This window comes from Pteronotus mesoamericanus, unplaced genomic scaffold (genome assembly GCF_021234165.1).
Source record: "Pteronotus mesoamericanus isolate MK-2021 breed Mesoamerican mustached bat unplaced genomic scaffold, CSHL_Meso_final scaffold_232, whole genome shotgun sequence".
NCBI lineage: Eukaryota > Metazoa > Chordata > Mammalia > Chiroptera > Mormoopidae > Pteronotus > Pteronotus mesoamericanus.
Genome location: NW_026555311.1, coordinates 7043077 through 7187255, shown reverse-complemented (window position 1 = coordinate 7187255; position 144179 = coordinate 7043077). Strand labels below are relative to the sequence as shown.

General features: G+C 39.0%; 1 protein-coding gene, 1 non-coding gene and 1 pseudogene across 2 annotated transcripts; 1 reads left to right on the top strand and 2 right to left on the bottom strand.

Moving 5' to 3' along the window:
• Window positions 1-38546: 38546 nt before the first annotated feature.
• On the bottom strand, window positions 38547-38676 carry LOC129085471 (small nucleolar RNA SNORA42/SNORA80 family). Its single transcript, XR_008530722.1, has one exon. It is a non-coding gene; the product is annotated as a small nucleolar RNA SNORA42/SNORA80 family (small nucleolar RNA).
• A 6191-nt stretch (window positions 38677-44867) lies between these two features.
• On the bottom strand, window positions 44868-133204 carry PAPSS1 (3'-phosphoadenosine 5'-phosphosulfate synthase 1). The gene is made up of 12 exons (XM_054591646.1): window positions 132823-133204; window positions 118805-118919; window positions 113553-113788; window positions 109944-110082; window positions 106699-106817; window positions 95550-95663; window positions 93674-93785; window positions 91831-92036; window positions 88669-88804; window positions 75534-75802; window positions 58108-58337; window positions 44868-45566 (listed from the first exon to the last, which is right to left on the bottom strand). Exons 1-12 carry the CDS (start codon window positions 132880-132882, stop codon window positions 45428-45430), a joined length of 1875 nt encoding a protein of 624 aa, XP_054447621.1. The 5' UTR covers window positions 132883-133204; the 3' UTR covers window positions 44868-45427.
• LOC129085210 (dnaJ homolog subfamily C member 15-like) lies at window positions 96709-98374 on the top strand (annotated as a pseudogene).
• Window positions 133205-144179: the final 10975 nt, after the last annotated feature.

The following is a 144179-nucleotide window of genomic DNA, read 5'->3' as shown; positions in this document are numbered from 1 at the left end:
AGAAACTCAAAGTAGGATCTATTTGACTTTGCATTTTAAAAACAATGAATTTGAGAGAACCAAGAGAAAAGAAAAAAGGTTTTGAGTTTAGGGGGTTGAACATGTGGGTTTGTACAGCTGTGGGGAAGGAAATGGAAGAGCAGTGAATAGTGAAGAGAGTGGCCAGACTAAGAGGCTGGACCTAAAAGACAGAGATAGAAATGCAGGACCCATTATGAAAGCAGGGTCATCATCGGGGCTGCACTTGAAAGAACGCTAAATGTGTCCTCTGTTCCATATAACCACATCATCATTCCCTCCTGTATGGTAGTTAGAGCCCTTTTGTTGTTGGTGCTCTCAGTAGTACTGATTTATTCCTTCTGCTTATTTCCCATGGCCAGTCTTTCCAGAAATGTGTCTGTGTTATTAAAGTCTTCAAAAAACCAGATTTCAGTTTTGATGATCATCTCTATTGACTTTTTTCTGCTTGCTTGTCTTTTATGTCATCTTTATTATTTCCTTTCTTCTTCCATTTTTGTTTTTTCTATATTCTTTTCCTTACTTTATGGTTTAACATTTAATATCATATTAATTTTAAAGAAATATATCTTAAGCTATACATCTCCCTCTGAGTGCTACTATAGCTGCATCTCACTAATTTTCACGTACAATAGTTGTACTGTTATTTATTATAATAATTATAAAAGTCCAATTTCTGTTTCTTAGTACCTAGAATTATGTATCCTAGATTCCAAGTGTATAAGAATTGTTTTTAAAATTTGTTTGTTGATTTATAATTAAGGGTATTCTGTATAAAGGATATGGTTCCTATGGAATCAATTAATTGGGCAATTTTTATATAGGTTCCCTGTTTTTCTTGGGGGAGAAAAATGTGTTCTCTACTTTTTTAGCTTGGTTGCATTTAAATTAAGTTTGTTAATCATATCATTGATTTTTTTCCTATATAGTTATTAAATTTTGCCATGCTGATCTAATACTTATAATACCTCACATACCCTGTGTATAAACAGTTTTACTAGTTTCTGCCTTCTCTATTAGGTATATTTTTCTATATAGAAGGAGATACAGGTTTTATTTCCTCTTTCTCATATACAAAAGATAGCAATCTACATATACTTCTTGTGCTTTGGTTTTTTTTTCATTTAATAATGTATTGTAAAAAGCACTCTATATGAGGTATAGGTTTGTTCTTTATCTTTTTTTGTAGCCACATTCTCCTTCATTGTGTAAATATACCATAATTTAATCAACTAGGCCCTGATGTATGGGCATTCAGATTGGTAAAATATCTTTTATTTACAAATAATGCTTCAATGAATAATTCCGTACATGTTTGGCTTCATATTTAGGAAGGTGTATTTTTAGGTTAAATTCTTAGAAGTGGCGTTACTCGGTCAAAAAGGAAATACATATATAGTTTTGTTACACATTGTCAAATCCCCTCCATTGGATATGTACCATTTTTGCATTACCATATATAATGAATGAAAGTAGCTGTTTCCTCACAGTCTTGCCAACAGAGTATGTCGTTAAGCTTTTAAATTTTTGCCAACTTGGTAAGTGAAAATTTTATCTCAGTATAGTTCTGTTTTGCATTTCTCTTATTATGACTGAAGTTGAACATATTTTTGTATATTTAAGAGACATTTTATCTTTTTTGTGAATTGTCAGTTTATGTCTTTTGCTCATTTTTCAACTGAATAGTTGGTCTTTTTTCCTCCAATGTTAATTTTTTTAATATGTTAGGGTTGTCAGCACTTTATTTGTGATACATATTGCAGATTCTTTTTTTTACAACTTGTCCCTTTTCTTTTGGTTCTGATAATGATGCTTTTTTCCATGAGAAAGGTTTTTTTTTTCATTTTTGTAAACATTTAGCAAACTTCTATTGCATCAGCATTTTAAGTCATGTTTAGAATATCGTTCCCTAAAAGTGGGTTATATGTTTAGAAAGTAATTCGCCAATGTTTTCTTCTTGTTTAATTTTTTACATTTGTATTATTGATCCATTCAGTGCTTACTGTTGTATATGCTGTAAGGAATAGATATAACAAAACATTTTTTTCCCAAATGCCTATTACTGTCCCAATACAATTTATGTAAAATTTCAAACTTACCTCAGTAATTTCAGATACTACCTTTATCCTAACATAAACTTCTATATATTTGTGTTGATTTTGAATTTTCTATTCTATTTCATTGATGTGAATGTTTATGCACCAATATCCCATTGTATTTTTCTCTTTTATTTTTTATTGTTGTTCAATTACAGTTGTCCCCATTTTCCCCCATTGCTCTCCTCTACCTTGCCCACCCTCTCACATTCAATCCTCCCTGCCCCTTTGTCCCTGTCCCTGTGTCCTTTATATACATGTTTGTATCCCATTGTTTTAATTAATGATTACTTTAATTATTGAAAACTCTTTTTATAGAGAGCCATTATAGTGCCTTCACACCCACATCCCACTCCAACCCATAGCACTTCTTTTTCAATGTTTATTAGCTATTCCTACATGTTCCTTTTTCCATATAAATTTTAGTATTGATTACCTCCAGATTAAAAGTTTGATGAAGAAACAATGACCAAAAACTTCCCCAGTCTGGTGAAGGAAAAAGACACACACGTCCAAGAAGCTCAAAGAGTCCAAAACAAGTTGGACCGAGTAGGCCCAAAGAGGTCTAAACTGAGACGCATCAAAATTAAAGTAACAAGAGTTAAAGACAAAGAGAGAACCCTGAAAATCACAAGAGAAAAGCAGATAGTTACTTACAAGGGAACACAAATTAGGCTGTCATCTGATTTCTCAACAGAAACATTTCAGGCCAGAAGGGAGTGGTGTGAAATTTTTAAGTGATGAAAAGCAAGGACCTGCAGCCAAAGCTACTTTATACAGCAAGGCTATCATTTAATATCTAATGAGAAACAAGGAATTTCCCAAACAAGAAAAAGCTAAAAGAGTTTGTAAACACAAAACCAGTCCTGCAACAAACATTAAAAGGCTTGTATTAAGAAGAAAAGGAGGAAAAAGAGAAAGAAAAAAAAACAGAGGAAAACAGTCTAACAATAAAATAGCCCTACATATATATCTATCAATAATCATCTTACATGATGTACATGGCTTAAATGATCCAACCAAAAGATATAGGGTAGTTGAATGGATAAGGAAACAAGATCCATACATATGCTGCCTTCAAGAGACCCATCTCTGTGGAAGACAGTGAAGGCTGACGTCAAAAGCCAGGTTAAGCACTTGACAAGGCCACGCTCGACTGCTTGTTATCTGCAAGGCAGAGCAAGCTGGCAACTGGCGACAGCCCAAGCCTAGGGGGGTTAAGAAGGGAGTAGATAGCCACAAGCTTCTGCTGAAGATGACTGCAACCTTTGCAGAAAAAAGTTTTATCATGTAGATAGCCTGGGAATGGAACAATCCGTGCCCACAGCATTCCCCTAAGTCTGCAAAACTCCCTTGAGCTTTATCTAACCAACCCCTATAAAATAAACACAGAGACTGTGGTCATTGTCATTGTCTTTCCATCAGAGGACAACGTTCCACCTGGCCCCTGCTTTTCTCTAAATTGTCTTGTGTTATGGCTTTGTGTTGTATTGTTCTTTCCCATCACTCCCATTCAGGGACCTCTTCTCCGTGCAGGTCATGGCACATCTCAGATCGAAAGATCACGCAGACTAAAAGTAAAGAGTTGGAAAAACATATTTCATGCAAATGGAAAGAAAAAAATACCTGGGGTAGCAGTACTTATATCTGACAAAATAGACTTTAAAACCAAGGCTATAATAAGAGACAAAGAAGGACACTACATAATAATAAAGGGAAAAATCCAACAAGAAGATATAACACTAGTAAACATTTACACACCCAACATAGAAGCACTAAATATGTGAAGAAAATCTTGATGTACATATAAGGAGAGACCAACAGAAATAGAGTCATAGTTGGGGATTTTAACACCCCATTGACTTCAATGGAGAGATCTATCAAGCAGAAAATCAACAAGGAGACAGCAGCCTTAAACAACACACTAGATCAAATGGATTTAATTGATATCTTCAGAGTATTTCACCCCAAAGCAGCAGAATATACATATTTTCAAGTGCACATGAAACGTTTTCTAGGATAAACCAAATGCTAGGACACAAAACAAGGCTCAATAAATTTAAGTAGCTTGAAATCATATTAAGCGTCTTCTCTGACCACAATGCTATGAAATCAATCACAAGAACACTGAAAAACACACAAAGACATGGAAGCTAAATAACATATTATAAATCAATGAATGGGTCAGCAATGAAATCAAGGAAGAAATCAAAATATACCTTCAACAAATGAAAATGAGGACAAAACAATCCAAATCTGTGGGACACTGGGAAAACAATCCTAAGAGGAAAATTCATGGTGTTACAGGCCTATCTCAAAAAAACAAGAAACACTCAAGTAAATGATCTAACTTCACACTTAAAGAAACTTGAAAAAGAACAACAAATAAAGCCCAAAGTGAGTAAAAGGAAGGAAATAATAAACATCAGAGCAGTAAATGAAACAGAGTTTAAAAAATACAAAAAAATCAATGAATGCAAGACCTGGTTCTTTGTAAAGATAAACAAGATTTACAAACTTTTAACCAGACTCCAAGAGAAAAAGAGAATGAACCCAAATAAATAAACCAGAAAGGAGAGGATAAATAACAACTGACACCAAAGAAATACAAAGGATTTTAAGAAAATATTATGAACAATTATATGCCAACAAACTGGACAACTCAAAAAACTCCCAATAAACAAAAGCCCTGGACTACATGAATTTTACCGAATGTTCCAAGAAGAGGTAACACCTATACTGCTCAAACTATTCATAAAATTCAAGAGGAAGGAAGGCTCCCCATCTAATTTGATGAGGCCAGCATTATCCTAATTTTAAAACCAGATAAAGGCATTACAAAGAAAGAAAATGATAGGCCAATATCCTTACCAAACATAGAGGCTAAAATGCTCAACAAAATATTAGCAAACTGAATGGAGCAATTCATCATGCACCATGATCAAGTGTGATTTATTCCAGGAATGCAAGTTTGGTGCAACACTTGCAAATCAATAAATGTGATTTACCACATAAACAAAATGAAGGATAAAAACCACATCATCATATCAACAGATGCAGAGAAAGTATTTGATAAAATCCAATACCCATGATCAAAACTCTCAGCAAAGTGGTAGTAGAGGGAACCTACCTAAACATAATAAAGGCCATACATGACAAACCCACTACCAGCATCATCCTCAATGGGCAAAACCTACAAGCACTCCCCTTAAGATTGAGAACAAGATGGGATACCCACTTTCCCCTCTCTTATTCAACACGGTACTGGAAGTCCTAGCCACAGCAATCAGACAAAAAGGAAATAAAAGGCACCCGGATTAGAAAGGAAGAAGTAAAACTGTCATTATTTGCAGATGACTTGATACTGTACATAGAGAATCCCAAATATTCCACCAAGAAACTACCATAAGTAATAAAGGAATTCAAAGTAGCAGGATACGAAATTATATCCAGAAATCAGTTGCATTTTTATATGCCAATAATGAACTAATAGAAAGGGAAACTAAGAAAACACTCCCATTCACAATTGCTACAAAAAGAATAAAATACCTAGGACTAAACATAGCCAAGGATGTAAAGACCTGTACTCAGAAAATTATAAGACAGTGAAGAAAGAAATAGAAGATACAAGTAAGTGGAAGCACATACTGTGTTCATGTATAGGAAAAATTAACATCATTAAAATGTCCATGCTACCCAAAGCAATCTATAGACTCAATGCTATTCATTTTAAGATTCCAATGACATATTTCACAGAACTAGAACAAATATTTCAAAAATTTATATGGAACCACAGGAGGCCTTGCATAGCAATGGTGATCCTGAGAAATAAGAACAAAGTTAGAGGAAGCATGCTACCTAATATCAAACTATACTGTAAGGCCATAATAATCAAAACAGCATGACCCTGGCATAAAAGAAAGACACATAGATCAATGGAACAGAATAAAGAGCACAGAAATAAGCCTAGACCTTTATAGCCAATTAATATTCAACAAAGCAAATACATACAATAGGCTAAAGATAGTTTATTGAATAAATGGTGTTGGGAAAATTGGACAGATATATACAGAAAAATGAAACTAGACCACCTTCTTACACCACACACAAGAATAAATTCAAAATGAATGAAAGACTTAAATGTTAGACCTGAAACGCTGAACATCCTAGAAGAAAACATAGGCAGCAAAATCTCGGACGTTGTCTGTAGAAATTTTTTATCAGATATATCTTCCCAGGCAAGAGAAACAAAAGAAAAAATAAACAAATGGGACTACATCAAACTAAAATGGTTTGCACAGCAAAGGAAATCAACAAAAAAACAAAAAGAAAACACACAGAATGAAAGAACATATTCACCAATACACCCGATAAGGGGTTAATATCCAAAATTTATAAAGTACTTAAAAAACTCAACACCAAAAAAAAAAAAATTTAAAAAATGGGTAAAGGACCTGAATAGACACTTCTCCAAAAAGGATGTACAGATGGGCAATATACATATAAAAAGATGCTTAATGTTGCTAATCATCAGAGAAATGAAAATTAAAACCACAATAGATACCATCTCACACCTGTCAGAATGGTTATCATCAATAAACCAATAAACAACATGTGGACAAAAGGGAACACTTTTGTGCTGTTGGTGGGAATGCAGACTGGTGCAGCCACTGTGGAGAGCAGTATGGAGATACCTTAAAACATTAAAAATGGATCTGCCTTTAGACTCAGTGGTTCCACTTCTGGGAATATACCCAAAGGGACACATAACTCTAATTCAAAAAAACATATGCACCCCTATGTTCATTGCATCATTTACAATCGCCAAGATCTGGAAGCAGTCCAAGTGTCCATCAGTAGATGAGTGGATAAAACAACTATGGGACATTTATACAATGGGATTCTAATCAGCTGTAAAAAAGAAAATTGTATCCTTTGTAATAGTATGAATGGACCTAGAGATCAATATGCTAAGTGAAATAAGCCAGTCAGAGAAAGACAAATACCATATGATTTCACTCATATGTGGAATCTAATGAACAATCTGATCTAACAAACAAAATAGAGACAGACTCATAGGTGGAGAGCACAACAGCCAGTGGAGGTGGGGGGAGGGCGGGGGGGCAATTTAAGGGTGGAGGGATTAAGCAAAAAGGAAAAAGGACTCATGGACATGGACAACAGTAGTGATTGCTGAGGGGAGTGGGTATAAAGGGGCTAAAAAATAATGAGATAAATTATAGCAAATATTAAACCAAAAAAAATAAATAAAAAATCGTCTTATTAAATTGTCATTTAAGTCTTTTCTCAAGTGGGCACCTTGTGATTTAATTTTCAATTCTGAGATTTGCTTTTTCTTTAATGTCTTTCCCAATTTCAAATAACCTTTATTACATTTGTTATAATTTTTCTCTCTATTACTTGAATTTTTATTCTAAGTTGTTTTTTTTAATAACTCCAAATGTTTGTTTGATATTAAATTTAGTGTGGAGTATTGTATTATAGTTTTCTTCTACGTATTGATTAATGCGATGGGGAGAATTTTCATCAGTTAAAATAGTTTAATGTCATTTTCTGTTTTCTTTTTACAATATCTTCCTTTGGAGTTTGCCTGGGTTTTCCTGTGTGAAGCATTAGAATTTTTCATTCAAGATAACACTCTTTGGTCAATAAAGGGCAGTTTCTTTAATGGATGATGTTGGTTGGATGAAAGGGAGGAGTTGGCGTATTTTCTTTTCTCTTTCTTTTAATTTCTTTATGATTCTCAATTCCTCCCTCTGGATTCTTTTCTTTCTCTGACACTTCCTCATGGACCCCTTGTCTCTTTTACATCTTTTCCTCCAGAAGCAATGCTTCTACAAGGCTGCTGCTGCCAGTTTCACTCACATGCAAGCACCTTCTTTGTAGCTGATGCTGTGAATTAAGTCCCAGACCTTGGTTCAACATTTTAGCCCTCAATGTTAGTCTTCTCTTTTTTCAGTGGAAATTATGTATCTTTGCTACATCTATGCCTGCTGTTGTGTATCCCATGTTGTATATCCTAGAGCCAACAAAAATTCTCCATTATCTCTTAGAATCTTTTTGAACCCTCATCTGGCTTCCATGTCTCTTACTTTTTATTTGTATTTACATAATTTTTACATTTTTTCATTTTTATTTTGTAATTTTTTGTCTCGGCCATATAATATTCTCAAGTAAATCTTGTAATTCCTTAGTTCTCCCTTCAAGTGTGCCTACTCTAACCTTTCACTCTCCCATGGAGAATTTTTTTTCTCAAATTATCCTTCCATGACTCCTGGCTTTAAAAGACAATAATATATATACTTCATAGGTATGTACTTTAAAGTATTAAGAGTGTTAAAAGTTCATAGCACTTCGAACAGTTTCCTGGTGCACAATAGGTACTCCTTATTTATGTTGGCTGTCTTTATTAAATATTTGGGTCACTCAACTCTGGCCCTCATTCCCAGAGGGCCTCAACCTAGACTTTTCTTCCTCCACAGACATCAAAATCCCGGCCCTCGGCCATTTAGACCTCTATCTACTTTCCAAAACCCCGTCATCCATTTTGATTTTAGCTCCCACATACCCTCTAACTTTCTGGAAACTCTTTTGGGTTCTAGTTTGGTTGTTTGTCCAAAAATTCCTTTATTGTATTTTGTAATAATAGTAATAGTAAAAATTAAAACATTTATAGTGCTCTTAGTAGCCTCCATTTAAAAACTAAGACAATTGTCTTTTCTCCCCACCTGTAATAACAAGTTTCCTACAGTGGCACTCAGGACATAGCTTGAAAGATGCCTAGTGGAATTTATATCTGTCCAAACTTTGAGAATGGGTTTGGTTCCTGTCTTTTCTATTTGAATAATCTTTTTGAAATATCTTAGAATCTTCTAAATTCCAAAGTAGAAAGTGGAACTCTTGCCAGCTGTGGCGGGGTGCAGGGGGCAGAATGGGAAACACTCACCCACCCATATGGAAACAGGATCAGTGCAAGTGCTTTGAGTATAATTGCTTTATACTATAATGTTTGCCAACTATGCAAAAAGAATTATACTAAGAAGGAAAAGCTTCACACTCAGATTCCTCCAAGGGAATTCACTTTATTATTTCTGAAACCTAAAAAGAAACCATCCAAGCCAAATAGCAAATAAAAACAAATCAGCAGCAAATAAGAGATGGGAGAAAGAAAGAAATGGAGACAGAGAAGGAAGAGGAGACACTAGTGCCAAAATATCACCGTGCAAGGATTAGAGAAAGTTTATCATATCTATTTTTAGTCGGCATCCTATGTTGTAAACACTTTTTTTAAAAAGCCTATGTGTCAAAGTCAGGAAGGTTTCCTGCTAAAAAGGGGTCCCGCTGTGAATAATGCAGAGGAGAAAAGTGTCCTACGAAAGGAGCATAGCACTGGGCACAGCATGGAGGGAAGACGAACTTGGCAGCCAGGCCCTGGAGGAAGTATTTGAGCTATGTTAATCAGGTTGTTGCAAGGTGAAACGTAAAATAATACAAAAACTACCAAAAAGTATGCTTGGATTTTTTTTTGTGGGACCTGGTGAAAGGGTTGAGTTTTGCATCAAAGTTTGTATGAAGCTGGAAAGGATCCCATGCAGGGAAGGGGAAAGTCCTACATCTGGGTGATGGTAGGAATCATCTCCTAAAGATGACAGTAGGATTTGGGTCTCAATGTAATAAAAATTTTAATGTGGGAGGAAACAAATACTCGGTTTTTTTTTTAAGAAAAGATGGAAAAACTAGAGAAACAACATTACAAAGTGTTGTTTAACCAGGGACTCTTTTCAGAGCTCCCCCAGGGGCTTCGGCCAGGAGCATTGGCTCTGAATAATTTTGATAAGTATTGAAGACATTGGTCCCATCTCCTAGGACCACCATCAGTAAGAATAGAATCAATATTTGCTAATCAGCCCAGCATTGCATTGCCGTAAGCAGTACAGGTGGCCAAATCTAGATGAAATGCAGAAATCACACATCCTTCCCATTTCTGTGTGTTCTTGCCTAGTAATCTATAATTCTCCTGGCTATAAACTGTTCCTTCCCAGCAACAACATACCATGATTTCACTGGTCATTCTTATTCATTAGTACCAGCTGCTTAGCAGTGCCTGAAGGTATCAGGAGAAATATGTGTAGATATGTCTACCATATGGTTTGTTAAAAGCTGATGGAGCCCTTTCATGTAAAGCTGGTGTTGGCTAGGCGTAATGTGCACATAGCAAAGTCCAGCCAAGTGAAAGGAGGATCAAGGCTTCCTACAAAAGAAGAATTCCTTTCCCTTTGTCACTTTTGACTTATGACCTTCTTTGTACCTCGTTACAAAGATTATCTAAAAATATCTCAGGCGATATCACCATTGTGATAAGCAGGGGGTATGATAATTCTTTCAACACAAATAAAATCTCTTGTTCCAAAGTTGTTTCAGGCTGACAGTTACTCACACTACAATTTCTTAGTTGAGAGTCATGCTCGACAATGAAGGTTTTACCAGAGATGTTTCTATTATGTGGAATTTATTCATTTTTTTTCATTAAGTGCCTATTCTGAGGACAGGATGGTGAATAAGTGTTCCTAAATTGCCAACTCCAGGGGAAAACAAGTGCAGAGTCGATGTTGTGAGTGCACTGAGTCCGATGAAGAAGACGGAGGGTGTGTCCAAACACAGGCCTAATTTAGTCAACAGAGACGGAGAGGACGATATTCTGGAGGAAGTGATGTTTAAACGACGACTTACTAAGACAAAAGTATTGGAGTTAGCTAAAAGAGTGGGAGAAGAGTTTTTCTGGGAAAGGAAACATGGACAAAAGCCCTGAGTAGCAAAGATAATGTCTTTTTAAGTCACTGGCAAATATTTAGTATGGCTGGAGCTGAGTGATTGTGTGAGGGATTGTGAGGAATGAGTCTGGGCAAGCAGGCACTGTTCTGATCACAGCAAGGATATGTGACTTTATACTAGAGGCAACAGGAAGTAATGGAAGCAGGAGAGTGCCTTGATCAGATAGATATTTTCCAATGATCACTGTGGCAGTCCCTGGGGAGGGGAGGAAGAGTGGGTGAATTGCCGATGGCCTGGATTAGATGGTAATTTTGAGGATGGAGAGCAGTTGCAATCCTGAGGTATGGGAGTGACAAATTGTGCTTTAATTCCCAGGTACTGATTTCCCCATTCTGCCAAACATGTCCAGTCCTAAAACCACACACATTATCCATCCTGTTCTCTCTGTGCTAATGGCCCTACCGGGTACCAGCAGCCATGGCTTTTGATAATAATGAGGACCAGAGCCTTGGATATGGCTGCCAGAGCAAACAAACTGAGGCAGAAAAATGCAAAGCCTGATGGAAAAGGGTTATGGAACTTCCTGTGGGATCGAAATGGAAGTGACAGCAGGGGAAAAGAAAGAAATGGATAGAACGAAGAATCACCAGTCACCCCTTAACTTGGCCCCCAAACAGTGAGGAGAAGCACAGTCCTTTGATCAGTGCTGTGTGCACCAAGGAAGTCCTACATGGCCAGACTTCTTTATGCAATATAGATCTTAGAGCCTTGCTGAATTAAATTACCTAAGAAACACTGTCTTCCATGAAGATCTAAGAAACAAAGAGCAGGACACCAAGTAAACGCAGTGCCAGAGGTCCTCTGGGAGGCCATGTGACTGCGTGACAGCTGGATATGGGAGTAACCCCAAGACTAAAGTGAAGGCCTTACATTTGCTGCAATTGCCAATTCTCCACATGACTCAGAGACCTAGAGCCAACCCATCACCCAGCAACCTGTGCACATTATTGATTAATGCTCAATGGCAAGCCCAGATTATCAACAGCAGTACTGGAATGCAGTCAGCCTTCAAGAAAAAAAGCAATATTCACCTGAACATAATTTTCTTGGACAAGACAAGTGGAAGCTGGCTGGCAGCAGGATATCTGTACAGATTTTTTAAAGTTGAAGAAAGTTAATGTTAAACTGAAGAAATGTTTTGAATGTTTAATGAAACACAAATAAAATGAGCAAACTTGTCTGTAGAGCAACCTGAGAAATCCAAAGATATACCAAGCTTTTGTACTTAAAGAAGCTGATGAATTTTTGTTAATATCAAATTATTAATGTTTTTTAAAAAAGATTGAGTTGATGCTGAATGTGGCAGGAAAAAAGGTTTAGCATATAAAACAGCACCAACTACTAACTCTGCATTAACAAAACAAAAATTTTGTTTAAATCATTACATATTCACAGATTAAAAACAGCATGTACATGAACATAATGTGAAGAGGACTTTTAGCCAGAATTTGGTGCACTCAATAATTTTAGAGCCATGAAAATGACTGTAGTCAATGGTGTTTGCTCCTCCATGAAGTTGAGTCCTGAGTTAGAATGAAATCACTATGTTTCTATCCACATCCTGGATCCCCAGTTCAGGTTAACCATCATCAAAATCTCCATCAAAAACACAAAATTCTTTGCTCTAGGCAATTTTTTTTTAGCCCTAAGGCTGAAAAATTAAAATTACTTTAATTTTTTTTTTTAAATTGAAATGTCAACTAAAATTACTGGTCAGGTAAAGAAGGAAAGTAAAGGTCTTCACATTTTCTACTGGGTGAATTTGGTAAAATTTGCCATTTTACAGAATAGTATGGATAACTAAAAATGGTCACAATATTTTTTACCTCCTTCCCATCCAGAGGTAGGGTCTAGGACACTTCCTCTTTAACCTGGAAGGCTCTGTGATTGCTCTGGACCATTAGATCAGAGAAGTAATGCTGGGCCAGTTCACATGCTGGAAGAACGTGGCAGCTCCTCCTTCCTCTCTTTAAGCACCAGCTCTGGGGAAAGCCAGGCACCACCTAAGAAGCTCAAATTCCTGAGACTATCATGCTGTGAGAAAACCCAAGCTTGTTACTTGAAGAAGCTCCACAGAAAGAGAGGTGCCTGGCCAGTCCCCAACTGCTCCAAACCAACCAGTCGAGGCACCCCGGTACAGAGTGAAAAGCGATTTTAAACATTAGTCCACTTGAGCCTTCAGGTGACGCTAGCCCTCACTGATATCTGACTGAAACCACATGAGAAACCCCAGGTGAGGACTGTCTAGCTGAGTAGTCAACCCATTGAATATGAGATAATGTATGCCTCGTTGTTTTAAGGCACTACTTTTGAGGTGGTTTGTTACAAGAATAGGATTTTGCCAAACTTCCATGCCGTTTTCAAGAGTTCTTATCATGCTATAGACCTGTGTTGTAAGAGTAGCCCATAGTCATAGGTTGCTCCTTAAATCTGGGTTAATTAAATTTAAATAAAATTTAAAATTCAGTTTCTCAGTAACACTGGCCACATTTTCAATGCTCAGTAGTCACAAGTGGCTGGTGGTCATAATTGCACAGAGCAGATTGTAAAACACTTTCATTTTCACGGAAAGTTCTATCAGAGCCCTGTCCCTGCTTCTCTGTAGAAGGATGGGGCTAAAAGGGAACTTTTTGGCAATGAATTCTGTTGTCTTACAGATAAAACTAACTTAAAGCATAGTTCTAAGACCTACAGCTAACTGCACTATAGAAAGAAATGAAAAACAAGGCTCAAATAAGAACAATCTTGGTAAAACTCATCCAGATTTAATTTTTCTAAGCATAAGTCTTTAAAAAAGAAAACTTCTTCCTAATTGCATTCCTCCAGCAATAACTGGTCTCATTTTATCACTGAATATAGGAGAGATTCTTAGAGGGGAAAAATCATCTCAAGCTTAGCCTTGCAAAGCTGAGGCAAGCATGCCGCTGTAATTGCACAGGACATTATGCAGAATTCATAAAGGCTTTGCCTGACAGAGCATCATTAAGATAAATCAACTGGAAAAGAACAAGGATCCGGTACCTTGGCATGAATCCAGAAAAAATGTTGCTTTTCATTATGAGATTTCTTTTGTTCCTGGTGGAAAATTTTGAATCTACAGGGATGTATATGTATATGTCTACATGAAACAGAGAATAGACAGTTAGGCACGCAAACCAGTTATGCGTATATACGTACATGGGCATGGCTTTAGAAAGAGGATACTTAAGATGTCATCTTTTTAAGTGCCTTTGGGACAGTTTGATTTTTTTTTAGGTAATAATCAAGCTACACAATTTCAGAAATGACGACTCTCTAATAACATTTCAGATGAGAATAAAGTTTAAATCAAGTGTGAGGTGAAGATTCAAGACACATGAAACTGTAAGATATAGGGTGTTTCATTTTATTTTATTTTATGTTGGCCCAAAAAATAATTCCTGCCTGTGCTCCCCCTCATTTTCTTGTCTTCAAGAATCATACACCAACAAGCCTCAAACACCAAAGACCTCTATGGAAGGCAGTGTGCTTATTCTTTATTTCTGAATGGGGAGAAGGTATACTTGACTCAAACTAAAGAGGTACCTTTGTCAGTGTATCCCCCCAAAGACTTCATCATCCATATTTCCTGATGAGAAGCCACTTTGGGCTTCCTAAATAACATGTGTGCTACACGGAGCAAGAAATGAGGGAAAGGACATGATGAAGGCCTGACCTCCTGTCCCAAGGGCTTCTGAGACAGGGGTTGTGTGCAATTATCTCAAGAACCAGCTAAACATACCTCTTTAAATGCCATGAAAATCAAATCTCTAAGGTTCTCTTTATCCCTATTTCTGAATACAGAAATAGTTCCTGCAACCACAGAGGCAAACCAGGTACCAGTGAGTCTGCTCCAGTTACTTTAGGAAACAAGCGGAGTAAAACATCTTACACCTAGGCCACGAAGGCCTTTCCTTTGTTCCCGTTGAACACACAAATACCACACTTATACTCAAAATCTTCCCTTTTTTTCTTTCTCTTGCCTACACTGAAATTAAAAGAGACATATATGATAGCCAAAAGAATTGCCCTGCAACTTTAAAAAATAATTTTTTAAATACTTTTGAGCTTGCTTAAACCAGGCATGGAAAATTTCAACCCAAAAGATTAAATTTGGAGAAAGTTACTAGCAGATGAGGACTAAAGTTATAATGGAAACCACATTGCAGACACTATTATATATGAGTCATTACTAAAAATGTTGCTTTATACATATAGTAAGTTATATATACTGCATGCTACCAATTTATTGATCAAATCTAGGCATTATCTTGAAAATGTCCACCAATGTTAAACATTCACAATGCTTTTTAACCTTCATAAGAAAAAGATACAATCCTTTCCCCAAAAAGGTATTCAATACAAATTTTTGGCTTTGAATTAAATTTGGACTTTATTGTTTTAAATTTTGTGATTACCCTAACAATGCAAAAATTAAGAGTATCTTTCTAACTACAAAGAAAAGCTCTGATTTCCTTAAGGAGAGCTAGCAAGATGGTAGAGGTTAAGTGTGGCCATATTTAATTTGAAACCAATGTTTTTAACTTAATATTTTGTGTATAGATACATATGCTTATAACAAATACCTCTAAACTACTTAAAAACAGACCAACAGTCAGAGAGTTTAGCCCTCAATTTTGTGTGTTTTGAAACTTAAACATCCATTCCCCCTCTTCAGGAAAGAGATGGGCACAGAGAGGTGGAGTGGAGTAAAGCTGGTCATCAAAAAACTCTTCAGTCAGCGGGCGTCACCCATCCAGAATGACTTAAGAAAGAGCCCTTTGCATCTAACATAAAGACTCCATTAATGTAAACCAAACACAGAAGGAGGCGTAGTGCTCCACAGCGTGTAAGGGCCATGAACCCAGGGTTTTGTGTCCATTTATTCCCTGCTGTGTTCTCAGAACCTGTAATAGTGACTAGCACATAACTGGTGCTTAATAAATATTTATTTAACTCTTTCATGAATAATTAAACCACCACTTTATCATTTCACAAGGAACAGATTTGAAGTTTTATGATAACCAATCTGCAGTTTATTGCAGGAAAAGAAAACACTATAGCAAAAACATTTAAGTAAGAATATCCATTCCAAGTGAAGGCTGTCTCATGGCAGAGGCTAGAAACGCCAGATGTGACTCTACAGAGAAAGGGGGTGTCCTTTCTCTGTAAGTACCCCCACACAACAATTTTCTCTCTCAAGTCAGGAGCCACCATCATACAGAAAGAACATCTCGGAACCAGGGAACCCAAAATGAAGTGTACACCCTTCTGGTCACATAGGCACCTTCCCTCCATGTGATGAGCCTCAGAGTTGACCTTATTTTACCAAAAGGGATTTCTTTTCCTCTGGTGATAGCTGGGGATAATCAATCATGACCTTAGAGATGTGTTTAGACCTTGGTAACTAGTGAGGAAGCAGCAAGAGATCCAGCTAGAGTGGAAACTGAGCTGGAATAGGAATCCGCAGTGCGGCACGACTTCCCATAATATTTGCAGGACTAGAGCAAAAGTACTGGCAAAGCCCTCCAGCCGAAAACCATCGTGAAGGCATCTGTAGTGCATTGGCATTAATGACTCACTTTAATAAGGAAGAACAGTCATCACAGGGAACGTGGGGTTTCTTATTGAGAGGGTATGAGAAGGGACTTACAGCATTTGGGCCTGTGTTAGGTGATTTGGGGGACAGTTTAAGAAAGTGGGACTTTGATCAAGATTGGATGCTGTCAAGAAAGCAGGTATAATGTTATGTTTGGGATTCTTAAAATTCTTATATAGAAAATAAGAAGAATAGAGTGAAAAGTAAGTTGTATCAGTAAATAAGCGGCAGTCTCTCATAAAAACTAAGAGAGGGGGATGTTTGGTTATGTTTCAGTTTGGAAAATATTCTCGTACAGAGAACACTATTTCCAAGTGGTTCTGTTTCTGTCTTGCTCCATCGTGGTCACAGAGCGAGGAACGTGTCCGGTGCCGGTGTTCTGTGAAATTGTCTATGCTCCCCGGAGAACATCACGGCCTTCCTGTCGAGCACCGAGGCAGGCCCTCGCCACCTGAAGCCGGCTCTCAGGCATTGGGCTGCTTTTCTCTTTCTCAGACAGAAGAGGCCCACGTGTCATTTATCTGAGTATTGAAAAGTTAAAAATCGACCTGTTGAATAAAGTATGTTTAATCCTCTTACCTTGAAAAATATAATCATAAGAACAAAACTTAAAAAATTGTGTAAATCTATGGTGTTTTATATGACTGAAATCAGGCAATTTATTTTAACAGACTGAATTTAACTAATATTCTGCATGTCTGAATGTCCTATTCATGAGATAGTGATGTTTGTGAGGCTAATAAAAGGAAGACTTACATGGTTTATAAATTATGCATTTATTTCACAATATGTTCTTGCCTCATTTCAGCAAAATTGCTAATTATATTGTTATAGTGAAAGTTTTTACATAATTTATGTTCTACCAACAATAATAATCTAATACATTTAAAATAAAATGTTGGCTCTGTCTGGTAGTTCAGTTGGTTAGAGGTCACCTAAATATGCTAAGGTTGCGGGTTCAATACCCAGTCAGGGCACATGCAAGAAGGAAGCAATGAATGCATAAATAAGTGGAACAACAAAGTGATGTTTTATTCTCCTCCTCTCTCTCTTGCTCTGTCCCTTCCTCTCTCTCAAAATTAATAAATAAATAATTATAAAAGTAATTACAATCAAAATATATGAAATTTGGATATATCTTCATTGAAAATAGAAAATAATGTACAAGTTTTTAATTAAAATGGTTCGCATATTTTTTCAAAAAATAATGATTTTCTTCTAATACACTCCAAATGATTACAGAAACCAAAAGGCAAAATAAAATTTATCATTATGGGATATCAAAATATCAAATAGAAGTTATGTAAAGAAAGATACATTTTAATTTAATAGTTTAAAAATATCATAATCTTTTTATATTATAGTAAAAATATAATAAATCACATTAAGCATTTATAAAAATCAAATTATTTGCAACTCTAGCATTCAGTGTCCATTTATTTGCCAATGTACAAAATTGCTATCACTCTTCATCAATATTACATCTAGACCTACATATATAAAATGTAAGTGAAACGAATAGTAATGTTGAAAGTGATTCTAAATAACCACAAAAACTGTCGGAAATATCTTGTTCATTTCCTAAGTTATCTCTGGATCCACAAACCGAGGAGAAAATGCACTTTCAAAATCATGGGTTAATTTGTCTTTTCTTTTACCCAAGCATTTTTGCCATTCAAATCCTTTCTGCTTGCTGAAGTAGTTTATATCTCTCGTGATGATAACCACACAACCAGCGTGGCATGCAGACATGGTCCAAGACATTTTGTTTCGAGGACAATGGATAAGAGATGTAAGGAAGCATTGCACTGAGCTCCAGAACGTGAGGGACAGAGATGCCTATTCACTCTAAAAAATCCACTTTGTGTTGTTAAATTGGTGATGAACAACGTCTTCCAAAGCATAAGGCTTATTCCAGAGTCCTACCTTTTGCTCACACCTCATGGACCTTCCTCTACTTTTTCAAAGTTGACCAAGTTCGGCCAGAAGAGAGTATCCATAAGCATCTAGCCAAAGCCAAAGTCATGGAAGATGGAGAAGTTTCCCAGAAGAAAGAAAACATATGAAGATTTGAGGGCTGAAACCAGAAAGCTGCAGAAAAAGGAGCAGAGATAAAAGAGAACAGAAGCAGCCTAAATCTCTTGAGTTCCACTCCCGCCGCCACCACCTGAGAGCAGGGAGCTCCACACGAGACAGAAACAAGGGCTAGGGATGCTTCCTAACCCAGTTACTCTTGAATGTAAGAAAAACTTATTCTTCTTATAATTCTTGTCAACCAATGGTTGTTGGGCCAACTCAATGCAAACAGGAATTCCCAGTTTGGGGTGTGGTAAAGAAGGAAACTTTACTTAGTACAAAACAGCTCAACTGTGATACAGCATGGCTGCGAGGTAGCCCTGGGGCCAAAACCCTCTTTAACTAGACAGCTCTGCTCTTCTCCTTGCTGGTCAGCTCTGCTCTGCGTGCACTAGTCTGCTCCACTCTGCTCCAGCAGGACATCTTCGTTGTTTCAGCTCAGCCAGGGAATGCAGTCTTCAGTGGAAAGGGAAAGTGTGCTCCCCAACCAGAAGAGGAGCTGGTTTATATAAACAGAAGTCCTGCTCCTGGTTCCTGATTAGTCAATCATCATGCAAACGAGGACTCCAAATCCTCACAGTTTTGTTGGTCCAAAAGGTACTGTCCTGATTGTTCAGAAGTGAGCTGCTCTGATTGGTCAGCGAAGATGTTGATGGGAATATAGCCGCAAAGCTCCAAGATGATGGGGAAAGCCTCAGTCCTATTGGTTGAAATAGAATTCCAAAAACTCCTTCATTATGGCTAATTCAAATGACAGAAACGCAGTGCAGTCAAGCAGATCAGTGAAGAGGCAATTAGTTCATGCCGGCTTCTTCCTGAAATGCAATTTGCCTGAGAGACCCCTGTGTACAAATGGCTGCTAGGTTCTGTTTTTATAAATTTCAGCCCAGTTAGCCACCAGGAGCCCTTCTTAGTAGGTATCTTCTTTCTCAGGGTCCACATTCTATAGTAACAACTTTTCACAATTTAGTCCATCAAAAAACGCGAACTTTTTCTACATCAATAATACCCACTCTTAAAATCTACAGAGTTGCTCAGATCTCTGACCTTACAGAAAACATATTACCTGTTAAAATCTGAAGAAAAATTACCTTATGAAGAAGGAAAACTATTTTAAATCACCTTGGTGTTAATTGAATGGTTTATGAATTTGTGGGATTTATTCCTGCTTAATGGTATATTTTATACTTTCAACCTAATGGGTGTTTGTTGATGTTGGTTGGTGGCATTATGCCACACACTTGTAGATACTAACCTCTGATAACTCCCATGTTTGAGTCCTTAGTTTATTATGGGTTTATGTATTAGTCGGAGTTCTCCAGAGAAACAGAACCAGTAAGATATATATATATAAAGAAAGAGATTTATTGTAAGGAATTGGTTTGTGCAATTATGGAGACTGGCATTTTAAGGGCCAATGGTACCGATGAATTCGGAAGGCACTATGATGGAGAATTTCCTCTTGCTTATGTAGGCTGTTTTTGTTGTTGTTGTTATTCTTTTTGTGTCTTGGACTAATTGGATGACATCCATCCACATGATAGAGGACAATCTGCTTACTTCAAATGCAGATTCAAATGTTAATCTCATCAAATATATCCTCCATAAAAGTAAACATCACAGTCCATTAAGGAATGGGTTTGTATAGATTTTAAAATTTAACTGCATCATTTAGTCTTTATCATAATCCTCTGCAGTAGGCATACTAACTATTCTCTTTTAATAAAGAAAATAAAGCTTAGAAGTTCAGCAACTTACTAAAAGTCACACAGCTAATAAGTGGGGAAACTGGGATTTGAAACTGGGTCTGTTTGACTTCTATTTTGTGAATAAACTAGAGAATTCTGGATATTAGGGAGAATAAAAATAGAAAGGGAACTAACTTCATTATGAAATGGCACTTGTATATCTGCAATGCAAAATGGATAATTCCTCAGACCACTTAATGCCTGCAAAAACTCCAATATTAGAATTTAATTAATGACTATGTAATTAAAATAGAGTCTTGTATAGTCACACCATGCAGAACATCTCCCTGGCTAATGTTTTATAATGGAACATCTTTTGGTCTTCAGTACCCAACCTTCATGGATTATATGCATCTTTCCGCACAACTTATTTTGGTTGATGTTTTGTTTTATATCCCTAAAACACATTATACTAGTCAGGGTTCTCCAGAGAAACATACTAATAGGATATACACAAAAAGGGAATTAGACAGATGATAGATGTAGATGATTAGATATAGATATAGATACAGATATAGATATAGATATAGATATAGATGAGAGAGAGAGAGAGAGATACACACATACAAAGAGAGAGATTATGGAAATTGACTCTCGTCATTGTTTTTGGAATCTGAGGAGTTCCGTAATCTGCTGTCTACTTGCTGGAGACCCAGGAAAGCTGATAGTGTTCAGTCTGAATCTGAAGGCCAAGGACCAGGGGAGCCAATGAGGTAAGTCCAAGTCCATAGGCTTAAGAATAAGGAAGCCAATGCTACAAGCACGGGCCAGAGTTCAAAGGCCAGATAAAGGAGAGTGCTGATGTTAGAAGGCAGGAGAGGATGACATCTCAACTCAGAGCAAATTTACATTTCCTCTGCCCCTTTTTTCTATTCAGAGCCTCAGGGGATTCGATGATGCTAGCCTGCATTGGTGAGGTCAGTCTTCTTTACTCAGTCTACCAATTGAAATGCTAATCTATTCCAGAAACAAGCTAGCAGACCCATACAGAAATGTTTTACCAGCTATCTGAGGATCCTCCAGCCCAATCGAGTTGACATCTAAAATTAACATCACACTCATTATAACATATTAAACAAAATGATATATAGGAAAATTCAACAATTCCAAATACAATTGTTAAAAAGTCAGACTCTACACAGACTTTTTAAGAACTAAAGGATTCTAACAAAGGGGAAATGCAATGTGTTGCTCCATGTAATGCAACTATTTATTAACCACTATTTTTATTGTTTGGTGATCAGGAAGCAATATTGTAGGCATTTTATAATCTTTCACTTATGTACATAAGTAATATACTTAATTACTGTTTTAGTTCCATGTAAGGGAACTGGTGGAGAGGGAATGATATATTGAAAGAGGGCAGAACCTGCCACCCCAAACTATGCCACTTAGGCACACCAATTGTTTTGAATTAAGGTTTTTAAGAAACAGCTGATGCAAGGACACTCTGAGCCTCCTTTGTCCCCCTGAAAACAGGAAATCAATATCCCTTGTGAAAGGTATCCTGCCTATACCAGGAGGGTGGAAGTCAGCCTCATCACCAGAGACAGGGAACTGAAGGCAGAGCAAGGTATATCAGCAACCTTGTTACTATTTTATTAATTTACTGCCTCAAGCCCAAACCCCTTTGCCTTACCAATTCTTCACAAATTTAATGTTTCTTTGTCGAAAAGGTATAAGAGCTGCCTGCTCTGGTCACTTCTTTGAGTCTCATATTTTTATGAGTTTCTGGACATTCAAAATTAAATTTGTTTTTCTCCAGTTACTGTTTTATGTCAATTTAATTATTAGACGAGCCAAAAAAAAAACTGGAAGAGTAGAAGAAAAAAGTTCTTCCCTTACAATATCATACTTACATTTCTTATTTAAAGTAATGGGGAATGAGCTCCAAGTAGGCATTAATTGCCCAGAAATCTGAGCTTCAGAAATGAATTTGGATGTTAAAAAGGTTATGTGCAATTTTATTTCAATAATTCAAGTGGCACTGAGGATTTACTGATCGCTTTGTCTTAAGGAATACAAACAAAGTATCCATTTCATTTCTTACACCCTGGAAATTAGCAATTTTTAATTGCTTCTTCATTTGAGGGACTTGATTTCACTGGAATCATAAGCATCAATGGATAGACAAAGTCAGAAGACCGCTCATTTTTCCCTTCAGTGTCAGCAAGTGCCCTGGTGGAGAGCAGGCCTCTGTAATGCTGCCAAAACTCCCGCGGAAGGCTGTAAATGCTGTGAAAGGTATTGTTCTCACAGATGCAGGCTGCCGGGTCTCAGGAGCAAGGCAGCGATTCTCAACCTTTTTCACCTCATGACACACATAAACTAATTACAAAAATTCTGCAGCACACCAAAAAATGTGTTATAGTTTTTGCCAATCTGACAAAAAAAAGAGTAAGTATTCTTTTGACTCATTCACATTGCAGTATTGACTGTTGCAGTATTGACTTTTTTATTTGACAACCCAAGGGAAAAGACATCAGTGGCCCTGACTGAGTAGTCAGGTAGTACATGTTTTAAAAACTCGTGTGCCACTAATTGAAAATCACTAGCCTAAAAAAATAATAACAATATAACATTGTTGTCGCTCTCAAAAAAATAAAAACCCACTCGCCTAGAGTAACAGCTTCCTAATATTCACTGCAAGCTAGGCAAGCGCTCAGATTGTGTTAACTGTTTAAATACAGTTAATAAACAGAAAGTCCCGATCCCTCTTCCTGTGGGGTCAAAAATGGACACGTGGACGCACACTGGGGCAGCTCTCGCAGGTGGATGAAGGGTCTGACGCTGTCAGCAAGGCTTTCCATTCCCCCACAAGAGCCATAGACACCACTGCGTGAATAAATAAGGTCACTCTTTGAGCATGTGTTCAAAGTTGCAGAGACATTGTTTGGTGACACTTCTAATTTAGACCTCGATGCTGTCAAAGATACAAAAAAAAAATTCTTCATAGAAAAAGTGAATGATAGTAGAGAAGTGCTATTTCTTAAAATCCATCATGTCTCCATTTGGAAACATAGGAGCTGAAGGAAAGTCTATTTTTAAATGAATTGGTACAGAAAGTTGGATCTGCTTAAGACATGTAGAGGATAAGGAAGGCATCTGCTTCAAAAATCTCTGTATTTTATTTATTTTATTTTTTATTATTGCTTTCAGTTACCATTGTCCCACCTTTTTCTCCATTGCTCTTATAAATGAAAAAGTTTGTGCTTCTCTGTTTTTAAATCAAATACATATAATAAAATGGATTTTATCAATAATCTTACCTAACATTATCTCTGTCTGTGAGAAGGAAAGATTACGATGTTGATCTCAGTTTGCAACAAAACAAAGTGAATTTCTACTTGTCCAATCAGCACATTAAGGTATTTAAATATATAAATACTCATCACATTTTAAAGAGAGGCTGATAATCTACTTTTTGAAACAAACATAGATTTTTCTCTCCATGGGAGAAAAAAGGTTTTCATAGGTATGCAAACAAACACAAACAAACACACTCACTTGTGTACAACCTTGTGTTTTCAAACTAAGGAACAAATATTTAGAACGTGGATTATCTTCCATATGTTATATATTAGTTATTTGCCTGATGGAACATGCCACATACAAAAACTGAAGCATTAGCACACAACACACTCACTTTCTCCTCCCACAAACATTCAGATTTGTGGTGTCTAAGCTGGAGTAGATACTCAAACTTTTGTTTATTTCCTTTCTTTATAAAGAAATATAAAAATATACAATCCCTTCAGGTATTGTAATGTGATGAGGACAGACCACAGCTCATAACTGTTACTGATGGGGAGAATTCATGGCAATGAAAATGAACTTACCAGCTGCATGTGACAACAGGAATGAGTCCCCCAAACATAAAATCAAGCATCAGAATCCAGACAAAACTAAACTCAAGGATTTAGGGATGTTTGCTTCAGTGATAAAACTATATATAAAAGTAAAGAAGTGACTTCCCCAAAAAAAGATTGTGGTTTCCTTTGTGGAAAAAGGAATAAATGACTAAGAGGGACATGAAGGGCATTTCTGGAACATTGGCTATGTGAGTGAACTGGTGTCTGCTTTGTAATAAATAGATGAGAAATGAACTGCATTTATGGATGTGTGCACTATTCTGTGTTTCATTGCATAATGAAAAGTGGGAGAAAATCATTTGTGGCCCCAGTTACAAGAGCATTAAAAAAGACTAAGACTCTCTAGCTCTCTAATGCCACCTTTGGAAATCTACTTTACAGATATAATCTCTTTAAAATGTCTTATTCTTAATGACATTTACTATAAATATATTAATACTTTGGAAACTAATACAACCTAAAATCCAACAATAAGAAAAATGGCTGAAAGAAGCTGTGTTTTCTAATTATAAAAATAGCAAAACTATGACTATGTTTTTTAATATCCAACCCATGGAAGTAAGACCTGAAAGGCATACAATAAAATGCTATAAGTGAGTTTGGGGAGCGAGGTTACAGCTGATTTCTTTTCTTCTTCATGTTTACCTAATTTCTCTATTTTTCTCTAGTTATCACTTATTAATTTAATTTGTTTTATGCCCTCACCCAGGGACATTTTCCCTTGCTTTAGAGAGAAAGAAAGGGGGGGGAGGGAGTGAGAGAGAGAGAGAGAGAAACATCCATGTAACAGAGAAACATCAATTGGTTGCCTCTTGTACACACTCCAAATTGGGAATCAAACCCGCAACCCAGACATGTGCCCTGACCGGGAACTGAACCCACAATCCTTCGGTGTATGGGATGATGCTCCAACAAACTGAGCCACACAGACAGGGCTAATTTAATTTTTTTAAATAGAATGCTGTCCAGTTTCAGAAGAACTTTAATACAATTGGGACTTAAGTCTTATTTATACTTGTCTGTGCAAGATGTTGTAATTTCAGAAACCTTGCTTCTTCAAAGCCTCCTACAAACCTCATAAAGAAGAATTATCAATCCTTGGTCAAGTGAAGTAATAGAAGCACATGCAACTTAAATAACTTGGCCTACAGCACACAATCAGGAATAGGGGAGCCAGGATTTGATCCTATTCTTCTTAGTTCAAAATTCTGAAATTCATTAAATTACACCATATCTCTATGTAGTATTACACAAATATGATTAGCTATAAATAAGAATAACAGTAACTAAATCTCTCCAAAAAATATAGCAGCAAAATCCAATGGCAAAATCCACACTCACTGGTGGCTATCATGGTAACCAGTGACTCTCATCATTTTGTGGGAAGGATTAAGATGCCTGTAAGAATCTTCTGAAAACCAGAAAAAAACATATGTGCATGCACACATGCGCAATTTTTTCCATATAATTTCGGGGTGGGTTCATGAAATCTATGACAACCTGTCCAAAAAGTATCCAGCCACGTACTGTGAAAAATAGAGACATTTATTGAAGAAACACAGACACAGGAAACATTGTACACAGGACAATGACACCTCAGTCTCCTTCGAAGTAGGCACCTAGGGACCTCACACCATTCTCCCAGCATCATTAACAACTGCAGCACAACGTTCCTTCTGCTCTGGAGCAGATGCCATGGAACAGATTTTGTCACGACACATTTCATGCCAAGATCCCACATCCAAATCTCGGACATACTACCTTTTGGAATCCCTAGATCAGCTTCTAATTCTCGCACTGTCAGAAACGGACATGCTCATTGGACATAATAATTCATACTATTCTACTTTTTAAGACTGATAAATAAAAAGTAGAAATAAATGATGTTTGAAACTTTAGTAAATATTTATACAAACTCATGGATCATGAAGCCCAGGGAATGTTTCAGTTTATGGCCGAGCCCCTAATACAATCCTCTGTTACTCATTCCTGGTTCCACATATTTGGCTTTTTCTTTTGAGGAGCTGGCAATGTCCTTTTAATATCTTGGGGTGTTTAGATGTTTGGGTGGTATCTACCCCACCACCCACCCAAAGAAGATGTTTACAACCTGCTCCCCAGAACCTGTAAATGTGACCTTACTTGGAAAAAAGAGGTCTTTGCAGGTATAATTAAATTAAAAATCTTCAGGTGGCAGCATTGTGGATTACTCAAATGGATCCTAAATCTGATGACTAGTATCTTATAAGAGATAGAAGGGGAAATGACACAGACATAGAGGAGAAGTCCAGATGAAGAAGGCGGTATAGGTTGGAGTGATACAGCCATAAACCGAGGAGCGCCTGGAGCCTCCAGAAGCTAGAAGAGGCAAGGAAGGATTCTCCCCTAGGGGCTTCAGAGAGAGCTCAGCCCTTGATTTTGGACTTCTGGCCTCCAGGACTGTAGAAGAATACATTTTTGTTGTTTCAGGCCACTGAAATGTATGGTAATTTTTTACAGCAGCCCTAAAAAACTAATACAGGATCATCTTCCCTAAGACTGACCAAAGAGTACAATTCAGTGTCCTCAGATGTCCCTAAACTTCTAAAGACAATCTAATGGACCTTTTTGTCAGAATAGTTTTTACTGTTAATCACTGCTGGAAATAAGAGATAGCCAAAAGTGGTAACCCTAGAGAAATTACAAAGAAACCTATAAAAAAGGGTGTGTGTGTGTGTGTGTGTGTGTGTGTGTGAACTTTCAGCTTTGTACTCTCTGCTATCCCTGAAAGCCTGGATGAACCTCTGCTTTACATTTATTGATAAGTGTCAAGTTCACCAAACAGCGCCCTCCCTCAGTGATCTCCGGTTTGGGGGTGTTTTTTTTATCATATTCTCATATCTATTGGTGATCTTTTTCACACATATCCCCATGAATGTTTGTGTCCATTTATATTTTTGTTGTTAGAAAACATTCTTAAAACAAAATTTACCACTTCAACCATTTTTGAGTGTACAGTTCAGTGGCATTAGGTACATTCACAATGTTATGGAATCATCACCACTGTCCATTTCCAGAACTTTTCCATCATCCCAAAGAGATATTCTGTAAGTGTTAAGCAATAATTCTCCATCCCCCTCAGCTCCTGATAGCTTCTAAAATGCTTGCTGTCTTTATGAATTTTCCTATTCTGTGTAATTCATATAGCTGGATTTACACAGTATTTGTCTTTTTGTGCCTAGTTTATTTCACTTAGCATAATGTTTTCAAAGTTCATCTATGTTGTAACATGTCAGAATTTAATTCCCTTTTAAGGCTGAATCATATTTCATTGTGTATATATACCACATTTTGTTTATCCACTTATCTGTTGATGGATACTTGACCATCTCCACCTTTTGCCTATTGTAAACAATGCTGCTTTAATCTTGGTGCACAAATATTTGTCTGAGTCCTTGTTTTCAATTCTTTGGGGTATGAGGTCTGTCCAGAAAAAGTTGATCCATTGTTAATATAATGAGAATGGTTTGCACCTTAATAATGTAATCTGGCAACCAAGAAGAGTGGACTGGGATGCGCATGTGTGAACAATGATGACTTCTCTGTACTAGTCAGTGGGAACGTTAGACACCCTTGAGTGGGCATGTGCATTGTGTGGCTGTCACATTCAAAACAACTGAGTGAGTAGAGCAACAAATCTGCATCAAATTTTGTGATAAGCTTGAATATCCCTCTGTGGAAATTATTCGGATCATTCAGAAAGTTTTTGGGGACGATGTAATCAGTACAGTACAAATAGAAGTGCGACATAAATGCTTCAAATCTGTTGAAAGTGATCCATGTTCTGGAAGGCCTGCAACAAGCAGAACACCTGAGAATGTTGAATGTGTATGGGTTGCAATTAACAAAGGTCAGCTACTGACAGTGTGAGAACTGGAAGCTGATCTGGGGATTCCCAAAAGTACTGTGTCCAAGATTTTGATGCAGGGTCTTGGCATGAAATGTGTTGTGGCAAAATTTGTTCTGTGGCTTCTGCTACCAGAACAGAAGGAACACCGCACTGCAGTTGCTAATGATTTGATTCAAACCACTACCAATGAAACAGGTTTCCTCAAGAAGGTCATAGCCAGAGATGAGGTCCCAAGGTGCCTACTTTGACGGGGACTGAGGCATTATTGTCCTATGTACAATGTTTCTTGTTTCTTGTATCTTCTTCAGTAAATGTCTCTATTTATCATAGTACATGGCTGGATACTTTCTGGACAGACCTTGGACCTAGAAGTTGGGTGCTGGATCATATGGTAATTCTATGTTTAATTTTTTGAAACACCCATACAATTCTCTATAGCTGTTGTACCATTTTAATTCCCACCAACACTGTGCCAGGGTTCTAAATATTCTCTCCATCCTAACCAACGTTTGTTATTTTCTATTTTTCTGATAATAACCAAACCTAATTGGTGTGTTCATTTATTTTTACACATATGTCTGTATATTAATAGTCTTTGCTAATTATGAAACAATCAACAATTAGAAATGTTTAAATAATTAAAATAAAATAATTAAATTCAAAATAATTAAAGATAAAAAATTAAATTTGAAAAGATAAAGATAACAATTTATTTTAAAATAAACTTAAATTTTATTTATTAAACCTTCTGAGAACATTGTGTTTACTCTAAAAATTTAACATTAATATAAATGATTTTAGTGTACACAATGTGGTTAAATGCACCTTATTATATTTTTAAATTTTAGTTCAATATTTTGTGATGTTACTGAGTTTTAATGTTTGTCATCTAAAAAGAAAAGGTTTCTTACACAAATATCTAGATCCACATGGAAAAATTATATCATTGGTTGTAAATCCTGGAATTTGTTTTTCAGTTTTATCTACCAATTCTCACTATTTTTCATTAAAATACATTTAGTAAATTTTTGTCTTTCTGACATTAGTCTATATCCTTATAAATGAATCAGAAAGTATTGCATTTTCTTCTTATCACCAGCTTCAGAATTCATTAAAGCTCTATTTGAAAAATGTTTTTTAAACAAAAATTTTAGCTTCCAATTTCTAACAGTTTAGAATGAGAAAATTGGATATGACACATTTACATTGTTTTTGACATTAAAATTATATGACAATAGAAGCATTTCCAACTACCTAATTTCAAAATGTTTTGTACGTAGCAGGAGTTACTTCACAAAAGCAATTTCTTTCTTCTTCATTGTTATAACATCACTTTAAACTTGGGAGATGAATTAATATTTTGAACACATTAAAATGTGTTTATATTTTCAAAAAAACACCTGATGAATAGCATAATAGATTGCCATCACAGAAAAGGACTTCAAATTTGGAACACTTTTTTTAAAAATATGGAAAATACATCTTTAACATAACTCTTTAGTATTTTGCCATGAGAAATGTCATAAAATTGTGTGGTACAAAAAATTTCCATAGTCTTTTCCCATCCCCTTACATTACAAAATCTCCTATTTTATTTTGTTTCTGTAAAAATAAGCACACATCAGTATGTTCTGTATTATGGAAAAGGCAATACTTCATGATAGGATTGTCGTCAATGAATGAGGGGCACCATCAAGCCCCCTGCTTGACGGGATTCCCATATGTAATAGAGTGCAAAAATGACCACAAGATATCTCCCTTCTCCTAGGTTTTGCCATGTGACTTTGCAGCTCCTTCCATCAAAAGATAGAAATTACCCCCCTTGCTTGAATTTGGGCCACCTTGTGACTTCTTTCACAGATGGAGTGTGACAGAATCCTCATGGTTCGAGTTTCAAGTCTAGGCCTCTGGGCACTGCGTATATCTACTCATGCTCTTGGAACTTGGCCACTGGGTGATCAAGCAGCGGCTCCTTAGGCAGATTCCCAGGCTTCCCTCCCAAAGATTCTGATCCATTTGGTCCAGGGATCCACATTTTTATCCAGCATCAGAAGCAATTCCAATTCAGGAGGTCTTCAGATAACATTTCAGAAAGCCTTATGAGTGCAGACTATGGAGTAGCCTCAACTCCAAACCTATTATAAGAATCAGAAAATATATATAAACTAGTGTTCACTAATGGCCTAAAAATGTGAGCTACATTTGCAGAATTCCTGTGTTTGATTGTAGTCTTGACTTTATACTTCACTACCTTTGTGATCCTCAATAATTTCCTTAACCCCTCTGAGTTCCAGTTTTTGTATTTTTTTAATTTTATTTTTAAATCATGTCTACTCTATTACGGTTGTCTCAATTTTCCCCCCTTTGCCCTCCTCCTCCCATCCCACCCCACCTCCCACAGCCAAAGTCAGTTGCCACTCTGTTGTCCATGTCCATGGGTCATTCATACATGTTCTTTGTCTGGTCCCTTCCCCTTCCCCATTGTCCTCCTTCCCCATCCCCTCTGGTCACTTTCAGTCTGACCAATGTTGCCATGCCTGTGGTTTATTTTGTTTGTTATTTATTTTGTTGAATACATTCCACTTATAGGTGAGATCATATGGTATTTGTCTTACCGACTGGCTTCTTTCATTTAGCATAATGTTCTCCAGCTCCATTCATGATGTCACAAAAGGTAGGAGATCATTCTTTCTCTCTTTCTTTCTTTAAATGCAGATTGGTTTATTTATTTATTTATTTTAAATGTCAAAATCCATTATAAAATATTAAAAAATTAAAATTAATTATAAAGTCCTAGCAATTAAAACATGACACCAGCACAGAAATAATCAAGTAGATAAATGAAATAACATGAGCATTCTAGAAACAAACATATATATCTGTCTAAAAATGTAATATATGATTAAATTTATATTTAAAATGAATGGGGGAAAGAAGGCTTATTTAACAAATAAGGTGCATGGACTGCTATTACTTGAAATAAAACAAATAAGGAGCTCTATTTCACACATTATATAAAAAATACTCAGGTGAGTTAAAAATCAATATGTAGAATCTAAGGAGTTTTAGGAGGAAATACAAAAGAATATTTTTCTTACTCTGAAGTAAAATATTCAAACCCAGAAGCTATAAAGTTAAATATTGACTATATGGCTATAATAAACACTTAAGACTCTTCAGTAATATACTTATAAAAAAAGTTAAAGGGCAACTAATAGAATAGTAAAGTATTCATAGCACATCTAAAAAGAGGTTAATAATTTTGTTCAGGGAAAAAGTTCTACAAACATTTAATAAAAAAAAAAGGATAAAGAATACCAAAAGTCATTTAAAGCTTTTTAAAAAATAATAGAAATAGGCAGGAAAGATACAAAAACAGGTTTAGTTTCAACAAGTAATAAATTAACAATTAAAATAACGCATCATTGTCACAATCACATTAAAAAGTACTGAAAATATTGGTAATATCAAGTATTGGTGACTGTGAAAGGAACTGGGAATTCATAGACTCTTTTCCTTCATCTCTTTAAAGGAGTCCCTTTAGCATATTTTGCAGTGGTGATTTGGTGGAGGTGTATTCGTTTAGCCTTCTTTTGTCTGGGAAACCCCTTATTTCGCCTTCCATTTTAATTGAGAGCCTTGATGGGTAGAGCAGTCTTGGTTGAAGGCCTTTGTTTTTCATGACTTGGAATATTTCTTGCCATTCTCTTCTGGATTGTAGTGTTTCTGTTGAGAAGTCAGCTGCAAGCTGTACCGGGGCTCCCTTATATGTTACTACATGTTTCTCCCTTGCTTCCTTTAGGATTCTCTATTTGTCTTTGATACTTGCTGTTCTAATTAATGATGTGTCTTGGAGTGGGCCTCATTGGGTTCCTCTCCAATGGGACCTTCTGTGCTTCCTGGACTTCTGTGACTTTTTCTCTCCTCCAATTAGGGAAGTTTTCCATCACTACTTTTTCAAACAGTTTCTCTGTCCCTCCTCATCCTCTTCTTCCGCTATCCCTATTATACAGATATTATTATGTTTCAGGTTGTCCTGCATTTCCCTAAATTCCTCTTCATTCTTTTTGAGTCTTTTTTCATTTTCTTGCTCTTTCTGGGAGCTTTTTCCTACCTTGTCCTCCAGCTCGCTAATTCGGTCCTCAGCTTCATCTAGCCTGCTTTTAATTCCTTCTACTATGTTCTTCAGTTCAGAAATTGTACTCTTCATTTTTCTTGTCTCTTATTGATAGTTTCCATGTCCTTTTTTATGCTGATATAGTTTGCAGTAAGTTCCTTGTAGTTTCCCTGTAGTTTTTTGCAATTCTCTCTGAGCTCACTGAGCTCTTTGAGCTCCCTTAGAATGATTGTTTTGAACTCAATATCTGATAGTTTACTTGCCTCTATTTCATTTAGTTCTCTTGCTTGGGATTCCTCCTTTCCCTTTGACTGGGGGGTGTTTCTTTGCCTTCCCACTATTTGTGAGGCTTTTCTCTTTTGCTTCTGCTTCTTAAATTGATCTGTCTTGATTTCCTGACTTTGTGGTGTCAACTTCTACGGTAGGAGACTGCTGTTTTTTTCTTTCCGGATCTGCCTCTGATGATGTCAGATGTTGACCTTATCTGAACTTAGGCGGTCTGTTCGAGACTTCCAGGAATCCACTGTCTGTGGCTGTCTCCTTCAGCTGTTAATCTAGTCACTCTGCACTCAGCAGGTTGGCTTAGACACCACAGGGAGGGGCAGAGTCCCTCTGGGGGTGGGATTATTGGGTCCTCTCATGCTGCTGCCACTCAGGGAAGTGGTCTGCCAGAGCCAGATGGCTACTGCCATATGGAGGAGGAGTCAGCACCAGGACCCCACCAGCCACTCTCTCAGTTCTCTCCCCAAAGCCTCTGTCTCCAGTCTCTCCTCAAGTGTTTCTAGACCACTCTGTATGCCCTGTAGCCAGGGATCTACTCTCTGTGGCTGCTACTCTGTACTGAGCAGTTAGGTTTTAGCACCACTGGGCCTAGGCAAAGCCTCCTGGGGGCAAAGCTTTTGGGTCCTCTCACACTGCTGCCGCTCAGGGGAGTGGTCTGCCTGAGCAAGATGACTGCTGCCATCTGGGGGATGAGTCAGCAATGGGATCCCACCAGCTACTCTCTCAGTTGTCTTCTCAAAGCCTCCTTCCCCAGTCTCTCCTCAGGCACCTCTAGCCCACTCTGCCCTTGCCTTTGCTGGAGCCCAAGGTAAGTGGCTGCAAATGAAAATTTATTCATTGGCCCTTTAAATGGCTCTTTGCGTCTTCAGCTGCCTGTCTCTGGCAGAGAGCAACCCTGTAGCTTTTCGCAGCTGGCTGTTATCTATGTACTCATTGGGCTCTGGTACTGTAGGCTGGAGATCCCTGCTTATGGTTTAGACCCTGCTCTTCTCAGGGGGATCCAACTGGCTGTTTCAATATCCATTTGGTGCTGCTGCCTACTGGCGCCCTCCCCTCCCCTGCCTTCTCAAGTCTCTACCACAGTCCTTACAAGTTAGGTTGTGCTAAAGCTGATTCTTCTGTCTGTCCAAGGTTATAAGGCTCCTCTCTCACTATTGTTCAGTTGTTTGTTTTAGGTGATTGCTCCACAATTTAGTTGTAATTCCAGGTTGGTCCTGGGAGGAGTTCAGTGTGACTTCCACTCACTCCTTCACCATCTTCATTCTCCCTGCAGTTTTTGTATTTAAAATATGTGAATTATATCTATCTATTAAGTCTATGGCAAGAATGACATGAGATACGTTGTATAAAGCACTTAACATAGAACCTGGTAGATGTTCAACTATTTTTTACACTTATCTTAATTATATGATTATCTCTAAGTACCTACTCTTCTCAAAGAACTAATTTACATTTCTGAATACCTCTAAATCTCTCAGTGGAAACTCTGTCTCACACATAGTCAGGGTCTGGAATCAGTCAGACCTCAGGTACTTTCCATCACTTATTAGTGTATACATCTGTGAAACAGGTACAGGCCAACCCATCTGGTATTTGGAGCTGTCACAGAGGAGCAAATTTGATTTTGCTGGACTCATACTGCCCAAAGCTCACCTGTGAGTAAAGAATGAACTAAACCACATGTGGCCACCAAAGAACAGGTCAGAGGTATGAGGCCCAGGGAGTTATTTGGGAAGCTGGTAAAGGCATTCTCCCTTCTGCACTACCTCCAAGACCTAAGCCAGGCACTCCTGGCACCCTGTCTGAAAAAGGGCAGCCCTTTTAACTGGTCCCTCTGTGTTTTGCTCTCCAGTTCCTCTCTCCACTCAGGACACCATGGCCAAAGTTACTTACCCAAAATCCTGCTTGCCTCAAAGCACACTCCTGCATAAAAACTTCCAGTGGCTGCTCCTATTGAGTCCAATGTAAATGTTCCATTCTTACTGTAGTAGGCTTCACCCCTCCACAAGCGTGAAATTCCTCTCATTGAGAACACGAACAATCCTCTTGCTGCCAGAGGTGGGGAGAGGGTGATTCTCTCCTGAACATTCCAGTCGCCCAAGTTAGATTACTTGGAGTTGGAAAAATTTCCCCACACTGTCACATGTTATACATAACTAATTTCATTGCACTCTAGCCAAAATAAAACAACACTCTTTAAATTGTTTAATTTGTAATAATAATAAATCTAATATAGATTAACATTTTCCAATTTTTGTTATTTTTTTTGGTTTTATTCCATCCTTATTTTTTTGTGACAAGATTTAAATTTTAAGTCTCTTCGATTTTTAAGCCAGCTCCCAGAATCAGAAGCCCTGGTTATCGTAACTAGTCACATGCTTGTAAAGATTCTGACTTCTGACCTCCCATCATCATGCCCTATGGCTTACTGCAGGATTGGAGGGTGAGAATCTACACAAGTGAGTTGTCCATAGCAAGCGGATGCCTAGACTCCTTGAAATATGACAGAGTTGCCTTGCATTCCTCAGAGCATGAAGAAAACTGAAGAAAGACAAAAAGAATAGAACTGTAAACATTGAAAAACTTGCCTTAGAGGCCTCTGGTATGAGCGTTTTTCCTGACACCGAAGTGTTCCTTTCCATGGTTTATAATATTTCCATTGTGGTAGGATTGTCATGGATGGAGAGAGATGGGAATACTGAGGGACTGGGAGACTGGCTTGGCCCTGGGAGGAAATGCCTGTGCTGCGTCCCCAAGACCTCCACTGAGAGGGCAGACAACAGGAAGTCTTACACCATTAGGCTGTATCAGCTTATTTCCCTAGTATTGGAGGGTCCTCTAAGGCAGGATCCACCACGAGGAACTCTGGAGCTGTCTATAGACACCTCATAATGCCTATTAACTTTTCCTTTTTGAAGTTAAAATCTCATTTAATTGACTACAAGCCGTTGAGTTAAGGAGCCTGGGTTATCTAGAGAGTGTTTGTCAATTCATGGAGATGGAGTTGAACTGAAGACACCTGAAAAGCTAACCTATGCTCCACCCCCCCTCCCAACAAAAAAAGACATTAAAAAAATGTTCAAATGTTATTGTTAGTGGTGGTCTTCTTTTGTTTCTTTACAGGATTATATGGGTCCTTAGTGTTTCAGGAATCTCTGAGAATTATTTATGGATAAGCAAATTTTTTTTTAACATTTTAGCAAAGGAAAAAGACATAAAAATCAGTTCAGGAGAGGACTATCCTTATTTCTTCTCTGGCTCTGGCTGAAAACATGGCAGTTACTCTCAACTAAAGTATTTCTCGAAATGTCCAAGGAGTAGATACTGAAGTCCAAAGCTTATTAAAGTCTTTAACTGGAATGCATATCCAAATCAGAACATATTATAACTTATAAACAAACCTATTCAAAAGAACTATCCATCTCAGCTTTTTGGCCACCAAATGTCAAACTTCAAGGTGCATAAGAATAACATGAAACACATACTTAAAATATGTATCCCTGGATTCAACCCAAAGATAGCAACCCAGGTGGCTTTAATACAGATGGGTCAAGACCACAGTTGGAAAAACATTTCTTTAGATTTGTTTCAAAAAAAACCCCCAACAAACTAAAAAATGATTGCTAAATATCACTCATTATATCTTGTCACAGAGCTTGTCAAAGAAGCATTCTTATGTCTGCCTACCAGACCAAAACAGAAAGGAACTATGGCATGGCTAGCTGTGTCCCCTCTCTTTTATGAGGAAGCAAAGCCTCCACCCTGACAGAATTCCTCTTAGGTCTTCTTGGCCCAGATTGGTCTAATGGCCAATGATAGCTGCAAGGGATGCTGGGAAACCTGAGAACAGGACACTGTCTAAAAACAAAGTGGAATGAAAACAAGACAATCATAGTGCTACCTCATAAGTGAAGGAGGCAAACATATGCTGAATATCTACTGTATGAAAAGTTCTGGAACAAGTACTTTCACAGTTTTAAAAATTCCCATTTAACATAATACTCCTCACTCCAGTGGAAACAGAGCTCTTTGCTTTTATCCTGTTCCCTCTGCTCTCTTTCAGCATTATCACAGAAGTCATCACTCCAGACCCCTTTCTAAAAGATTGCCTTTTAAAAGTTTCCATTTTAAGTAATTTTAACCACTCAAAACTGACTTTTCAAGTTTGTCTCAGCTATATTTTATTTTCTTTATTGAGGTTCTTTGTACTCTTTTATTTCTGGCAGTAAAGAAAATTTTTATGTAAATGGAACATAATACTTTTTTTTTAAGATTTTATTTTTTTCTTTATTTCTAGAGAGAGGAAGGAAGGGAGAAAGAGAGGGAGAGAAACATCAATGTGTGGTTGCACTTGTGCAGTCCCTACTGGGCACCTGGCCTGCAACCCACGCATGTGCCCTGACTGGGGATCAAACTGTCAACCCTTTGGTTTTCAGGCTGGCACTCAATCCACTGAGCCATGCCAGCTGGGGCATGGAGCATAATACTTTTAATCCACTAGAGAGATGAATAAAAGGAACTAAATCCCTTGCCTATTATTCCAAAGATTAAAAAGTTAAGACCTCCCTGCCCCCGGTGCAGCTATTCTGCTGATTATGGTGATTGCCCTGAGAGATTGGGAGATTAAAATTTTCTATTTGTTCTCATTTTTTAAAAAGAAAAGGGATCACAAAGAAAATGTTTAATACAATGCACAGATTAAAACTGTAATATGAAATTCAGGAAATGCAAAGGTGAAAGGTGCAAAGGTTCTCATAGGAACCTTAACTCATGTACCCTGACTACATGCATGATGATCTGTCAGCAGCACTACACCTTTGGTGTTTTCGCTGATAAACCTGACATTCCAGGTCACCAGTCTTGGCAAAGCTGTAATTTCCTGGACACTAACTGTAAATGTAGAAGTGAAAAAATTACTATTGGAATTATTGCTTATTAAAATTTATATTTATTTTTATTCTCTGCATTGTATCTACTTTAAAGATATAATTATGTGTATTCACAAATTTTTAGTTTCCATTACCAGAAGAAATGTTGCTGGATCGACATGATGCTAAAAACTGTGATCTATTCAGTAAACAGTTCAGTCAATAACAGCCCCAAAGCCAGTCAGAATGGACGGCTGACCCAACTTAATTATTGGGACAGCCAGTCTCACTCTCCTGATAAGAGGCAGTTGAGCATGCGCCATCCTGATCTTTGACTTCATGGGATTAAATTCACTGAAGTTTCTGGAACTCTTCCCCTCTGTCATCCCCCCCTACCCACCCCCATACCTCTAAGTTGGAGAGGGAAACAGAAGGGTGAGATATGCAGACTAAATATTGTGTGTATTGCTCCATTCCCCAATCCTGTCCCCTCCTTGTAGTTGCAACTCTGATGCTGAGGAAGTCATTGTCAATCTAGAACAGCAAGTTTCAACTGATGTGCCACAAGAATTCTTAAAACATGTAATGCCTGACAAATTTTCAGGGGCACTGATGTCTTTTCCCTTAAATTTTCAAATAAAGAAATGACAACAGCCAACACAACAATAGCCATTTGGTGTGAAGAAGTCAAAATTGTACCTATATTTTTGTCAGGTCAGCAAATATTATATTTTTGGTGTGACACAGAACTTAATAATTAGGTTTACGTGTGCCATGAGATGAAACAGTTGAAAATCGCTGGTCTAGAGCAAGGGTCAGCACATTTTTCCCATAAAGGGCCAGTTAGTTAATATTTCCAGCTTTTTGGGTCTTGGGGTCTCTGTCTCAGAGACTCAGTTCTGCTGTTGGAGCACAAAAGCAGCCATAGATAGTAGAGAGACACATTGTGTGCCTATGTTCCAATACCATTTATTTACAAAAATCTGCAGCGAGCCAGGTCATAGTTTGCCAACTCCTGGTCTAGGGAATTCTGCTTATCTGCTTCTTTTCTTATTTTATCAAAGACATATTCTGTCTTATACTTCAGTAACTCACACTTTCTTTTTTTTTCACTGTGTAAGCTGCTTCAGTGCCTGCAGCCTGTGGGCAGAGGCCAGCAACGGTTCAAGGGCACAGTTTGCTCTGGCATGGGGCACTGTGAGAGACACAGGATGGGCCTGCCATAAATCCAAATCCTTGCAAACTGTATTTTTAATATATACGTTTGCCTAATTGTGTTACATACCTTGCCACTACTGTTCTAATTGATTCTAGCATTGCTCCTTTAAGCATAAAGCTTCTATCTCCTACTCCAGATTCTTTAATTTTCCTTTAACTTTACCACAACTGAATTTCCCCAGCCATCTCAGCTATTGAGAATACCCGAGTTAGAATACATGAGCTGTACTCCCTGTATTAGTTATCACTGTATATCAATACATCCCAAAGCTCAGTGCTTTAAAACGACTACTTCCCTAGCTGGTATGGCTCAGTGGACCGGATGCCGGCTTGCAAACCAAAAGGTTACTGGATTAATTCCTGATCAGAGCAACGTGCCTGGGTGGCAGGCCAGGTTCCCAGGCGTTTCTCCCTCTATTTCTCTCTCCCTTTCCCTCTCTCTAAAAGTAAATAAATAACATCTTTTCTTTTTTAAAAAGTAACTAGAAATTAAAAATAAATAAAAATGAAAAAATAAAACAACTACTTACTTTTTTATGAGTCTGGATCAGCTGGTAAGTTGTGTCCCCTTGCTTTTCTCATAATTATCTTGATTATTCTTGGTATTTATTATTCCAAATGAAGTAATAAAAATGATCCTGTCCTAATTCCCCCAAAAAACATGCATTCAGGTTTTAATTGCCTCAAACATTTATGACTTTTAGAAAGATTGACATTTGTATGATATCAAGTCTTTCCCCTTAGGACCATGGTGTACTGTTCCAGTTTTTTTTAGACCTTGATTTATGTTCTTTCATAAAATTTTATTCGTTATTAAAATAAACCCTGTTTCTTTTCTTCTTAATTTGGTTCCTTAGTATTTTACAGTTGTGTGGCCATCGTTACTGGGATGTAACTTGGACGTTTCCCAGGTTTCAGAAATTCTGTCTGATTTCAGCTAAAACCTGAAGCCAGCCCTTGCACACGGGGGAGGGGAAAGAAAGACGAAAGATAGAGACAGCCCACTCCACACTGGTAGGTGGCAGTTTAATAAGAAAGGGGACTCGCATATGAGGCCTGTCTTGGGTGCCAAAAGACAAGCAGACCCCACACCCACACACCAGAATCTTAAAAGTTTATACAGAGGCTTTTATGTGGTTCTGCCACATATCCTGTCCAGATGGGCTCATCAACACAGTGCTCTGTCAAGGCCGTGTCCTTGAAATGGCTCCTAGTGAGGAGTCGGGGGTCGGGGGATGGGAGGCAGAGCATACATTCTAAGGACAGATGGGCTAGGGGCGGGTGGCTGAGGAGACTCCAGTCGCCCAGGTCCAGCTCACAGGTCAACCAGTGGTCACAGCCTCTCGATGACTTCCTCTGACAGGCATTTTCCTTTGTAGTCAATCATTATTAATACAGAGATTTGGGGTTTTGCACATTTATCTTATATCCCACCTCTTCACCAAGGTTAAATTTGATTTTTGTCTGAGGGAAATGTAATTACAGAAGAATAGTTAGAGAAGTGCAATGTTGCTGGCTTCAGGGGTGGAAGGGGGGACCAAGAACCGAGAGATGAGGGTGGCTTTTAAAACTGGAAAAGATAGACACAACATTTCATCATCAATCATTACTGAACATTTTTTGAAATCTCTACTAGAAAGCCACTCTTTGGTAAGAGTTACATTGTGAACACTAGGCCTGCCTGGCCATGCTTCAGAGCATTTGAGAGGACAACGGGGCCATAGATACAATTCAAAGAGGAGATCCCTAATATCATCACACATCCATTACAATGGCCAAATCCAGAACACTGGCAACGACAAATGCTGACAAAAATGCAGAGCAATAGGAACTGTCATTTATTGCTGATGGCAATGCAAACTGGTACAGCCGCTTTATAACATAGTTTGACAGTTTCTTAAAAATTAGGCATAATCTTATTACGCGATACCGCAATAATGCTCTTTGGTAGTTATCCAAATAAATTGAAAACATGTACACACACACACACACACACACACACACACACACACTAAATTTAATTTTCTCTTCTAAAAAGTTATACTCAGTTATTATTTCAATTCTCATTTTAAAATTTTGTTTTTTCCTTTTCCTTTCTTAATATTCCTTACTATTCCAGTTGTTATAAGCGTTAAACACCTAGCATGGTGTCTAGCAAATAATATAGTAAGCACTCAGCAAACGTTAGCTATTAAGATTTTGATATTTATTCAAGATAAGTTTAAATTTTCTGCTTCTCTTTATTGATCATCCTATTCTTTGCTATGAGATTTTTTTTGACTTCATGAACAGGAAAAAAACCTGTATGGAAATCTCTGGGAAACATACAATTTTGTATTTCATATTCCTAATATCTTAATAATACCTGTTATATTCACAGAAGATACAAATAATTTGCTAGTACACAAAGCACCACTTATACTCCCAAATCTAAAATTAAATATATTTAAGATTTTATGCTTTGATCAGCAGTATCAACAAATAACTCAGCTTTTATTAAAAAAGTGTAACTCTTGTAAAATTGTTTTAACATAACTAATGACCACATTAAAGTAAATCTTCTCATTAAACTTAATGTTGAGAATAAACTCTTTCCAATCCCTATCTTCTCCTCCATATATTAAGATATCTCTTCCAGTTGATTCTACTTTCCCAAAGTGCTATCATTTTTTCAGTAACTTTTCTTTTGCACTTGAATTAATCTATGCTTGCTTTAGGCAAATGTGCATATTTTTCTGTGTATTCTTTCCTTTGCAAAAAAAATACTCGTTTTTTTTTTTTTAAATCTGGGAATCATGGAAGTTGGGCACAAGGAAAACATGAGAGGAAAAATATGTCGCTGAACACTGTGCTTTGAATGTCTTTAGATTTGTAACTAACATGTAGCTGTACTCACTTTGCTCAGAGGGCTAGAGAATAGTATTATGAAACAGATTATAAAACCTAATCTCATAAATGTTGGTATCATTATGTTTCTTGGTCAATAGACTACATCCTTCAATAAAATAATAACAATAACACTAGAGCAGCGCTCTTCATGAATTCCTGGCTATAATCTTCACTCCAGGTAAGGACATCAAGGCCTCATGAAGCTGAAGGTCACACAACCAACAAGGAATTGGTCAAGTTTGACTTCACAGCCTGAATACCTAACCTCAAAACTATACTCTCCCTTAAGCTTGTGCCCCTGCTGAAGCCAAAACCTCTAGATAAATAAACTTTTAATGTTTACGCAAAATTCTTCGGTGGCTGCCCAGTGGAATTTTCTCACATCTCAAGTCAAATTCCTACATATATACCTATATAGAATATATATGTCCCTGGTCGGCACAAAATAGCACAGCCACACAGTGAGGCTGAAAGTCATTTAGGGCAGGTACAGGGCAGCAAGGCAGTGGATCCAGCTAAGTCAGACGTAACTCAGGATTTCCTTTGAATCACTCGAACTCAGCTGCTTTTTTTTTTCTTGGGGAACTGATTGTGCAGCAAGGCCCCAGCACTATATGTTTCCTTTTAACAGGTGCCTAAGTTCTCTTGGGCAATTGGAGTAAACTCTTGACAAGAACAAACACTTCTCAAGGATAAGCCAAAGCTGCTGGAGGGAGAGCAGAGAGTGGATAATGCTCCAGATCATTTCAGCGGAGGTGTTTTCCTTTTCTTAACAAAGGCAGATGATCATGCGAGCTCAGTGCTGGCACAGGTACAGAGGTAAGGGTCCATGTTTCCTATTTATGAGTTCTTCAATTCTAGGCCCTAAATGCTGGTGCCATTTTCCTTGGGAACCTGGGGAAACAGGACATGAGGATAAGGAAGTGTCAACCTTCACACACCTCTGTTCAATTATAGTCCTCAAGTACATGTCTCTAGTGAGGCCAGCTGTTATCTTGGGCCAGAAAAGACTGGGAGTTAGGCGCAGGATGATTTTTGCACACCTTATACAATATGTAATTACATTCAGGATGAAACTGTGTTGGGTAGGGAATGGAATCCCAGAGAAATATAAGCAAAAAGGATTGTAGGCCCTCTAAGAAATATACCCTACACATAAGGGTCCCAGTGGGCAAATACTTTTACTTTGTAAGCCAACACACCCCTGGATACATATGTGCTAATAAAAATATACCACATGTGAGAAGCATGACTTCTGAATTTTTCCTGATAAAGTAAGTAATTGAATGCTGACTTCCAACAGATATACATAATTGCTCCCCCTTTGGAAATTCAAATATGTGGTCTTGATTATCATAGTGGAATAAAGATTTGACAGCTTTAAAACATTATATTTCTGCCAAGATGATTACACTTTCTTTTCCTCCTTCAAAAAAAAAATTATTTTTCCATTCACTTTTCCAGCTGATGGATAGATTAAATGGGTACTGAGATTTCCAAGACCACTTGGCAGGACAGGTTTGGTGTAAGAGTTGAAAGTTTTAAAGATTGGTTTGGGCACGTTTTAATGAACTGGGAAGAGGAAAAACAATTTCTGCATAAATCATCAGACTTGCAGATTCAAGACACACATACCAACCTGTGGGGCTGGTGGAGGTCACTGGGTGCTTGCATTTGCTTCCCCATCTCTCTGGAACACACAAGGGAGGGACCAATGCCAAAGGCACAGGGGCTTACAATCATGTTTTCATCATGTCCCTCTCTGGTGGGTTGGAAGCCGGGGGCACAGTGGGAGCTAGACTCTCAAGGGACAGTTATATGATAGAACACAGCTACTCCTTAGACTACAATTCACCCAAATGCTGTTAATCTTCATTTCATGAGTTTATTTTGATAATTTTGAAGACATTAAATTTGCTGAGTGCCAAGTTTTTCTTTAATTTTATATTCTATATTTTAAACTTTTCATGCTGCTGACTGTAAAAATCATGGGGCAATTTAGCAGCAGAATAATTTTTGTGTGTTACATACATTTATTTCACATCCCACCTGTAATGATGAGGATACTTGGTAGCAAACAATAGCAACCCTAGATAATTTAGGTAACAAAAGAATGAATGAGAAGGCTGTGGGTATGTTACAGAATTGATGGAAAATGCAAGAGAATGCGGCTTAGAAAGTGGTCAGGAATGAAAGGAGGCTGGTGGCAGAGGACTCAAGGCCATGACACTGGATATTCCAGACAGGATACTACTCTGCACAGGAAACCCAACTGCCATGGGTGCCACCTCCACCGGACGCTCACTGTCGCCAGGATCCGAACTCTATCACCACCACCCCAAAACCATGATTTATCCTGTCTCTACATCTTTGCATCACTTCCTACACACTCAGCACTGCAGGCTGCAGTGTCTGAATTAGCTAAGTTGAGTTACCATCACACCTTAGCTCTCTGGGGTCAGAAAGGGAGAATCTATGGTGCCCTTCAACCGTCATACAGTTACATAAAGGAGCTCTTCCCTAAGTAGAGAGGTCTAGACAATGCAGTACCAAGAAAGTAAACTCAACGATCACTTCTAATTTTTTCCATCAACATATCCATCCATATATCCTCAAATCACCTGCTCATACTTTATCCTGTATCCACAGTGAACATATCTTACATATCCACTAGAAAATATCTACTCAGCATCTCCATTTCCTCTGTATTTATCAACTTTCTCACTTATTGGTTCCCTTTATTATCCATTCTTACCTTTTTTTTTTTTTTGTATGTTTCCTTCTATTTCCTTACCTGGTAATATCTTATTCCCTCCTGTATTAATGACAACACACAATACCCATGTATAATCTGCCATCTCTTTATAATGCTGAATTTTAAGGCCCAATCATAGAAAGTATGATTGCAAATCAAAAGAGCTAGTACCTCAACCAAAACTGTATATCCAGCTCCTAAACAAGCACCTTCACTAAAATATTCAACTTGAGGATATTCTACAAGAGCAAACTTGGTATGTTACCTCCCTCCAAAATGGACAACCGACACCCCTTACCCCCCTCTAACATTCTCTATTTACTGGAACCACTGACTTAGGTGTTCAAGAATATTAGAGAAATATTTAGGATAATAGGTTAAGTTTTTGGATATGCTAAGAATGCATTATATTATTTTCCCAACTTAAAAATTCATTTGCAACAGTGTTAGGAGCTAATTAGAGTCCAGTAATAAAAATACCTGTATTTTCCCTCCTCCATCAGAAACTTCACAAATCTTTTGTAAACAGAACAATAAATGTATCACATAAATAAGTCAAAAGGTTTAATTTTATTGAATAAAGAAAGCTCATTCTGGGCTTACACAGATCACAGGAATACTTTAATTATAACAGATAATAAATCAATAGCGGATCAAAAGGAAGGAAACAGTTTATGTTTTCAATGTAGAAAAGAAATCTAATCGCTACACATGTTTTATAAAAGTCCCAGAACAAGGTCTAGCCGAGTTTATTGTTTAGTGGATTTTTTTTCCCTTTTTTCAAGGGATGAAAAATGAGATTCGGTGTGTATACTATTGGCTACAACTAATATAACAGCTTGGAGAAATCATGAGACAGAAGCATAAACATAAAAAGACAAGATTTTAAAATTGTATTAGAGGAATACTAACTATAATCAGTAGAAGAGAGACATTAAAACCAGCAGTGTGTTACACTAGTTCAAAACAGAACTCATAGGCAGACCAAGACTGATGCTAGTTAAGGAAAATGGTGTGTTTTTAGGAAGAGTGTCCAGACAGACACCACCGTAAAGAAATGCCAACAGTAGCCATGTGGTCCCCTTGGTTACTCCATGAAGTGTCAAAGACGCAGGGACTGACAAGCAGCTTAGGCTTTCTCCAGGGATTTGTAGTATTGCAAAAGCACAGCCCAGGCCTTGGGCGCCATGAAACCGTCGGGAGGCTTCTGGCCATCTCGAGCGAGTTTGCGCATTCGTGTTCCTGATATAAATTCAAAGTCTTCATGGCTGCAAAAGAAAAAGGAAAATTATTTCACTTTTTTAAAAACGTAGTTATAGGAAAGTGTTTAAAAACATGTGTCCCTTCTGTTCACAGCAGACAAACTTATTGAAAAAACGGGTAAGATGTACTTGTGCAACAAGCTGGTTTCAAACTTGTCTTTGAGCAAAAATACCACACATTATCAAAAATTTCTCAATTTCAGAACTGGCAGAAATCTTCTAACTGACATTCTTACGGAAATGATTATAGATCCCATGTCATTATAAGGACTGATACAGCAGGATCCCATGTGTCCTTTTAACCAATTTTCCCCCATGGTAACTTCTTGAAAAACCACAGCATCATATCACGATCAGGGTAACAGCATAGAAACTATCCACCAATCCTATCCAAATTACCCCAGTTTTATTTGTGCCCATTTTTCAGTGTGTTTATTTAGTTCTGGGCAATGTTATCACATGGGCAGGTCCATTTAGGCGCCATAGTTAAGCCACAAAACAGTTCTAACACCGTGACAACCCCTCGGGTTGCCCTTTCGTAACTATGCCCCCCTCACCCCCCGCTCTCCAGGCCCTGGCGACTGCTAGTTTAGAACTAGGAACTGAAAAAGGGACTTCAGCCTAATTTAGCTAGCACGGATTCAAAACTCTAGGAAGGCTGACTCTGAAAGGCTAAATGTGTAATGAACGTTCAGAGGAAAACAGGAATTTCACAATAGCAACAGTGAGTAGGTGGAAATAATTGCTAATATTACATTGGTAAGATACCACAAAGGTAGCGTTCGCTCTCATCTTCATACCACAAAAACACACAGAAGCCCTTCCGCCATTAGGCACGTGGCACCTCTGGCTGTAACACATGCTTGTCTACTAGTGATTTCATCCTCTTCCCTTGAACTAGGAAACCAACTAGATAGCAGACCAGGACCCAGCACGAGATCTAGGTCACTCAAGTCACCAGACCCCAGGCCATGTTTACTCCTTATCAGAGGTGAGGCCGTGTGTTCTCTCCCTACTTCATTATCTGTGGGTTTAATCCAGGGATCCACTGAAATCATAAACTGCCAAGTGGCCCTTCCTTCTAGAGGCACACTAGGTATGCTTTAACTAATAATTACATTTCTAGGAATCTACATTAAGGAAATAATTAGGCAGAGAAATATTTTGCAGAAAGATACCTATATGAAAGTTGTTTTAATTTACTCAAATATAAATAACCTAAAAGTTTAAGGTGCTAAATAAATGATGGTACAGCCCTGAGTAGAATTACAGTTATTAATGTACAGCTATGGGTGGGGAAAGATGTTCAGATGTAACCATCAGTTAGTAAAATAATCAGGATACAAAACTTCATACACAATAACACCGCAATTTTGGTAAAATACAAGGGATGGGGGGGGGGGGGTGAGCTATAAAGAAATACACCCAAGTGTTAAGGGCAGTTACTTCTGTGAAGTGGTGTCACAGGGTGCTTCTCATTTTGTTCGGCATGGTTTCTGCAGTTTTCTATAATAATGATTTTTATCAATATCAAAATTAAATAAAAATCAAATTATTATCAGTAACAATTGTTAGCATACAAGCTTATTTTAAAAATCCCCACCCAAAACGATCTGAAATAATTTTAAATAATGTAACCTTCAATTAACCTGAAACCTCCATCAAGTGGAACATCACCCCAATGAGCGCAGATGAACAGGAAGCCGACACAGCATCAGGCTTCCTATCCTGGCCCACAGGAGTGAGAACAGCTGTTAATTCACACATCAACAGTGGGCAATTGCAGTACAGAGTGTATCTGAACAGTCTACAGACACAGAGCACAGTCAGTAAATATTTACTGACCAGTGACCAGGTACTTTACTAGCTTTCTAATTAGGAACTCAATAAGCATGAAAAAATGAAAAGGTGTATGTATAGAAAAACTGTATTGGTTCAGTACAGAACTATTCATAGACTTAAATAAGTCACTACTCTTCATCCTCTGGCAAAAAATGAGGACACAGGGTTTGTGACTGCTGTGGTTAATCTGAGCCACTTGAACATCCCCTTCTTTCTAAGTCTGGATTATTCACACTAGAAAATTCTGCATGTCCTCTGCGATCTCTTCAATAGTCATCTTCGGATCTGCCTTCTTTCTGATCCTGCTCACCTCCACTAGTCAGGGACCACACTCCATTTTCCTAACCTGGCTCATTCAGTCTCTCTGTGGGCTCTTGGGCTATCCACTCAGCAGGACCCAGCTCCAGACCAAGAAATAAGGATGTACTGTGATTTCCTCATGACCCAGAGTTTGCACCCAACTCTGGTTTCTCTTGCTTTTCTGATTTTCATTGTCTATATGCTCAATGACCTGCCTGTTCACTGAGCTTTTGAACCCTGGACCTGGCTGTGTTACTACCAGCCTCTATGCACCCCCTGCACCTGGCCTGCCCCTACGCCTGAACTGCCGTTAGTTCCTAAAATCACCTTGACTCTTGGTCCTGGATCTAGTTCTACCTTTTAGATTTACTGCCGGTCCCAATTTTGACCTTTCTAACCCCCCAGGGAGGTACCCAGACAATAATGAATGCCCCAGACCCCTCTGAAAGATGTCTGAGAGTTTTATTCTGGAATACTATTAATACTCTACCTCTTAGTATCAAGCAGAAGTCACTATTTTAATTCATACATGTGACGTTCCCCTAGTCACCCTTTCTGCTCTTCCTATTCACTGCACTACCATAAAGGCAGGAAGACACACACACGCACGTGCACACGCGCGCATACACACACTCATTGTATACACATTCACCTCAGTATGTCAACAGCTCTCATTTTCTTAGGTAAAACATCTTTTAAATGTCTACACAGATTTTCAAAGACGACTGAGGAGAAGGAAAGGGTAACAGATAATGCTTCAAAATAGGCTGGATTCAAATAGTTTAAATCTAGAGAGTATCTCCCACTTCTATCATCTGTCCAATGTGCACATGGGGTGGTTATCAGAGTTGATGCACAAAGTAAGTGATCACCTTTCTCTCATAAGAATGATGAAATAAATGACTACAACTTGAGATGAGAAAAGAAACTGACTGCATGTGATGGGCCTAGAAAAGAAGCAAGACTATGAGATTTCAAAAAAATTCAGAGAACATTGGTGTTAGAAACATAATTTATAAATTTATCAACCCTAAAATGAAAATGGAATTTGAGAAAACAGATACGCTCCACAAAAGAGAAAGTATTTGTCAAAGGAAAAGGAAGAAAACCAAGATGATTATATGAAAGTCATGGGGGAAGTTTAAAAATTTTAGGACACAGAGAGGCTGAGGAAGGTGACCATGAGGGAAGGGAAAAAACCCAAAACACTGGATTTACAAGTCAGAATTTGAATTGTCTTTAATATAAGAGTTTTAGTGGATAGAAAAAACATGGAATTGTAAAATGGCAGACACACAGTGGAAAAAAGATGTGATCTCTTTTTCTAGAAAAAGGCTTACGGTAAAAACATCTTCTGCCTAAGCGTATAGGCAGAAGAAAATAAATGGCAAGAATGAAAAAGGAAAGCGGATGAAAGCCAGGGTAGAGGGAACAGGAGAGAAACGAACGACGGAGAAGGTCCACAATGAAGGACACAAGGAAAGCATCTTTGACAAGGAGTGGGGTCAAGAATGAAGAAAAGAAATAGTGACGATTTGAAGTTAAGCGTGGAAGGTGAGGCAGTTCATGTTTCCACAAAGACATAAGGTTGGCCTCTGAGGGTAACAGGAAGCCGTGTGGGCATGGACGGACCGTGCTCTAGAACTCATCACCGCAGTCCGCTCATCTCCAGGCCACAGGTTACCCCCGACAGGGTCAGCAACCTGACCTCACACGATGTCAAGGGAGCTGAGGGGTCCAGGTAGCTTTCTAACTGTTATTTCAAAATCCTTGCTCCAGCCTGATGTAAAATGGGTTAGTTTAGCTGAGAATCATTTGACAAAACATTGATTGAATGTTTCAGTTCTTTAGGAGCTTCATTTACCAGCTCCCTAAATAAGCTCCATTGCAGAAAATGACGACCTTGGAGCTTTCTGGCCATGCAAATCTTAAATTTTGATTTCAAAAAGGAAAACCTGTGTCACATGCATAAAGCACTTGTCATTGATGGCAATGAGAAAGACACAAGACTGCTGCAGCTGCTGGATGATTCTGTCTTGACTTTTTGATTAAAGGAAAAAAGCGTCAATAATTGAAATCTTTTCTTTCCCCAGAATGCCAAGCTGTCTGAAATCCAGAAGTCTGCTTGCATTCCTTCTGAAATTGCATTTTAAAACCAAGGTCCCTGGGTGCCTCTTTTCCTGACGCTATTTCACACTCCATCTGCCCCGCATGCCACAAGCATTTCTTCATCACATGAAATTGGAGTTTCTGCTTCCACATGGTGGTGGTTCTATTCCACCCTCCCTACGAAAAACACACTTATTTCCCTCTGCCTCAGAATTGTACCTCTGTCACACAGGATTTTCTTCTTTATCAGAAGTCAGGTGCAAGGACTTGACACAAGAATTACTCTCTGTAATTAAATCGTAGAGTTTACAATTATATATTTTAAGTGGCCATCATTTGGTAGAAATAATTAAAGCAAATGAAACGGAGGCATTCCAGGAATAATCTAAAATTAGCTCTGAACTTCACCTGTGAGTAATCAGAATCTGCTGGGAGCAGAAAAGGCTACTGAATAAAGGACATTGGGCTTTGACTACAAAGCAATTCTAATTAAGCCATCTAATTTTACTAGTTAACCAATCTCCCATGGCACCTGAAAAAAGAAACACAAGTATGTTTTGTTTTTTTCCTTTCTCAAAACCACTTGGTCACACATTCTTATAATCCACAGCTGAGAGAATGCCTGCTCTTAAAAAGGGAGGGAGGGGAGTTTAAACAGCAGCAGGGGGAACAAACAGATCATCTAGCAGACACTGTGGGACCCTGTGGAACCAGCATCTTGTCCCATGTGGGACACACCACATGTGGCCAGCATCTTAACTAACTCCAGCATGCCAGAACTCCTGACTTCTTGTTAGAGATTTTAAATCTTTGCAACCACATCCGTCTTTCCGTCTGCACAGGCGGCCATCAGAGCCGCCAGCACAAGCTGTCTGTGTTGATGAGGCTGGGGCCAGCAGATGGCCCTTCAAGCGCATCTTCTGACGGTTCATATTCAATTAGGCCGGCTTTTAAAAAATTGCTAACTAGATGACAAGTGATCAGAGAAGCAAAGGAGAATTTCTTCATGAATATGACTAAAAATAATCATGGTTAACTTATACATCAATCTAATGAACTATTTGGGGTCTATTTAACTTTTCATCCAACTTGAAAAAAGCTTATATATAATACAGTGTGTATCAAAAAACTAAGAATTCTTAGGAATGAGGTAAAAAAAAAAATCCCATCTTTTCAAGATAGAGAACTATTTTTACCTTTCTTTCTAGGAACTAATGAGCAATGGTTGACACCATACATGACAAATTTAATGACTTTTATTTCCAAACACCAACTGAAATACACAAAACATTTCATTATCAGAAACTAATTAACCCAAATCCTTAATTCATCATGTTTTCCTCCCAGCACCCCATTCTTATGAATAAGAGTTAATAAACAGCTTCTATCAGACATTCAGTCAAATATAGAACTCCTAAAGTCACTACAGTCGATTCCATTTTCTTTACCACAAAGGGTCAAGAAATCTATAACCTACTGCAGTGGAGAAAAACAGGATTTTTTTTTTTATTGAGGTGTAATTAATATGTATCATTGTATTAGTTTCATGTGTACAACATAATGATTGGATATCTGTATTGCAAAATGATCACCACAATGTGTCTAGTTAACATCGTCATTATACACGGTTACCAAAAACAATTTTTTTGTCTTGTGATGAGAACTTTTAAGGACTACTTGCTCAGCAACTTTTGAACACACAATACAGTATTATTAACTATAGTCACCAGGCTGTACAATACATCCCCATAACTTACTTATGTTATAATTGGAAGTTTGTACCTTTGACTAACTTTACCCATTCCCCCTGCCTCTGGCAACACCTAGTTTATTCTCTAACATCTCTGAGCTTGAGAACAGGGGCTTTTAACTGAGTGCCAGTGGACAGGTCTGTAAAGATTCCACAAAGATCTTGATGGGCAAAATTTTGGGTTTCTGATCTCCCAGCTAGAAAAGGGTACATCATTTTTCATCTGCTTCTGTAAAAAGCCTGGTTATTCAAGAATGGATCCTGATTTTCAAGAAACTAATCCTAATAGCTCTCAGATGCCCATCGCCAAATAAAACTGTCTGGGATGTGGCATGTGGCTGAGCGCCCTCTCAGCAGACTGTCCCGGACTATTCCGAGCAGCACACTGACACCCTTGGATGTGGCTCCCTGCACAAAGCCTGCATCTAAGGCGGGGCTTATACAGACAGAAATAATACATTTTCAAAGGGTTTTTAAAAAGTAGTAGCCCAAACAGCTTAATTATTTACAAGTTAAGCAGAAAAATTAAGTGAATCCAAGTACTACATTTTAGAAAACAAGGACATTTATCTAACTATATTAAACAATTTCCTATGTCACCAGGATTTCTGTGTTTTGTTATTTGCTTTCTCTACTTTGTGACACATATGACTACCCTCATTCATTCAGAAACCAGGATTTCCAGTACTCTCAAAATGCACAGATCAGCTCCAAATATGAAAGTAAAAAGCAGTGTCTGAAGAAAATTAAAGGAATGCCTATTTTTGATTTGTCCATAACGATAAAATAATTAAGAAGAGCATAAGGTACTCAAATATACCAATATTGTTACAAGCCACTGATTCTCAACACAGGTAATTTTGCTACCTTTTCTCCCCTTTCCCAGGGCCAACATCCTACAGCAGCGGTCCCCAAACTTTTTGGCACCAGGGACCAGTTTCGTGGAAGACAGTTTTTCCATAGACCTGGGTTGGGGAGATGGTTTCAGGACGATTCAAGAGCATTACACTCAAGCTCACCTCCTGCTGTGTGGCCTGGTTCCTAACAGGCCCAGACCCAGTACTGGCCCATGGCCCAAAGGTTGGGGATCCCGCTACAGTAAACAGGACAGGCCCTCATAACAAAGAATTATGTGGCTCCAAATGTCAACAGAGCTAAGGCTGAGAAAGCCTGCTAAGTGGCATAATAGAAGGGGAAAAAATTAATGCATGAGACATGTAACTGTGGCTATTTCCTCCTGAAACTCTTTACAGTAGGCAAGACCAGTGCCTGGGGCAGCAGGGCTCTACCGTCAGGAGAGCTCACAGCCGGATCTAAATAGTGAAGCATTTGAAGGTACAGGTACAGAAAAAACGATACCTGTGTTTGCAAGGGAAAGGGGTGGGGAGAGGCGGGTAGGTGTGGGACAGGAAGACTCTTACATCCACCTGTCCCTTCATTTACCCCTTTCCACAAGGCACTCTCGCTTGCATGCTCTCTTTTTGTTAGTTGCTATTTAATAATGGGAATCATAATCTTGCACTTAGCAAATACAAAGATTTACTGCATAAAGGAGAAAAAATGCAAAAAAAAAAAAAAAAGTATCTCTAAAAGTTTGTAATAGCTGATAGAATGGGCTTTAAGCTTGCAGTCCTAAAACAATTTCCTTGAGTCACTGTTATAGTTAATAGGAACCTACTTAACTTCCTAAGTATAAACAGATGATTTTTATCATAATTCCTATCAATAATATCTTGCCTGAAATCTTTATGAAGCTGGTTTTTTGTCCCTAAGTCTTGTCTTACACTGGTATTTAGTCAAATCAAAAGCTACAAAATCATCAATTACATAAAAGCTGGCATTGAATAACAGCCATTAATCAAACATAAGACAACCTCATATGTGCATAATTAATAACTGTTTTCTCACTACATCAAAGACTATCGCCTTTCCATAAAATTTTAATCACTTTCCAACATATTCCCATCAACTTAATTGTGTTTGAACACAATATAAAAATTTAGAAAACTAAGTCAGTTTTAAAGCTTCCCAAGTTACAATTTATTAAGATTTGCTAACTCAAAAAAAATTCCAAGAAAATGAGCCACTTATGCAACTAATACAGAATTCATCATTGGAAAATCTTATGAAAACTGATGTAATTATTTAGCTTTTGAATGATTAAAAGAGAGACTTAGAGCAATACTACACAGAAAACATGAAAGTTATCAAGGGCCTCCCAGCACATCAGTCGACTAACTACATACAGATGCGTTCCAGGGTCCTGTGTGTGGTTAAATCAGCTGATCATGCAAGGAAGCCACACTAATGGACATATCGGCATAAGGAACATGTAAAAGAAAAGCTCCAACTGTTTAGTTTTGTTTCCTTAACTCATAATAATGGAAACTCACCTAAGTTTTTAAGTGTTTGGCTACTGGCTGAATGACTCTATTTTTCTCCCCACTCTATATGTGACTGATCATTACTTTCAAAACATCTTGTACACAATTAAACAAATAAATTGCATGCTGGGTGAGAAGCAAAGAGCTGCCTGGCCCAGCATTCCATCTCTGACACTGTTTTATAAATTTGTAGAAAGACGAGGCTGGGAGCTTTCAAAAGAATATCCAAAGTAGGCTTCTCACCAGACTAAGCACAGTAGTTCCCCCCTTACCTGAGGGGTATACATCCCAAGACCAAGTGGGTGCCTGAAACCTCAGATAGTACTGAAACCTATATACAAGGTCTCCCTGGAAAAAGCCCAGCCATTGTTAATATAACTAGAATGGTTTGCCCAGTATCGGTATTAACCTGACAGCCAAGGAGAGTGGACTGGAATGCACATGCATGAACAACAATGACTTCACTGTACTAGTCAGTGGGGGCGGTAGACGCTGCTGGGTGAGCGTGTGTACTGTGTGGCTGTCGCATTCAAAATGACTGAGCGAGTAGAGCAATGAATCTGCATCAAATTTTGCGTGAAGCTTGAACATTCCTCTACGGAAACTATTCGGATGATTCAGAAGGTCACAGCCACGGACAACTGGTGATTGGCAGCTTCATCACAACAACACACCCATCAACTTAATTGTGCATCATGCCATGCATCATGTCTTACGCAGAGTTTTTTGGCAAAACATCAAATCACCCAGGTGACTCAGCCCCCCTACAGCCCAGATTTAGTGCCCTGAGACTTCTGGCTTTTCCCAAAATGAAAATCACCTTTGAGAGGGAAGAGATTTCAGACCATCAATGACATTCAGGAAAATATGATGGGGCAGCTGATGGTGCCTGGGAGAACTGTGTGAGGTGCCAAGGTGCCTACTTTGAAGGGGACTGAGGCATCATTGTCCTATATACAATGTTTCCTGTGTCTTTTATCTTCTTCAGTAAATGTCTCTATTTTTCATATTACATGGCAGGATGCCTTCTGAATAGACCTACTATACATACCATTTTTTTTCCTATACATGCATACCTATGATAAAATTTAATTTATAAATTAGGCTTACTAAGAGATTAACTATAATAGCTAATAAAAAAAGTAGAACACCTAGCACAATATACTGTAATAAAAGCCATGCAAATATGTTCTCTTTCTAATAGTATTACTGTACTACACTCACATTTTCACTCCAAGGAAGCACCTACGCCTTCCCTTTGTCACATCGGAATCACCAGCATCAGCAGTCTTGCGCTTTGGAGCCATTATGAGTAAAATAAGCATTCCTTGAACACATCACTGTGATACTGCGACAGTCAATCTTATAACTAAGATGGCTTCTAAGTGACTGAAAGGCAGGGAACACATACAGCACAGATACACTGGACCAGGGTATGATTCACGTCCCCAGGCAGGACTGATGAGACGGTGTGAGATTTCATCACACTAGCCTGAATGGCACACAGCTGAAAACCTATGAATTGTTTCTTTTTGGAATTTTGCCTTTAATATTTCGGACCAGATTTGACAGCAGGGTAACTGAAACTACAGTTTAGGGGTGTCTGCTCTAAGGTAGACTCTCTGTTAGTGACCCTACATAATTGTAGCCACACTAGGACATAATTATATTAGAAACTTTTTTTACCTTAATATTTAATATTAATATTTAATTTATATTTTCACTTTCGATCAACTTTTCTGGTAATATAATTCAAGGTTTACCAAAATTGTTTTTATTTTTCTTAAAATTCATTTTTTAAAAGCTTCTAAGGCATCTCTTTGGTAGAAACAGACTATTTACAACTCTTAGAATACCACTTCTATAGCTGCATTTTTTTTTTTTGACAATGAAATCGTAGTTTGTGCATGTATATATGTAAATATACATAAAGTGGGGCAAAAGGTTTACAGTTGTGAGTATGTGAAACATTCTTGTATTATTAATTACTGTATTATTTTTTCATACAAACTGTAAATCTGCTTTTGCCCCACCCTGGATATATAATACATACACATGCACACACATGCACATTTTTAGGCCAAAGCAAAACTAAACATGCCACGATTCAGAACTTTTTCTAGGTGTTGGCAAACCCTGAGTTTGTATAAAGGTAAAAAATGTTCTGGTTTATTGCAAATTCTTTTCATGCTGTGGTTCAGAAGTATACTGGAACCTGGAACATATTTTGGATGTTCAGAAAAACAGTCTAGAATTACTACACTCTTGAATTCCACCTCTGGGCCACGAGGAACACAGTTCTTTTATGCTTGCCCACACCGGTTATATAAGCCTTTTCTCTTCATTAACTTAGGATTTTCTTGCATCTTAGCTACAGTTCGTCACTCAGGGAAACCTGCTATCATCTAAAATTGTACATTTTCTCCAGAATTATTCATGTTATTAAATGAGAAGCTAACAAATTCCTCTGACAATAGTCTTTTCTTTACCCAGACAAATTTCATTTACCCCAAAGAAATTAAATGACACATTTATGTCCCTTTTAGAAACAAGAGAATGTTTTAATTTTTAATAAGGTTTCTCTTTCTTTCTTGTCCCCACCATCACAAAATGGCCCACGCGGAATGAAGACCCAGGGTCAGGGCCGGGTCAACATCATTCCCGAGCACAAAGTCAACCGTCAACTCCCATGGAAAAATAAGAGCTCTTAGATTAAAGGTTATTATGGTCAATTTTCAATTAGTACCTCTCATTAGTAGAAGTGACAATGACAAAATAAAAATAACAATAATTATTGGTTCTGTTTCCTGAACGTGAATTATAATCTGTACTAGAAAAGCAGGTATACTAAATAAACATGGAATTATACCAAATAGTGTCCAAAAAATAACTCATATGTACAAGCACCTACTAAGACATAAAAATAACTAGGAACTACAGATCATGGAAAGAACTACAGATTTTAAGCCAGGAGGGAATCACCTTGTCCACAGCCATCATTCTAGTGGTAAAGAAACATGGCCTGAGATCACACAGGACTTGCAAGTTACATGGCAAGGACGGGCTAGAATGGGATTCCCCTCCCCTCTCCTCCCACCCTCCCTGTACCCTTCCTCCTCTCCCCTCCCCCCGTCCCCTCCCCTCCCTCTCCCCCCTTCTCCCCCCTCCCTTTTTTAATTTATTGATTTGAGAGAGAGAGAAAAGGGGAAGGGAGAAAGAGAAAGAAACACTGATTTGTTTTTCTACTTACGCATTCATTTGGTGCTTCTTATACGTGTCCTGACCAGGGACTGAACCCACAACCCTGGCCTATTGGGACAATGCTCTGACCAACTGAGCTACCCAGCTAGAGTAATTAAAACCCACGATTTCTGATTCTTAAAGCCTCACCTTGCCATTCTAAATTATAGACTGCAGTACCTACTGATATCATCTACAAACAGAAATTAATACAACTTGGTCAGTCAAAGGGAGCTAAATCCATTCTCAATGCTAGCAATAATGTGTATTAAAAGCTTGTTAGTTTGTTGCTCCTCCTAAGATCTCTGAAGAAAGAAGCTGCCCTCTTAGTGGTCAGGAGCACCAGCTGTGGAATCACTGTGCTTGGGTTCAACTGCAGGGCTGCCACTTACCGGCTCTGTGACCTTTCACAATTATTTGACCTCTGTATGCTCACTACTAATCCATATAATGGGGATAATATCAGCGCCTACCTTATAAGATTGTCATAGGGAATAATTAAATTAGTACCTGTAAAATAATTAGGATAGTGCCTGTCACATAGCAACAGCAAGAATATTAAACTCTTTCTCACTACATAGGTGTTGTGGGCTTTAGGAGAGTAATAATTACCACTAGGTCCTTGGACACTTCTGTATGCTAAGATATAGTAGATACAGCAGACTCAGAAATGTCAATGCTGCCCTTAAATACTTAGTGACAAAATTCCTGTAATCATGAACCATGAAACCAGGTTCAATTTTTCTTTCTAACTTCTGGAGTATGAAGAAATTAGTCTCCTTGATTTGCCTTTCTCTAAAATGTGTACAACAAAGTTTGTCATCACCAAAGTTGTTTTAAAATGAGTCAACACGTTAAATCCCTGGGAGCAGCTTAGAACACAAGGTATTTCATAGATTTTTGCAGCGAATGTAAAACTTACTGTTCAGAGTCATAGTAGTCCATACGCTTCTTTTTTGTGTTGTACGCTGCGACTCGAAAGGGAACTATTTCCAAAGTGATCAGGCCAGGGGCCATGGTCAGCACTTTGGCGCCATGAGTCGGCTCATAGAGATCCTTCCCTGTTTCTGGGTGCGGCACGCCAGCGGGGTCTCGTCCAACAATGTAAAAGTTGGCTCCTGCGACCATGCGTGCTCTGCAATGCCACTGGACCTGGAATAAAAGTTTTCACATTAGATAACTACACTTTTACGACTGGTCCTTAGAAAGAGTAAGTGAATAATAAGTGCATATACTTCTTACACAATCCATTTCTACCAGGAGGAAATCCCAACAAATTTAAATGTATAAACTTGGGAAGCAAGAAACAGAATTGGCAAACCCTCCCCCTCAAAAAAAAAAAATCTAAAAGTATAAATGTGTACACGTGTTTTCACATATGTATTTATATATTTTTACTTATAGGAAATATGTGAGCATACATGTGTCTATATGTATGATTCTACACAACTACTAGATATCATTTACATATAGTTCAAAATCTAATCCAGGAGGTTAGAAGTCAGGGTAGTGGTTGATCCTTTGAGGGAAGCAACCAGAAGGGGCTTCTGGGATTCTGGTAATGGTGATGTTCTGCTGTTCTTTTGTAGCTTTTTTGACAGATAAATTGACAAAATTATATATATTAAAGAATACAACACGATGACTTGAGAAGTGTATATACTACGAAATACCTACCATAACCAAATTAATTAACATATCCATTACATCACATAGTTAACCTTTCTGTCTGTGGTGAGAACAAACGACCTACTCTCTTAGCAAATTTCAAGTATACAACACTGTATTATTAACTATGGCCACCTAAATTAAATCCTCAGAATGGATTCATCTTTTAACTGGAAGTTTGTACCATTTGACCAACTCTGGATGTAAGAGCTAGTACCTAATGCACTTCGATGTCAGTTCTAGAAGTCCCTGGTAATGTTCTGTTTCTTCACTTCACCAGACGCTGGGTGCTGACAACCAGACAGTGCCCACTGTGAAAACTCATTAAGACGTCTGTACACTTACGTCTTACGTCATTAAGACGTATGTGATTTATGTAATTTTCCTATGTTACACTTTAATAGGTTAAAAAAACTACTGCATGAAAATGAGTTAAATTTAAATTTAGAGACTTACATAAACTGGTACTGAGGAAACTCATGTAGCTAAGTGACTATGACCCAAAATATTAGGTAAGAACTAAACAAGGTATTTGTCTACATCCAAAACTACCTTTGAAGCCTAAACTTTCACATTAAGACATCGTTTAAAAACAAAAATCAGTCCAACACCTAGAATTTACAAGTTAAAATGACTGTAAGAGATCATCATTCTCATTAAAACCTGAAGAAAGCAAAACCCAAAGTAAGCAACACGGCCAATAAAGTGCAGAGCAAACCCAGGTCTAGAAATCTGTTTTTAGCTCCCTTTCCATGTAAGGTTCCAGTATTTAGTGATTTTTATAAAACCATCTCTGTTCTGCATGAAAATAAGGCCTACATACAAAACGAACACTATACATCATTTTCATTTTATCTCTCTTATAGTTTCTCTTATAACAGGTCCTTGTATATTTAGTGACACATTTAGAAAGTGCAACAGCGTGAAGGCAGTCTCATACCCCACACTTGAACGGTCATCTGAATGGTCACCCCAAGGGGTTTGTTTTTCAGTTGTTTCTCCTGATATTTACCTCTTTATTTCCAAATGACATTCACATACTGCCATGCCTTGACTGTTTAATTTTAGAGATTATACAATGTAGATATTATTTCCATATTATTTTTCCTACAAAGATGAGGTTTGGCTTTTACTCCACTCTCATTCTTCATCCCATTTATCCAATAATTACAATGTTATCTACCTTTTTGGTGAAATCAACATTCACCTGTAAAAACAGAAGTTTTAAGTAAACTAATATATGAAACATACGAGGATGCAGAATAGTACCTGGTTGTTGGGGGAAAACCCCAAAAGTCTAAATTCAGGATTGATTAAAAAAAACTGACACGTAGCATTATTCAAATTCCTAAGAGCTTTAACAGATGAAACTCTGCATACGGGGGCAAAGGAGCTGCTCCCAGGGGTAGCCGGCTGGGGAAAGCCACAGCCCTCCCGGGACAGGGTCCCTTTTTATAGGTGGTTAGAGGAAACCCATATGGTGGGTAGTCACAACCACCACCAGAAAGAACAACATATTCCTAAATCAACAGATAATATCAGGAAGTTTTCCGCATCCTATACATTCATTAACCTCCTTCCGGGGACATGACATTTTTCTTTGGGAGACATTCTAGTTCTCTGGGTGGTCAGCAAAGCCTGAGGCTACAGAGAATTAAACAGAAAGCCCAACACTTCCCAGATGACTTCGCATCTCAGTAAATTCTACTATACTGGTACAAAGTAAAATACTGGCTGTTATAATCATTTTTATTTTATTCTTCTCCTTGTACAACCGTTTGTTTTTCCTAGTTAATAACTGTTTTGATTTTTTCCACTCATTTAGTTTTCCATATACCTCTATGCCTATGTACCTTGTACTGTCCTTCTTCCTAAACACATACTTTAATATAGTTCCCAGCCACCCTTGCAGAGTGGCCAGGTGGCTGAGTTCTGCCCAAAGGGATGAAAGCCAAAGTGACGTATGCCACTTCCAACTGTGGAATGTTAAAAAGCCTGCTGAGTACTCTCTTAATTCTTGTCTCCCCATTTGCCAGCTGAACAGAGAAGACCCCAAGGTCCTACAACTACACCTTTCTCTGCCATAGCATTAATTCTGCATACATTGAGCTGCAATAGTTTCTCTGAACAGGATGGCAGAGCACAATGCTAACAGACCTGTGTTCCCCATAGATGCCATTTCTTTCCCTACCCACCCTCAGATTCAGCTCTACAGGAACATTCTGCTCACTCCCCTCTGCCCCTTCACAGTTGTCACGCAGACCTCTGCAAATCTTTTCTGCCTCATGCAAATTACTGGCTGCTTACACAGCATTAAACTTAAAAGGCAGTCTATGTAAATTCTCTGCATCTAGGTGAACTTACTTTGCTCATTAAATATGTATGCCTAGACATTGAAGTCACTCAAGTACCACAAGGTTCATAAACTGGGAATACATGGCTTAATTTTAATATTTAAGGAAGCCCAGATCATTTACTCCAATCACCTCCACCGTATTAAAACAAGAGGGGAAACTGAAGCTCAGAAAAATTAGCACCGCACAGGGTCACAAAGCACGTGGTGGGTGGCAGTGGCCAGTCCTAATTTTGCCTTGTGAAATTACCAGTCAATTAAATTGCTCCTTTACTTCTAGAGGTGATGTAAGTAAATTAAAGGTAAACACACCAAACAAGCAGTCAACATTCTCCTGCAGATGACCTGAAGTATTTTAATTTACATGTTAATGAATGGTTTTCTTATGAGAACACTTTTAAAACTGTAACAAAAACGAATAAACAAAACACATGCAACTCTTCCAAGAATACCTGGTGTGAGTTAACTTCTATTCTACCCTGTTGAAAAGGTGATATGCTTTGATAGAGAGAATGCAGTTCAGTCCAGAGCCAATGCTGTATCTGGTTAAGCACACAGGCTTCAGATCAGGCCATCCTAGATCTGCACCCCGACTTTGCCCCTTACTAACTGAATGCCCTTAGGCAAAAATGAGGATAACACCTAACACATAAGGTGGATGGGAGATTTGCAAGTACCAAGGGCAGCAGCTGGCCCTCAATAAAGGACAAACATTGTTGCAGTTACTATTATTCTATAAAACATTCCCAGGCAATCCCAGTTGAATTAAGTGCTCCCTAACCCGCGTTTCTAAAAAAATCCATTTGCTCTATGAAAAAGATGATGCACTGCTTGGAAGATGGTCACTAAAAAATAGTAAGAGCTGCCTGTTCATCTCTCCAGCAGACTGAGGTCAGGGTGTGTTATTTATCTCTTTATGCCCAGCGGCTCGCATGATGTCTGGAATAGTGAATGTACACTGAACAAGAACAAGGTGATGTCTACAGGTTTTCTATGAAGCCTTCCAAGAATTGGTAAATGGCCAAACTAACAACAAATGCCATATTTTCTGCTTTACTTGCATCTGTGTGCCAAATAACAAATAGCTTTGCCACTTTTTCTGATTATAAAAGTAAATTAATTCATATTTGGCAAATACTGCTGGATGCCTACACATCGACTGACTGACATCTCCTTGCCCTGATATCCCTATTTCATGATGACAAAAACATCCCTCTAGAGGGTGAGAAGGGCAGGCCCTCGCTTCCCTATCTTCCTTGCACACAGCCACGCAGGATGCAAATAACAGGCCTCTGCTGGGACTTTTCTGAAGAGCTTTTCTTCCCTAATAAAATTCTCGACTCTTATTTATCCGAAATGTCTTGACTTCACCTTTATTTTGGCTGGAAAACAAAGTTCTAAATTAACAGTCTTATTTTTTATTTTTTTTGGTTTTTTCCTTGCTTTTCCTTAGTGATGTTAATCTACTGCTTCCAGTTCCCATTGCTCCTGAGAAGGCAGACACCTTTCCTATCGTTTCCCTAATGTTCCCTCCTCACCTCTCCCTCCCTCCCCCTCTCTGCGTTCAAGGTTCCTCTTTATATAATCATTTTCAGCAAACTGACTACTATGTGCTTAAGTCTAGTTTTCTTTGAATTTCTTTTTCTAAGATTGTAGGCTTCTTGAATTTTTAGGTTAATGTTTTCATCACCTTCAAAAAACATTTAACCACCATTTTTTCAAAGCCGCCTTCTGCCTCATCATCTCTCTCCTCCTTTCAGAAAACCAATTATACTTATGTTAGGTGGCTTGACAGTATCTACAGTCACTGAGGTTCTGGCTCATTTTCCCCATTGACTTTCTCCCCCCCCCCCCCCCCCGCCAAATAATTTCTATTAACCTAACTTCTGGCTCACTGATCTTTTCTTACACCAACTCTAGTCTAATTTTAGTCCATCCAATAAAAGTTTTCATTTCCAGTACTATACTTTCTTAGTCCTTGACTTTCCATTTGATTTTTCTTAATTTCCATTCTTTCTGAGATTCCCCATCCACAGACTATATTTTCTTTTAAAAAGCTTTAAATGCTTTTATTTGCTAACACCGGCATCAGCTCAAGGTATGTTTCTAGTTAACAGCTTTTATTCTGCATTATAAATCACATTTTCCTATCCTTCACATTTCCAGTATTTTGTTACTATATGCCGGAGTTGTAGACGATTGTTTAAGGAGTCTGAATTGTGTTTTTTTCCTTCAGAGTGTGAGGAGCTTCATTCTAGCAGGCAGGTAATACCAGCATCTCTTCTCTCTCTGAGGTGTGGTTTTAAGCCTTGTTGGGCAGGCCCAGTCTAGCTTTTTACGCCAACTATTAATCCATTGCCTCTCAACTCCAAATTTACCCGTACTTGAGACAACAGACTGGACTCTTAAAATATTTCTCTTTTAGCAGCAGGCACAACGTTACCCTTTATCAGTAGAGGACATCCTACGGACACTGGAAGAGAAAGGGGTGTCAGCGGTGCCTGTGCATGGGGATACCTGGTGGCACTCTGGTCCACGAGCAAGCCCGAGGTGCACAATCCTTCGCAACCCCAAAGCCCTAGCCCTGGACCCCGTGGTCACCTCGCGGCAGCCCTCCTAACGCAGACACTGCTGCACCGAAGCCTCCCACCAGCAGGGGCTCCCCAACTCCCTTCTGTTCCCCACCTGCACGGCTCAGCCTGGGCTCACCTGTGCCCAGAAGACTGTTTCCTGCATTCCCTTCAGCACAGGCATCACACACTGTGCACCTCTCTGGCAGCAAGAGGGCTCCCAGACAGCCTGAGCCATTCGGGGCACCAGTCTGCCAGCCTCACTTAGCCTGTGCACCAGACAGCTGTTTTCTGCTTCCTGGCTTCTGGGAACCATCGTGGTCCAGGCAATCCACTGAATTTCTCCACCATCCCCAGGGATAAAACCATGCCTTTTCCAGAGGGTCTAGAGCCCGCCCATAGCGAGTGATCCCTTTTACAAGTCTGTCCACCCTTTGGTAATCTCCCTCAACCCTAGGATACCCTTCAGAGCTCACTAAACATTTTTACAGTTACTCCCCTTTGAAGTTTAATAATTCTTTAAATTGCCCCTATTAAAATTCTATTTGATTCCCACCTCCTAACGGGACCCAGACAAATACACCATCTAGGGTATAGGAAAGGGTGTCTTTACTCTTAAGACATGGTATTCTGGTGTCTCACTTCAATGCCTGACATGTTCACAAGGTCTCCCCATTTGAGTTGGGCTAGAATATCATCTCCCAAGACTATGTAACCCAACCTCTAGCATCCCCCTTCCACTCTAAAGTACTGCAGCCACGCTCCTTCAGTATTTGCAGAGTCCTGTCCTACACAAATGCGGTCCCAGGAACCCTGGGAAACATCCTCACGGTTCCTTCTGGTGCTCAGCTCTGTGCTGCCCCCTCCCGTCAGGTAAGTACTCTGCAGGTCTCAGCTGCTCCAGCAGCCCCAAAATCCAATCTCTGCCTCCCCAGTTCAAGGAGACCACTGTGTTCCACTCAGGTTCCCACAGTCTGTGCTGTGGTCAGGAAATTATCCCCAGGCACAGAACCAGGGTAAACACGGGGTTCACTGTGAGTGCTTCCCATCTCTCGGGATTACATTCCTGTGCACTGCCTGTTTTCCAATGCTCCAAACAGGTGTTTCACATACTTAATCAATTTTATAGTTGTTTTCAGCAAGAGGGCAAGTCCTATATCCATTACTCCATCACGGCCAGAAGTGAAAGTCTACATATATTTTGAAAATGGAAGGAAAAGCATTTTTGTGGAAAACCAGGCATGGGTTATGACAGAAAATGATGATTCCAAGGGTTCTGAAGGAACTGTGATCAACCGAGAGGGGGGAAGCTGAGGATTAAGCAGCTTTGGAGGGTAAACGGAGGCAATTAACATTTTAGACCAGATAAGGTAAAATGAGCTATATGTCAGACACTCAAGGTGGTTGGATAGATGGGTTCGGAGTTCAGAAAAGAGATGTAAATTACAGATAGATGTCTGAGCATCATCAGCATCAAGGCATCTAAAGCAAGGAACTGGGTGAGACCCGCACAGGGCGTTGTGGATAGAGAGGAAAGGGCTAGTGGGGAGAGACGTAAAGTAATGAAGAGCTCTGATTATTTCCATAAGAAGAGAAAGATGAGCCAAAAACTATGCAATTTTAAGACTTCAGCTATCATTTCACTTCCCAAAGAAGTTATCCCAGTTGAACTACTTGTGGATTGCTTGGCTCTTTTACGTAACACTGAGAGTGTGAGAACATAAACTGGTAAAAGCATTTTTGAAAATAAGCTGCATTACCACTTAAAGTTGGATATCTGCATTTCACTGGACCCAGAAACTCCACTTCTAGGAGAAACTTTTGCACACATGCATGAGAAAGACCAAAAAATTACAGTGGCAGCACCATTCACAATAGCAAAAAATAATATAAAACAAAAAACACATGCCACAAAAAAGAAAATGTGAACATTGCACAATGGGAAAAAACATAAATTATGGTATATTCTAATAATGAACTATGTCATATATGTGAAATGACTGAACAACAGCTACATACAAAATGACACAGAAGAATTTTAGTAACATAAGAGCACCCATAAGTGCAGTAACATAGCAATAGAAAAGCAAGTCCTGAAAGACTATATAAAGTATTATACCCTTTTAATAAAGGTGGAAAATAAGTAAAGCTAAATAATTATCACATGAGCATATGTACATGTGTTGAAAATGGGTACGTGTGTGTGTAAAGGAGAGAAAATAAAAAGTATAAAATTCAAGAGTGATTACCTGGAGGCGGAAGAGAACAGGAGGACAGTAATTTTGAAACTATGGTGTTTCTAGGACTTAAGCCATAGGCTCACAAAGGAAAAAGCTGGCTCAATAAATAAGCTTCTCTGTGTACATAGATCTTTCGTGGGTCCCACAGATTCAAAGTCAGTGACAAAGCAGATATTTAAGTGTATAGTGATCATCTGCTTAAATTACACTGTCTTACTCTGCTTATGTGAAGGCAAACTGGTATAAAATTTCTGAAAGGCATGTTGATAAATATCAAAAACCTAAGCAATTTTAATTCCAGATGACACTGGTAGGAGAACCTGGGAGAGCAACTTACACTTCTCAGGTCAGAGGCAACTCATAGCTGTTCACTCAATAACATATCCACAAACAATGAAATTTAGAAAACCAGCTCATGGCCACTGACGACAGGGCGCCATACACCACAAATTATGATTAATCTAATTGAGCACCTGAAGTCCATGCACGACTGTTTTACAAAGCAACATTAATTTATACTCCCACCATGTGTTACTTTTTCAAAGTAAATGGCGGAGCACTTTATTAAGGTTCCTATTTCCCAACAAAAATTAAGTAGATAGGGTGTCTACACATCATTTAAAATAAACCTTAAAACAAACACACACACACACACACACACATACACACACACACATTTCTTAAAATGTAACTCAACTTTTACCATATCTGGTTCATAGAGCTCCTAACTCACACTTTTTAAATGTGTTTCAAATTACACAAACCACAAGATTTTGTATTCATCACACAAGGTGGAAGAAAATTAAGGAATGTCTAACCTTTACAAAAATATTCACAAGATCTAAGATTTCCACAACACTCTGACTATATTTTTAAAGTTTCACTTAAAACGTTTTAATTTTTCCTTCCCTTTTGTATTTTATCATCCTTAACTAAAACGTGAATACACCTCTTTAACAAGACTTTCATAAGTTAGGATTTCTTGACTTAAAGAAAACCATTCATTATCTGAAAAAGATAATATGTTCCCTAAAAAACAATTGTTAAAAACAAAAAGTGAAATAAAACCTTGAGAAGAAAAAAGACTTGTAGATTGATGCTTGTAGCCCCAAGCATTAATACAGTATATATCTGCTGATCTTCATTCATTTGTATACAACTTAACACAAGCCAAAATAAAGAATTAAGGGAAAAACATCTTCACTGAAATTATCCTCTTTTTGCCATTATACAAAAGGGAAGGACATTCTTGTTGGATATTTGAAATCAGTGACTTCTTTAGTCTAAAGATACATTTAAAAATAGACTAATTAAAGGAGCTGGGTGGAGAAAAGGAGGGGGGGGTAGGGAATGATGGGAGGACTAAATACAAATGCCAAGTGCTAACTAATACTGAGGTTCAAGAATTATTTCACTTCCCTTCAATTAAGGTTTGAGAACTGCCTTATCAAAGTTAAGTATATATTTTAAATTTGTCTTAATTAAAAACACTGAGGATAATGAACAGAACAATTTTTAAGTCCAGCTAAAAAAATTCTGTTAAGCCAAACTCATAGACTCAACTGGTTTATAAAAGAACTTCGGCATAGAGACTTTTTTTTTTTAAATAAATTTGCACATTTTCTTTTCTAAACTATCAAAACTGTACTCATTTGAACACTACTCAAATTCTTTAGAAAGTCATGGATGAAAAAATCAGTACTTCCCTTCATCTCATGAATTCCATGTTCAAATACCCTTCTCTTCTTTGTATATCACATTATCACATCACTCAAGTATTAATCTATTTTCTTGAAATCCCCAAATTATCACAGCCTGCCTCTTGATTCTCAGTGGTAGGAATCATTTTAAACTTTTCAAGCTGACTGGGAAAATCTAGAAAGACAAATGAAAGAGAAGGCTCATCCTTCCCATCACGGAGACTCTGGGTACTGACGGCTTTCCATCTTCTTTGTGCGACTAGTTGTAAGTGGTTCTACCAATTTCTGTTCCTCTGTACAGGCATTGAACAGTGTTCGGTCCTCCCAGGAGTCACACTTCTGATTTTCAGTGCAAAAGTTCTTTAATGTTTCATTCTCCAGCTGGAAAATGATAACTAGACACACCTTGTAATTACTCTCATCACACAATCTTAAGAGTTAAAAAGCAGTTTTAGTTTGTAAAATCCAAATCCTTCATTCCACAAATCAAGATATTGAGTCCCAAACTCACAAAACACAGACTTACTCAAATATTTCCTTTGCCTGAAAGGAGTATCAGTCTCAAAATGACATTAGTAAAATGGAAGAGATGTATTTGTCTGGAACCCATCAGCAACCGAACTAATTTTATCCTTGTAAATTACCTTGCCTTGGCTGAGCTGGGCCTGGCAGAGCCAGAGAAAGCAAGTGCACTATGGCCCAGCTATCCCTCCTGCTCCTGCCCCTAAGCCCAAGAGCCCCCAAATCTGCTTTTGATTAAAGCCAAAAGGGCATGATTTTCTTCTGCCTCTCTACCCTCTCACCAATTATTATTTTAAGGACCCAAAGAAAGGCAACCATGGTGGTAAGGCGTTAGAAAATGTTTCATGAAATCCTTTACTGGGGTAAGAGAAGATAAAAATGGGTACCAATTATTGAGCTCTTCCTAACATGCTGGCCACTGTACAAAGCTGTTTTATAAATATTATCTCATCTAATGTTAACAGCAAACAGAGAAGATATTTACTATTCCTGTTTCACAAATAAGAAAAATGAGACTTGGAGAAATTCAATAACAAGTCCAAAGCTATAAAATGAACTAAGAGATCCAGTACGATTTCTGAGTCTCTCCCACCCCAAAGTCCACGCATGCCTATGCTGACTGAGCTGCTTACACTGCGTCAAGCCCTACAATAAAACAGGACATCAGAGCAGGAGGAAAAATACAAATTAGTGTATGCAGGGAACAGTATAGATTACCTAACAACAGGAAAACTTGATAAACCTAAAAGAAAATATTAAAACTTGATTCTGCTTCAATAAGAAACAAGAACAGATTCTGAGCTGAAAAGCTATAGAAAAATCAGAAGGAGAAAAAGGTCATTCTTCCCTCATGAAAAGCATCCTAAAAAACACCTGTAAAATCTAATGTCTCTGAATTAAATTAGTTATGTCAGTTCTTAAGATACATATAAGCTAAAAGTATATAAAGTATCAGACTATACAGGTCTCAATAATTACTTTCAAAATAGAACAACAAAGCTAAAATGTTTTTGTGGTGCTGACCCAAAATTGCTTATCCAAAAATCTGAAATCCAACATTTTCCAGTTTTTTTTAAAGATATAATTAATATATAACATTCTATAAATTTATGGTGGCGAAATATGATGATTCGATATATATTTTTTTGTGATTACCACAGTAAGATTAGTTAACACGTCCATTTGAAATTCCAAAACCTCCAAAACCTAGGTTTTAAACTAATCTAGTAGGAAATCATTATTAAAGCTGATGAAGTTATTTATGAGTTTTACTGATCCTATTTAGTGTGAGAAATTCACTCTGCGATAGAAATTTCTATGCGCTTTATGTCCCAGACCTACCGGGAGAACTAAGGGACACATGACCCTGGAGATTCTGGGTAAGAGACTGTGAGTCTGTGTGGCGCTACTGCACATAAATGAGTAAAATAAATGAATACAAGACGAAACCGTCAAGGACCCCAGAGGTGGTCAAAGGTTACAATTAAAACTTAGGAGTCTATGGCTCCCATTATTAGGCTCAGATCTCAAGAAACAATATCCTTTTATCATATCAGAACTCTTGCAAGTGTTTATAGGGAAGAACAGATTTATATCTTAACAGACATTCTGTTTTCTGCTCCACACAGATACTGGTGTAAAGCTGTATTGGTTAAGTGGATATACTGGTGCCCAGGAGGCAACACAGTGGGCCCCCCTTATCCACGGCTTTGATTTCTTTGGTTTCAGTTACTTGCAATCAACCACGATCTGGAAATATTAAATGGAAAATTCCAGAAATAAACAATTCGGCGTTCCATTGCATTCTGACTAGTGTGATGAAATCTCATCCTCTCCCACTCCATCCTGCCAAGGATATAAATTCCTTAGCCACTTAGTAGCTCTCCTGGAATCACAGGGCTTGTGTTCTAGTAATTAAGTAAAATTAAGTATTTTATTAATAATGGCCCCAAAGCGTAAGCATTGTGATGCTGGCAAATGAGATATGCCAAAGAGAAGGTGCTTCCTTTAAGTGGAAAGGTATGTATGTATAGGAAAAACCATAATAATATATATATATATAGGGCTCAGTACTATTCATGGTTTCAGGAATCCACTGGGGGCCTTGGAACATATCCCCCAACGATAAAGGGGCTACTGTATGTTCCTACCACCCCTGTGCTGAAGGCAACTGCTCACTTCCACAGAATCAGTCTCTGTTAAGGAGTCATTTGTCTGTGCATGGATAACTTTCATGACAAAAAAGAATTACTACCTCCAACATAATGTTTTCTCCAAAATTCACCTGGTAATTGTCATTTGAACGTCTTAAACCAGGGTACAGCTGTTAGCTGTACATATCCATATTCCAAAATACATCTTATTTTCATGTAACAGGTCTTAGGAAGCATCATCTGTCCTCTACAAAAATGGATGTAGTATTTTGCGAGGGAAAAACACAACTTTGACAGTCAGTATCTTACAAGAATATAAAGGCACATTTGTAACACCTTCTAAGCATTAGAAAAGTAGCTCCCTGTCCATGTGCTGCCCCCACCCACCCAATTTCTAAAATGGGATTTAGGAATCAAGCCCTTAAATCTTTACAGACTGGAAAATCAGCAACATCCTGTTGATAAACAAACAGGCCTGACAGCTGCTCATTTTTCTGAAAAGCATTTGTGCTGGGGAAGCAAATCTGGTACCAATGCCTTCTAAATGACCCACAGAAAATGATTCAAGGAAGAATCATTGTTTTTATTTTATTATTATTAGTTGGCAAATAAGCATTACTGGCGGATTTTTTCCTGATGTCACTAGAAAACCTACAAAAATGGGTGTACAAAATTTTTTTTAATTACAAAAAAAAAAATTTCACCTAAGGCTGTGAATAAGGCTAAATAAGTCAAACAAGTAAGGCACTTGAGAAAAGGAAATGGATAGCTTTCATAAACCACTCAATCTCAGAGTTTAAATCCTGCCAGGTCATAAACATAACACTTAATAGTTTAAAATATAAGGATGTTTACCAGAATTTCTAAAGTTTGTTCTTTAAAAGTTCAGAAATTAAATGCCTTTTGTTCCTGCATCAGATCTGATCTGATCTTCCTGATAAGAACCATACCTCTAAGCTCATAATTGATACTCCAGAGAAGACACAGACAGATACATCTGTAAGGTACCTTTATACCTCTAGCAAACCTGGGGGCTCCGGCTAGGCACCTAAATTCTTTGCCCTGCCACTGACTGCCAAGGCACAGACCCCTTAGAGGCTTCCAGATAGCAAGGAGCACTGGCGAAAAGAACACACAGTCCTGAGTTTCCAACCCACCTCTGTGTCTTGCGGGTTGCAGGATCTGACACAGACTCTCTCCTCGACCTGACTCTAGTCAGGCTCTTTGAAGCCCGCTACGCCTCGGCCTTCCGTGCATCCTTGTGGGCCCTGCAGTGCCCAGCTGTAGTAAAAATCTCTCTAAGTCAGTTTATTGAGAATTCCCCATCCTCCACAGGTGATCCAATTCTTCCCCTCCCACCATTCCCCAAGTGATATTTGATCAGGCTGGCCTGCGTTCAGCAAGAATCCTGCTAGGTCTGTTTAACCAGAATCATCCCCTGACTGCTATTTCTGACGTTCCCGCGCAGTAGTTTTCCATCCACAACCCCCACCCCCTCCTTGGCTGTAACTCCCCCCACTGGTCTGTCCGTGCCATACTCAGAATCGAGCCCCATTCTATCCTCAGGTTTCTTTTTCTCTATTAATTATAATAGTTCCTGAATAAAATCTATGTTTACCATTCTAACTTCTGACCTGTTCTGATGTTCTCTGACAGACCACTGTTGCTCGGCCTCTCTAAGCCTCACGAACCTCAACTACAAATGGGAATGAATGTCACTGAGTTGTTGTGAGGATGAGGTTATATAATTATGCAAAGAATCTGTTTAATGTATGACACATACATAGGCACTCAAAAAGTAGTTATTTTCATTTTTTTATTATTTAATATTGATTTTCATATTTTTTTATATACTATCAAACACCAAAGGACATCCAAATCGGAGGATGTTTGCTCTGACAGGAAGTTTGTTAGGGAGGAGGTCATTCCAGGCTCCCTGTCATAACCCAAATCCTTGGACCTCACCCTGACCGACAGGCAGCCTTGAGGTGTAGGCAGCTCCTTTGATGTGGGACAGAATCCTAGGGATGTTGGGAACATCCCTAGTCTGTTGGGAAAATCAATCAATCAATCAAGCTGAGCAAATGCATACCTCATAGCCCAGCAATTCTACTCCCAAGCACACCAACAGCAGTATTCACGGAAAGGCAAGCCTTACCACCTTCACACCAGCACTATTCTGAACAGTGAAAAACTGGAAACTGCCGGAAAGCCTATCAACAGTGCTGGATGCCATCCCATTGAGAACACTCCACAGGACTGAGGACTAACCTGCAACTAACCACACACAACAATAAGGGCAAGTTCCACAAACAAAATGTAAAGTGAAAAAAGCCAGACATGAGAGAGTATATAATTCTAGTCATAACCAGCCTTAGAACAAGCAGGACTGGATGCTGTGATGTGACGCTCAGGTCCCCTGGGGCTAGAAGTGCTGCCAGCACATACACACCCAGCAGCTGTCGCCCTCCTTAGAACTCTCTCTAAAAGAGCCGCAGCCCAAAGGCACACCCCTCCCTTGGGCAGCCAATCATTGGTCAACACAGGGTAGAAACGCCTATTTTCCTGTCTTACTTAGACCGTCTCTGAAGACCTTCCCAGAAAGCCACAAGGGATCAACTAGGCTTCCATAAGACTCTCAGATCGGCTTCTCCCTCTGCCCAGTCCTGCTCCCTTCCTTTCCTTTCCTTTCCTTTCCACAAACATTGACCCCAAACGCCCTCCCTAATAAATTTCCTGAACCCTAATCTTGCTGAATTAAATTAAATTAAATTGAATTTAAATTCAATTAAATTGAGTCTGCTTGCCAGAGTACCCAACAAACTGTATTCATGATGTGAGAGGTGAGGACAGTGAGGACTACAGGTGAGAGGGCAGGGAATCAATAGGAGGGGGAAGAAGAGCATCTGGGGTGCTGTAATAGTCTAAAAAATAACTTTGGGTGCTGGTTGTATGGCTGTGATAGACTGGGAAAAACTCATCATATTGTGTACCTATGAAATGCATGCTTTTTCTGATGTACATTATACTTCAATATGAAGTGAAAAGTAAGACAAAATAGAAAATGATCAGAATGGGACAGAACCTTAGAAAACGTTCAGTCCCACCTCCTGTGCATCCCTTAAATAACCATTTACTGTGCACTTAACACAGTCCGGAGAAGTCTAACCTAAGATCACAACCCATCTGGTGGCAAACCAGGCCCAAACCCATGCCTGGCCTCCTGACGACATCTTCTATTGTTTTTTTTCTTCAGACCATGCTGTCGTGGGCAACAACGGGAGTTGGATGTGAGGCCTCCTGCAACCAGCTTACCAACTAGTCAGCCTTGCACTGCCATGAAGAAGACTCCAAGGGAAGCCAAAACCCAGGCACCCCAAAGGAACCTCTAGGTACCTCTACCTTTGGGTCTTCCTTTAGAAACATACCCTGCTCTGAAATCAGAAGACATGAAAATCTTTCTAAAGTAGACAAACAGCATGCTTGACCCTTTGTGGTGTTCTCTCAAGAAAAGATTTTCATTTTTATTACAACTGGCTGCATTTATTATTTATCTATTCCTCTTATTCCCACTTTTTAGAAAACAGTTTTTAGTTTATGTAGTTAATAAAATGTCCTATCTCTTCCCCCTTTAGATAGAGAATAAGAAACACAAAGAGGACAAAATATGCCCTAAATAGGGAAGGTAAATTCCTTCACTCTCCTATCTGATTCGTAATAACGTTATTGATCACATACCCAATTCTGAGGCTAGACTCACTTGTGTCAGGTCCCCACTGGAAACCATCCTTAATTTTGGGGAACTTCAGACCAAATGTTTCCCTTTAGATAATGACCAAGAGAATGATGGAGACAGCACCAAAGGAGAGGGTGGGAAACTATTGTAACAAAATTGCTGCTTCATTTCCAAAACAATTTTATTCCTCCTTGAGATGTTAAAGCTAAAGGTCATGGTGGTCTCTAGGAAACTCAAAGGTCTATCACTACCCAATTCTTATGAACATTTCATACCAACCAAGAGAGAAGACTATGAGGAGTTTAACCTGCATTAAGTTGGCTGGACCCAAGAGAAGAGTTAAATACATTTTAATCTTTCAGCTTCTTGTGATTATAGTTTTTTGTTTGCCTGTTTTTCTTGGAAAGATGTAACAGAGTATATAACCCCACAACTAAGCTCCAATAAGGTTTTTTAGGCCTGATCCCAATAAATAGCCATACATGCTTGGATTTCCATTTAAGCTTTTCTTTATTTTGTTTTTTGGTTTTGGTTGTTTGTTTGTTTGAGAAAGACATCATAGAATATATACAACAAAATTGTTTAATCCTCTCTAAAAGGGTTTGTCTCCCAGATAAATGTAACTAAGTTCACCTCCCTACAAGGTGGAGCTGGAAGAAAGAGCATACAATAACAACCTGCTTTCCAGTTCTTTATCTTGAACACTCAACAAGAAGCTCACTACAAATTTCCCACAGTGTTTTTTAGGTCATTCATTCAACAAGTATTTTTGAAAGCTTACTATGTCTTGAAGCAAAAACCTAATTAAAGTCCTCTTTATACACAGTTAGGAAACGATCACAAAGTATCCCTTCTGACCACTAAGAAGCACTCTAGAACCTTCTCCCCGCAAATTACAAGAAGCAATTTTAGTTCCTGACTCTATTATGCTCCAGAAAGATGAAGAATTGTCCCCTGAAAATGTTTAAGATACCATCCTTTTATTCCTGCTGAAATACCTTTGGCCCCTCCAAAATTCAGAAGAAGGAAAAATCAGACCAAATCTGTTTCCTGGAAACAGTGACCTAGGACTTTGCTAAAGGGATGAGATCTGTGTTGTCAGCACTGCATCTGTGACGTGGCCAGCAGCTACAAGTGGCACCTGTGTCACACCTTTCCACACTCACCGAGCCCTCTGTCTATAGAGACTTTGCTCCACAACCGGGACCAAGAACTGTAGTAAGAGCAAGAGAAGCACGCCTCTCCCTGCTTATCCTTTCCCAAGAAGGCTGCCTTTGTGGGTAGTACTCCAGGCACATGGAATGTGTGCAAGAGACCTACAGATCAGACAGTCTGTCACTGACACTAGCTGTGTTAATAAGAGCAGTTTCAACACCACCGCAGTGAAAATCTGAAAAGCAGTCTACCTCAGTTGGCCCCGCATACATCATGGGAGACGGAAAGATGGCCACCACCGTTGTTTCGGGGTTCAGGATGCCCTCCTCCAGCACTGCAGCATGCTGCTTCATACGCCACATCAAAGGGACGTCGTCGTCCTTTGTCCAGCCACCGAGAGGGTGAAGGAGAAGGACAGGGCGCCGGTAGCCCCTCTCTAGAAGTTGTTTATGGGTATCCTGCATTAAGAGAGCATGTCCATTGTGCACTGGGTTGCGTAATTGGAATGCAAAGACAGCATCTGAAAAGAGAATTTCCAGAGTTAAGAGTAGCATGTTTCCAACAGATTACTTTGCAAAGGTTAAACAATTCCTGAAGCTTGATGCATAGGATTAAGTAAACATGCATTCTCAGAACCAGAAACTGGTAAGAAAAAAAAAAAAAAAAGGCACCGCTTTGAACATGCCAACATGATCTATACTTCTACTATATTTTTACTTTACAAATCTTACATGCTTAAGAACGTGTAATATAACAGTGATGGGTTTATAACAATTACTTTCTGCATTCATGGGAAACTTAAGAATTTAACTTTAAGAATAGTTAAGAAAGTCAAGACTTTCGGGTCCTAACATCCTGGTTCAGCTGCTTACGTGGATGTAAATTCTGGGTCAATGCCTTAACTACCCATCAGGTTAATCCTTCCATAGGACCTAAGATACTTCTTTATTATTAAAAGAAAACAGTAAGATAAAGAAATATATAATTCAAAAAAGTTACCTGCTATCCAAATATGATCATTTATACTGATTTCCTTGCTTGACTGGAACCCTATCTGGCTTTGTGATGCCAGACTGGGATTTTGGATGATAGTTGAGCAACACCAACATCCCCTACAAGGGCCACTGCTATTGCCCCAAAGATGAAAACTGCTATTTTAATGAGACTGATTAACGCCGTATCTCCAGCTTACAACCCTGGCTTCATTCCTATGTGGGGCCTGCTATTAGACCTTTCTTAGAAGGCATGGTTCTTTGAGGTCATAGAGCAATTTCACAGAGCCAAGTGACAACGCAGGGCGAGGAGCCCTGTGTCACACTGCTTTCACAACACCTGGTCCAGCACGATGCCGTGTTGGTCCAAGCTTGACTCAGAGAGAGGAACATCTTCCCCTTTCCTAGCAATTTTAAGACAAGTAGTACCACATCTTCTCCAATCTTTTCTCCATTGTAACCTTCTTCTATCCCATGACAAAACGCACAGGAGAAAAACTGTGGTACCCTACTTGACCAGGGTTTTTTGGTTGCATTCTCTGATATTCCAAGATTTACAGCATTATGCTTTGAAGTTCCTCAAGTTACCTTTTATACATGAACAAGGCTGGTTTTCATCCAAGAAATAACTTATATGACATAAGGTACAAAGAAGAAAGACTTGATATAGATACATGAGCATTTTTGCTTTTAAAAGATGGGAAGAGGGGTACAGACGTGAAAGTTTTCCTATCCTTCTGAATTCACTTCATATTTTGTTTTCTATGATATGAAAAGATTCCAAAATACCCTTTCTGACCATCAAGTAGAACTCTAGAACTCCTTTCTCCAAGATCAAGAAGCAATTTTACTTTGTGACTCCACTATAATCCAGTTCTTCAAAAAAGAACAGATGAAGAATGACGTTCCTATAACCTTCTCCTGACATTAATATGAATACTAATATTCCTCCACTTAGGGGATTGCTGCCTGAACTTAACCTGCTATATGATGATTCTGGCCTAAATCTCATCACTCCCTCAGCTTAGTTCTCACACCTCCCCTCCCTTCACTTTATGCTGCCCATTCTTTATAAACCACCTTGTTTATAAACAGAGACACTTAATAAGTATTAATGAATCCTCCTCCTGGGTTGATGTGAGTTGCTGCACCGCTGGGAAGGTTTGGGGTGCGAGAGAGGTGGGATGGTCCAGGCTTGCACAATACCATGGGGAAGAAACAAGAAACTGGCCCAGCACAAGCCAGCTGCACCAGGACCAAGCAGGCACCGACACGGTGCAGGCCAACAGGCCGGGGCCTAGCAGAGAGCCCGTCTGATAGGGAGACTGCTTACGTACAGGGAGGTACAGCAAATAGGTAAATATATCAAGGATAACGGGAGCCAGGACTGTTACCACAGGAGAAGGAAGGCATAAACACAGAAAGAAGACAGACTAGAACAGACTATGTGGTATTGGGTTATAATTGAAAATACTATGACCTCATGGTTTTCAGCTACTTAGATGGACGAATACAGAGAGAGATACAAATGTGTGTGAGTTTATGAATATATGTGCAAATGTATATTGCTTAGCTCTGTCCACTGAAATGTCCTATAAGCAACTATGCCGTGGCAATGAGCAACAATAAAGCCCAAATTTTGCATTCTATTTAGAACAGTATTTACCATTCCCCACTTATATAAATCAGGGCTCCCTGGCAAAGTGGCTGACTCTAGGGCTAAGGCAAGGAGAGTACAGCACATCCTCACTTAATGTCGTTAACAGGCTCTTCAACCTTCCACGAAATGACGAATCATGAAACCAATCTTACCACAGGCTAATTGATTTAAGTAAGCATTAAGTTCCTGTGACATCTCATTATTATAATGAAACGACACTGAAGTTGTTTGAAGAGCTGCTGAAACATCTTCTGTATCATAAAGAAAGAAAGTCCTCAAAGAACAATGGGGACACGTGAAAGGGACATGGCAACCCGTCTGGCAAACCCAGAACAAGCTAAACATCAAAGTAAGCAAGAGTAATGGATAGTAACCCGCTGAGCAAAACGGGAATCTGTGAGTCCCTGAAAAATAAAACAGATGAAAATAAACCAATGGGGGAGAAGTGGAAATTCTAACTTATGGTGAAAAGTCAGCTAATAAATGTAAAACGAATGATGGAATTAGAAATTCACCATTTGGCAGTATTTGTAGTGTGCTAAAACTTAACTGTTAGCGAGTACAAAATAATTTGCTACCTTTACAGCAGAAAACCCTGGCAAACACAATCTTAAGTGATAAAAGTTAACTTAAAAAAAGGTTACCCTCATTTATAGTAAGACAAATCAAAACTGTGAGCCACCAAATACAATGCACAGGGAATTCAGCACTGCTTCCTACAGTATTCCCAATCAAATATAAGTAACCTGAGCCAAACTGAGACATTCAACAAAATAAATGACTTACAGCCCTGGCTGGTGTGGCTCAGAGGACTGAGTGCCAGCCTGTGAACCAAGGGTCACCAGTTCAATTCCCAGTCAGGGCACTTTCCTGGGTGTGGGCCAGGTTCCCAGTAGGGGGCTCACACAATACAACCACACATTGATGTTTCTCTTCCTCTCTTGCTCTCTTCCTTCCCCTCTCTAAAAGTAAATAAATAAAATTTTTTGAAGTTTTTTTAAATAAATAAATGACTTATAAAAGACACAACAAAGACGAAGTGACTGTTTCAGACTGAAAGATAATGAGATCCTGAACCAGAAAGGAAAGGTGGCTAAGAGAAGACTTTATTATTGTTGTGGGTTTTGCTATAAAGAACATTATTAGGACAATGGCATAATTTGAGTGAAATATACAGATTTAATAGCACATCAATATTATTTTCCTGAGTTTGATGAGCATAGTGTGGTTAAAGAGAAGACTATCCTTATTTTTGAGAAATATTAAGGGGTAGTAAAGCATCATGTCTTCAACTTTCAAACAGGCTGAAAAGCAAATAAAGCATAATGTTAATAATCATACCCTGGACGACATGGCTCAGTTGGTTGGGCTCTGTCCTGCAAACCAGAAAGTCGCCAGTTCAGTTCCCAATCAGGGCACATGCCTAGGTTGTAGGTTCGGTCCCAGGTCGCAGTGCATACAAGGGAAAACCCATCAATGTTCCCCTCTCCCACCAATGTTTCTCTCCCTCTCTTTCTCCCTCCCTCTCTCTTAAAAAAAAAAAATTATATGCAATCTAGGTTAAGAATGTAAGGGAGTTCTTATTACTGTTCTTGCAATTTTTCTTGAAATTTAAAATTATTTCAAAATAAAAAGTTAAAAGAGTGAAAAATTATGATATAGGAACCAATTATAATGTACAGTTCTTATTTTGATTCTGATTCAAACAAACTAAATAAATGTGACTACCATAAAATTATTAGAAATTTGAACACTGGCTGGTTACTAGATAATACTGAAGAACTATTATTATTACGTAGGTGCATAAGTGGTATCATGGCTGTGCTTTTCTATAAAATCTTTACACTTAAGAAACATGTACTGAAATATTTAGATGAAATGACATGGGCTTTGAGATATACCTCAGAATAACATGCAGGTGGGGTGGGGGTCCAGATGAAACAAGCAGTCACGAGTTGATAATTACTGACTCTGGCATAGAGGTACATAGGGATTCGTTATACTATTATCTCTATTTACAAGTCTGAGTAGTAGATGTTGGAAATTTTCCATAATAACAAGTTTCAAAAGAGGAGACATATGTAGGGTACCAGAAGAAGCTCTGTTTCGAGAAAGAATACTCATGGTTTCATATCACAGGACGACTATGCTAGCCATCTTCATTTTCTCCATCTTTGAAATGGGGATGATACTAAGGTCGCTGTTAGGAAGATAAAATGCTATCAAGTACGCAGCATGGTGAGATGCATGGTACACTCAATAAATTGAAGTTTCTTAAGACAATTCATTCTTTAAACACACATATACCCCCTGCCCCGTAAAAACTCCTAGCAGGAAATTAAACCCACTGTTCCACTGGTGACTCAAGGTCCACTTCAGAACGAACTATACTCATAGCGAGCGTTTCCAAGGTGAGGGTGTGCTAGCTCTGTGCTGGATACACAGCCTGTGTCCCCTTTAATCAGGAACAGGAGTCTATCTTTGAACATGACCCTTGGTTAATACATCTCAGGTGTATCGTGACTACATTCCCAGACTTCAATCAGGTCAAATCTGATTTTGTAAAATCACCATTAAGCAGGATATTTATATGACAGGATGTGCAAAAGGAAACATAAAAAATAAATTCTGTCTTGAATACACGTATTTCACAGATCCTAATAATTTATCTACCTAGGCTTTCTTCCCAAAAAGAATTAATCTAGCTCCACACTGAACATTTAACAGATAAAGTTAAGATGGATGACTTATTAAAAGTTCACCTTAGAAACATATAAAGGATTTTACTGCCAAGATGTCTTCCAGGTAGAATTCTTTCCTTACTATCAGTTGCACTCAAAATTCCAATGACCATTTGATCTGTTTGCCTAGTTTTTTTCTTGCCAACAGACCCAGGTCTTTCTTCAACTTCTAGTCTTTTCAATTCCTTGTAATTATTTATCAATGAATTACACAAATGGCTTTAACTGTAGTTCCAGGCTGTATTTTCATCCCTACCATCTGGTTTCCCCACTAGAGAACTTCCAGGAATGAACAATATAGTAGGAGTACCTAATCCACTGGAAGCTACATTCCCAGGGTACTGTCCCAACTAACATAACCCAATGCATCACTATTACATGTTCTTCCATCAAGAATAAAAGAATAACGGACAACTATGAACCTGAGGCCACGGATACGTACAGCAACTTTCATTAATGTTTCATACTCTCATCCCCATTTTCTAAAGAACAGTGACTTCCCCCATTGTCTTACCATAATCAGAGTAAAATATTTGCCTTTTCACTTTTAATTCCTTACAGCTTAGTTTAAGACTGCCTTACCTAAGATCATGGTTTCACCTGTGTCTGAAAACGGGCGATGACCTACAAGATGACTGAAATTTAATATTAACATTTATGATTTCCATTTCTTTCTAGCTCTCTGTACCTCTGTTCCTGGGAAAGGACCAGGTATATTCTATAATTTTGACTAATAGAAAGCACCTGCAAAGCTGCTGACACCATGAATAAAAGCAAACTTCTACCTTCAAGAGCAAGAGGGAACTGTTCAGACTTTGCAAGCAATGGGGTTTCGGCAGCCTACGGCATTGCAAAAACAGCCACAGGCAATGCATGAACAAGTAAGTGTGGCAGTCTTCCAATAAAACTTTACTTACAAAAATTAGCAGTGAACTAGGTTTGGTTTGCAGGCTATAGTTTGCCGATCTCCAAAAAGGCAAATGAAATGTGGGTGACAGAAGTAAAATCAGCATTCCAAGCAAGCCAGCTGACATGGGCGAAAATGTGGATGCACAAAAGCGGAGATGTGTCTGAGGAATACAGGATCATTCATCCATCAAAGACAGATATAAAACCTGGCACAGGATGATCACATAAAATAGCAAAGGCCAGTTAGAAAGGACACGGTGTACCTAACAAAGGTTGTGAGTTAATCAGTAATGTCCTCTTTTTTTCCAAGCAAAAGTTTATTTAGAAAGTCACAGAGGTGGAAAAAGTGACCCAGATAAGCTGTATGGGCTCAGAGAACAAGTTACAGAGGCAAAAGAAGGGCCCTTGGAGCCTAGGAGAAAGGGAGAGGCAAGGAAAACACACTGGGAGGAAGGGGGTGGGGAAAAGTGCCCGGGTGTTCAATATAGCCACAATCAGTAGTGTCTTCCGGAAAACTAGTCCAATAGGACTGCGTAGGACTGGTGTGGGGGAGAGCAGAGTAAGTGGGAAGAGTGAAGAGACAGCAAAATGAGAGGATGACTATTGCTGAGGAACATGTTCCCTCATTTCCATATAACACAAAACTTCCACCAACTCTTCCATTCCCTCCACCCATGTAAACTATTCCTCCCCCAGGACTCAGACCGGCTCATGTGACAGACCACAACCCACGCACTGGTGAATGGGGGTCACACTGTGACAAATATAAAGACAGGCAACCCTCTCCCTCAGCACTCTCCCCCTCCGACCCCAGAAGCCTGACGTCACTGAGCAGGGCTCTAGGTTAGTGACCAGTAAATCTGCACCTGCTGACCAAATCCTCCCCTATGCTCCAGACCACTCTCCAGGCGCCTCTCAGTGCCCCACAGGCACCTGGGGGTGGACTCCTCTCAGCCTTCATGCGCCCCGCTGCTCCTCCTCCCCAGCGTCTGGGAGCACAGCTCCATTACCCATCCCAGAGTCCCAGAGCCCTTCCACGCCCTCGCCCTCCACAGGCAAGGAATCGCACATTCCCTGGATCTCACCAGATCTACTTTCTTCACTACCAATGCAACATCAGCCCTTCACCACCTCTTCACAAGAGATGTCCTCCAACTGGTCTTCCTCCCCACATCAGCCTCCGCATGGCGGCCACAGCAGGCAGGGGCAGGGAAGAAGCTAGTCTGGGACAAGAGGAAAATTCCATTTTAGATATGCTGTCCTGAGGCAACAGTGAAACTGGCCCTGGCCTCCAAAGCTTACAATCTAGTCAGAGGAAGAGAAGCAAACATTCACTAGAAAACTAGAAAAGAAATTCATGTGCAGAGGAGTATTGTACTTCCTTCGACTGCAACAGGACATAATTAGATCTCTGTTTTCAGAAGGTAAGTCTGGTGACAGTGTGAAGGATGAAGTGATGGAAGAAAAGAACAGGACTGGATTCATTCATTCGACCAATTCCTTCCTGCTCCGACATGTAGCATAAAACTCCTGCCAAATCCAAAAGGCGCTTTTCTGTTTTAAATGCTCCTTACTTCTCTGCCACTTCAGACATTTAAAAAAAAAAACATATATATATATATATATATATATGCACACACACATATACACCCCACTGTCCTCATAGTCTCAAGGCCTGCTAACCATAGCACCAACCTTTTCTATTTCTTCTGCCTCTTCACAGTTTTGTTTTGTTTTTTTTTTAGGTAAAAACCATGAAACAGTGAAGAAAATTTGGGGCAAAATATCACCCACAAATGCACTATGCAATATAGCTGTTTTTGGTTTTTTGCATAGTCTACTTATTCTCCTTCTGCATAATTTTTACACAGTTCTAATCAAGTATGTATGACATTTTACATTCTGCTTGGCCCTTTTGGTGTAATCACCTGTTTCTGACATCTTGTAGTCCCTCTCAGAGCCAACAGGGTTCATTGCTGGGTCCTGTGAAATTCCTTCTCTACATACTCATTCAGGAAACTTACCCTTCACCTGGATCCAATTACTCTGCACATACAGATGGCTTCTGTTAGCTGCATCTCTAAGTCCTGACCTTCCAATTCAGCAGTTTAGAGACATTACTGAAAACATTTCAATGTATATTGTTCATTACTGCCCTGCATTCCCTCATTTCTTCTGCCTTCACTATTACTGTCACATCTCAGGCCAAACACAGGTCTAGCCCCCCAAACCCATTCCTTTTGCTACATTTCACGTCTACATAAAGGAAGAGCCAGTAGTACAGTTATCCCTTTTTCCTCTGGATTGGGCACCATCTAGACCAGAAGTCAACACATGGAAACAAGCACGATCTGACGCTTTCCTTTTCAGCAGGTGGAAGGGGAAGAATAAAGTGGAGAAAATTCTGAGCATGTGCTGATGTGTGACTGGGCAAGCCAACAGTGGCCACTAGCATTTCCTGACGGTGGGAAGAGAGTGGGCTCTGACTCCCTGAATAGTGTAGGACAAGGGCTGCCCAATCTAATATCACAGCATCAAACACTGGGGGGCATCGTGCAGAGAATCTGGGTTGGACCCTTGCTCTGCAATTTCTCAGCTGAGTGCTCATGGGCAACGTCAGTGCTCTGGGCAGGACTGTTTTGAGCAAGGAATAAGGTGGTGAGCAAGAAACATTCTACTCACCCCTCCCCCAGATTTCTCAGAACTGTGCTTTAGCTCCCCAGCCCACAGTCAGAGCCCTGGTCTGCATCCCAACCACTAAACCCAGAATTACAACATCTTCCTGCTTCCCTGCTTTCAACTTCTTCTCTGTAAAAATGTCCTACATACAGTAGTAATTAATAAGTCTGCTCTTCCAGTCCTACTTGAGCTTTAATATCTGCCACATTTTCCACCCCAACACTCTAAAAACAGGCATTTTCTGCTTTCCCTCAATCAATATAGTAGCTAAACAAGAAGAGTACTGACAATAACTCTAGAGTTGTTGGGGGGTGGGGGGTTATGAGCATGTGCCCATGTAATGTTTGTTTTCGTGGGAGCTTTCTGGACAAAACTGGAAGGAAGACTTTGATCTCCTTGCCTCTCTCTGGACTGTCATAAATTACCAGTATTTCTTTTACTTAAACTGCTTGTAAGGACAAAAAATTCAGAAAGACATAGATAGGCCGCTTGAGTAAATATAAATATATTAATTAGAATTCTTCACATATAGGTACCCTTACACCCCAAAGTATGCAGCAATGACATTTTTTCATTCTTAAGACTGGAAATGCTTTCAAATTAAAATTTAAAAATGTGGACTGTAAAGCTTTTTGCCAACTGGGCTCTGTGCCGCTTCCCATCAATTCTGTCTGTGCCTGCGTGTGCATTTGTGTGCGCGCCTGGGGGTGGGGGCCCTGTCCTGCCTCGAGATGGGAGCCTGTAGCAGACAACCAGGAGGTGGAGGGAGGCCGCATCCACAGGAGCCCATGCGCCATCCGCATGCTGCCTCGGCACTGTGATTCTGGCTGTGCCTACATCCCCTACAAGTAGCTTCTGTCCTGCAGCTCCTCCTCACAGCCGCAGCTCCTGTTACCAGGCTCCAGAACCAGTTTCCTTCCTGTGCCCTTTCGGGAGTGGTAACACTGCCCAAAACCGCTCGTCCCCGGATGCAGCAACATTTCTGTGCATTCCCTCCACCCTGACCACCCTTCCTTAAACACTTACTTTGTTAAATTATGTTCGGAGCCTCATCTGAGTGTGCTTTGACTTCACTGACAGTCTCTCCTCACTTAACCTCAGATCACACTATCCCCAGCTCAGTGACATTTACGCTAAGAAAGTCTCATGCCTTCATAGACAAACTATCTGCATTGGCTCCAGACTTCCCACATATCATTCCCAACTTTGCCAAAGATAGTCATCTAATGTCTCTATCCATTTGTTTAAAATCTACTTTTGGTTCAACAGCTCTAAAAGCTTTCTTAGATTTATTCAACACTGTGCTACCACCACATACTAGCTTGAAAGAAATTATGTCAATTTTTTCCTTTGTAACCTGGCAGGAAACCAGTGTTCTGTATGTAATAAGTACTAACTGGCTCTTACTTGGCTTAAGGGAAATTCATTCTTTCTTTCCAAGACAGTGATCAACCACCAGTGATTGAAAGAACCTACCATCTCTAACTGTGTCACCTTGCAGCCACTGATGTGAGTTCTAAAGACCCTCAATCCTTCCAGCTACAGAATGGTCAGAACAACAAAACTGATCATATCAATGTGCACAAGGGGTAATCAAAGTTCTTCTTCTAACACTAGGAAAGGAGAAAGAGAAGGAATTAAGGCGGGGGGGGGGGGACCTCGATAAAAGAAAAAGAAAATAAATAAATATTCCCTGTGTTCTCTCCCTTGAACTGTTTCATACACATCAGCAGATGATTTATTATTGGCTTCCTAAGAGTAGACAAGAACTACAAAGAAAACGCCTCAGTCTGTTGTTTATTTGCCTTAGTATAAAATGGAAAAGTAAATAAAATAACATTCCACAATCTTTGTTGTCTAATATAAAGCTAATAACTGGCTCTTAGCTACTTTAAACAAAGCTGCAATCACTCATTATGCAATAAATTCTCTTAACTGATTTAAAATGTTTGGCCCAATGAGAAGAGTGTAAAACAGATGTAATATTAAAGTCTCTAATTATGAATGGTAATTCCCTGATAAGACTCCTCAACAGTGCCAACAATTAATTTACTAACATAAATTTTAAATATGAATTCAAATTTTGGCAAAAAATGAAAGTACATGAGGTCGTCTCAGCAAGTCCTCCATTTAACATCTTCCTATTCACCAGAAAAAAGAGAGAAGTCTATATCTAAAAAATCTACTGGATGCTTCTGGTTGCAAATAAAAGAAGACCAAATATGAAGTGCCTTAAATAACTCAAACATGTGTTAGGTCTTTGAGTAAGAAATCCTGAAGTAGAAGAGTCCAGGGCTGGACCAGAAACTCAGTGTACCGTTCTCATGAATATAAAGGGACTGCCAGAGCTCCGAACACTGTACCTGTACATGGCAGCATCCAAAGCACTTCCTGCTTGGAAGAGAAGGATGGGAGATGACTTTTTGTCCTAAGGCAGTTTCTTGTCACATACTGACAAAAGAGTGAGGCGCATCACTCACTCACATAAAGCGTGATATATTCCCCTGTGACTAGGCCAAAAAAATGTTAGGAAGAAACAAGATAAATAAGCTGTTGTATAGGCAAGCACCAAGTGCAGCATTCAGAGAAATTCCTGCACAAGCCATTTAAGCCAAATATTTGCTACAAATTCAGAGGAAAAGAGTCAAGTTTGGAAGAGCTTTAGGTAAGAAATCCTATACTCAAATACCTTACAGGAACCAAGCAGGAAATGTGAATGAAGCAGGCAGGCTGGGCGGGAGCTGTGGGGCTCTGAAGAATGTGTGGCCTCCAGTTCTTGATCTTATCAAGTTAAATAGCAGCATACTACAGTAAAGCTTAAAAAGAAACAGATATTCTTTCTCTAACCTTCACAAAAACACGTAGAAGCCTAGCTTCAGACTCACATAACAGAAATTATGACCTGAACCTCTTATGATGTGCCAGGTATTGTTTACAGTGCCTTAAGCATCTTATTTCACTTTTTTAAATAAAATGCCATATATTAGGTACCATCATTATCCTCACTTTTACAACTGAGGACAGTGAACCTTGGAAATGAAAGCAATTTCCTACAACCACATAACTACTAGGTGGTGAAGCAGGGGAACACTGTACACAGGACCCCAAATGACTGCCAGGATCTGGGGTTCAGAGACGCCGAACACAGCTGATGAAATGAGCGTTCTTGCCCTGGTTCCCAGACTCACTTGGGAGGAAGCTTCTGGTTAACAAATATGGCTTGATGGCCAGCTATTTCCTAAAGCAACCCCATTCACCTGACTTTTCTCAGCCATCTCTGCCTGATTCCTACACAGAAAATATATATTATTAAAAAAAAAGAAAGAAAGAAAAAAGAAAAAAGGAAGCACTAAAGCCCAGGGCTTAAATATTTCTGTAGAGGGTGAGAATTAACTAGTAGCATAATTCTAAGATGCGTTGAATTCTTTGGATTTTAAAACAAGTCTCCCAAAATCTAACAATGAATGCTGTTCCCTTACATGGCACCCTAAACTTGTGAGAGTAGGGAGAGACAGGGTATGGGTGCACTAGTGTAAACACGTCATTTACCCACCTCTGTATAAAAGACCTGCGAATGGCAGATATTGGATATAAAAAAGTCTGTCCTGGAGTACTTTGCAATATACAAGACAATATGACAAAGAACAGCATCTACAGACTCTCTGCTCTTACTGTTCCATTTCATCATAATCCAGAAATAAAAAAAATCATTATTAACCTACTCTGCAACAATCTTCTATTTGTTTACTGTTTTCTCTTTTACAAAGTAAGCTCCTGGATCTCAGTACTTGGTACTCTGGCATATAAAGATGAATAAGAAACATTTGCGGAATTAATAGCAAACAGGAAATTCTGTTGTTCTCTCTAGTTTCTGCAGTGATACATTCCAGTCATATAAGATGTTCTGAGATATATAAAACACATTGATATGAGTGAGCTCTTCAAATTCTTTCTCTTCAAGCCCTGGCCAGGTAGTCAGTTGGTTAGAGCATTATCCAAATACAACCAAGACTGTGGGTTTGATCCCCATCAGGGTACATACAAGAATCAACCAATGAATGCATAAATAAGTGGAACAACAAGCTGATGTTTGTCTTTCTCTCTCTCTCTAAAATCAAATTAAATTTCTTTTTAAATTTCTCTTCTATAGTACTATTCATCTTTAACAGGTGAGTTTTAGAATGAACAAGTAAAAGATCAATTTGTTACTACCATCTATCTTCCACACAGTATACAAAATAATGTTAGATCAAATTATACCTTTCCCTACATATTCCAGATGCCACATTTACCTTTACTCATCATTCTGTTTTACATTAAGTATTGCAAAAAATGTTCTAGAATTTTCCCTGTCAGGCAGAAACCCCAAGTAGTCCCGTATTAGATAATCAGATCTGTGCCATACCAGCATTCATATCTTTAAACTTTTGCTTTAGCTCAGCAGGAGTAAGACGATACTGATCAAGACCATCATTCCAATAAATTCGGTCCAAGACTTGAAGATCTCCTCCAATCAGCCAATCTCCTTGTTCCATAACCATCTAATGGGAAGAAAAAGAAAATAATTGTCTTAAACAGAAACCAAGAGAACATAAGTAAAAAGAGTTCTCTCACACAAGCTAACTACAGCTGTAAATGTCTACTTTCATCCCAAGGTCAGTGGTAAATCTATTTAGCTTAACAACTGAACTGGGATTGGAAATGCTACAGAATTAAGAGTATATTTTATAATTTCTCAAAGGACTTGTGAAACAACTTACATTTAAAAAAAGACAAACAAAACCAACATGAATAATTACGACTTTTTAAGTAACAATAACATTCTTTCCATTGCTGTTATATGTTGCTTAACAGAAAAATTTTTAACCCTGGGTCACCCTCTATTTTGTGTTCTCCAATTCTAAACAACTAAAATAATGATATAGTTGGACACAAAATCATGCCTTCCAATCTCCAAACCACCTTAAATTTCTTACAACGTCTCTCATCCTCTTTCCCTCAAACTGGGAAGAAGAGACAGTGTTTACTAGGATGCATCTGCTCTCACAAAGCTGCTCAGGCTCACCCTTTTCCCAGGACTGTTTACGCTTATATGCAAACAACGTGCCTAAACTGCTGCAGTCCCTTACTACCTGGTCTTCCTCACAAGAAGGTCCATCCCCATCCACCAAATGACTCATTCAATAAATATTTACTGAGTAATTGCTCTGTGCCAGGGCCACACCAGGTACTGGGAAATGTGGCAGAAAACAAGAGAGAAAGATCTTCCTCTAATGGAGCTTACGTGACAGTGGGGAGAGAGAGAAGAGAAATCAGAGGAGTATCAGCTGGTATCAAATGTTACAGAGAAATAAACAGGGCCATGGAACGCAGTGCCCAGAGGCCTACAGTGAGTAACATGTAAGAAAAAGGAGGCAGTGAAGGTCTCGTTGAGGACGGTGACATTTAACCTGAAACGATGAAAAGGAACCAGTCACAGAAGGAAGTATTTTAGGCAGAGGGGCAACAACCACAAAGTCCTGGCGCAGCAAAGCAGGCTTCTGTCTTTGAACAGGAAGACAAGAGAAGATCAAAAAAGGCTAAGGCAAGGACAGGAGCAGAGGAAGAGTAAGACAGACCAGGAGTAAGAAGACCAGGGCTGGATCACCAAGGCCACAGTCTGGCAACTTGGGTTTTATTCTAATTACAGTGACCAGCTTACTGGAGAGTTTTAAAGAGTAAACCGATATGCTCAGATTTATATTTTTAGACGCCACACTCTGGCTGCTCTCAGGAGAACGGAGGAGAGTGGGTAAGAGATGAAGCAGGATTCCAGCCAGGAGATGAGTCCAAGAGTCTAGCCTTAAAACTGGATAACCTGGATGGTACTGGCGGGAGTGGAGGTGGGACACGGACATCCTGCACAAGACAACCAGGCCAAGAGGTCCTCAACGTACTACCTGGTGATGCTCTCACGCTCCAAACCCGCCCGTGACCCATTCATTCCCAGTCAGCATGTGGTGTAGTAAAAAGAACACCAAAGACCTCAGATGGACTCTCGTCCTGACTCCCAGCTGGTACCTCTGCAGCTCTGGGCAAGTTGAACCCACGGTAAGGTTCTTCAGGATAAACAAAAGCATTTTGTCTACCACCCAGGGTCCCTGTAAGGACCAAAACCCAGAAACGTGGTTTGAAAAACATAACTACATGTAAGTTGGTATAATGACTGAACAAAGTCTTAACATTTTAGGGAAGAATGGTAAGCCCCCCATCTTTCCAAGGCCATCTCTCCCACTCGACAACCAGCTATTTCTGAAACACACTCACTCTCTGCTCCTCCTGCTCCGTAAGCCTGGAGCGCCATAGTTCTCACAGCTCCCTCCAACCCAAACCTCCTGGCGCCTCAGGATGCACACCAGGTGCCAACTAACAGGAAGAAGTCTTACAGATCACTCTTTGAAAAATGGTACAAAATATAAAGAGCACTGACATTCGTTGGGTGATTAAAAAATAAACATCTCTTCTCCCAAATTCATGTGAAAAGTGCCCTGTGGTGGCACAGGCTACGTCGTACATGAAGCTCCACATATACCAGTAATTACTGTCTGCTATGATTATGGAAGATGGATGGCCTCGATGCCCAAAATGATTTGGCTGAAACCAGACCCTCATCTCGCCTCTCAGCTGCATAATTTTGCTTGAGACATTTATCCCCTGTGAGTCTTTCTCCATGTGTGAGACAGACATGCCACCCATCCTACAGGTTTCCTATGTGGCTCGAAGAATTTACATGAGCATGTTTTGGAAACTGTTACCTGTTACTAATAACCATAGGATTTTAATGTTGAAGGAAAGCCTGACACTATCACAAGTTAAACCTCTTTATTTTCTGAGAAAATACATCCTCTATTTTAAAAGGTTTTCACTCGTTTGTCCTTCATGGACAATAAAATGAGACTTAACACATTGCCATGATCTAAACAGATGTTACAGAAATTTTCTAGATAAAGCTACTATAATTTCACTTCATTGCTTTTAATGCTCAGAGTGAACTTTAAAACACCTAACAACTGACAGAAATTTGACTTCCATGATAACATTTCACATATAATACATAAAATGCATGAGGCACTTGGGAGAAACTATATTTCACTGCTTTCATACCGGAAACAAAATGTTCAATTAAAAACCCTGACTAGGTAAAACCACCCTGCCATGGGCTCCCACAGCACCCTGACCTCATGTCCTACTGCACGGGCACGAATGATTACCGTGAGCTCTGCCGCTTAAAGGGAAGGGCTCCAAGGGCATAAAGACCGTGCTTGCCATGCCCATCGCCCCATATTCCCAGCACCAGCATCCAGCTCAGTGCCCAGGGTAGAGCAGATGCTTAAAGAGTTGTTGACCAAATATTTATCTGGACCCAATGACAAGACCAAATGTGCATCACACTAATCTAAGATCCAGTCTGGATTCTGCAAAATATTAACAATTCCAATGGGATAGTCAACAGACAGGTAATGCCCACATTTTCAGCACAAACATTATTTGTAAATCAAGATAAAATGCAGCAATGTCTGTACTGGACCTTGATGTAGGGGTGGTTCTTGCATGTCGTTCCCCACTGTCGGGCACAACGCTCCTCCTTCCTGTGCTCAAAAAACTCAGGGTTGCGAAGAATAGCCACGCGGCGGCCCTCGTATATCAGAGCAAATGCCGTGCAGCCGTCCAGCCTCTCTTTATCTTCCTGAGTAGCTGACAGAACTATAGGCACTGACAAGTTAATCACACCCCCTGCAGGGCACAAAAGAACACACAGCACGGGTTACTCAGCAGGCCTTACGCACCCACCTTTCACTCCTGTGGACCCTCGGAGTGTTCAATTTGTGCCTGGCACAGAAAATCAGGACACGGAACAAGCAACAGAGGTTTAAAAAAAAAAAAACCAGCAGAAATTAAGAAAATCAACAATGTACATAGCAATACTCAAAAGAATTCATGACACTGTCTTTTGGAGAAAAACTATTGTATAGAATCACAGAAGCTTAAAAAAAAACCTGTTTTACAAGGAAAAATCAACTAGTTAAGCCTAACATCACCAAAAACATACTGAATACCTCCCATATATGAGTAAGACAAAGAACTATGATTCAGGAATTTTTCAGGAAAAGTTTAAATCCTTGCTGATAATTACCTTTTGAGTGGCAAGTTGGTTAAGTATACTTGAGTATACTTGGATATCCTTGAGACAAAAAGACACCACCACCCAGAAAGTTTTTTGTTTCTTGGTTTTTAATCAAAACTGAACCAATGTCAGCTATCACTGGCCAAGAAACAAAGGCAGTAAGTAATCTGTGCTCCTTTTAAACCAAAATATGTTCCACTGAGACTAAAGACACATTCTCGGTTCCCAACCTTTCAGGCTCTAAAAGTTTTTTCCCTACTCATTGTGCACAGATTAGAAAAAATGCACTTTCAAATTCCTATGTGGACCTTATTCACATACCAAATAGAAACAATACTTTTGCGGGAAATCATGGCATGAGTTCTTTGATAACTGCTTGACTATTTTAAAATTACCACCACCAGGTATAGTACAAAACAGATAATTAGTATACAGATTTCCACCAAATTCAAGACTAAATTATTATCCAGGATGCAGCCCACAAAGGCTAATTTACCATGAGTCCCGAGGAAGAAAATCAAAAAGCAATATTTAATCCTTATGTTCTCGCAATAAAATTTCTTGAGAAGAATGATTACAAATTACATTTTCTAATACATATTTCACTCCCCCGTTTTAAAAAGTCATAATAACAGAAGGACATGGGAGCAATTTAGTAGGGTTCTGTGACATTTAACAATATTTTCTTTAAGGTAATAAATTAATCTTACTAACAGTATACAAAGTTTAAGGTAGCTAGATTGTAATTACAATATACTGAACATCAATTTCTTTGGCACTTTTTGGTTTTTTGTTTGTTTGTTTGTTTGTTTGTTTGTTTTAGTGTTTTAAAAGAACAGGAAGAACCACCCTTTTAACCACCTGTTTCAGGCCTCCTTACCTTCAGACTCCCCGACGCCCTATTAGAACACCTGGTAAGCGTGAGCTGCGGGAGAGCAAAACTGAGAAAGTATGTGCGCTTTTCGGGGGGATGAAAATGATCAGGTGGAAATGCACAGGGAAACTATTTGTTTTTGAAGTTCATTTTCACTCCTCAGGCTTTCCTTCCATCCCCCCCCCCCACAAATACACCACAACTGGGGAAACGAAATGTGGAAAACAGATCTTACTATCCACGTAAAGTGTCCAGTATTGCTATAACTTAGTCTTCAAATGGTACTACTACTCTATATAAACAGTAATGAATCCCTGCAAAGTGTAATATCTCTTCCACACTCAATGTAGTTTTGAATGTAAAATGTCTTACCATCCAGAAGACAATCAAAGTGAAGACACTGCAAGTACTCCCTCTCTCTCATAAAGCCATTCAGTGGGGTGGCCCACCCTTCTGCCAAAACCTGCACCCACTGCATATCCACCTAGTAAACGAGAAAGGAGAATTTTCTATGTCATGTACTTGTGAACAAAAGCAGTAATGGCCTTCAGGAATTTAATTTTGAAAGTAATGGAAACAAACATCTCAAGACTGATTACAGATTATACAAATCTAATAGAGAATAAGGGCACTAGAAAAATACACATTTCTTCTAATCAGTTTAAATAACATTAGGCCTACAAGCATTTCCAATAAGGATAGCATCTCTCAAATCAGGGGTTCTCCAATGTTAATATGCATAAGAAACTACTGGAAGGCTTGTTAAAATGAAGACTGCTTCACCTCCCAGTTTGTGATTGTTTGCTGTAGTGTACAAGAATTTGTATTTTTAACAGGTTGCAGAGCATAAATGTAAGTGGAGCAAGCTCATTTTTAACTAGGTACTATATAACAGAGGTTCCCAATGAGAAAAGATGAAGCACCTGGCTGAGTGGTATGTAGTAAAATGTTGCTTACTATTTATTTCCAGAGTAGGTTGGCCAACGTGTTCCACTGAAAAATCAAATTCCTCTTCTGCAGTTCACAGAAAAAATTATATTCATGCACCAAATTGTTTCATGTCGAGTTTTCAACTTAGTTGTTTCCTACACCTTTGACCATAGCCACTATTTGTCTATATCAGAATCCAATCTAGACAGTATCTATTATGGACTGAACGTTTATGTCCCCCTGAAAACCATGGCAAACTTCTAACCGCCAATGTGAGTGTATTTGGAGATATGGCCTATGAGGAAGTGATAATGATTAAATGAGGTCATAAGGGTGGGTCCTAATCCAACAGGTTGGCTCCCTCATAAGGAGAAGAAGAAACACCAGAGGTCCCTCTCTCTGCCCTCTGAGGATATCGTTAAAAGGCAGATGTCCTCAATGCCAGAAGAGAGCCTCACCAGAAACCAAGTCAGCCAGCATCTAGACCTTGGACGTTCCAACCTCCAGAACTGTGACAAACTAAATTTCTGCTGTTTAAGTCATTTAGTCTATGATATTTGTTATGGCAGCCCAAGCTAATAATGTTACCTGACTTAACATGAAGTTTTTAATTAATTTTTTTTCATATTGCTGTTAAGAAGAATAAACCATTGCATTGAAGGAAAGTTCACATTTAGAAAAGGGTACTGTCTTTCTGAGTTGTAAAGTCTGACTGACCTGATTCATATTCACTCATTATCATTCTTCTTCTAGTCCAGGTTCTAATTCCTGTCTGTTTTTAGAGTGTACCTAACGATATGATTTAAAATTCTCTATTTGAAACATAAATTATAATCTCTGCTGTCATCATATCTAGTTTAAGCTGTTTTTTATTGGGAAAATACCTAATAATATCATTAGAGCTAAGATATACAACAGAAATATTCTTCGCAATATAAGAAGGGGAAGAGTCAGAGTTTAGTTAGGGGAATTAGAAAATATGTTTAAAGCAAAGAAGAAAAAAATCATTTTTAAATTGATTATTAATTTTCAATTAATTATTACAGATTAGTATTCCTCAACCTTTTAGAACCCAGGTATTCTGATAAGCCTAAAAATCTTGTACAATCTTTGTTCTTAGATGTTTAAAAATAAATAAATAGTATGACTAAAAGAAAATCAAAGCCATAGTATTTTGGAAATATGGTTTTACAAATCAGACACATCTCCCACCCTGGAAATTGAGATATACACCACAGTTAACCGCGCCCTCAAACACAACAACAAAGCTACAACTTTTACAGACCAGTGATTATTTATAAGGCAACAAAGCACTTACTTTATTAATTTTCAATGCTGGTAATGTTTCTGCATCTGTTTTTGCCAAATGAAGTTTATTTTCTGGCACATACAGTTCTTTTACTTCATAAGAGGCATCTACAGGTACAATATCCTATAGAAAAACAAAAGTACAAATAAACATTTGATTCAACAATTTACAGTTCTTCAAAAGGTATCTTAAAGAAGACAATAAAAATGTCAAAATAAGACTTAAAAAAGTATAAAAGAGGGATCTGAATGCTGTCCCTGCCCAGTCAATTTTCCAAGTGTCAGGTGGCCTACTTTCAAGCACATAAACTCCCCCATACAAAAAGTCATTACACATAATGTCTCATCTAGTGAGAAAGAAATTCCTAGAATGTACCATAGATGTCAAAATCAAGCAACTACAGAGAAGACATGACCTTGAAAAGGTAATGATAAAAACAATTTGAAAACAAGCCCCGCCGCCCCCAATAAAACCACTCCAAACATAATCATTATCTTCAGCGTGTCACAAAACCACTTCACTTAAGTCACCTTTTCAGTGATCAACACAGTACTCCAGAGCATGCCAGCCTTGCTCCCACCACTGCAGGCTTGAGAAACAACACTTTGGATCCCATATGAAAAGCAGTCTGGAAATTATATGCAAACTGCAAGCACTCACTCACACAACACTGGGACAGCGCTCATCCCCATTTATCCTTCGGGAATCTATTTGTGATTACCGCAACACAGACACTCACATGCTGCTCACCAGGTGACTGTTACAAGGCTTGCTCACGTGTGTCATACTCCTAGGAATAATTACTAAATGTATTCAATTACCTTAAAATTTTTAAGCCAAATCTATCAAGTAATCTCAATAAGCATATAAAACTTGCACTGATTAACAGCTTTTCATACATCTCATCCAAGCAATACTTTGTTATTCAAAATAAAGTAATTCTCAAGAGAATGAGAAGACAAGCCATATACTAGGAGAAAATATTTGCAAAATGTGTATCTGGAAAAGGACTGTTACCCAATATACACAAAGAACTCTTAAAACTCAACAATAAGAAAACCTGATCAAAAAATAGGCCAAAGATCAGAACAGACACCTCACCAAAGAAGATAGAGAGCTAACAAATAAGTATATAAAACAATGCCCTACATCATATGTCATCGGAGAAATGCAATTTAAAACCACTACAGACCTATTACAGTGGCCAAAATCTGAAACACTGACAATACGGAAAACTAGTGAAAATACAGAGCAACAGAAACTCTCCCTCACTGTTGGTGAGAATGCAAAACAGTGCAGAAACCTTGGAAGACAATTTGGTGGTTCCTTACAAAACTAAATAAACCCTTACTGTATACAATCCAGCAACCACGCTCCTGGGTATTTATCAAAATAAGTTGAAAACCTATGTTCACACAAAAACCTGCACACAGATATTGATAGCAGCCTTATTCATATTTGTCAAAACTTTGAAACAACTGAGAAGTCCTTCAGCAGACAAATGAATAAACTGTGGTAGATCTAGATAATGGGATACTGAAGAAATGAGCAAGGAAGCCATGAAAAGGCATGTTGGAAAAAGGAGCCAATCTGAAAAGGCTACATATGATATAACTCTAACTACGTGACATTCTGGAAAAGACAAACTAGGGAGATAGTAAAAAAAGCAACGGTGGCCAGGCTTGGGGGTGAGGGTGGAGGGCGGGGTGAACAGGCAGAGCACTGAGGATTTTCTAGGGCAGTCAAACTATTCTGTGTGATACTATAATGGCAGATACATTTGTCAAAAACCCACAGAATGTACAATCCTGATGTAAACTAAATTATGGGTGACAAAGATGTGTCATGAGGTCCATCGACTGTAACAAATGTACCAGTCTGGTGACGGATATTGACAGCTGGAGAGGAGGGCTAAAACTGCTCCAGGAAGTCCACAAAATATATAAAACAACAGGGCACCGAGGCGGAGAACGTATCCCTGAGCTGCACTACCATGGCTGCCTGTGCTGGCAGCGCCACCCAGCGGGGGCCTGCGGTATGCGGAGTACTCGCCACCCTCAACCAAACAGCTGGACGCGGACATCGACCAGGGACTGGCAAGAGGCTTCATAGCTGTAGGACTGGGTGTTGCAACTTCGCATTTGCAGGTCACTATGTGTTTCAGATCCGAAAACCTCTAGAACAAGTAATCACAGAAACTACAAAGAAGATTTCAACTTCTAACATTTCATCCTACTATAAAGGAGGATTTGAAGATAAAATGAGTAGGCAAGAAGCTAGTCTTATTTTGGATGTAAAGCCCATCTGCTAGAAAGGCCAAGATAAGAACTGCTCAGAGAAGAATTATGATTTTGAATCACCCAGATAAAAGCAATTTCCATAGGCTTCAAATGGTTGGGGTTTTTAAATAGTTTTCACTAATTTCTGGGGAAGAGAACAGTGGAACTCCTCATTCCAGAAGTCAGACTCCTATCTGCCTCCACATGATCGTAACATCTTTCTTTTTAGAAAGATAATGGGGAAGGGAGAGAAAGAGATGGAGAGAAATAATGATCAGTTGCCTCGACCAGGAACCAAACCCGCAACCCAGGCATGTGCCCTGAACCAGGAATCTAACCAACGACCCTTTGCTCTGAGGGACAACACCCAACCAACTGAGCCACACCAGTCAAGGCCTCGTTGTGCCAGTACCACAGATTTTTAATTTGCATAGCCTATTAATTTGCAATACTTGTTAATTTTATAACAAGTATTTTTTTTCTGGTGGAACTCCATACTTAGCAACCAAAATAAATGAAGCAAAAGACTTTCTAGAAGAAACCACCAAACACTGATTGATGCTCAAGAACTGCTCTGAAGGAAAAAAGTGGGAAGGGGTTTAAAAACAAAGTCCAACAAATTTAATCAAAACCACCACCGCCACAATTTTCATACACATGCTAATGATCAATAATAATTTATTCCACTGTTAAGTGGTATAATAATAAAAGGTTAATAATCAATCAAAAAATATAAAACAATAACAAAAGAAGGTTATTCAAAATAAGTATTAATGAAAGAACCAGGTTTTTAAGGACACTCCCTACTATTTTTCCTGAGGAATAAGTTTGGGAAGAAACCTCAACTTATATTTGGTCTTACATTAATACCTTCCACAGAGGAAAACAGCAGAGACAGACATGCATGTCAAGGCTTGATGATCTCATGGAAGGTCTGGTGTCATTGCTAAGGCAGTCCCTGTGGTTCTGAGAATCTAGAAACAATTATTCCACATTTCTCCAACTCTCTCTTTCCTCAAAGGTGGAACAAAAGAGAGACAGTTTGGCACTGCCTACATCATGTGCCAAAAACAGGCTCATCCTACAGGTACATTCAAGACCTCTGAAGTTTCTCATCCTAAACCCAAGAATCAACAAGGAGGATAAACATGAAGGAAAAGGAAAAGAAAAGAAATAATAAAAATTAAAAGATAGAAGAGAAATAAGGAAACACCGCTTGCTGCCATACGGAGGTCAGCCAGCGAGGCTGCTCCTGGAGCAGAGACACGAAGGGCGCTTTCTGGCGGTCCCGTGGTGTCCCTTGAGTACCTGCCCTACTGCTCACAGGAGGAAAGTAGTCAAGTATGTGTGTGAAGCACAAATCCCGCACAGCATAGGACACTTCATAAACCTTCCAGACCATCTTTTTCAATTAAGCATCCAGCAATCACCCACAGCGGAAGAAGGTATTTGTTGTCTTTACGGACGGTCAAGACCAAATTGGGGCCTTAGAGAACAATGGCGAAGGCAGGAGGACGGCTTCCACCAGCTGCCTCTCTTCTCTTTGCAGACGTAAATACAACTTTGTATGAATGAGGTAGATTATCTCCATGAACGTAACTGAAGTGGACATGTCTTGAACTTTTCTGAGGGGGATCAAAGAAGTGATAAGTAAATATAACCAATTTATACATAATACTTGATTTCACTGTGCATGTGAAGACTCTTTCTTTATATCTAACGAGAAACAGATTAACTTCACATAGCCCATTCTGTGCCTCCTAACTCCAGGAATTATTTTAATACATTATATTTAATACATTAATACATGTGTTTTAATACATTTAATACACTTTTAAGGTAGAAAATAGCAGTTAAGAGAATTTGGAAATGAGAAAAACAAATCACCCTATATATGGTTATTATCATTTTTGTATATTCCCTTCCAACTGCTTTCCACCCACAGGCACATTTCAGGGAAATTAATAGTTTCAGCAGTCCATACAAAGCCTCTTACTTCATCAACTAGAAAATAAAAATTCAGAATCAACTTTTCCCAGAACAATAATGTAATGTGCATTAAGTGAACTGAATACACACCCTGTATGTTCAATTAGCTTCTTGGATCTGTAAAGCTGACATACACATTTTTCCAGTCGCAAAATAAAGAATTAAAATCTGCCAGACAAAAAGTCTGACATTCATTAGGACTTTTGTGAGAAAGGGTATGACAAAACAGACTTAAACTTAAATATTTACATTAATCACAAAACATTAGGGACATATCATCAGTTCTACCTATGGAGGTACAAACTATTTGCTAGTCTCCTTTTACAGAGGACAATGAGGCTCGGGAAAAGGGTTATTAACTTGTCCCAAATCCTGGCTACGCTGCCTTCCACTGCAGTTAACACACAATAAATACTCAATAAATAGTAATTATAGTTTGCTTGCTTGCTACATGCCAGGAACATTTCTAAGCACTTGACACATTAACTCATAGAGTCATCAGTACAATTCTGAAGCAGGCAGGCACTATTATTTTTTCCCATTTTACAGAAGGCAGAATGGTAACCACAGATAGCAGGTTATTTTCTGAGGTGTAGAGTTAATTGGTAAGTGCTGGAACTGAGGTCTCAATACTACTCTCCTCCAAAACAAAACGAACAAAAAAATCCTTTATTGTTTCTCCCATGAAAACTAAGTTATGAAACATTTTGTCACCCAAGTTGTTCTTAGTTTATTTTCAAGAGTTTATTAAACATTTACAATTCCAGCATTTCCAGTCTGCATGTGATGTTTCTGTGTTGATAAAGTTCTTGACAAAAAGTAAAGATACTCAACATTTTAGATAGGCCTAAACATTTTCATGTGAATGATTTTCAATCAGCTTTTTGAAATCCCATCATTTCCACCACTCTAGACTTCTTAGAAATTCAAAACCAGAACGCAGTCTGGGAACAAATGACATAGGGACTCCCAGGAAGAGAAGAACTTCATTCTTAACTTCAATGATATGACAACTCTGCATAAAGCGTTTTTTGCCATCTCTGAAACCTGCATTACTATAAGGATGGAATACCATTTTTATGTTGTGCTGGGGGCTGAATACTTTTTCCCTCCCCCCTATTTACCACTGATAATTGTCAACAATCTTGGAGGGTCAGAGGCCAGCATCCAGCAGACTAATCTTTTGATCTTCATTGGATGCAAGGTCATTTTTAGCTGGTTTCCTAAACCAGTACCACTAAAGGCAGTTCACAAACACTGATGAAGAGCAGCAGCACACTGCTCCCTGCAGCGCCCAACACAGCTGGGTCTGTGCTCCCTGCAGCGCCCAATTCGGCTGGGTCTGTGCTCCCTGCAGCGCCCGACACGGCTGGGTCTGTGCTCCCTGCAGCGCCCGACACGGCTGGGTCTGTGCTCCCTGCAGCGCCCGACACAGCTGGGTCTGTGCTCCCTGCAGCGCCCCACATGGCTGGGTCTGTGCTTCCTGCCTCCACCCTGGAGTCACCCCTGTCCAGATGCCACAACACAGGAGGGCACACTCAGTATGTGAATCAATGCCTTCTGAAGAGATGTTCAAAGTAGGAACTGGGAACTAACATATCGTGCATAGAGTTTCCTTCCAACCATACCCAGAGTTAAAAAGCAAAGGCATAAACACTTCGTGAGCAAATCTAAGTATCCAAGAGAATTACTTTGAAAAGGAAAGAGTAGCATTTATACTACTAGCCCAATCAAATTATTTTTTACTGCTGTGTGCACTAATAAAGTCATAGCTTTAGCATTAACACATTTTTAGTAATGTACAGTTTTGTATGTAGAGATGCTATAATGACTTTGTTTTCAAGAAAGAAAATTTTTTCCTATTTTTGAGTCAAAATAATTTTTCATTACAAGCATTTAAAAGTTCTTCCTTTTTCAAAATTCACACCCTGCAATATTTTAAAATGAATTTTAGCCTCACAATTAGGATACCAAATTCTTCTGATAACCAATGCCAAAAAAAAGTTCCAAAGGTTTCTCTCTTCTAAAAAGATTCGTAAGGTGGGTATTTTTGCAATTAACACGAAAGTACCAGCATGAGTCAAGACGAACATGGAACATGTGCTCAGAGAAAGCGAGTTCTAGGCAGACTGTAAGTGTAAGACACAAGAGAGCTACCAGGAACGAAAAGAATTTTTTGAATGCAGACTCAGCCAGTTTCTAGCACATTCTAGTAACGACAAATCTCTTTAATTTCCAAAACCACTACTAAACTTCTAACCGGAGTAAAACCACCTCAAAGTGAGACAAGGTACCTGGACAACAGAATGTGATGTCCCTGCTGCACAAGCTTCCCCTTTTGGGGAGGATTCATTAGGATTTCCAGAGACACTGTCAGCTATTTAAAAACAATAGGATCTTCTTCAAATTGTACATATAAAAACCTTTATTTCAGGGAATTTGCTTTAAAACAAAAACAGATCATAAACCTGGCCAGGAGCAAGTGTTTACATGCCTACCCGCCTTATCTAACCTTCAGAGCTCCACAGTCACCCAGCAGGGGGGTCAGGGGGTCTGGAAACAATTCACATGCTACCAGTGAGGTAGGTTAGATATTATCAATGTTTAAACATTAATTTTAAAATGTAACATGAGTACTCAAAACGTGTTTTGCTTGACTACATGCAATCTAAGATCTAACATATACAGTATCCATATCTTTGTTCAAAGAGCCAATTGTTTGTTTTTATCTGGAAACTGGCAGGCCAAAAACCAATAGTCACTATATTCACTACCTGAAAATACATAGTAGCTCTTGTCCTTTCTTTTTAATCTTCCTAGAGAGCTCTGAACATGTTAGTAAACATAGTGATTCCACATTTTAAGTTTTTCCTTCAAGTATTTTGTGTACTTTTTTCTTAAGCCAAATCTGCTCAACAGATTTAAATGTTAGAGCTCATGCATAGTTTTAGGTAAATATTAAATTTCTATTATCTAAACTACATGCATCCAAAGCATGAACACCAAACAACAGTCTGGCAACACTTTAAAACAGAGCTGCAAAGCCTGGTTTTTAATGTGCGGAATAAAATCCATTTAGAGCACTAACCCAACATTTTATAAAAAGAAAAACCTTTAAATAATTTATAGCAATAGTAAATCTAGAGTTCCTGGTAGATTTAAAAACAGTATTTAAAATATCACTTTAGATTAAAACAAGCAGCAAGAAGCCTACTTCCTCATGTCATAACACACCAAGTTAAAACATAATACTAGCAGGCCATCTAGTGACCATTCAAGGTTTAGGAGAAAAATTTTAATCCAAAATCCTCAGTATTTTTCAGTGTCTTTCATTTTCTTGAATAAGTATATGCCACCTGAAGCACATTAGGAAATATACTTGCTCTGACAAAATACTGACAAATTCAGTCTTAATATTAATGACCACATTAATCTATCCCGTGATGTCACATAGGCCAGAAAGGCAAATAAAACAATCCAGAGATGATAGAGGACATTATGCTAACCAAAATACCCATCATCCTAAAATACCCATCCATTGTACAGCACACTAAAAACATATTTTTCTTGGACAGTGAAACCAATGCCATTTCTTAGCAAAGAAGGTTAACAAAACAAAACAATTCCAGGTAAAATCCATTTCAGGAGAGCCTCTCCAAAGTCATACCAAACACCAGATAGAAAAACTGTCATTTCTCACCACAGAAACAGCACCTTTCAAACACCTGCATTCTCTATAGGTCCCAAAACATACTACTCGCTTTGCTTTTATAAAAAATGGTGGAACAACGGGAAATATATATTTGATCTTTATCTCCATGTCCTAGATAGAGCCCCCCCCCCTTCTTTTTTAAGATTTTATTTATTTTTACAGAGAGGGGAAGAGAGGGAGAAAGAGAGGGAGAGAAACATTGATGTGTGAGAGAAACATCAATCAGTTGCCTCTCACGTGTCCTCAACTGGGGACCTAGCCCGCAACCCAGGCATGTGCCCTGACTGGAAACAGAACCTGTGACCTTTTGGTTTGCAGGCCAGTGCTCAATCCACCAAGCCACACCGGCTGAGGACTGGCATAGAGCTCTTAAAACCCATGGAATCTCCTAGTGGCTTAGGAGTGCCTTTGGTAGAATAATGAGATGGCTCAAAAGCCAGCAATTTTCACCTAGTATACAGCAAGAATTTTTAAAACATGCAATACCTGACTATTTAGTCAGGGGCACTGACCTCTCTCTTTTCCCTTAGTTTGTCAAAACAAACAAACAAAAAAAAAAAGCCAAAAGCCAGCACAAAAACAGCTATCCAGTGTAAATGAATCAAAATTATACCTATATTTTGTCAGATAAACAAAAAATATAACATTTTTTGGTGTACACAGAATTTTAGTAATTAGTTTAGTTTACGTGTGCCACGAAATGAAGAAGATTGAAAATGGCTGCTTTAGGCTGAGGGGCTCAGTCTGGAAAACCAAGTCATTAGAGGATCGGAACTTCCACCTTTAGCCCTAGATGACTGTTGGTGGGAGACCAGAGACTGACCTTAACCAAAGGCCAAAGATTTAATCAATCATCCCTGCATGATAAAACCGCCATAAAAACCCCTAAAGGACAGCTGCAGAGGTCTGGACTGGTGAACACACTGAGGGTAGCATGCTCAGAGAGAGCATGGAAGCTCCACGCACGTGGCCCATGCATCTCTTCTATTTTGCAGCTCCTGAGCTGTGTCCTTTATATCAACCTGGTAACAGTAAGTAAAGTGCTTTCCCAAGTTCTATGAGTGGAATTACTAAAGCCAGGGAAGGCATCAGGGGAGCACCTCAAACTTGCAGTCAGGAGGGCAAAAATGTCTGTAGCCTGGGCGCCCTATTTGCAGCTGACATCTGAAGTAGAGGCAGTCTTGCGCGGTCTGTGGAGTCTGAGCTAACTCTGGATAGATCGCATGAGAATTGAAATGAATTGTTTGACATCCACTGATGTCAGAGAAACAGAGAATTGGTTGGTGTAAGGAAAAACCCTTCAAGTCTAACAAACTGACCCTGAAGAGGAGATACAATTTAATTAGCGTGACTGTTTTAGAAATAAAGTTTTTGTTATATTGGCATAAGCCCAAGTCAACTCATTAACCACTTAGATTTGGATTTTAGAACCTAAGTAAATCATAATTCATCTGGTGAAGTGTGGTTCAGCTTCCCAAGGTAAATCAGATGACCTACAAATACTTTTTTGTTTGACATTACATAGAACAAACATTCCACGCTAACCGAGGACAGGCACGGCAGTTTATTTCTTTACATAATAAACATTCTTTCCAGCCCAGACAGTGTTGTCTTTATCTGCTCTGAAGTATTTTAAAAGGTCTTCTAAAAATACTGAGTCAATGAAACGCCCATTCTTCTCAATTTCTTAATTCCAACTACACTGAGGGAGCAAACGGCCAAGGGATGTGAAAGAGTTAAAAAAAAAAAAATTCATATTTCAGAAATAACGTAGAAAATGAAAGCCTCTAGATATTAGGAAAGGTAGTGCAGTAAAAAGGCAAGGGTGGGGGCTGCAGAATCCATCAGACTGTGTTCAAACCCCACTCTGCCTGAGGAACTACACTGGGACAAATAACTGCACCTCCCTGAACTTGTTTCCTTATCGGTAAAAGGAGGATAATTATAACTATTGTACTTCTCAGAGTTGTATTACAAACTAAATGTGATACTGCTTGAAGTGCCTAAAACGGGGCCTTGTATATGGTAAGAATCCAACTAATGGGAGTTGCTGTTGATGGTTTCCATCTCTGCCAATGACATTCGCTCCTAGCACAATTCTATTCTTACACATAACAACGGGTAATTCCGAGCCTCTAATCTTCACATCCCCATTCAAAGCACACACTACAAAGCTAGGACGGTCTGGTTATTCTTTCTTACTTTAAAACACCACTGCACTCTACATATTCAGCCTCTTCACCTCCCAATCTATATTTAAACTCTACTATGTGAGCTCATGTAAGCCACCTTTGGAAAACCTCACAAATGACTTTGTGATGACAATGAAGCTGAAATGCATTTGCCACCCCCAGACCACTAAGGAGAAGTCTGTTATGGAAAATGCACATTACATCAGGTAACTTGCAATAAGAGTGCAGCAGGCAAATACACTCTTTGACAACCAACTAAACATAAACTCTGAGCTGAACGTCACGTATTCATTCACAGGTTTCCCATGGGCCCTAATGCTCATTTAAGAATTAACTTTGTGGAGAAAATCAATGGAGGATACATTCCAGAACAGAAGTAGTCACATGCGTACATGCGTGCATGTGTATGTGTGTAGTCTTCCTTCAACAGTATTTTTAAATTCCACTTCATGTTATAAAAGAAAAAAATTAATGAATTATATATCATCTGCCAAACAGAGGGAGGTATAGGAAACTCTTGGCCCAGGATCCTGAACTGACACAAACCAGGGATCTGCTGATGCATGTGAGGCAGCAGAAAATTCCCCCTCCAAGGCCTCCCAGGTTCAAAGGAGAGGTTGGCTACCATGGCACTACCTTACGAACCTTAACTGAAAAAAAATATAACAATGCCAAGTTGTAAAGCTGAATAAATCAAGGCTGAAATTTCTGTTAGGTTCTTGTGTGGTAGAATTACTGGTAAAATAAAACATTATTGGCTGTAAAGTCTCCTGTGGGTTACACTGATGGGGTATTTCATATGTTGTACATATATAGTGTCCCCCCCCCCAACACCTAACACGGAGATATACACATACAGAAAACTGTGAGCACTATAAAGAATTTAAAATACAGACATTCCTCCATAGTACCACCACCTTTTTTGGAGCATGTGATTATCCAAAGGAGAGAATTAGCCTCTGGTGATTCCCTCTTTGACCTCTTACCCGTTCCTGTAGAAGTTCCACAACTTGCTGGATGCAGTCATTTACATCACAGGAGTCTGTTTTCAGCACCAATTCAGGGGCCTCTGGTTTTTCATATTCAGAATCAATCCCAGTGAAACCTATAAAAGGTACCAGGCGATAATGGATGAAGACTAAAAATAAGTTACACTTGTTTCATATGTTGAAGTTAGCAGCCAGTCTGCAAATATGGAATCTTTAATTAATGAAGATCAACTATACTTGTGACACCATTTTCTTTTTCCTTTTAAATGCCTAAGCTGCCTGTGAAAACCGAAGAATTAACACCAACTGATCCAGAGCACCTCATTTCTCCACAGGAATACAGAATATAGTACCTAAGCGCTGGGCATAAAGCTGAAATTGACCAGGTTTTTTCCTCTCAATGCAGAAGCTGACACCAAATCAGTGTATTTTAATCACAAAGATTATCTACAGCCACATTGAAGCTCTACAGGCTTCTTCTGCCACCAGATTAAGTGTTCAGGCAAGACAAAGTAACTACTATTTCACTCAAGCAAAATACAAATTAGGAAGGTAACTCTGTTATATCACAAAATATATTCCACAGTCAAATATAATCAATTTAGTATTAAGTACTGTTTAGATTGCCCCACTTAACTGCCAAAAAAAGAAAAAAATACGGAAGTTTCCCAGCAATAGGCTGAGCTGAAGATACACTATTCCCACCTTATACTTCTGCCACCACCCACACCTAAGTCACACAAGGCCTGTCTGCCTTCGAATGCTCACATCATCCTTGGACTGAAAGGGTAAACATGAATTTAAAATCATTATTACTAAGAGCTACATTTCTCCAAAAAGTTCTAAATTACATGCAAGCCTACAGCCCTCTTATTTCATTTTTTTTATTTTGTATTTTTAAGTATCACATGAAGTCCTAAACCCAGGAAGAAACCTCTGCTTTATTAATATTCCCAGCAGTATTTAGTGGTAAGTCACAATAAAATAGCTGGTTAAAACACTGGTTCTTAAGCTCTGATTCTCCATGTAGCTACACACTGGAACCACTGGGTCCCACTCCCACCAGATTCTCATTTCACTTGAATGGGGACAGCCTTGGCACTGAATTTTTAAAAGGTCCCCAGGTAAAGCTAATGTGCAGCAATGGCTGACTGTCAGTAAGTACATTAGGAAATCTGGCTTCACATTTTAAAAGTCAAGGAACTGTCTTCTGAGCTAATTTATCCCATAAGTGATTACAATTCATGTACATTCTAAGAAAAATGTTTATACCTCAGTAGATAATAACTATTTGAGCAGTAATCATGAAAATAATCTAGGTATTAGAATGGCTAACAGAGCGATATATTTACAGTTTTGTAAATATCTAAAGATCTATCAAATCCTGAGATCTGCTGAGTGTATGCAACCTCATCTGTCCTTGAATGTTTGCCATCAAGGTTCGGAAACTGCATTGATAGGGAACTTTTTAAGCACAACATAATGAGTAATTTTTAAAAACAACTCTACAATCAGGAACTCTAGCCCCATAGCAAACTTCAAATAAGTGTGTGTGCACATATCCATATATACCCATATATATATATTTTAACCTAAGGAACATTTTATCAGTGTCTAAACAGAGTAACTGAGAAACTCTTGGGAAATTAAGCAAATAACACGTATTAGTTTAGAAAACTAAACTAATACAAACACACTCCCAGATACAGAACGCAAACTGTAAGTGACTTGGGGTATTCTGGATGCAGTCTTACACACCTTTGCATCCCAAACACCAAATATATACCTTGCCAATAGAAAGCACTGATAAATGTGTGTTGAGCATCTGATTTGCACTCCCCCTTCTAACCCATCCAATAAGAATTTACTATGTGTTTGCCAGGTATTTTGCTTTTGGGCCACGCACTAAATTCTATTGATATAAAAATGTTCACGGTATTATCCCTGCTCACAAGTAGCTTATTCCAGCCAGGCAGAAAAATCTACCTCCCTCAACGATCCAGCTTCACAAAAACAGCAAAACCAACTACAATTAAAGTTAGTAAGGATCCTGCACACATCATTTTGTTTCTCTTTGCCAAAACTCTCAAAAAACTGAAGTGAAAACTAGCCATCAACAGAGAGGTGGATAGAAGTTAAAGAGTAACTGGTTTCCCTCTCATTGACATAAATTATTCAGGCTACGCAGCCTGTCCTTTCTGAGTCAAGAAAGTGTCAGCTGAATAAGTGAAACTGAGCCTCCACGGTGGCACAACTGGTGCGTATCAGCCTTGCCCGAGGAAACAGATTTCTGACAGCAGGTAGATTTTTCCAATGCTCAAAATAAAAAGAACCCGGGAGAATAAGCATCGTCCTCCCCGTTCCCCCTTGTCTTTTCAGGGCCAGAAGCTGAATGCTAAAACTTACAATTCACTGATCTCCTGGAACTTCTGCAATAGTCCCAGGCTAGCACACTCCCATTTGAGAAAGTAAACAAAAGTTCCCTGCAAGAATCACGGATCCCTAAACAAGGTTGCCTGAGTAATCTATTTTCTTTTTTTAAATGCTCGCAGGTCCTGTTTCTGTTAATAACAGGACTAATGTCAAAGGATGTCTAAAAGAGAAACAATATGATTGGTATCAAAGGCCACGGCAGACAAATTACAAATGTCTCCTTCTATGTCTAAATGCTCATCATAACTGAAGCTCTTGGAGTAGACCATAAAACCTAAAAAGCACAGTGTATATGTTTTGATGGAATCAGTGATGTGTTAATTCAATCTAATTCAACAACTGTACACAGAATGAATAAGCAATCATTCCAAGCACTATGCTATATATAACAACAAGACATTGTCCTTTCTCTCAAGATGCTTATAATTCAGGCATTTTCCCCAATGGCTCTGAAATTTCCTACATTATGAAAGGAACAAAAAGCTAAGTGGCAGCAGCTGGCCATTGATATCCAATCTAATGCTGGCACCTAATTGTATCAATTAGATGTCCATCAGCCCCCAAAGTCCCAACCCTCTAAAATTCTGCCTTCTGATTAGGAGCCCAACATCATCAGTGATAGTCAGTATGTACATGCAGTGCCAGGTACTCCTGCTAGGCCTGAGGCTACAACAGTGGAATAAAACCTACGTTCTCTTCTCAAGGAGCACCAAGTCATTTGAATACTCCCAGGCTCTTCAGAAAGATTATCAGTCTCACATATGGTAAGGTAAAATATCTAAGAGAAACTGGGTAAAAACATTACCTACCTTTAATTTCTCCAGCCCGTGCTTTTTTATAGAGTCCTTTGACATCCCTCTGTTCACAAACATGCAGAGGAGCATCAACAAATACTTCAAAGAAAGGTAAACTTGCCCCCTCGTGAATTTGTCTTGCATTGTTACGATCCTTAGAAAAAAGATGGGTAGAGAAACAATAAAAAATGCTAATATAAACCAAAGGTACTATGTGAATATCAAGGATGAGTAAAAAAATGTGTCATATAAAATTTAACTTATGTTTTTAAAATTTAAACAAAAAATCCAAGAAATTATTAGGTTAACACATCCATTCTCCATAGCCATTTTAAAAGGCATACAATTCTTAAAATTGGAGCTGTTGGGGGAATTCCAGGAGGGAAAACAATGGCTGCCCCATCGAAACTTTCCTTTCGATTTTATGAGAAACCTCAGCCAAAGTGCAGCTTGCATGCAGGTGTCGTCAGGCCTCTCCTGGATAACGCTCCACCTCAGCCCGAGCAGGCCTGAAGGCAGCTTCACCCCGCACAACGTCCATCAGAACTCTGAGAGATGCAAACCCCTCATCTCTACCTCAGTGTTCCGCCTTACACCTTTGCCGTCTCCCTGGAAGGAACACCCGCCTCGGCACTCTTCTGGCTAAAAGCAAGCTGCTCCCTCCCAGCACATCTCCAAGGTGACATCCTCCAGAAAGACGGCCACGCATGCCCAGACTGACTGAGGCGACTGCTTTCTCTGGGTTCCCAGAGCACCCACCATGTACCTCTGTCAAAGATCTTACTCTGATGTACTCAAACTGCTCCGGCTGTTCTTCCAAATGAAGGTGTTCACGAGTTTCCATCAGTGGCGCTCCTCTCATTCTATACTCGTCTGTACACTCAACTTTATATAGGTTTCAACTAATGAAGTTAATGATTCCTAAATCTGTGTATCTCAATTCTACTTTCCTGAGCTGCAGACCCATTTTTTCAGTGACCCAGTGGTCATCTCCACTTCGCCGCTCCACTAGCACTTCAATTCTAACCCACTTACAATGAAATACTCAACCTCTCCCATCCTAACTGGTATTTTCTAACTCAATCATACCATCTTTATTCAGAAAGCACCATCCTTCACACCCCACTCCCCCAAGAAAAGCAATACTCAGCCAGGCACCAAGTCTCGCTGCTGCTACTGCTCAATAGCCCTTGAATATGTCCCCATCTTTTCTACTCCCATGGTCTCTGTTCAAATTTACTCCAAAAACCTCCTAACCAGTCTTTTACCTCCAAGCCATTCTCATTCCCAGCTTCAAGGGTGAGCCCACTAAGGTGCAAACTCAGTGACAGCATTCCCCAAAATGGTCTCAAACTGTGACCTACCCATGGGGCCTGCACAGCCCAGAGTCCACCCTCAGCCCTCTGCAAATTGCTCTGGCTTCACTGCCCCTCACATTCAACCCCTGCACAGCAGTTTTACCAAACTACCTACAGTCCCCCAAAGACCAAATGCCTTCACATGGTCATGGCTTTGTAAATACTATACTGTCTCCTCCATCTGAAATAGCTTTCTCCCTCCAGTCTAACTGGTAAATGGGATACTCTGATTAATTCTTCGTGACTCATTTCAAGCATCTCCTCTGTGAATCTTCCACAGCACCTTTTATTTACATTTTCCTAATCACTTGCCTCAAGATACTATAACTTTTTATATCTGGTGTTCCTACCATACTACCTAACCATACCAACTCCTTATGAATAGAAACGATTGGATTTATTTTAGAACCAAGATGCTCAAGTTCAGAGGTGACATGGAAAAATGCACATATCCTGTATTATATGACTCAATCCAAATAATATCATACTGATATGCCCTAACCACGGTCCACATTTCATTCTTAGTGCTCTGAGAGATGAGATCGACCAAAGTTTTGCTCCACACTATAGAAATAGGGAGCCAAAAATCATATCCGCATACCGTTTCAAACTCCCCACTCCCCAAATCAGGTGTCACTGACTTTCTCCTTTTCCAACACTTGCAAACATTCCCAGAAGGTGCAAGACTATCACCTTACATTATAACTGTAAAACTTGTTTATATCCAAGGATTCAGGAACTCTAAACACCTCTCATTCTGCTTATATACTTCATTATCAATACACTTTAAACTCATACATTGACACAGGTTCCAGCATTTCTGAAAGAAAAGTAGCTACTCTTCACAGAATCTTTTAGGGTTCCTGCCATGGTTCAATTAAGTGAGCCTAAAAGATTAACACTCAACCTGACACTTATCTATAAATCTTATAACTCAAATTTTGTTGTTTTTTTTAAGGTCTAAGGCACCATCCAAATTTGTTTATGACAGTACTAGAGTTGTGCTAGTATTTATTACACATACTGAATACTTACTACACACCAGGCCACTTGCTGAGAGCTTTGAATTCAATCTTCAGATTGAATTCCCTAGGACACAGGCCTTGTCTGAGCTTAGGAAGCTTAAGGGAACTGTCCACGGTCATAACAGTAAAGGGCAGAGCTGAGATTTCAGCCCACTGTGCCTGACTCCAAAGCCCCTGCCATTAACCACTAAACTAACTTCCCTGTTCTCTAATATCTGGGCTTCCTAAAGGGTAATGCTATCATTTAACAAACACTAAATATCTACTATTTTCCAGGAACAGGGTTTGGCATCAAGACTACAAAGATAAATAAGATGTAGCTCCAGCCCTGAAGGAGCAGCAAAGGACAGCAGGCAAGAGCATGGGTTCTAGGGAAATGGTCCAGGTACAAATCCTTGCTCTACCACTTATAGTGTGTGGCCTTGGTAATTTACACTTGTTTCTTCACCTCCACCTTCCTCACTGGGTGATGAGAACTAAATGGGTTATTTCACATAAAAGCACTTTATGACAGTTATCAGTATAAAGTAAATGTCTGATAAATGTTAGCTGCTTTTATCACTACTATTATTACTACTGCTGCTGCTGCCATTGCATTAAGGTACAATAACAAGGACAGCAAAGAGAGGTACCCAACAAACCCTGAGGTTTCAAGAAAGGGAAGGTACTCAGGAGGAGGAAATATCTAATTGAGTCTCAAATCATGAACAGGACTGAATGAGGCTGAGAAGAAGGGGAAAGCAGGAAGGAGAGGAGTGTCTTTCATTTGGGGGCAACAAAATCCTGTGGTGAGAAACATTTTTTCATGGAAACACAAACACGTGAATTGATGCTGCCATGGTCTCTGAAATAAGAGGAGTATGATGACAGATGAGACTCCAGAATTTTATGCAAAGAAGCTAACATGGTAGGACACATGTTAAGAAACAAGATTTTCCCTGGTATCTGATACCTGCTGAATATTTTCTATAAACATATTGAATTGAACAGTCAACATGAAATAATTTGGCCATTGGCTTAAGGTCAACAACTTTGGTTACACTTTGGGGCGGGGGCACAGTTCATAGCAGATTTTATCAAAAGTGAGTTTACTCAGAAAGTTGCAGGACAAAAATGTTGTAGGTTAATTATTTGAATGTGGATTTAGCCTCAAAGCACATGTTAAAGATGTTAATGTTTAAACTATCTGTTTTGCCTAATTCCATATTCCCAATAAATATAATCAGCACAAAGTCACATACCTGAGTGTAAGGCGATATGAAACTTGTGATGCATACTAAGCCAGCATCTGCAAACAGCTTAGCAACTTCTGCAATGCGTCGAACATTCTCTTCTCTGTCTTCAGGACTAAAGCCAAGATTTTTATTGAGACCCTGACGAATGTTGTCGCCATCCAAAGTATAGCATGGAATACCATGGCAAACCAAATACTCCTCCAAAGCCATGCTCACTGTGGTCTTCCCTGCTCCAGATAAGCCTAAAATGATACAGTCCACACAGATTCCACACACAGAGTTAGAAGGATAACTACTTAGTAATAAAGAATTTTAATACAGGCTTAATTACATTCATTATTCACAGCAGTATCTCAGTAACAATCTTACAAATATTTCTCTGTAAGATTTACCTCTAAGCTAAAAAGAATCTATTGCTTAAATGTAATAAGCATTTGCGTATTAAATAACTCCTATCTATGACCAAAGGTATCCAGAAATCACTGATAAACTTCAAAGAGCTTAATCAATTTTAATATTAGACAAGATTGGGTAGATACTTTGTTTCTTGTTACTAGCATTATAAAGCTGCACAACAATTTTAAAACAAAGTTACATGCCCAAATTACTTCTGACAAGAGAAGGAAAATGACAAAAGTAAAATATTATTAAATAACCTCTGTATCCCAGGATCATCACCTCTCATAGGTAAAAGTAACTGGAATCCAATTTATTAATACAATTAACCTTGATAAACTAACCTCATTTCAACTCACCTTCCTCTACCAATGATGTTGATTCACTGAACAACAAAAAGGAAAGAAAAGGAAAAGGCAAGAGCACATTTAGGCTCTATCACTTGCCACACTGCTGAATGTGTAATTACAGAATTCATAACTAAGGCAGCTATGAGGCAACAGATAGAATATTGAAATCTAATGTAGTGATGCTCTTGAAGGAAGTCATGGTTGTATGAAAGGCGAACTAAAAATAAATACGAAGGAGGATATGTTGAGAGGACCAACACAGTGCGAACTATTTCATATATTAAAAACTTTTACTAATATGAAAATAGCAGACTGTATTTTCCAAAGATGGCCACAACAGACACTTCCCATCCTGCAAGCGCTTCCACAAGGTGGACTGTCACATGACGAAGTACAGCCTCATTCCCTGCCCTCCAACCCGGGTTGGCCTTCGGACTCACTCGTGGCCAGAAAGAATGTAGTGAAACAACTGAGACCTCACATCTATCAGAATGGCTATTTAACTAAATGAACTTTAAACAAATGAACAACCAAAACAAAACAAACAGACTCAAAGATACAGAGAACAAACTGATAGTTGCCAGAGGCCTGGGAGGTAGAACCATGGGCAAAAAGGTGAAGGGGATTAAGAGATCAAACTCATAATTATAACATAAGTCATGGGGTTACAGTACAGCATAGGGAATACAGTAAACATCACTGCAATAACTTTATATGGTCGCAGCTGGTTACTAGGCTTCTCGTAATGATCACTTCATACGGTATACAAGTGTCAAATCTATACTGTACACCTGAAACTAATATAATACCGTATGTCAACTATACTTTAATTAAAAAGAGCTTTACAGCCCTGGCGGGGTGCCTGGCTGGTTGGAGTGTCACCTGGTACACCAAAAGGTTGTGGGTTTGCTTCCTCCTCAGGGCACCACCTTGTTAAATAAACCGTGGCGATTTATTAAACTTGCAAAAAAAAAGACTGTTACATTCCAGAATGAAAAAGAAAAAGTACTGAAAATGACAATGTGTGACTTCTAAGACTGGGTCAGAAAAGGCTGTGCGGCTTCTCTTTGGACGGTTAATTTGGCTATTAAATACCCTGAGATCACCAGCAGCTACTCAGGCAATGGCCTCAGCCAGCTAACATCCCAGCTGACGAACAGTCAGCTGAGTCACTGCCCACCCAGCCCAGCTGAGCCCTCAGATGACTGCAGCTCACACCAGCGTGACTGCAAACAAGCAAGACTTAGGTGCAAACTGCTCCTTGAGCCCTTCTGAATTCCTTACCCACCCGAAATGCTTAGCAAATTAAAATGGGTGTTTTACACCCCTGGGTTTTAGATACTTTGTTAGACAGCAATAAAACTAAAACAAAGAGATGGAGGCTGAGGATGAGCAGGTTCTAGGGTTTTTTGTTGTTATTTTTAACTACCAGCTAAACAAGTATCAAAGACAAAAATAAAACTGAAACCTGGAAATCTAAACTTGTTATACAGTAAAGACAACCTAAATTAAAATAAAAGTACCTATTTATACACACGTATATTTATATATATTTTATGTATATATCTAATTTGATACAAAATGAGAATTGACACTGCTGAAAATTGTACCACTGACACAGAGGTGTTACTGAGATAATTAGAGTGAACATGAAAAAAATGTGAAGAAATTAAAGCAGTTACAGAAAAACAACAGATAAAACAAGATAGACAACCCAAAACTAAGGTATGGTATACCTGAAAAAAGAGAAACCGACTGTGCTGGTTTGAATAGGGTCCTCCCAAAATTCCTGTCTACATGGAAACTCAGAATGTTAACCTACTTGGTAATAGGGTCTTTGTGGATGTCATTAGTTAAATTAAAATGAAATCGTACAGGATTAGGGCGGACCTTAAATCTAATAATTGGCGTCCCTATAAGGCAGCCATATGAAGACAAAGAGAGAATGTGTAGCAAAGACAGGCAGAGGTTAAAATAATGCATCTAGTACTAGCCAAGGAACACCAAGGACTGCCAGCAAACTCTACAAGCAGGGAGAGAGGCAGGGAACAGAGAAGGAACCAGCCCTGTCAACACCTTGACTTGACTTTTAGCCTCCAGAACAATGAGAGGATAAATTTCTATTGTTTGAAGCCACCCACTTAGCAGTGATTTGCTTCACCAGTCTCGGGACACTATTATACCAACCAGTGTAAAGATACAAAACAAAAAAATTTATCTGAAATAAAATCTGAGAAAAAACAAGCCATGTTCCAGGAGAATGGCATACAAACTATCAATACACTGACAGATGCCAGTTAAACTACTGACATGCAGGAGAAGAAAGAAATCTTGACCTCCACTTCCAACATCATCAACAAGGAAAAAAAAAATTAATGAAGGCTGTAGAAGATTTAATAACTAACAAACTTGATCTAATGAACATATGTAAAATATTGTACATATGAGGGAAATACATGTTTTTTTAATCACACATTTATCAAAACTGAATACATACAGAAACACAGAGCAAGTACCAAAAAATCTGACAAAGAGTATTTTTAAGCATCACTAATGTAAAATAAATGGAATATACCATGTTGAAGAAAAGGAGTGTCCAATATCCAATATTCTAAAAATCAATTTTCCACCAAACTGAACTTTGCATATAATGTAATCCCAGTCTAAATCCCTACAGGGTTTTGGAGGAATTGGTTAAACTAATTAAAAATTTTATACAATGATGCAAAGAGAAAATATATCTTCTTATTCCTGATGAAGAATAAGGTAAGAAGACTTGCTCCACTAGATTTCAAGATTTATAAATGTATAATAATTAAAACAGAGTGGTAATAATAGAGGAATCGACAAGTATACCAGTGGAACAGATCAGAGCCCAGAAACAAATCCACATGTAAGTGGAAACCTGATGACAGCTGGCACCGCAGATCAGAGACCAAGGACACCGTCATCAATATAGGCTCTTGGGACAGCTGATTACCCATATGGAAAATAAAAATGGATGCCTCCCTCACACTGCGCACAAAAATCAACTGCAGGTGTGTAAAGAGCCTAAATGAGAAAACTGAACTTCCAAAAGAAAATATAGGAAAAGAAAGAATTCTCCAGGCATCCAGATGAAAAAGGAAAAGCTCCTAAAATAACGGGCAAAAATTAGATTGGTCTCACACATCATTTAATACTAGAAGACAGTAGAGTACTATTTTATGAATTCCAGGCAAAGTGAGTATGAACCAAATATGTATTTTACAAGACAAGCTACCATAACACAGTCATTCTCAAAAATAAAAACTCGGGGAATTTAGAACCCAGCAGAAAATTATCGTACCAAAACTACTTAGCAATGAAATGCTGGAAGTTAAAACTTGACTCAAAGAAAGAGTTCATGAGTGGGCATGCCATAATAAAAAGAAATGATGGTGACATAAGTACTGAATCAATTTACTTATAGAATTCAAATACAAAAAATTGTAGAAATTTAAGATTTGAGAACAGAACGTTGAGTGTTACAAACCTGGACAATGAAAAAGTAACAATTTGGCAAGCTAGTCTTTAGAAAGAGGAGATGGGGCTTAGCTGGGTAGCTCAGTTGGTTAGAACATAGTCCCTGGTCAGGGCGCATAAAAGGATCAGCAAATGAATGCATAAATATGTGGGAACAACAAAACTGAAATTTCTCTTTCTCTGTTTCTTTCTTTTTTTCTCTTCCGCTCTCTCTCTCTCCCTGCTTTCTCTTCCCTTCCTCTTTCTCTCTGAAATCAATAAATAAAAAAATTTTTAAGAGACTGAGATAAGAAGATGTAAGAGAGTACTGTCTTCTTTCATACAAAAACAAACAGAACTGTCTAATACTGAAACCAACATGGAAATGTTTTTAACAATCAGCCGTAATTTTAAGGGTTGGTAGTATCTAATGTTGATGAAGACATTGGAAAATGGACCCTCTTCCCAAACTATTGGTAGGAGAGTAAATAGGTATAAAGTTTAAGTAGGCAATTTGGTGAGATGTATCTAAATTTTAAACACACATTATTAAATACACAATTCCTAGAAGTGAAAGTATGTATCTTTTTTAAATCTGCATGAATTTACCATCACCCCAGTCTGCTATGACTAAACCCAAAGACTCTGGGAAAACCAACACAAGAACCAATCAGAAACAAAAGCTGAATGACAGAAACAGATTATCACTCTTTCTTTCTCTTCATATGGTATACATTATTAGCTTCTTGAAGGCAGAACACAAGTCCTATTTTCATTCAGAAGTCTACAGAATGTAACAGTTATTGACTAGATGGTAGTTTTTAGATGCATCCCTTTATTTTAACAGCAGTTCTGTAAAGGACAAAAACAATTACTAAAAGGAAATATGTTATTAAGCAACTTTCGGTTACATGTTATGACACTCAAGATAAAAGAACTCAGCTCAAAATTTAAATATGCTTACCCCTAGTTCAAGGCTGTTTATAACACTCTTTTGAAATAAGCTGATTTATCACTCTTTGACTGTACCTGTTAGCCAAACCGTGCAACCACGAAAGCCACCTCTGGTCCCCACCACCTGACCTCTCTTGTTCCTGCTGACGTGATGAGCTTGGTATGTGACGTTAGTTGCTCTCTGCATCCCCTGGAAAAGAGGGGGGGGAAAGAAAGAATTTTGTTCACTTGAATCTTTTAAAAGAAGTAAACACATATTCCTTGCACACATGGAGTCATTAGTCTATGAAACATGTCAAAAGCAAGGAAAGGGATAAAAACTAACAGGTTTTTTTTCCTTTGGAGTACCTGGCAGTGTTTAGGGCTTTACATTCTCAATTAATTTAATCCTTACAGACACCCTAAACACAAAAACTCTTACTACTGTGATTTTAAAAAACGAAAGTGTTAAACCTGAGAGAAGTTAAATAACTTGCCCACGTTCCCATAACAAGTAAGTACTGGACTATAGAGCCCAGACTTTTCACTCATTCATTCACTCACTCACTCATTCATTCATTCATTCAACCAGTATTTACTGAGGCCCTACCAATACACTAAGTGAGCAACGCAGTCTGGACCCTCACTGAGCTTGCATTCCATTGGGGGGAGACAAACCAGTAAAACTTAATTATAATATCAGAGAGTGACAAGAGCGCTGCAGAAAAACAAAACAGGGTAAGACTAGAATGGGAGTGGGGGGCGTTGATAATCCCTCTTCAGGCTGGATTATCAAGAACAGCCTCTGAGAGGATGGTATTTGAGTGCCCTCCTGGGTGAAGTGTGGAAGGGATGGTCTGCCGCTACCATGAAATGCAAAATGAATAAAAGTGGAACACATAGGTTATAATTTGTGGTAATTTCACAAAAAAAAGTGAAAAAATAGTTGTTCTCCCAAATTTTCTTCTTCTTAAACAAAAAGGGCATAAAATCACATAGGCCTCAAAGGATCTGAACAGACATTTCTCCAAAGAAAAAATACAAATGGCAAATGAGCACATTAGTAGATGTTCAAACATCATTAGCCACCATCAGAGAAATGAAAATCAAAACCACAATGAGATACCACTAGATATCCATTAGAATGGCTATAAGCAAAGGGACAAGCAATAACCAGTGCTGGTAAAGATGGCAATTGGAAACCTATGCATACATTCACTGATGGGAATGGAAAATAGTGCACCCACTTTGGAAAACAGCAGCTCTGCAAAATGTTAAACATATAGTTACCATATGATGAAACAATTCCACTCCTAGGCACAGACTCACAAGACATGAAAGCATGTCCACATAAAACCTGTACACATATGTTCATAGCAGCATTATTCATAACAGCTGAAATGTGTCAATTGGTAATTAACCAAAATATAAAATAATTGCATAGTATAGCCACACATTGGAATATTATTTGGTAATAAGAACAAATGAAGTAGTAATACATGCCACAGCATGGATGAACTTCAAAAACATTATGCTAAGTGAAAGAAACCAGTAACAAAGAGCACTTATTTTGTAATTCCATTTATGTGAACTCTCCAAAATAGGCAAATCTACAGAGATAGGAAATAAATCAGCAACTGCCTCAGGCTGGGAGACTGGGGTGAGGGGAGGTGGGAGTGGCTGCTAACAGGCACAGGGTCCTTTTGGCAGGTGGTTAATATGCCCTAAAACTGACTGTGGTGATTGCTGTACAACTCTGTAAATATACTGAAAACCACTGAATTGTACATTTTAATGAGGTGAACTGAATGGTAGGCATATTATATTTCAATAAAGCTATTTTCCTAAAAACAAATGAATTAATTACACAGCCTCCATTTTCCCTTCCTACAGAGCAAAACATAATTTAAATTCTTTGCAACCGTTATATTTCATAAAACAGGTTAAGCGTCAGCATTCTTTGAGTAGGGTATTTGCATTTGATATTGCTTGTAGCTCTTAATTTTTCAAGACAGATTTATTGATCATTCATTCAAAAAGTATTTACTAAATGGACACTGCATGTCTACATTCCTCCAGGCACTGATGAAACAGAAGCGAACACCACCAATAAAATCAGTGTCCGCACAGAGCTCATCTAGCCCTCACTCCTAGTGCGGTGGTTCTCAAAGCACAGCCCCGACTGACAGCTTCTGCATCTCCCAGCAACTGTTAGAAATACAAATTGCCAGGTCCTGTCCCAGGTCTACTAGGTCAGAAACTGGGTTGGGGCCAAACACTCTGAATTTTAAAGCCCTCCATGTGATTCTGATGCAAGTTCTAGTTTGAGAACTAATGGGCTAATGGGAAAAAAAGAAACCACCACGATAAGTAAATTATATTAAGTTAAACAGGACTAAGTATCAAAGAGGAAAAAAGTAAATGGAGTAAAAAATGTAAAGAAATATTAGAAGAGTGATGTTTAGACTAGGTGGCCAGCGAAGGCTTCACCAAAAGAAGGAATCTGAATAAACGTGGTACTCGGCACCTCCCACAACTGTTGGGAAACGCCTACGACAATTTATGTTTATCCCCCTCATCCATGACAACCCCGGGACGGGCTCTGCTAGATTCAGAGCCCCGCTCCCATCTCAGCTGGCCCCGGACAGTATCCCTCAGATCCCAGGAGCGACCCAGGAGGCATTCCCCCACCACAGTACCCCCCGCCTTGCCTCTCCACAACGCAGCACACGACCACATCAAAATTAGAACTAAATTACAGAACAAGCATCATTCAGTAACAGCCTAAAATCTAGCTGAACAGGAGTCCTACAACAAAGGATACAAAAAAGCCACATCAAGACTGATAGGAGGGGCAGAGAAACAGGACAGGCTGGTTCCACATCAACATTTGGCAGATAATAACTGGGAGGGGTATCTTGGCTGCGGAGGTCCCCACTGAGGAGCAAGGTGTCCCAGTCCCAACCCAGGCCTCCTCAGCCCAGGGTTCCATTTCCAGAAAGAGAAGTCCCCACAACCTCTGGCTGTAAAAACCAGCAGGGGCTGAGGCTGAGTAAGATGGACTACTTCTGGAGTTCCAGGCAGGTCCTCTTAAAGGGCCCATGCATAGACTTACTCAGACTCACCCTCAGCTCCAGTGCTGGGCAGCAGCTCAAAGTGTACCAGACACAGATGGGGAAAAACTGAATTGTTGGCATCGGGGCGAGCGCTGGAGGGGTGGCTTTCTCCAAGGCAGAAGTGCTAGCAGACGTCAGTGTTCCTTTCCTGAGCCCTCCCCAGACTCAGCTGGTGGCCAGAGCCATATCTGAGTCTCCATCAACCTGGCTATCACTGTTCATTGCTCCCTAGAGATTCCCTAAGACCTTGCCCCATCCAACTGTTTCCAGTGGCTTTTCAATACAAATGGCCTGTTTTGGCTCATACTTTAGACTTTCCTAAAATCTCTCAAGCAAGCAGCATCTGGTGTGCCCTGTACCTCTAGCTAGGTGGCCCCAGGCCCAGCACTAGCAGCAGCCAGCCTTGGTTTGCAGCTTAACCTCTTCTGAGTACCTCCAAGCCCAGCACAAATAGCAGCCATCTGCAAATTACTTTGTAGCTCATGCTGAATGACTGCAGGCAGAACACAGGCAGCAGCTGACCTTGCCTGCACCTCCCAGGAGGCCCCAGAGCCAGCGCACCCAGTAACAGCATTAGACCATGTCAAAGCACCACCCACCCACCTTCAGAAGAGCCACACTCAAGGGATGAACTCATCAGGTACCAACCAGAGTCCTGCTGCAGGAAGTCCTACTCCAGGGGTGGAACCCTGCACTGCTGATCCCCCATGGCAATCACAGCCAGGCCTTGCAGCCAAGCAGAAAAAGTGTGGAGGGGGACGGTTAAATCCCTCCCGTTGATGTGCCAACAGTAGTCAAAGATCAACTACAACAGGAGGGCACACACAGCCCACACATGAGGGTGGGGGACACCTGGAGTGTCCAACTTGGGTGAATAGGGAGGCTGTGCCACTGGACACTACAGGACACCTACTACACAAGGCCACTCCACCAAGCCTGGGAGACACAGCAGCTCTACCGAATATGTAGAAACAAACAAAGGGAGGCTGCCAAATGAGGAGACCAAAAAAACATGCCCAAGAGAAAGAACAGAACAAAACTCCAGAGAAAGAATGAACCAAGATAGAGACAAGCCATCTACTAGATGCACTGTTCAAAACACTGGTTATAAGGATGCTCAGTGAACTGATGGGAAGAGTAGATGAACTTAATGAGAACTTCAATAAAGCGTCTGTCAGCTGATTTCTCAACAGAAACTTTACAGGCCAGAAGAGATTGGTAAGAAATATTCAAAGTGATGGAAAGCAAGGACGTACAACCAAGATTACTCTCCCCAGCAAAGCTATTATTTAGAATCAAAGGGCAGATCTAGAGCTTCCCAGATAAGAAAAAGCTAAACAATTTCACCACCAAACCAATATTGCATGAAATGTTAAGGTGTCTTCTTTAAGAAGAAGGTCAAAAATATGAATAATAAAATGACAATAAATACATATCTATCAACAAGTGAATACAAAAAGAGAAAAAACAAGCAAGCAGAATAGAGACAGACTCATAGATTCCACAGAACACTGGTGGTTGCCATTTTGGGGACAGGGGCAGCAAGAGGCATGGGTAGGAGAGGTGAGGGGATTGAGAGGTACAAGTTGGTAGCTGCAGAATAGTAGCATGGATGTGAAGTACAACGTGGGGAGTATAGTCAATAGTATTATGGTAGCTGGGGAGCTGGGGGCAGTGTCAGATGGTACAGGAGTTATCAGGATGATTACTTAGTGAGCTACATAGTGTCTGGTCACTGGGTTGTATACCTGAAGCTGGTGTGATATTGTATGTCAACTGTAATTGAAAAATAAAAAATAATTTAAAGTAAAAACTAAATACATAAAATGAAAAAGGTAAGAAACAACAACAAGAAGTGCTCACACCCTTTACACAATGCGAGCACACAAGGAAAACACAGTAATCGACAAGAGACAAAGCACGCCCTCACTAGACACCAAATCTACTGGTACGTTGATGTTAGACATCGCAGCCTCCAGGACTGACAGAAATAAATTTCTATTGTTTATAAGCCATCTAGTCTATGGCAATTTGTTATAGCAGTTCAAACAGACTAAGCTAATCATTATGGGAACTACCCAAATCATTATTGTAATCAGTGGATCAGCATAGAGAAACATTACTGTGCTTGTTCACTTTTACGCTGTAGCTGAGCACTGATTTCTTTAGATTTCATAATGGGGCCAAGTAATAGGAGAATCCCTAGCCTTACTTCCACCTATAATGAGTGTGGGCATTAAGTATTAATTGTTAAAATACATTTTTATTAACTGTTACCTACAGATTTTTTTAGGTTACTTTATTTTCTAATTACAGTTGGCATATAATACTATATTGGTTGCAGGTGCATGACATAGTGACTGGACATTTGTATACCTTGCAAAGTGACCACTCAGATGGGTCCAGTACCCACCTGACACCATACATGGTTCTTGCACTACTGTTAACTGTACTCCCTATGTGTTTTGCATCCCTGCGACTATTTTTATAACGGTAAGTTTGTACTTCTTGGTCCCTTTTACTGTTTTCACCCATCTCCTCCTACCTCCTCCCACCTGGTGACCATCAATTTGTTCTCTGTATTTGAGTTTGTTTCTGTTTTATTCGTTTGTTTTTCACATTCTACATTTAGGTGAGATCATGTGGAATGTCTTTCCTTATCTGGATTATTTCATTTTGCATAGACCTTCTAGGTCTGTCTGTGTTGTCGCAAATAGTGGGATTTCGTTCCTTTTCGTAGCTGAATGGTGTTCCACTGTGTGTATGTACCACATCTTCCTTGTCTACTTGTCTATTAATACACATTTTGGTTGCCTGCATATCTTGTCTATTGTGGATGATGATGCAATAAGCATAGTGGTACATGTATGTATCTTTTTGAATTGGTATTTTAGATTTCTTCAGGTGGATACCCAGAGATGGAATTATTGGGTCACACAGTAGTTCTATTTTTAATTTCCTGGGGAATCTCCATGCTGTTTTCCATGGTGGCTGTGCCAGTCAGTATTCCCAACAGCAGAACATGGGGGCTCCCTCTTCTCGACATCCTCACAAACACTTGTTTGTTGATTTGTTGATAGTGGCCATTTTGGCAGGTGTGAGGTGGTCTCTCATTGTGGTTTTAATTTGCTTTTTCCTGATGGGAACACTGAGCATCTTTTCGTGTATCTGTTGGTCATCTGTGCCTTCTCTTTGGATGGCTGTCTATTCAGGTGCTCTGCCTATTTTTTGATCAGTTTGGTTTTTTGGTGTTAAGTTGTGTGAGTTTCTGTATGTTTTGGTTATGGACCCCTTATCAGATGTATCATTGGTGGGTATCTTCTCCCATTCAGTGGGTTGTCTATTCATTTTGTTGATGGTTTCCTTCACTGTGCAAAAACTTTTAGTTTGATGTGGTCCCATTTGTTTATTTTTTCTTTTGTTTCCCTTCCTGAGGGGACATACCCAAAAAATATTCCTGGGAGCAATGCCGAGAATTTGCTGCCTGTTTTCTTCTAGGAGTTTTACAGTTTTAGGTCTTAGGTTTGGATCTGTGATCTATTGGGGGTTTGTTTTCATGTGTGAAAGGCTGGTCAAGTTTCTTTTTTTTGCACGTATTTGTCCAGTTTCCCCAACACAGTTTATTGACGAGACTATCTTTGCCCCAATATAAAACAAACAAACAAACAAATAAACAAACAAGAAAGGACATTTAGGACCTTTGATGGCCCCGGCAGGGAGCAACCTTCCTGAGGGACAGCTAGGCACAAAGTGGAAAAGTGACTAAGGAATCTAGAATGGCTCTGGGCAGCCTGAAGGACTCATGTTAAGTCAACAACCATAAATTTAAAGCAAGACCAGTTACCATGACTGTGTTTTCTGCAGCCAAAGGCTGAGGCATGAAATAGTCAGAGACAAATCCACCCAGGGCTGTGGTTTGGCACAAAGGTTTTCAAAATGGGGAACAAACACCCCTGCAGGTATTGTAAGCATGGATTTTGTAAAGGGCCATATTTCCATCCTGCAGTTCAACTCCCAGAGGTAGCCTTTTCTAAGAGTCTTCCTGAGAGATGCCTAAGGTTCAGGATCTCTTTCCACACCTCTTCCTTCACAGTACCCCTCCCCCCACCAAGTGTACAGGAGAAAGGCATCTCTGTCCATCTGAGTCTTACTATCACTCAAGTGGAAAATCCTTTGGGACCAAAGGCATGGCTGAAAAATTCTTTTAATAGGCACACCACAAAATCCAACTCCTACCCACTCCACTAATCACCTCATTAATACACGTATTTCCAATAAAATTACCGTATTTTGCCATGTATAATGCACACTTTTTTGCTCAAATTTTTGAGGGAAAAATAAGGATGCACATATACGTAGATATAATGATCATATATCATGAGTATAATAATCCTGTGTATAATGCACACAAAAACATGGGTGTGCATTATACAAGCCAAAAATATGGTACGCATTTTTATGTTCAATATTACTTATGATAAGGGTCTCCTGATCCATTTCTTTCCAATAAGCTGATGAAGCAAACATAACTTTCCAGCTCTGCATTTCCAATACCTTACACAAAAAAACAGGGTTTCAAACAGAAACATCTGCATCTCTTGGGAGGCAGAAGCACCTCCACTGATTTTAGCTCACAGCCAGGCTGCCTGAGGAGAAGGGAGCAAAGCCTGCAGAAGGGAAATGGGGGAAGCAAAAAAGAGGGTATTTACAAGTTAGTTTCCTACATTTGCACAAAGGGTTTGACTGGGTCATTTCATTTGGGGATTGTTTTTTTCCAAGTTATTCCGCTTTGGGGCAAGAAGAAACATGTATCACATGAATTTTAATTCATTTTAGCCCTATAACATGTTTTCTTCTTTTCTTAGTAAATTGAGGAGAATGAATAAAAATTATCCGACAAGCTATAAACCACTGAAGATATGGCTGAGAGCAAATATAGACAAGCAGAGATCTTTTGTTTTAATCACTAGAAAAGAATACTCCTACATTTAAAAAAAATCCTGGCAGCAAATATGGCGGTCTGGGTATAAGGAGCCTTATTGTGTATGCATGTTTGATATTTTTCAAATAAAAAAAATAAACGTTAAGAAAAGGATATGCCACATTCTTCTCCCTCCTAGTTTCTCAAAGTAAATCAAAAAACACTTTCTAAAATTACTGGAATTGCAAGTTGATGCAAATATGCCTGAACTTCATAAAGGATCTAAAAGCTACTTCTCTATGCAATCTTCTCGTTCCTTTCTCCTTTCTTTTCCTTTTCCACCCACTCTAGACAACCCTTCCTATAACTCTGCCAGAAAAATATAACAAGAGTGACTCACTAAAGACCAAGAGTTAAGTTAGTATTTACTTCTGACTCTACACTCCTATTCTCTGTCTTCAACAGTTACATGTTATAGACCCTGTAACATTTACTACCCATATCACTTGTTTGTCATTTATGAACTCTTTTATATTGTATTTTCACGAGTCTTTTGTGTGTATATATTTTTGACTTGCTTGGGAGGCAGGTCAAGCACTGAGTTGTTTTTTCTACAATGCCCACCCTCACTTGTCTAGCCAGTGCTCACTAAAAGTCACATACAAGCCATCTATTTTAAAGTATGACTTGTTTTCTGTATAATGTGTAAATGAAATGATGACTGGCATTCAGGAATCTTAAGTCTAGCAGAACTGGGACAATTCATTTCTAAAGAATTCACTCCCTTTCCACATTCGGGACTAAATGACCCTCAGTCCTGTTGCCAGGCTAAAGTCACATGGCCTACGATATTCATGCTGTCCCTTTTCTACACATTCTACAAACTTCTGTCTTCATCAACCACACAAGGGCCCTGTGCTCCTTTTTGACCCACCTTAATTTCCATGTGAGCTGTTTGGTTATTCTATCCACTTTCCTACATAGCTTTTCCTATGAGGCCATTTAGAGAATTTCATTCTTCGAGTTTATTCTGATTTTAGGAAGAACTCTGCATGTTTAAGTGAAACTTGTAAAGGTACTGAACAAATACCAAATATCAGGCATAAGTTTGGACTTCCATTTCTATCAGCTGTCTCACAACCTACCTTAAGCTGTCTGCTAAACAGTGTCTCCCTCCAAAGAGAATCCCTCAAATGGTAACCAGCACATTACTTTTATGCCCCAAGACATAATATGAATGAAACTGAAGAGATGGAAATGTGCAATGAGAAGAAACCATTCACTCACAGAGTTATTGATAAGTAAAAGCTTTAGTTCAGTTATTGATAACTGAAATTAATCTTTTTAAACACTAACAAGCCAAACAGCGTAAGTGAAGATCGTACATTCCTGAAGGCTGAGAAAAAACATTTGAGAAAGCTACACTTAAACCTTTCCACTACAAAGTATGAGTAGCAACACTGACTCTGCGGCAGGAAGTAAATCAGGCCCTACCCCCTAACCTCCTGAATTGGAACTAAGTTAGCAGCATGCTTATCTGGTCACTATTAACTGTCATGCATGGTCTGCGTACATGTTTTGTCTCCACAACTATTCCGTTTTAAAGATTAAAGGATACTTAAATAATTACTCAATAGATTTTTTAAATATCAATACTTCAATGGAAGGTTCCCTGGACAACCTCCAGGTGGGGAGCCCAGCACTAAGAGATTCCGAGAAATCAGAAATGAGTCTGGAACTACCTGCTCATTCATTCAATGTTGTTGACTTATCCCTTCTAGATACAGGGGATAAAAGAGAACAAGATGTTTCAGGGAAGGACACTGACTGCAAAAAGATAAAATCATTCCACTGCGACAGTCCCCTGCCTTGACCACGGTGACAACAGAGCAGTTCCCACACATATGAAGGGAGTTCCCAGGCTGTGGGCAGCCAAAAATGCACTAACATCTACCTCGAAGGTTGAAATTGACTATTATAACCATGAGAGTGCACGTAAAAACTTGTACATGAATGTTCACAGCAGCATTATTTGTAATAGCCAAAATGTAGAAACAGCTCATATATCCATCAGCTGATGAATAAACAAAAAGTAGTATATCCACACAATGGAATATTAATCAACTACTTACAGGGATGAAGTACTGAAACATGCTACAACATGGATTAACACCAAAAACATTGTTAAAGACACACACAGAAGGCACATACTGTATGATTCCATTTATAGGAGTCTAGAATAAGGAAATCCAAAGACGCAACGGGTACCACTGGCTGTCAGGGGCCAGAGGCAGGGAGGCAGGATGATAGAGGATAACTGCTAATGGGCACCGGGTTTCTGTTGGGGGTGATGACAGTGTTCTCAAATTAGACAATGGTGATGGTTGCACAACTCTGTGAATATACAAAACCACAGTGAACTTTACACTTAACACAAAAGAGAAATAAAAGCAAAGAGAAGGAATGCAAACATAAAGAAACTAGAAAGAAGAGTAAGTAAAAGGAAGCTGAATAATGGCTGCATTCATCTAAATTTAGAAAAGGGACTTCTATAAAATAATGTCTAATATTTCCACTATCTTTACTCACAACTTATTTGGTGAAGAACTGTGTCCTTAGGAAAGGATATTTCACAAAAATGATTACCACTTATGTAAACGTTAAAAAGAAACATTATTCTCTTCATTTGGACTAATTTCTTAGTACTGGGTTTTTGAAACAATTAGGGTTGGAGTTTTGCTGTCGGTATGCTATGGGTAATTGATTCATCTCAGAGCAAGAGATGGTACTTTCCAGGCTGATGGAAGAGAAAATTCTATTAATTGGATTTTACTTTAAATTATTGAATACTACTTTTGCACTTCAGATTTACATAACTTTTCCCCCTTTTTCTAACTCAAAGCCAAGAGGAGAACAGAATTTCTCAACTTCAGAAGTAACAACTTTCTGGCCCAGATAATCTCTAGGCCACTGCAGGCCTAATCTGCATGAGGTCTAGCAGCATCCCTGGCTTCTACTCACTAGATGCCATAAGTCATACACACACTCTCTCTCTCTCTCTCACACACACAACAACAACAACAACAACAACAACAACCAAAAATGACAACAACAACAACCAAAAATGTCTCCAGATATTGCCAACAACAACCAAAAATGTCTCCAGATATTGCCAAATGCCTGGAGTGGCAAAATTTTTACCCGGTTGAGAACCACTGGAGTAAAGTGGAGAACCACTCCTCAAAATTCAGTGTAACAGAGCCAGGCTGGGGAAACTTATTTCACACTTCACACTGAGAGAAGCAATTATGCTAAGGAGATGCTAACACTGCTGGGTACCCTGCCAAAAGCCAGGGCTCAGAATTGCCTAAAAACATGACAGTAGCGATTATCTCTTGAAATTCCGTGCCCTGGAAAGAAAGTAAAAATAAAAAAACATAAATAAAAAGGTAAGTAGAAAAACATAACTTTTATGTTGCTGGCATCCATCCCAAAATGACTATCTAGACCTGCCCTGTCCAACAGAACATTGTTCTGAGATGATGAAAATGTTCTATACTGTGCTGTCCAACACAGTGGCCACTAGCTACATGGGGCAAAACAGCACTGGAAACATGACTAAAGAACAGAAATTTTAATTTTACTTAATTTCTAACTAAAGTTAAGTTGCCACAGGTAGCTAAAGGTTACCAGATTGGACAATGCAGATCTATACCTTGCTATCATTCTTCTTATTACTGTTGTTAGTCAACATTAAAAGTATGTTCTTGGTAAAAGTCTAGCTCTTCCTCTTTGGGCAATTATTCCAGCAGCAACTCCCTGGTCTCTAGGGTAAGAAGATCAATACCTGTCCCTGACAACAGCCAGGCCAATCCTCCAATCTTGTTTGGCCTTTAACGTGCTGTGTGTTCCTTTTCTGAATTCCTGTTTCATTTTTGTACCACCTTAGTCTTCCCCAAAATCCAGAATGAGCAGCTGGACTTCTGTGAAAGGTATCTACCAGTATAAGGGACAAATTGTTCAGAAAAAGTACAACTAGTAAAAGGGAAAATTATCTCATTCATTTATTGTTTGGTTTTTAAGTAACTCTCTCTCAGGTAGAATATTCTATCCATAAAAACAGAACCCTTTTCTGTGTGTTTTTGTTGTTTTTACCACCTATATCGCCCTGTGTGTTTTACAGGCCTTCCACATCTGGAACAATGTCTAATTTCTCCAGCAACTGGTCTTCCTGGAACACCAGTTTTATCATATAATGGGAACATTAAAGGTGTATGAGTTCTTCACATTTGTGTATATCAACTGATTTAAGTATATGAGAGGGAAAAATGGTGCGTGTTCTCTATTGAGGCAAAGAAAGAAAATTAAAAATTCTAGCCTCATCAAAAATCTCCCACAGAATCAAGTCTTAACTCTGCAGGTAAACATTAACAACTGCATAACCTAGCCCCACCCTATTGAATTTTAACTACACTCCTCAAAAAATAACTCTCCAGAGTAGTTACTCATGGTTGGAATAATAATTCTTATCCCGAACTCTTCTAAGTTAATCTCTCCCTAAACTGCCAAAAAAATCCCCTTGTCTTACACGACACACTGTGGTCAGAATGACGAACTCATCACCTGGCAAGGCCATTTATAACCTCAATCAGGCCATGAGCAACCAGAATGCAAATCCTGAGTCCCTCATGTTTCATCTTTTCCACCTCCAACACAGGTCCCTACAATGAATACACACTTATTTGGCAAATGGAATAGTAAATAAATGAGCAACAGACAGTGTAACTGAAATTACCCTTAAATACATTAATTTAGTACCTTCTTTCCCTAACTCAGAAATACTCAAGATAACAGAAGCAATATCAATAGTTTCATGGCAGTGGCTTCATTGAACTTTCACATTCATTATCCTCTTTACTCCGTTGAGTACTTACTATTATAACCTTCTTTAGTTAGCTGAGGTTTAAAGAAGTTATTTTCCTCAAGATTACACACTAGTAAATGGCAAAGCTGATACTAGAGACCAGGCCAGTAATTCAGTGCTCTTTCCAATGTTCTAACTCATCTTTCACTTCCCTTCCCTTCCTTTAAAAGCTAAGGAAGAGGTAATAACAAAAAGAAGAAAGGGATCAGGTTCGAATCAGTACCAACAGCAGATAAGGTAAATGAATGACTGCAAATGGACATTTGCCTGAAATGGCTTCTTTTTTTTTTTTTCCCTTGACTCATCAAGGGTAATGATTGGCAGGGCTGCGTTTAAACCTCATGATTTTGTTGCACTGTGAAATAAAAACGTCCACCTAAACCTAAAACCACAGCGCCTTTCTAGACTGCCAAGTTGGACACCACCTCCCCACCACGCCCGGTATCGACGTTTATTAGATTGTCTGTTTCTTATCAAAGAATAAGGAAGGAAGCAACCTAAATGAGGACACGACATCTGACAACATCAAAGCCAACTGGCTGTCGTTGCTAAATGTTATAAACCATTAATCTTCCCACACCTTACTGTCTCCAGGAATCGAGTCTTAAAACTCATGTTATGTGTTAGATATTCGAATTTAACACCGACCCACAAAGAAACCTCAGTTCAGGGCAGTCTCAGCTCATGAATGGCTACATTGTTGGGCACTCTCCCTTCACACTGAAACGCAGAAATGGAAAGACTTGGAAATGGACCCAAACCTCGGCTAACTGCACTGGCAGAGCCAAGAAAAACCAGCAGCACACGGAAGACGCCCGCCTCCGCCTCCACTGCAGACCACGTAGCTCCCGGGGATGCCGGCAGCTCCCCACATCGAGGGTGCAGGTTTCAGCAGCCTCCAGCTGTCTCCGGAAAGGCTAAGATCTCCTTTGAGCCGACGACAGAGGGTGGGTCGGAAGGCACACACCACCCAGCCCCAGACCCCGGCCGCGCCACCTCTTCCCGCACTACCCACCACCCCAGCTGATAGGCACCGCGGCCTCTAGTACCCATCCTCGGCGCCCCAGAGAGAGTACAGAGGAGGCGGAGAGGAGACAGCGGCTCCGGAACCAGATGCAGCCGGAGGCTCCCAGCCTCCTCTCTTTCCACTCACCCAGTTTTGCGCGTTGTTGCTCAGCTTGACTTTCTTGCACAGGCTCCCGGGGACCTCCATGGCTGTAGAACACGCGCTGGTGCCGTGGTCCTCAGGATTTGCAGGCCAACCGAAGCAAGGAAGGCCAGCGGGGGCGGGGCTGTGTTGGAGGCGGGGTCTCCTCGCGTCGGCGGGCGCACGCTTACGTACGCTCGTGCTCGTGACTCCGCCTGCGGGAGTGTCAGCATCTCCTGGCAGAAGCCCGGCGCAAATACTTGTAAGGGAGGCAAAGTGGAAGAGGAGAACTGAGGGCCGAAAGAAGGCAGGGTTTGGAGAGCCCACGGTGCTATTCCTTGCTAATTCTGAGGAAGGAACAGGGCCTGGGAAGGTAATCGTGGAACGCCCAGACTGTTCCCCGTCAGCCGCCTTTCGCTGCGCCTGGGCGGAGACTGGGCCGTTCTGGGCACTTGCCTCCGGGAGAATAGCTCCTGGTTCTTCCTTAGAGTGCTCGTTGGGAGAAAACGTCACCTGAATTCCCGCCCTTCCGGCTTTTCCACCATAAACCCGGCCAGTAGTCTCTGGTGTCCACCCAGTCTTTCCGCTTGTTAGCTGGGCCACATTTTAAAATGGATTTTCCAGACTTACACAGGGAAGAATTGGTTCCCTGAACTTATTTTCCCCAAGTTTCTTCATTTTAAAAATCTGCTCAACATAATTTTTACCAAAACCAATGCCCCATCTCTGGACATCAATAATTAACACCTAGACTGGGCTTAGTGGTTATTTACAAAGTGCCTCCTAATGCAGAGATGTAGTGGAATAAGCATTGCTGAGACAGCCACTTAAAATAGTCAGGAGGCTATTAAGGAAGTGGGGCCTATGAACATTTTGCGCCTTAGTTCTCAGACCTTCTCTCAAGTTACTAACCAGTTGCTAAACTGAGCTCAAGGTGGAGCCATATCATTCTAGAACAGCATCTGGGCAGGGCAATATACGGACTTTGCTTCCTACCTTGTAGTTTTTCCCTCATTTGCATATTAGGACTAACCAATCCCTGTGAACCTATCCTATATTTGCATGGAAGAATTACACTGTGGTTTTTTCCTTTATAAACCTTACCCTTCTTTGTTCCTCCGGAGCAATTTGGGTTGCTACCTAGATCTGAGTGTGTCAGATTGCAATACTTTTACTCCAATACATGCCTTTTCTTTATTACAGTCTGAACCTCTTCTTTGGTTACCACCCACTGGGAAACCTCTCTTCACATCAGGAAATTGCTGTCCAGTGCTTCGCATGAACTAGGCTGAAAGGGAGCCTCTATATTATTAGCTCCTGAGGAAAGTCTTAGAGGACTGAAATTCAGGCTTACGATGGCTGCTGGCTACCGCAGGGTAGAATGCCCACTGGTGGAGGGCACTTTCAAATTCACCAAATTATTCCAGGGCTAGTTCAAAGGCAGATTAGCTGGAAGGTATAGGGGAGCTTTTTTGATGAGTTATCGCCTGTCCCATTGCCGTTACTCTAAGTGCTTCTCCACAGCTTGCCCCTGGCCCCAAGACTGTTGTCTGAAGCTCTGTTCTTCCATAACCCAACACCCTCTCCCCTCAATATGCACGCAGGCACACAGGCACACCGATCTCTAAGACCTGAAGCTGCTGCCTCTTAACAGCTAGCAAATACGTCCCCTATTTATTTACCAGAATGCTAATGTCTCAAATTTGGCCTTTCCTACATCCAACGTGAATTACAGCTAAGCCTCCTACCTGAACATCCTCCCACCCGTGCAGCTGGTTTCTCCACACCTCCCACGCACAACATTTTTGCAAATTCTGTCAGAGTGCTATTTCTAAAATTGAAGTTCAGTCTTGTTATTAGGCCAATTAAAATGTCAGTGGTTCCCTACAGCTTTATCTAGAGATTCTTACTCAGGGGTCTGTATATTGAATTGAATCTCAGTATAATTCTGAATTCTGCCAATGACAGGAACAGGCTTCAGATGAAAAGACACCACGACATTTGGAATGAGCCCTTTCTCCAAGGAGTCCTGATCCTTGTTAGGAGGAAATAGTATTTAGGTTTCACAATCTGTACTTTATGAGTGCTCATTTGCTTATGACAATCTACATTTCTAGTCTTTTTAATGAAAGACTTTTTAAGGTAAGTTATATCATTAGTTTCCATCGATATATCAATTCAAATTCATGATTCCAGACATGGATCATGCAAATAAGCCTGAAACAACTTGTCAAACCAGAAACAAGGAAATTATCAAGAAATTATAGGACTCAAGAGTCAACTTGAAGAAGCTTTCCCATGTCAAAGATGGTAAATTAGAGCACTAAGGTGTAATAATTAAAAGATATTAAAACAAATCAAATGTGTTTAAATCTAGGTTTTCAAAATAATGATAATTTAAAAACTCATTCTCAGCCTTGGAGGATATTGGTGAAACAACTTATTATTTGGAAAACTAATAAAGGGAAATGATTAAGCACTTACTCTGCATTCCCTGCACTAACTGTATGTCAACTAATAAAGAAATTAATGAGGGGAAGTTTCCCTTTGTAGAAGCACAGCTAAAATTAAGAAGAAAAGATAGAATTATAATATCACTATTTTACAACTTCTAATAAAATGGATAAAAACAATGATCTTCAATGGCTGCTAATATGAAAATAAAGAACATCAGAACTTTTTTCCTCCTGATGAAGTAGTAATGCAAAAAAGTATCAAATCTAATTATAATTAAGCCTTCAGGTCTAATTATCAATTTACAGTTAATACAGAGGAAAGAAGAAGATTTAAAATTACCACAGATACAACCAAATCCAAACTGTGAAAAATGCTACATCATAAATGATCTGATTCTTCAATAATTTTAATGACAGAAAAAAAAGAAATGATGAAGAACTAAAGGTTAAAATAAAACTTAAGAGAAACATCAAGTAGTTGAAATATATGGGATTTATTTGAACACTAATTCAAACAAAAAAACAAAAATGTATGTAGAAAAGGAAAAATTTGAAGAATTTCTGGATTCTTAATAGTAAAGTCTTATATGTTTTGGTGTGATAATAGCATTGTTGTTATATTCTTGAAGGAGTAAAATTAGAGTACATAATAAAAGATTTATCAACAAAATGGTAAGTCCGTAAGATTCAGGAAAAAAATAGGGATCTTGGAAAGTAAAAGCAAGATAACAAGAATGGAGAAAAAGAAAGTGAGGATATATCTCAGAATGCAGAGTAAAAACCCCAAAATATGAAAAAATTGAGGGAAAATTTTAAAAGAAAAACACAGTCCCAGAAATTTAACATCTAAATGTTAGGAGTTCCGTAAAGAGAAAACTCAGAGGTGGAAATAACCAAGGAAATTATTCAGAAAAGAAAACCCTACCATTGAAGGACTTGAGTCCTTTCCTGAACATCCAGCTCAACAGACAAAAATCAAACACAAAGCACAGCACTATGAAATTTTACAGCACTGTTCCCCAGCATCCTGAAATTGGAAATACAAGCTTCCAAGGAGATGAAGAGTTCACAAAGAATCAGGAATAAAAATGAATTGAAGCTCTAAATAAAAACACTGAGAGCTAGAAGACATAAGATGGACCAATATTTTCAGAGGTCCGAAAGAAAAATTTTTCCGACTTATAATTTGAAACTAGCATACACACTTTCTCAAGGCAATATTGGAAGATATCCTCCACCAAAATGGAAAGAAAAAGACATGGCATCCAGAAAACAAGAGTTTTTGCACAGGAGACAACGGAAGGGAATTTCTGGATGATGGTAAAAGGAGATCCCAGGATGATTGTTATGTACCAGGAGTCAGGTGTCTTTGCCAGAGGTTGGAAGGCCCCTGGGGAGCCTTATTTAGAAAAATGAAATTGATAGAACATCTGATGGGAATGACAATATTGAAAATGGTTCGGACAACTGACAGAGTTTGGAGTTAAATTAATGACAACTACTTAGAAAACTAAGTCATCAAAAAGGTCACATTTATCATACCCTTTCTGAACAAACTGTATTCAAGGTAATCAAATAACTGAAAATTTCATACTGACAGTTTATGTTAATGAATGCGGAAGGAATATTGACATTTAAAATCACCATTTTAAACACCTGAGGAGTAATTAATGATTATGGGCAATAATCATTAGTAGCTGCTAGAAGTATTAGGTGAAAGATAGTATGGTAGTTAATTTTATGTGTTAACTTGACTGGGTCACAGGGTGCCCAGGAACTTGATTAAAAATTATTCTGGGTGTATCTGTGAGAGTGCTTCTGGATAAGAATAACATTTAAATTAGTAGAGTGAGTAAAGGAGATTGCCCTTACTAGTATAGGTGCTCCTCATGCAATCAGTTGAAGGCCTGAGTAAAAGAAAAAAAATGACTCTTCTGCAAGTAAGAAGGAACTCCTCCTGCCTTACTGACTTGAACTGAGACATTCATTTTTGTTTGGTTGGTTGGTTGTTTCGTTGGTTGGGTTGGTTGTTGTTGGGTTTGTTTTTTGCCTTCAGACTTGAACTGAAACATTGGCTCTTTGATCTCAACCTGGTTTTCAGTTTGGAATTTCAGCCATCAGCTCTCCTGGTTCTTAGGTCTTTGGACTCAGAATGGAAGAATGCCATAAGCTTTCCTGGGTCTCCAGCTTGCTGACTAAAACTCTTGGGATTTCTCTACCTCTGTAATCATATGAGCCAATTCCTTAAAATAAATCTCTATCTGGTTTATTGGTTCTATTTCTCTTGAGTATCCTTATGAATACAGATAGAAAAGGGAATTTTATAATGGAGGGAGCAGGCTGATACCAGCTGTATCCAATGATTAATATTAGCTTCTCTAAAACTGGGACACCAGCTACCATTTACCTTAAAGTGTGATATAATAAGAAATATTCAGCACTAATTGTCTTAGTTTGGGTTGTTCAAGAAGCAGGCTTGGAAGAAGGATTCGAGTACAAATTATTTATTTGGGAGGTGATCCAAAAGCACCATTAGTGGAGTGTGAAAGCAATACAGGAACAGAAAGTCAATCAACAGTATGTTATCAAGCAGCATTTTGGGCAACTGGAGCTTAATGCTACCAGAGAACTCTGAGTGTAGAAAATGTCCTTTAGAGTATTACCTGAGACCAGAGGGCTGGAATATTTATACAACTTCCTTCAGTAATTATTTAAGTGCTACTCCCAGGGGTGTTCATCCCTGGTACTTTGGATGGCAATGCACATAGGTAGAGAAGACACTGGTCCCAAAGAAAGTAATGTAGGTATACTCACAGGTGACAGTCACAATGACATATTCCACAATAGTAATGACAGAGGGGATATGAATGGGGCAACAGAAGTGTTTGGTTAATCATTTATGAAGTATTCTTTAGAATATAAAAAGCAGTGACATATTTCTGTACTCCTTTTTTATGTAAGAGAGTACCTTTTTTTAAGAAGATAAAAAATAATAAAGAATTCCATGAAGGAAACCATGACAAACTCACATGGAAGGAAGGAAAAGAAACTATCTCCAGAGGAAAACTATCATTCTGGAAAAGAAGAATGACAACAGTCTAACTACATGGCTCAGCTCTAAATCACAGGTTCTTAGTCATAACACTATAAACTATGAATATAAACCATAAAACTGTAACATAGCTAGATGGAGAGCCTGAGGAGATGAAAAGAGAGTGTGTGTATCTGTGTGTGTGCGCATGATGGTGATAAGAGAGGAAGGAGGGATAAGTCACCATTTTCCATAGTGAGAAACCCATAGATATTGCCTGAAACATAAAGACCAACTATAGCAATATACCCATTATTTCAAGATATGCAAATGTATATCAAGCAAATTAGCTAATAGACTTAAGAGTGGTTGCCTGTAGGAAAGAAAAATTGGGACAGAAGAGGAAGAAAACCAGGGCTTTGCTATTTGTCTTTAAATTCCTTGTAGAATTATTTGGATATATAATTTTGACACACACACACTTTTTAAAGTGAATTAGATGTCAAATGAAGTGCACATGTGAAAACCCTTCAGTTGTTTAGCTTGAAAATGGAGCAGAGAAATGAGACACAGCTGCAAGAAAATACAGAATTAAGGCACGATGTTTTAAAAAGAAAAGAGAAGTGAGAATAAATTGCACATTGATGAGAATGACCCAACAAGGTGCAAGAGGGTAACAGATAGATGGAGAGTCTTGAGGGTTGGAATCCAGAGCACAAGTGAAGATAGGCCTTTGAAGGGAGGAAGGTAATTCTTGCAAAATAAAGTAAGATTGGCACAGGTGCCAGCAGTGGTATAGATGGTGGGAGGATGAAGGAATTTCCACTGAGGATTTTTATTTTCTCATTTAAACATGAGGCAGGGCCTTTAGTGAGAGAGGACCATACTTTCAGAGCTACTTCCTAAACAACAAATGGACATTCCTAAATATCTAGAACTAAGTAGGCTTAGGCACTGTGATACTTGTCCCTCATTTAACTGTACCCTACAAAAGTCATCAAAATTGAAAAGATCAAATTAAATATTTTAAGCTAAACTGAGGAGCTATAAAAATTAGGAAACCCAAAGCAAAGTATATTTTAACCCTTCAGGTACACAGATATTCTTGGTAAGATGGTAATAGGTAAGTAAATAAGCTTGATTATATTGTAAGTCATTTACCTTGTAATATCAGAGTACCTGTGTCAGAAGTTAGTCTGGGACAAACAAAATTTTAAAAATGCCACATAAGCCAGAGGTAAATGGCCATTCATCCTGCATACTCCCTATTGTTAAATCTGCAGTAGCTAAGAAACAGGTGTGATGTAGTTCCTTGGAAGCAGACAGGAATTTCCTTCTGGAAGAAATCACTACAGATTCAGGAAAATTTCTCTTCTCCTATTTACTTTAAATCCCTGAAACTTGTCAGTTTGCAGGGAAAACCACCCCTCTAGTCAAGACAGTACCATTTCCCCACCTTTTGCATATGTGGAGAAGATATACTAAATTTTGCAAAGGCATGTCTTCTCTACTGAGGGATTTGCATATGTGGAGAAGATATACTAAATTTTGCAAAGGCATGTCTTCTCTACTGAGGGATTTGATTGAATAAAGAATAAGACAGAAGAATCCCTGAAACATCTCTTACCAAATTTCATCTGACACATTTCCTGTGGTTATAACTGTCACTTTTTTCCCTAGGAAAAAATCTCCCAAATAGTGTATTTCATAAGACCAGTTACTAAAAATTGTTATATTTTTAAATTATGGCTTGTCTATAACTCAAAGGAGATTTTTGGAGTGAGTGGAAATAACTGACTCAAATTCTCTCAAATTCTAGGTTTTCTACTAATTACATGACCTCAGGTAAACATGTAACTTCTCAGGGCAGGGGAGGGGGTCAGTTGGATAAATTTATCTCAAAGGATTCTTTCAGTGCTAATATTATTCTAGATTCTTAATTTACATGATATAATAATTTATCAATTATTTACCAAAAATAATAATTTAATCAAAACAAAAATTATCTTTAAGTACCTTACAATATGTAAAACATTGTGTTAAATCTTTTTGCTGTGTTAAAATAAATGAATAGTAACTAATGGGAAGCAGCACCAAACACAATGTATAGTCTTTTTCCTAGATTTTTTCCAGCATAACTATGATGAAATTTATCTGTTGCTGTGCATTTCAATAGTTCATTACATTTTATTGATGATTATTATTCCATTGTACTATGTCATGATTTTGTTAAATTAACATTTTTAAGTACAGCACAGGATGCTGGATAGTGGTTTGCTATTCAACAACGGACCAAAAGAGAAATTGAAATACAGAAATGTATTACTCATAGTCCTGGCGGAGGTACACAACACATCTCAAGGGGCTACATGGGGAGCTCAAGGCAGGGTACAGACAGAAAGAGCAATAAGACCGTGAGCACGTGCCTTTATTAGAGTCCATGAGTGGAGTGCTCTGGATTTTCCAGGCTAGGAACATATTAGTCAATTCAAGCTAAAAAGAGCAGGGTTTTGATAAACTCCATGGATGTCTTATCTAAAACACATGCGAAGGGAAAGTCTTGGAGGCAGGGGAGACTGTTGATCACAAGGGCCATTAGAGAAGTCATATCAGGAACTTCTATTTCCTTGTGACTCTGTAAGCTATTATCTAGAACAGCGATTTTCAAACTTTCTCACCTCATGGCACACATAAACTAATTACTAAAATTCTGCAGCACACCAAAAAATATGTATTTTTTGCTGATCTAATTAAAAATAGGTGTAATTTTGATTCATTCACACCAAAGGCTATTGTTGTGTTAGCTATTATCATTGGGTTTTTTTTGACAATCTAAGAGAAAAGAGGTAGTGCCCCTGACTAAATAATCAGATATTACATGTTTTAAAAATTCTTGTGGCACATCAGTGTGCCTCTTGCAGCACACCAGTTGAAAATTGCTGACCTAGAGTATGCCATTGTATAAGGGGGCTAGTGTCAGTTTAAGGCTCCCACAGGCACTTGGCCAAACAAAACAGATGCCAAAGCAGTAATACTTTGAGTAGCTTAGCTGAACTCTTAACATATGGGTATATCATAATTTGCTTTTTTATCTGTTGGAGGATATTTGGGTAATTTCAGTTTGGGGCTATTGCAAATAAATCCGCCATGGACATTTACATACAAGTTTTTGTGTGGGCCTATGCTGTCCTTTCCCTGGGGTAAATACCTAGGAGGGTAATGGCTGGGCCTTATGGTAGACATGTTTAATTTTTTGAAAACTGCCAAAATTATTTTCCAAAATGGTTTTACAATTTTATGTTGCTGCCAGCGGTGTGTGAGAATTGTTGTATATCCTTGCCAACATGGTATGGTTGGCCTTTTTAATTTTAGTCATTGTAGTGGTATGCAGTAGTACCTCATTATGGTTTTAATTTGTCCTTCCCTAAAGACAGTGCTGCTAAGCATCTTCTCATGTGCTTTTTGGCTGTCTATGTATCTTCTTTGATTAAGCATCTGATCAGCAGTTTTGTCCGTTTCCTAATTTATTCTGTTATTACTGTTTTGAAATTGTCTATATTTTTCATGTCAAACATTTTGTGTTTCACCTCCAGAAGGTTAATGTGGGTCTTTAAAAAAAGAAAATCTCCTATGCCTCCATTTACTATGAAGTTTTTTTATATTAAAAAATATTTTCGAATATATGTAACATAAGTGTTTTAATGTCTTCATTTACTATTGCCTGTGTTTACATCCCTTTGTATCAATTCATTGTTTTCATTATGGATCATATCTTCCCTTTCTCTTCCTCCTCTTTATCAGACCCCTGATGTTGTGAATTTTACTTTGTTGAATGCTGCATATTTTTGTATCCCTATATTTTTATATTCTTGAGCTTCACTCTAGGTCACAGTTAAGTTACTTGGGAACCATTTAATCCTTTCAAGGTTTGTTTTTGGCACCATTAGGTGGTATCAGAGCAGCTGTTAGTCCATGACTAACTGTGCCCCACCACACAGAACACCATTGTGAGTACTTTGCCCATTACCAAAGTTTTCCACTTTGGCCAGTGGGAACACAGTCTACTTACAGCTAGCTGTGTTGCTGTACGGGAGCTGCAGACATTTCCCTCTGCTCCTTTTGCATGGTAAGTGTCTCTTTGCTCCCCATTTGTTTCCTCACTGCCTTTTGCCAGATGTACTTCCTGCCATCTCTGGGACTTTCTCTGCAGTCACTCTCTCCTCTCAAGTTCTCTACCCTGTCTCCCAGCTTCCCAGATCCAACTTCGTAACTCAGGGAACTACTGGCTCCTGCCTGGGATCCCCAACCCTGCTTTGTAGCCTGAAAACTCTCTCCAGATAGCAAGCTATAGCAATTATAAGGCTTATCCCATTTATATCCCCATTTCTCAGGGATCACTGTCCTGTACTGCCTGGTATCCAGTGTCGGAAAACCATTGTGTTATATATTATTTTATTGGGTTTTTGTTAGTTGTTTCAAGTGGGAGAGTACATCCAATCATTGATATTTTTTCTGCTAGAAAGTAAATAAATTTTTTATGAGGTTACTTCTGTATAAATAACTTTTTTTTTAAGTTTCACTCTTTAAATGTACACCCCTAGACAGTGTAATTTAGTCATAACAACTTAAAATATATGATATGCTTTTAAAACTATTTTAACTTGTAAATTTGCTCTTCCAACCTTTTAACTTCCTTACAGTGTCACTAAAGGCAAGTGGGGTGCTGACCTAAGTAAATGTGGAACTGAGTGGAGTCTGTAAAACTGAAGGCAAAAGGAAGTGCACATAAGCATGGTGCTCTAATTGATAGAGTCATTCCCCATGAGGGTACAGGTTAACAATTCTGATGCTGCTGTACATGCATAATGGAAGAGAACAGTTAAGTAAATGGATGGCACAAAGTGGGAGTCAAGCTTTTCAACTGCTGTAGTAGATTCAGGTAAGCAAAGGGTGTGAATTGGGAGAAGGCTAGAATGATTCATTTGGTACTGGATTAGAATTGGAGACTATACTAAGAACTCATGTTTAGTCTAATGTAGATCAAGATGATTACATATGAGAATATTTATAGGGGTGTGAGGGGATGGTACATGCTATGCACATGCATATGTCTTTGCTCTGCCAGATGAGAGGGCTCAAAAGAACAAACACCCCAGTAGCAATGAGTATATTTTATGCCCAGATCTTGGTTTCAAATGCCATTTCCAATAAAAGGAACCAGGGTTTCTTGGGAAAATGGCTTATTCTAGGATTAACAAATAACTATACAAGAGGAGCCTAGTATATCTTGGAATGTCAGAAAGTAAGGAAGTACAAAAACCAAACCAAAAAAAAAAAAAAAAAAACCACCACAATCATGTCAAAGGAACTCAGGAGCCAAATGAAAGAGTTCCCAATGGCCAAAGCTGGAACAATTTGAGCAACAAAATGAAAGAAGCAGCATTGGATTATCACAGATATAAAATAAATGTCTGAGTCCATACTGATATAATCCAAATGATTATTGGAAAAAATAAGTAAATTGGAAGAAGAAACAATCCCTCATGCAGAAGAACTCCAAATAGTTTAATAGATATTGACAGTCAATAAGGGGGAGCATAAATCCTTACTCTTTAAATATGGACTACACACACTTCCTTCCAAATAGTATTATGGAAATGGAGACAAAAAAGGGTAACTTCATGGTGAAGAAACCTGACAAGCACTTCCTCAGCCAGGTAATCATGATCAACATCAACAGTAATGTCATGATAATATGTACTATTGATGTGACATGAAGAAAATACACTTTACTTCTGTGATCTTCCTCTAAAAACCCATAATCCCAAGTGATTCATAAGGAAATCATCAAACAAATCCCAATAGAAGGATAACCC

What these genes read in the sequence shown, in the direction of transcription:
- PAPSS1 (XM_054591646.1), bottom strand. Translation starts at nt 132,882, where the DNA reads ATGGAGGTCCCCGGGAGCCTGTGCAAGAAAGTCAAGCTGAGCAACAAC. An exon ending in CAGCATTGAAAATTAATAAA is followed by an intron (nt 93,786 to 95,549) that starts GTAAGTGCTTTG and finishes CTCGTTTACTAG; the next exon opens with GTGGATATGCAGTGGGTGCA. An exon ending in CTTTGATTGTCTTCTGGATG is followed by an intron (nt 92,037 to 93,673) that starts GTAAGACATTTT and finishes TGTGCCCTGCAG; the next exon opens with GGGGTGTGATTAACTTGTCA.